General features: G+C 54.0%; 9 protein-coding genes and 2 long non-coding RNA genes across 16 annotated transcripts; 7 read left to right on the top strand and 4 right to left on the bottom strand.

Annotated features, from left to right (window-relative positions):
* The first annotated feature begins 16,452 nt into the window (after positions 1–16,452).
* LOC122895327 lies at positions 16,453–18,514 on the top strand. The gene is made up of 3 exons (XR_006382187.1): positions 16,453–16,960; positions 17,695–17,744; positions 17,867–18,514. It is a non-coding gene; the product is annotated as an uncharacterized LOC122895327 (long non-coding RNA).
* Positions 18,515–18,923: 409 nt separating this feature from the next.
* On the top strand, positions 18,924–23,044 carry FIS1 (fission, mitochondrial 1). The gene is made up of 5 exons (XM_044232658.1): positions 18,924–19,078; positions 19,963–20,095; positions 21,795–21,871; positions 22,312–22,417; positions 22,741–23,044. Exons 1-5 carry the CDS (start codon positions 19,034–19,036, stop codon positions 22,836–22,838), a joined length of 459 nt encoding a protein of 152 aa, XP_044088593.1. The 5' UTR covers positions 18,924–19,033; the 3' UTR covers positions 22,839–23,044.
* Positions 23,045–23,100: 56 nt separating this feature from the next.
* Positions 23,101–29,605, top strand: CLDN15 (claudin 15). Of its 5 annotated transcripts, none has more exons than XM_044232654.1 (7): positions 23,101–23,586; positions 24,770–24,942; positions 25,091–25,227; positions 27,875–28,039; positions 28,808–28,889; positions 28,977–29,093; positions 29,175–29,605. In XM_044232654.1, exons 1-7 carry the CDS (start codon positions 23,101–23,103, stop codon positions 29,290–29,292), a joined length of 1,278 nt encoding a protein of 425 aa, XP_044088589.1. In that variant the 3' UTR covers positions 29,293–29,605. The 5 variants fall into 5 exon arrangements, 4 of the variants coding, with proteins under 4 accessions (XP_044088589.1, XP_044088590.1, XP_044088591.1 ...); XM_044232656.1 differs by having other exon boundaries at positions 23,498–24,242; positions 24,457–24,942; XR_006382186.1 differs by lacking the exons at positions 28,977–29,093; positions 29,175–29,605 and having other exon boundaries at positions 27,875–28,424; positions 28,808–28,827.
* Positions 29,606–33,378: 3,773 nt separating this feature from the next.
* ZNHIT1 (zinc finger HIT-type containing 1) lies at positions 33,379–46,124 on the bottom strand. The gene is made up of 5 exons (XM_044232586.1): positions 46,054–46,124; positions 34,811–34,981; positions 34,009–34,088; positions 33,707–33,876; positions 33,379–33,621 (listed from the first exon to the last, which is right to left on the bottom strand). Exons 1-5 carry the CDS (start codon positions 46,073–46,075, stop codon positions 33,600–33,602), a joined length of 465 nt encoding a protein of 154 aa, XP_044088521.1. The 5' UTR covers positions 46,076–46,124; the 3' UTR covers positions 33,379–33,599.
* A 693-nt stretch (positions 46,125–46,817) lies between these two features.
* On the top strand, positions 46,818–54,142 carry PLOD3 (procollagen-lysine,2-oxoglutarate 5-dioxygenase 3). Its single transcript, XM_044232584.1, has 19 exons — positions 46,818–47,203; positions 47,616–47,707; positions 47,877–48,013; positions 48,128–48,291; positions 48,463–48,575; positions 48,709–48,772; positions 49,112–49,209; positions 49,454–49,555; positions 49,699–49,824; positions 50,003–50,124; positions 50,523–50,627; positions 50,746–50,871; positions 51,131–51,272; positions 51,358–51,471; positions 51,680–51,748; positions 52,213–52,317; positions 52,811–52,957; positions 53,209–53,334; positions 53,685–54,142. Exons 1-19 carry the CDS (start codon positions 47,083–47,085, stop codon positions 53,838–53,840), a joined length of 2,229 nt encoding a protein of 742 aa, XP_044088519.1. The 5' UTR covers positions 46,818–47,082; the 3' UTR covers positions 53,841–54,142.
* Positions 54,143–57,871: 3,729 nt separating this feature from the next.
* Positions 57,872–62,255, top strand: MOGAT3 (monoacylglycerol O-acyltransferase 3). Its single transcript, XM_044232585.1, has 7 exons — positions 57,872–58,273; positions 58,486–58,593; positions 58,682–58,752; positions 59,018–59,222; positions 59,551–59,725; positions 60,895–61,097; positions 61,196–62,255. The coding sequence occupies exons 1-7, from the start codon at positions 57,901–57,903 to the stop codon at positions 61,348–61,350; spliced, it is 1,290 nt and encodes a 429-aa protein (XP_044088520.1). The 5' UTR covers positions 57,872–57,900; the 3' UTR covers positions 61,351–62,255.
* A 2,510-nt stretch (positions 62,256–64,765) lies between these two features.
* On the bottom strand, positions 64,766–71,959 carry LOC122895986. Its single transcript, XR_006382344.1, has 2 exons — positions 71,832–71,959; positions 64,766–65,006 (listed from the first exon to the last, which is right to left on the bottom strand). It is a non-coding gene; the product is annotated as an uncharacterized LOC122895986 (long non-coding RNA).
* Positions 71,960–73,506: 1,547 nt separating this feature from the next.
* On the top strand, positions 73,507–79,922 carry NAT16 (N-acetyltransferase 16 (putative)). Its single transcript, XM_044233996.1, is given in 10 exon segments — positions 73,507–73,544; positions 77,044–77,120; positions 77,187–77,285; positions 77,288–77,340; positions 77,342–77,417; positions 78,114–78,269; positions 78,272–78,336; positions 78,682–78,781; positions 78,784–78,862; positions 78,864–79,922. Coding segments are annotated over 9 exon segments (1,005 nt in total). The 5' UTR covers positions 73,507–73,544; positions 77,044–77,047; the 3' UTR covers positions 79,168–79,922.
* A 4,034-nt stretch (positions 79,923–83,956) lies between these two features.
* VGF (VGF nerve growth factor inducible) lies at positions 83,957–88,382 on the top strand. 2 transcript variants are annotated; one of them, XM_044232817.1, is made up of 3 exons: positions 83,957–84,108; positions 85,713–85,937; positions 86,444–88,382. In XM_044232817.1, the coding sequence occupies exon 3, from the start codon at positions 86,464–86,466 to the stop codon at positions 88,315–88,317; it is 1,854 nt and encodes a 617-aa protein (XP_044088752.1). In that variant the 5' UTR covers positions 83,957–84,108; positions 85,713–85,937; positions 86,444–86,463; the 3' UTR covers positions 88,318–88,382. The 2 variants fall into 2 exon arrangements, with proteins under 2 accessions (XP_044088752.1, XP_044088753.1); XM_044232818.1 differs by lacking the exons at positions 83,957–84,108; positions 85,713–85,937 and adding an exon at positions 86,232–86,315.
* A 1,332-nt stretch (positions 88,383–89,714) lies between these two features.
* AP1S1 (adaptor related protein complex 1 subunit sigma 1) lies at positions 89,715–95,823 on the bottom strand. The gene is made up of 5 exons (XM_044233192.1): positions 95,736–95,823; positions 93,735–93,913; positions 92,988–93,096; positions 91,811–91,948; positions 89,715–90,506 (listed from the first exon to the last, which is right to left on the bottom strand). The coding sequence occupies exons 1-5, from the start codon at positions 95,736–95,738 to the stop codon at positions 90,459–90,461; spliced, it is 477 nt and encodes a 158-aa protein (XP_044089127.1). The 5' UTR covers positions 95,739–95,823; the 3' UTR covers positions 89,715–90,458.
* Positions 95,824–105,272: 9,449 nt separating this feature from the next.
* SERPINE1 (serpin family E member 1) lies at positions 105,273–112,466 on the bottom strand. The gene is made up of 9 exons (XM_044233881.1): positions 112,319–112,466; positions 111,471–111,736; positions 110,700–110,933; positions 110,016–110,210; positions 109,235–109,433; positions 108,196–108,296; positions 107,992–108,078; positions 107,345–107,428; positions 105,273–106,992 (listed from the first exon to the last, which is right to left on the bottom strand). Exons 2-9 carry the CDS (start codon positions 111,733–111,735, stop codon positions 106,955–106,957), a joined length of 1,203 nt encoding a protein of 400 aa, XP_044089816.1. The 5' UTR covers position 111,736; positions 112,319–112,466; the 3' UTR covers positions 105,273–106,954.
* Positions 112,467–121,896: the final 9,430 nt, after the last annotated feature.

Genomic DNA, 121,896 nt, shown 5'->3' with positions numbered 1-121,896 from the left:
TGTTTCAAAGGAAGCCACATCTCTTCAGCGCTTAGTCACAGCTGGCCTTCTGGAACATCCTTACCATCTGAAGTGGTGGGAGGGGTTGTTTTTTAGCCTGGAACATTTTAAGTAATCCAACTCCTGCAAACGTTCTGAACGACTGAGCTACCTGCCTTTTTACCAGAAACCGATGATTTTGCATCAGAATTCCCTTTTTTTTTAAGTTGCTCTACCACGTTTTGGAAGAGACAATGGTGCCTAGAAAAACTGCCGTGGACTGTGAGTCAGGAGACCTAGGGATTTTGAGAAAGTCGCTTCACCTCCCTAATCTTGTTTTTTCACATGAAACAAGAGTGGGTGAATTAGACGCCTTCTTGTCCTTTTGGCTATAAAATCTAAAAGTTCAGTGTTACACAACCATACAGGTTTTGTCACCCTGGCATCCTCCTAATTCATGCTTAAAATAATTTATTCCATTAAATTTAGCCCTTATGCCTGGTTACTCAGTTATTACCCATCTCATATACCCCATAGCAACGCAAAGAGGGAGCTCACGGTGTGGGGGGGGGGCGGTGAGCCGCCTGGAGGGCTCAACAGTGAACGGTGATATTAACCAGCAGCCACAATTGTGCCACCGGATCCCCCATCTCATGCCAGAAGATTCTTCAGATCGGCCCTCATGTTCCCTCTGTGTCTCATGGAGTCCCACCCCCATGACTCAGAAAGGCCCTTGCTTTCCTATATAACTTTAAAGATCCGATCAAAACTCTGGACCCCCTTCTTCCTCCCATATGTAAATGCTGCACACACACAAAAAAAAATAGGTGCAGTTCCTTTTATTCTCTCTACAGCCCTGTGGCCCACTGGTCTATTGCTGGTCAAGTTCAAGAGCTAAGGGTTTAGTGATTCAAATGTTGAAAACAGGGGTGCCTGGGTGGCTCAGTGGGTTAAAACCTCTGCCTTCGGCTCAGGTCATGATCCCGGGGTCCTGGGATCGAGCCCCACATCAAGCTCTCTGCTCAACAGAGAGCCTGCTTCCCTTCCTTTTTCTCTGCCTGCCTCTCTGCCTACTTGTGATCTCTGTCTGTCAAATAAGTAAATAAATAATAAAAAAATAAAAAATAAAAAAACAAATGTTGAAAACATTTTCAGTCCCATAATGTGTCATGATGCCCTTGCTGTTCAGATAATCCTGGCAAACTACACAGACAAAAGCATTTCAGGGATGCCTGGGTGGCTCAGTCAGTTAAGCATCTGACTCTTGGTTTTGACTCAGATCACGATCATAGGGTCATGAGATCGAGCCCCACACCTGAGCCTTTCACCCTCCCTCCCCCTCTGCCCCTTGCCACCCTGACATCCTCTGTGTGTGTGTGTGTGTGTGTGTATGAGTAAATAAGTAAGCAAATATCTTAGAAAGAAAGGGGAAGGAAGAAAGAAAGAAAAGGAAGAAAAAGAAAAGAAAGTAAAAGAAAAAAGAGAAAGGGAAAGAAAAGAAAAAGGAAAAGAAGAGGGGTTTTAGCTGCACTGAGCTTGGAAATTGACCAGTAAAGCCTTGGGATGGCCATAAAGGGCCCTGTTGATGAGATTCTATGGATAGTATACCTTATGGTATTTCACATGGTATGAAATATCTCCACATCAACATCCTACAGAAATCAGAAGGCCTTATTTGTGGGGGATATAAAAGTCCAACACTTCTCACAATTAACTCCTATAAATCAGGACTCTGCAGTAACAGTCTCCTTCAAATTAGATTGGTATACATCAGTTAAGGTTCAGTCAGAACATGGACCAACACTGAGTTGCATGAAAAATGCTTTAGAGCCTTGAGAACAAAACAAACCAAGAAAATGAAACAAAACAAAAAACTACAACAACAAAAACAAAAACCAGTCCCCAGATGCATGAGTACCACTTGGAACTTGTTAAGAAACACAGATTCTAGGGACACCTGGAGGGCTCAGTGAGTTAAGCCTCTGCCTTCGGCTTGGGTCATGGTCTCAGGGTCCTGGATCGAGCCCCACATCGGGCTCTCTGCTCAGCGGGGAGCCTGTTTCCCTCTCTCTCTCTCTGCCTGCTGCTCTGCCTACTTGTGATCTCTCTCTGTGTGTCAAATAAATAAATAAAATCTTTTTAAAAATTACAGATTCTTGGACCCTACCCCAGACCTATGGAATCAGAGACTGGGGAGTATGATCTAGCACTCAATTTTAATAAGCTCTCCAGGTGATTCTGGTACATCTCAGATTTGAAAACCCCTGTTCTAGAACTCAAGTAAAACCCTGAGGCTCTGTGTCAGCTAAAATCAAGTCTAAATAATGAAGCTAACGGTAACATCTGTGTGAACTTGCCATGTAGGGTTCGGGAAAGGGTTCATGACATAAGGAGCCCGTCCCAAGCTAGTCCTATATGACTAGGGTGATCAGATAGCCGGTTTGCCAAAATGTCCCAGTCTACTTTTACTATTCTCATGCAGTGATTGATATCATCACTGTGTCACCTTCAAAAGTGTCCCCGTTTGGGTAATAAATTATATGGCTGCCACCATGATGCTTCATTTTAGTAGACACGTGGGAAGGAGAACATCACTGAGAAGGCCTGTCCATCCCTTATGTGCAAGCCCAACAACCAAGTCCTTGGGACTTCTGATTCTTTCTATCTTTCCCATCTGCTTTGTCCTGTTCCCTTCACTTACCTGTGATGGACCCTCTCATGTCCCCTCTGTGGCCCTGTTCTTGCTCTAGCTGGAAGGCCAGAGCAGACTTGTTAATTGCCACTCCTCACGTTGGCAGAGGAAGTGGGAAGATGTGTTTTGTAATGGGACATGCAGCTGGGGCCATCCAAGGTCGATCTTAGGTCTTGAATAGAGTGGAAAAGGAAATGACCAGAAGGGTGGCCATGAGTTAGTCAAAGAGGACTCGGAGGTGAAGCTTCTCAGGAAGTTCCTTTAACAAGGTAGACAAAATAGGGGTACCTGGGTGGCATCTGCCTTCGGCTCAGGTCATGATCTCGGGGTCCTGGAATCGAGCCTGGCATCGGGCTCCCTGCTCAGTGGGGAGTCCTCTTCTCCCTCACCCTCTGCCCCCTCAATTCATTCTTTCTCTCTTTCTCAAATGAATAAATAAAATCTTTTTTTTTTTAATTTACAAAAAAAGTAGGTCAAATAATTTGAACTTCAAGGACAATTAATCAATTGGTTCTCAAGTAAGTATATCCAAATTAAAGGGCTGAGAGAAAGGAAAAGCACCTTCCATGGATTTTAATTTTAATTTTAATTTTTTTAAAGGATTTTATTTATTTGACAGAGATCACAAGTAGGCAGAGAGGCAGGCAGAGAGAGAGGAGGAAGCAGGCTCCCTGCTGAGCAGAGAGCCTGATGCGGGACTCGATCCCAGGATCCTGAGATCATGACCCGAGTCAAAGGCAGACTCTTAACCCACTGAGCCACCTGGGCACCCCTCCATGGAGATTTCTGAAGTTTATTTTTTTTAAGATTTTATTTATTTGACAGATAGAGATCACAAGTAGGCAGAGAGGCAGGCAGAGAGAGAGAAGGAAACAGGCTCCCCACTGAGCAGAGAGCCCAATGCAGGACTCAATCCCAGGGCCCTGGGATCATGATCTGAGCTGAAAGCAGAGGTTTTAACCCACTGAGCCACCCAGGCACCTGGGGTTTCTGAAGTTTAAAATGTAACCTAAAGCTTACAGAAGTTCCTGTTGTTGCCAAAGCCTAGACAGGCACATTTCATTATTGGTTTGTGTTGATGGTTGGTTTATATTTCTAGGATAAAGTCTTGCTGCGTTTAAGATTGTTGACCAGGGGGACCTGTGTGGCTCAGTGGGTTGAGCCTCTGCCTTCGGCTCAGGTCATGATCTCAGGTTCCTGGGATCGAGCCCCACATCGGGCTCTCTGCTCAGCGGGGAGCCTGCTTCCCCCTCTCTCTCTCTGCCTGCCTCTCTGCCTACTTGTGATCCCTCTCTCTCTCTGTCAAATAAATAAATAAAAATAAAAAATAAAAATCTAAAAAAAAAAAAAAAAAGATTGTTGACCAGACTAGGGAAATGTTTAAATGGAAAATTTTGGAAGTATTGTACTTCAGTAAAACAAACAAACAAACAAAAATAGGTCTCCTCCAATAAACATGATTAAGTAAATTCTTAAGCAAAATCTGACTTTACAACATAAATGTTTCAGTGACCAATAAGAGACATTTTCTTCTCGGAAATAGCATTGAGTAGCAATCAATAACATGAAGATTTCCCCCAAAATTTAACAGATGTGACTCTACCATTTTCCAGGGTTTCAATTTCATTTGAAAGCCAGAGAGAACTACTGTGCTAACTTCTGCTTCTGATAAAAGTAGGCTAGGTGATTCAGCCCATCTTTCCTCCTGAGGATATTAGGGAAAAAAAAAAACAGAATATAAAAAAAATCCACTTGAAGGCACCAGAGAGCTAGCAAATGAGTGAAGAATCACCAGTTCCAAGTCCAAGAAAAGGACAGAGGTTCTGCAATGGGAGCCTGGCCGGGAGGGCTGCCTTTCTTCTGGGGACATCCCCCAGTTCCAGAGCCATTGTTGGCTGGGATGTCCTTCAACTTTCTTTTTTTTTTAAAACATTAATTATATTAAAGGGAATTATACATTCTGCAAGGTGCACAGATCATAACTCTACAGCTTAACTAATTCTTTATTTTTTATTTATTTGTTTATTTTTAAAGATTTTACTTTTTTATTTGACAGACAGAGATCACAAGCAGGCAGAGAGGCAGGCAGAGAGAGAGGAAGGGAAGCAGGCTCCCCGCCAAGCAGAAAGCCCGACGCGGGGCTCGATCCCAGGACCCTGGGATCATGAACCGAGCAGAAGGCAGAGGCTTAACCCACTGAGGCACCGAGGTGCCCCTAAATGGAAGTATAGTTAACATGCAGTGTCACATGAGTTTCAGGCATACAACATAGTGATTCCACAATCCTACATTATTCAGTGCTCATTGTGGTAAGAGTAGTCACAGTCGGTCACCAAGCAGCATTATTACCATCTACAGCCACTTTCCCTATGCTGTACTCTTCGCCACCATGACTTATTTATTTTTGTAACTGGAAATCTGTACTCCTTAGTCCCATTTATCTGTTTTACCCATCCTCCTACCCACCTCCCCTCTGGCAACCACCAAATGATTCTCTGTATTTAAGAGTCTTTGTTTGTTCTGTTTTGTAAATTCCACATATGAATGAAATCATACAGTACTTGCCTTCGACTTATTTCACTTAGCATCATACCCTCTAGGTCCATCCATGTGGTTGCAAGTGGCAAGATCTCGTTCTTTTCTACACACATTCCATTGTGTGTATATAAGACATATTCTTTATCCATTCTTCTACTGATGGACCCCTGGGCTGTTTCCATATCTTGGCTATTATAAACAATGCTGGAATAAACATAGGGAAGCATCTATCTTTTTGAATTAGTGTTTTCATTTACTTTGGGTCAATACTCAGTCGTAGAATTACTGGATCATAGGGTGTCTCTATTTTTAATTTTTTGAGGAAGCTCCATACTGTTTTCCACAGTGGTTGCAGCACTGTGCATTTCCAACACCAGTGCATGAGAGTTCCTCTTTCTCCACATCCTTCCTGACATTTGACTTTCTTCTATTTTCTTATATTTTTTATTCTGGCCATTCTAGTGTCATGTGGTATTTCATGGTTTTGATTCGCATTTCCCTGATGATGAGGGATGTTGAGTATCTTTTTGCCTATGCTAGCCATGTGTGTGTCTTCTTTAGAAAAATGTCTATTCAGGGTGCCTGGGTGGCTCAGTAGGTTAAAGCCTCTGCCCTCAGCTCAGGTTATGGTCACAGGGTCCTGGGATCAAACCCCACATCAGGCCCTCTGCTCAAAAGGGCGCCTGCTTTCCCCACCTCTTTCTCTCTACCTGCCTCTCTGCCTACTTGTGATCTCTGTCAGTCAAATAAATAAATAAAATCTTTTTTTTTTTTTAAAGTAAAGTAAAATGTCTATTCAGGTCCTCCACCCATATGAATCAGATTGTTTCATTGGTGTTGAGTTGTATGACTTCTTTATATATTTGGATACTAATCCCTTATTGGATAGGTCATTTGCAAATATCTTCTCCCATTCAACAGGTTACCTTGCCCTTTTGTTGATTCCCTTCACTGTGTGAAAGCTTTTTGTTTTGGTGTCATCTCAGTGGTTGATCTTTGCTTTGTGTTTCCCTTGCGGGAGGCGACATCTCTAGAAAAATGTTTCCTGCAGCCAGAGTCAAAGGAATTACTGCCCATGTTTTCTTCTAGGAATTTTATGGCTTCAGGTCTCTCCTGCAGGTCTTTAATCCGTTTTGAGTTTATTTTTGTGTACGGTGTAAGAAAGTGGTCCAGTGTCATTCTTCTGCATGTAGCTTGTGGACCAGCACCATTTGTTGGAGAGACTGTCTTTCCCCCATTACATATTCTTGCCTCCTTTGTCAAAGGTTAATTGGCCAGATAAGTGTGGGTTTATTTTGGGGCTCCCTATTCTATGTCACTGACCTACGTGTCTATTTTTTTTAAGATTTTATTTATTTATTAGAGAGACAGAGATCACAAGTAGGCACAGAGGCAGGCAGAGAGAGAGGAAGGGAAGCAGGCTCCCCGCCAAGCAGAAAGCCCGACGCGGGGCTCGATCCCAGGACCCTGGGATCATGACCCGAGCTGAAGGCAGAGGCTTTAACCCACTGAGCCACCCAGGCGCCCCTACATGTCTATTTTTGTGCCGCTACTATACTGTTTCTATCACTGCAGCTTGGACTCTTTCTATCACTGCAGCTTGGAGGTTTATCTTGAAATCTGGGATTGTGATTCCTCCAGCTTTGTTCTTTCCTCAAGATTGTTTTAACTCTTCACAGTCTTTTGTGGTTCCATCCAAATTTCAGTATTATTCTAGTTCTGTGAAAAAAAAATGCTCTTGGTATTTTTTTAAATTTATTTTTATTTTATTTTATTTTTATATTCATTATTTTTGCACCACACCCAGTGCTCCATGCAATCCGTGCCCTCTATAATGCCCACCACCCGGTACCCCGACCTCCCACCCCCCGCCCCTTCAAAACCCTCTTGGTGATGAACCATGAGAGACTATGGACTCTGAAAAACAATCTGAGGGGTTTGAAGTGGCGGGGGGGGGTGGGAGGTTGGGGTACCAGGTGGTGGGTATTATAGAGGGCACAGCTCGCATGGAGCACTGGGTGTGGTGAAAAAAATAATGAATACTGTTTTTCTGAAAATAAATAAATTGGAAAAAAAAAAAAGAAAAACTGCCATCAAAAAAAAAAAAACCCTCTTGGTATTTTAATATGGATTGTATTAATTCTTTAGATTGCTTTGGATAATAGGGACATTTTAACAATGTTGGTTCTTCCAGTCCACAAACACAGAATCTCTCCCCGTTTGTTTACGCCTTCTTCAATTTCTTTCATTCATGTTTTATGGTTTTGGAGTACAGAACCTCCTTGGTTAGGTTTATTTCTAGGTATTTTATTGGTTTTGGTGAGATTATGTTCTTAATTTGCCTTTCTGCCACTTCATTATTAGCATATGGAAATGCAACAGATTTCTCTAGATTAATTTTGTATTGGGGGCTTTACTGAATTCATTTATCACAGCTCAGTTGAATGTGGGCACCCCCAACAGAGACTAGAGCACCATCCCAGAAGCCCCCTCACTGTCCTTTCCCATCTCCACCTGCCCCCACAAAGAAGGACCACTAACACAGTTTCTAAAATAGAGATGCCTTTTGTTCAATTTTGCATTCTATTGAAATGCGCTTGTGCAACGTATAGTTGCTTTCGTACATCCAAACAATGGAAAAGTCTGCAGTGATGAAAAAGGAACAAACTGAAGTTATCTACGGCAATGTGAACGAATTGCACAAACATGACATTCAGTGAGATAAGACGGACCCTGAAAGTAGGGGTTGCAAAGAAACCCAGACAAAAGTAAACTAGAGCATTACAGATGCATGCTTAGATGGGGGGGCTGGGCGGGGGGGATGTGGCCACAACAATCAGGATATTGGTCACTATTAGAAAAGTAGGGGGTTATAATTTTGGCAGTGGGTCCAAGTCAGGGAGAGGGGTTTTTGGAAGATGGGCAATGTCCTATTTCTCCACTCAGTGGTGGTTACATAGTGGTTCATTCTATAACGTCATTGAGCTGTCCTTTCTTCTATGCGCCCTTTTGTTTGCGTGTGCTACTCTTCACAACAAAAAGGTTTTAAACGTGCTTAGCTAAGTGGTATGACTCTAACCCATAATGGAGGTTTGGTTACCCTGGGAATTCATAACATTGCCTAAAAATGTGAAAATCTGTGATTAGTACCAGCTGGCTCTACATCCGGGGTCTGTCTGAGAGCACTCCAAGTCCGCTGGCAGGCTCGACGCTAGGCTTCATTTTGTAATTTTCCACCGTGGGGATCAGAAGGGAACTCCTACATTATATATTTATAGCAAATACTGGAAACCAACGGGAGTTAGCTTAAGAAAAAAAGAGTAGGAACCTTTTCCCAGTTCCCAGAATCTACCCGGAAGGTTGTAGCTGCCTTCGGGAGGGACTAAAACCAGAATCTGAAAAGGCAACAGCCCCAGCAGGGCAGCTCAGGATCTTTCTTGTTTGGGTCCTTGGGTACTCCTGCCCCTGCTTTTCTCTGCACATCCATTTCATTCTTGTCTTTTTGTAGTGAGAGGGCCCCTGTCCGCTCCTCTGTTGCAGGATACGGGCTCCCCACGGTTGCTGAGTTTGTATGTACCTCTGGCCCAGTCGGAGGCTTGTCCCGAGACTTACTACGATTAAGTCCCAAGACTATGGCTGTCTCCGCCTCACCTGCAAACTGTGGGCCATCCCCAGGTGGAGGGTGCCGTTTTTCAAAGAGAAGACGTAATGATGAACTGCTCGGATGGTCCAAGAAAGAGTCTGGGGCAGAAAGAAATCAGCTCCCAAATGATAAGAGGGCAGTCATGATTGCACGCATCACACACTCAGATGTTTTTAAAAAGTAACTATCTTTTCAGAGTCCAGTCTGAGGGGTTTGAAGTGGCAGGGGGATGGGAGGTTGGGGTACCAGGTGGTGGGTATTATAGAGGGCACGGCTTGCATGGAGCACTGGGTGTGGTGAAAAAATAATGAATACTGTTTTTCTGAAAATAAATAAATTGGAAAAAAAAAAAGTAACTATCTTGGGGCGCCTGGGTGGCTCAGTGGGTTAAAGCCTCTGCCTTCGGCTCAGGTCATGGTCCCAGGGTCCTGGGATCGAGCCCCGCATCTCGGGGAGTCTGCTTCTCCCTCTCCCTCTGTCTCTCTCCCTGCTTGTGCTTTCACAGTCTCTGTCTCTGTATCTCTCTTAAATGAATAAAATCTTTGGAAAAAATAAATAAAATAAGGAATTACTTAAGGTTTTAAAATTAAATCGCTGTCCCAAGGAGAAATAAAGAGATAACATAAAGAGACCGTACTTCACAGTAAATTAGGGATAATCAGCATGTGAAAAACCAATTCACAAAGAGCAGAGGTCAGGTACTGGACTTCAACATACCGACCTGACCTTAGACTTGTCTTGTGGACCTTACCGTGGTGTTTTCCTAAAACCTGAATTCCAAACCCAGAGGCTGCACACATGCCCTCGAGAACCCCATGAGCTGCCCCGCTCCTCGCTTATTAACTCTGATCCTACAGATGAACAATTATTAAAAAATAAAAGAAGGAGACAATTGAAGTGATACAAACTTTATTTAACACTTGAAGACATAAACTGCAAAATGGGCGCCTGGGTGGCTCAGTGGGTTAGGGCCTCGCCTTCGGCTCAGGTCATAATCTCAGGGTCCTGGGATCGAGCCCCGCATCGGGCTCTCTGCTCAGCGGGGAGCCTGCTTTCTCCTCTCTCTCTGCCTGTCTCTCTGCCTACTTGTGATCTCTCTGTCAAATAAATAAATAAAATCTTTAAAAAAAAAAAAAAAAGAAGGCGGGAAGCTTTGATAAGATAATGATTAAAGAACGAGGAAGACAAAGACAGAAAATAGTTGATTGGCTGGGGCCATCAGTCAGCCTGGCTTGAGGTGAGTTGGCCCGGCGTTTGGGGATTGGCTAACTGCATCAGCTGCGTTCCGGAGCATTTACAGGGACATAGAAACTGTCTTAGTTTCGGTGTGCTGACGGAGCAGCATGGACAGGAAGGGCTCCATCTTGCGCCTATAAAGTTCTCCCAGTGCAGTCCTTTTTTTTTTTTTTTTTTTAAGATTTTATCTATTTATGTGAGAGAGAGAGAGAGCGCGCGAGCGAGCGCACTCCCTAGGGGGAGGAACAGAAGAAGAGGGAGAAGCAGATCCCCCAGTGAGCCGGGAGCCCAACGCAGGGCTGGATCCCAGGACCCTGAGATCATGACCTGAGCCGAAAGCAGAGGCTTAACCCACTGAGCCACCCAGGTGCCCCTTGATGCGGTCTTATTACCCACAGACTCTAAAAGAATTGGTGTTTGTGACTTCTGATCAACTTACATCATTAAATGGTCAATGACTCTGATCTCTCTTAATCTACCAACTATTTAAGTAACAAAATCTACTGAAATGCAACATAATCTAAGTAACTGTAGGCAGCTAGCTTCAAGTCAGCTGCCTAAAGATAATTCACTTCAAGCCATTTCTAGCCAATGGTTTAGTCAATCTATTGATACATTCATTTACTTACAAAAGAACACTTTAAAAGTCTTACATGTCTCCCTTATCACGTTTCCCCCAGCTTTATGGAGATATAATTGAAATACACCATCGTGGGGGCGCCTGGGTGGCTCGGTTGGTTAAGCGGCTCCTTTGGCTCAGGTCATGATCCTGGAGTCCTGGGATCAAGTCCCACATCAGGCTCTCTGCTCAGCAGGGAGACTGCTTTTCCCGCTGACATCTCTCCTCTCATTCTCTCTCTCCCTCTCAAATAAATAAATAAAATCTTTAAAGAAAGAAAGAAAGAAAGAAAGACACCGTTGTGTAAGCTTAAGGTGCACGACGTGATGATTCAGTAGATGTATATATGTGAAATGATCACAGCAGAGTTAGTTAATCCATCCATCTCACATAATTACCAACTCGTGTGTTTGTAGCGAGAACGTTTTAGGTTTACTCTTGAGAAACTTCGAACATACCATACAGTGTTGTGAACTATAGTCAGCATGCTTCCCAGTAGACTCCTGGAATTTATTCATCTCATACCTGGAAGTTTGTGCCCTTTGGCCAACATTTCCCCATGTCCCCCACCTCCCACCCCTGGCAACCACCATTCTACTGTTTCTATGAATTCTGGTTTTTTTTAGGTCCCATATATAAGTGAGATCATACAGCATTTTCTTTGTCTGCTAATTTCACTTAGCATAATGCCCTCAAGTTCCATCCATGTTGTCGCCAGATGGCAGGATTTCCTTCTTTTTAAAGCTGAATAATTAATAATCCAGTGTGTGTGTGTGTGTGTCTGTGTGTATCACATTTTATCTATTCATTCATGAAGGGACACTTGGGTTGTTTCCCTGTCTTGGCTGTTGGGAATAATGCTACAAGAACATGGGGCTACAGATCTCTCTTCCATGTAGTGATTTCATTTCCTTTGGATATATACCCAGAAGTGGGATTGCCAGATAATCTGGTAGTTCTATTTTTAATATTTTGAGGAATTTTCATACTGTTTTTCCATAGCCGCTGCACCAAGTTACATTCCACCAACATTGCCCAGGGCTCCCTTTTCTCCACATCTTGGCAGGCACTTGTTATCGCTGGTCTTTTGAATAATACCCATTTTAACAGGTGCAAGGTGATAGCTCATAGTGGTTTCAATTTTCATTTCTCGGATGATTAACGATGTTGAGCACCTTTTCTTGTACCTCTTGGTACCTCTTGTCTTCTTTAGAAAAATATCTTTTCAGGTCCTTGGCCGTTTTAAAATTGAATCATTTGTGGGCTTGCTATTGAGTTATGGGAGTTCTTTATATATTTTGGAGATTAACCCTTCTCAGATACATGATTTGCGAATATTTCTTTCCCATTCCATAGGTTGCCTTTTCATTTTGTTGATTGTTTCTTTTGTGGCTCAAAAGCCTTTTGGTTTGATGTCAGCCCACTTGTTTATTTTTGCTTTTATTGCTTGTGCTTTGGGTGTCCTATCCAAAAAAATCATTGCCAAGGCCAATGTCAAGAAGCTTTCTCCCAACATTTGTGAAATACAATGATTCCTCCTCTTTTGAGAATGTTTATGTTTTTACATGCATGCTTTTTAAATCTTTCACTTAGTTTTGACTATTTCATGGGGTTTTCAGTCAATTCATTAAATGTTTTTCCACATTAAATTTTAATTTATGGAGGCACTTAATAGACTAAATGCATTTCATATGGGATATACGGAATTAATTACGGATTTAGGAACTTTTTTTGGTTTTGCCTCCATTTGAATATCCAAGGATTTTTTTTTCTAGTTCTTTGCAGAAAATCTTTAACAAAGTAAAACAAACAAACAAACAAAAAAACATAGCAGTCACCAAAATACAAAGACATTTAAAAACACAGTAAAGCCAAAAAGTCATAACAACAACAACAAAATCACTTACAAAATCTATTGCAAAATCAATATTTCACATTGGACTAAATTTAAAAGGTCAGGGGCACCTGGGTGGCTCAGTCGGTTAAGCTGTTTCTTTTGGCCCATGTCCTCCTTATACCAGGGTCCTGGAATCAAGCCCCGGATTGGGCTCCTTGCTCAGCGGGGAGCCTGCTTCACCCTCTCCTCCCCACTCATGCTCTCTCATGTTATCGCTATCTCCCTCTCTCAAGTAAATAATATTTTTTTTAAATTAAAAGTCAATACGTCAGGGGTGCCTGGGTGGCTCAGTGGGTTAAAGCCGCTGCCTTCAGCTCAGGTCATGATCCCAGGGTCCTGGGATCGAGCCCCGCGTCGGGCTCTCTGCTCCGCGGGAAGCCTGCTTCCTTCCCTCTCTCTCTCTGCCTGCCTCTCTGCCTACTTGTGATTCCTCTCTCTCCGTCAAATAAATAAAATCTTTAAAAAAAAAAAAAGTCAATACGTCACTGTTTGGCTTGATTATTAGTCAGGAGAGCCTTAGGCAAACTGACTGGCTCCTCTCCAAATCTGCTCAGTTAATGACATTACTTGTTTGGGCAACTTTTTGTTTGAAAGGCCTAGACAGTCACTCACAACCTCGCCTTTTCCTTTGCAGCCCAGTACATGCTCCATGATCTCAGCTGACACCAACAAAATGGAACTTGGGCGAATCATGGCTAAATTAGGATTTGTGATTATGGAAGCAATGAATGTTAATTACAACAAAAACTCAAAAGCTGGGGCACCAGGGTGGCTCAGCCAGTTAAGTATCTGACTCTTGATTTCATTTCAGGTCATGATCTCAGGGTTGTGAGATCTAGCCCCACGTCAGGGCTTCCCACCCAAGATTCTCCCTCTCCCTCTCCCCCTACTTGTGTGCTCTCTTTCTCTCTCTCAAAAAAACCAAACACTAAAAAACAACAAAACAAAAAACCCTCAAAAGCTTCCCATCTATATGACAGAATCTTTACCCAATAAGCTGGTATTCCTATAATTCTTCATTCTGGAAAAAGGTCCCTGACCCTGATCCAAGCAACCCCATTCATCTTTGGTGATGTCTACAACCCTTCTGGAAGGTCAGTGAATCCTGAAAGAATTCCTAGAGTCAGTAGCTCAGAGCTGGACGAGGGCAGTGTATAAGGTTGGGGTTAAATATGCTCTGGTTCTTTTTTTGGCCCGTTGAATTCATTGTTGAATGAAATGAATGAAAACTCACTGACCCAGAAACTTCTCTCGCCTCTTTGTGATTTGTCCACCTTCTTCTCTTTCTCAAATTCTAAAACCGAAGTAGCAAATGGCAAAGGTGATGTTCTTCCCAGAATAGACAAGCAGGAAAATCACACCTAAATAGTTTAATTTAAGGTACATCCGTTATTGGAAAAAAAAAAACCCTCTTTGTCTGTTTCATGGCTCTCCAAAATTCAGTCATTTGCAAGAGGTACCTCAAATAAATGAAATTAGTCATCGCCCCCAAATGAATGACTTTGTAGATAATCACCATCATTGAAAGGTAATATTGTTGGAGTCACTACCATTAGAACCCCATCTTTTCCACTTTCCAGCTAAATAGTTTAAAGTTATTTTCCATGTGCTTGTTACCCTTGTCCCTGCCTATGCCTCATCCTTCAAAAAATCTCTTCCCATCCTTCTTGCAGTAGCGAAATGACTCTAAGCTCTCCACAAATAACCAACCGGTGTCCGTCCAATCTAGTGGCCTATTTTGGGTCCTCATCCTATTTAAGGTCTTTGCAACTTTTAAAATAATTGTCCACCGGGAACACCTGAGTGACTCAGGTCATGATCCCAGGGTCCTAGGATTGAGTCCCACATCAGGCTCCTTGCTCAATGGGGATCCTGCTTCTCTCTCTGCCTCTGCCTGCCTCACTGCTTGCTTGTGTGCACTCTCTCTCTCTGAAAAATAAATAAATAAAAACTAAAAAAAAATTATCCACCAGTATTGACTGAAATCTCTCTTGGCTCTCAGGACACCAGCCTTCCTGGACTTCCTCTTGGCAGCTCTTAGGTCCACTTCTTATGCTCCTTGTCTGTTTTCTCTTCTGCCTACTTCTAAAAGGTTTTTCTGGTCCCTGGAGTTGTGACTTTTATTTGTACAACCTCCACTTACATGTTCTACTGTTTAGAGATCGGTAGAAACCTAGACACGATCAGGGAGTCCTCTTACCCCCTCATCTTCCATATTCATTTGGGCCACCAAGTTCTGCCCATTTTATCAGAGAAGCCTTTCCTCCTCCTAGTATCTTCCCGTTACTTTCAGGACCAGTGCCTTCGATTAAACCTTTGCTGATTCTAGCCTGACCTGTCATCATCTGTATTAAACCGGTCTCTCTGCCCTTCAGAATAGCCTCCCCACTATAGTCACAAGATCTGCTGTTCTAAGAAGTAGGGCAGATCCTGCCCTTCTTGTAAAGGCATTTTCTCTGCCTGAAGAACGAGTGTAAGCATCACTGAATGGCTTGCAAGGTCTCTATGATTTATTCTGCAATCACCTGTCATCCAGTCCTCCCACAACACTTTCCCTCCCACACCCGGTCCTTTCTTAAGACTGCCTAGGGTGCTCCCTGCTCCCGGAATGCCTTTTCTCACCTTCACCAGGGGTTCCTATCCTTCAAGATCCTGGTTCAAACATCAACTCACATTTCTTAGCCAAGGAATTTCCTAACACCTCCGGCCAGGTGAGTTACCCCTTCTTGAATTGCCCTTTGGCAATCCATTTGAACGGAAATGACAGCTTAAATTTCTAGAATGCTTGTTAGGTGTGCCAAGTTCTTTACTGTCATCTCACATTTCCTCATTATAAGAGATGCACTAGGAAGGCATTAGCATTTTTATCCTGATTTTTCAGCTGAAGTTTAGCTAGACTAAGGCAGATTAAGGCAAACTGACCATGGTCACAAGTTATAGACAGTCGAGGCTATTTGACTTTTCTACTGTCCGCTCGTTCCCAAATTCCAGCCCGCATCAAAATTACCCATTGGGATTGCAGGAACATGGACTGCCTGCCCTCCCCACTCCCGGACTTTCTGATTCAGCAGGTGCAGGAGTGCGATCCAATAATCTTCATTTCCAAACAATTCCCAGGGGATGCCTCTGCTGCCAGTCCTGGGACTGCACTTGGAGAACCACTGTTTCACACTTTTGCTCCTGAAAGCGTCTTAGAGAATGCACAGCAGCAGCATCTCCTGGGAGTTTCTTAGAAATGAAGCATCTTGGGCGCCTGGGTGGCTCAGTGGGTTAAGCTGCTGCCTTCGGCTCAGGTCATGATCTCGGGGTCCTGGGATCAAGTCCCGCATCGGGCTCTCTGCTCAGCGGGGAGCCTGCTTCCTCCTCTCTCTCTCTCTCTCTGTCTGGTTGTGATCTTTCTCTCTGTCGAATGAATAAATTAAATCTTTAAAAAAAAAAAAGAAAGAAAGAAAGAAAGAAAGAAATGAAGCATCTCGGGCTTCACCCTAGCCCTACTCAGACTCTGCATTTTTAACGATTCCAAGTGATTCACGAGCACGTAGTTGGTGTGTACCCATCGCACACTTTTGTACCGAGACAGATTCTAAAGTGGACAAGTAACTTAATTTACAGAGAGCGTCTCTCGGGCAAGACTGAGCCGGGAGCACTTCGGACACCCAGCGGAGGTTGGAGACTCCCAGGCCCCGGCGTCGCCCGCTCCGCCTCCAAGTCGCGCCTCGCCCCGCCTCTCTCACCGAGCCCAGCCCTTTAATTGGCCATCAGAGTCCTCGGACCGCCCCCCCCGCGCCGCGCCCCGCCCCGGATTCCGCTCGGCCCCGCCTCCCCGAGGAGGGGGCTGGCGCGGCGCGCGGTGCCCACGCGGCGTGCGGCTCCCACCCACGCAACACGCCCGCCGCTCCCAGGGTCCTCCGGACCACCGAGCCCTCTTCCTAGAGCAGCCCGGGAGGAGACCCCCCCGCCCGACTCCTCGCTTCCTCCCGTGCCAATTTAACCGGCACCCGGAAGTGCAGACGGCCCCGCAGTTTGTAGAGTCGTGTTTAGGGCTCCTGTCGTTACTGTTCCATTCACGCCACAAACGATGCTTGGACTCCTGGTCTTTGGCAGGGAGATGAAGGAGGCCCAGTCCCTGTCCACATCAAGGACGGCAGGACGGGGGGATACGCTCTGTACCGCGGGGACCGGATCGAAGGAAGCTGTCCCGGAGCGGTAACGGCCCGGGGCTGGCGGTCGCCTGCCCTGTAGGCGCTCCGGTGTTTGCCGCGTGAGTGCAGAGCATTCCGACTGGAAGCAAGGGGGTTGCCCGGAAGGCGTCGGGCCGTGCAGGACTGGAGGGTGCCTGGAGGTGAAGTTGGGAAGGTAGGCAGGGGCGACCCTGAAGGGCTTCCTGGGCCACCAGCCAAAAATGGCAGTTTCCTTTCTGCCCACTTTCAGGACCAAATTTGAGAAGTGCCTGCTTTTTTGTTTTGTTTTGACTACTACCATCCACACGCAAAGGATCCATAGGACTGTGCCTTGAAGGCTGTTTGTTATTTCATTATATTGCCGTGTCCTCATTTAATGAAACCATTCCCTGGCGCTTTTGTTTACCACCACAAATAATGCAGGAACGAATGTCTTCATGTCTTGCTTTTCCCTTTTTTTTTTTTTTTTTTTGGTTTGGCTTTTGTTGAATGTTTCCACGGATTACTAGTCAGATAATGATATATCGTTTTGCTCTTACTCGTATTCCCTCACTGCTTTCCAAAAAGTTAATAATGGCAACAGTAATGTCTATTTACGCAATCCTTATAAATTGAGTATTTGCTGGTGGTAGGCTCTGAGCTGGGCTCTAGGGGCATAATATGAACAATTTAGTACAGACCCCGTTCTCATGCGGCCGCCACTCTTGTTCGAGAGGGTCTCATTCATCAAGTTATCACACAAGCGTATAATTACAAACCGACAAGTAGCATGAAGACCAGTATTACAATCTCAGCCCTGGTGGTAGTTTGCAGGGTTTCATTTTTAGTTTTCCTACTGAACTGCCTTCATTTAAAATTTTCCTGCTGTACTTGAAACAAATGGTTTCACGGGATTGCTTTGCCTTCTAGGTTTTAAATTAACCCACGTTGTTCCTCCCTGGTTCATCCTGCTGCTTAAGGTAAGTCCTCTATTCTAAACCAGCAAAGAAAAAAAAATACAAATTTAGGCCTGAATTGTTTCAAGATGAATAGTTAGAGTGTACTTAAGAACTTGTTCTGTCCTCTCTTTATTCTTTAACAGACTCCCTATATCAAAGTCATTTCAACTGTTCGAACTAAGTAGGAAAGACGTCTCTTCCCTAACTCACAAGACGATTATGGGAATTTAAAAAAAAAAAAAATTAAAGGGACTCTGCAAACGTGAAAGGTTTTTGGATGATAATCCCTTGCATTTGCACTGCCCGCTTTACTACTGTTTATTTCGTGTCTATTCCACAAATACTTACTGGACATTGATCTTGTGTCAGGCGCTGGGGATGCAAAGATAAACAAGACCCAGGCTCTGCCCTCATGGAACTTAAATTGTGATGTGCACTGGAGCAGTGTGGGTCAAGGTGAAAAGAATCGGAAAGTCGCTACCTACCCAGTCCTTTCACTGCACAGCTCAGGTGCCAGAAGAGTGAACATTTACCTTTCCCATCTTTTGACTACTCCTGCCCCTGACCCACAGCAGATCTTCCCCCTTGGACACACGCAGAGGAAGCCTTTACTTAAGTATTAAAAGACTGGGCCCTCTCTGCAACTAACGGGGTAACAGCTTCTCTTTAAATTCCCATTTAAAGATCTATATAGTATCCCCTATTCGTATGTACCCCAGTCCCTGCGTGTATGGCTAACAGGTCCTGTTGTCAATCCTCTTGTAAATCAGCGGAGGCCCCAAACCCCTTGGTACCAGTTATGATTTTGTTACAGGCACCGAAAGGTCTCGTAGCCTCCGGTTTCCCAGACATAGACGGGGTGGGGCTCGAGGGGAGGTAGGTTTAGATTGGTCCCCCAGTCCTCTTTCTGCTGTTTTTCAGCCCAAGGGCTAACCACCAAGATCGGTCCAAACTCTATTAAGGCCGCCTCGGTGGAGAAAGGCACACGCGGGTCGGGTCACTCGCGAGGACGAACGTGGAACTTGAAGTTGCACTGTGGCTATCCGTCGGTGGGGGCTGAAAGGGGGACCGTTCGGAGCGTGCGCGTTAGTGCCTCAACGTGCAAGCGGGCGGCGCGGGGGGGAAGGGGCGGGGCGCTACCGGCGGCGCGGGGGCGGGTTCAGCATCAGCTGTGTAAGGTGATTGGCTCCGCGACGGGGAGGGGGCCGGTTTCCGCCGGACGACGGAAGTGGCTCTCCAGCTTTGCCAGTAGGCCATGGAGACGGTGGCACTGTAGCGAGCTAGGTGTGAAGATTGCAGGGGCGGCGGCCATGGAGGCCGTACTGAACGACCTGGTGTCTGTGGATGACTTGCTGGTGAGGCCTGGCCTCGAGGGAGGGAAAGGAGACATTCGACGGGCGGGTCCCGAGGAGCGTCCGGTTGGGGCCAGACACTCTACCCAGCATCAGTTTTGCCTAGGGAAGCCGAACTACGGCTCCCGGCATCCTCTGCAGCGTCCGGCCCCTGCCCAGAGGTTCTACTTTGTCCAGTAGCCTAATGGGAGTTGTAGTTTTCTGCGCCGACACGCCCCAGACTCGGGGCCTGCGGTCTGGCGTTGAAAGACTGACAGGTGCTGGGTACGTGGAGAAGTTAGGAGGTCAGGGTGCGGACACTTTTTTTTTTTTTTTTTAACTGTTCCTTCAGTTGGGGGGGGGGCGGGAATATAGCAACTACCATGAAGTTTCTTACATTACTCACTGATTGCAGCACGGTGCTAATTGCATTGCAGGCCATATCTGTCTTTGTAGCTCTGTGGGCTAGTGTGGGCACTGTTTCTACTCCCAATTTGCAGTTAAGAAAAGGTCCAGGCCCAACAGGGTGGGGCTGGTTGGGGGAAGCAGCTGCGTGGGTTGTTGAGAAGTTCTGACAGCGTGTTTACTGTTTAGCCTCTGGGGTCAGCTGCTTCGGGAGCGGTGCCTGGAGCCGCCACCAGGTGGCATCTCCGCTCGGCACCACTAGGGGGAGGGAAGCGGACGGGGTTACTGTCCAAGGAGACAGCCCGTTGCTAAGCGGCAGAATCCCTGGGTCTGGGTCCCAGGGATGAAGCTAGCGGAACCTGGGATGCCAGATGCCAAGACCCGCCGGGAAAATGAGGCAGAGACTAGGGAAGATGGGGTGTAACTGGGAATTAACCCGTAGGTCCTGGTAGAGAACGGTGCGTCCCTTCATTTCTAAATGACTCCTCTCCTCTCCTTGGCAGAAGTTTGAAAAGAAATTTCAGTCTGAGAAGGCAGCAGGCTCTGTGTCCAAGGGCACGCAGTTTGAGTATGCCTGGTGCCTGGTGCGAAGCAAGTACAACGATGACATCCGTAAAGGCATCGCACTGCTGGAGGGTGAGTTTCTTGGCTACCCCACCCTCCCCTTCCCAGCTGCTGCCATGGCCTCGTTCACTCCCTCCATCTCCAGTGCGGGATTCTTTTTCTTTTTTTAAAAAAATTATTTATTTATTTATTTGATAGAGAGATAGACAGAGATCACAAGCAGGCAGAGAGGCAGGGAGAGAGAGAGGGAGAAGTAGACTCCCCACGGAGCAGAGAGCCCGATGTGGGGCTCGATCCCAGGACCCCGAGATCATGACCCAAGCCGAAAGCAGAGGCTTAACCCGCTGAGCCACCCAGGTGCCCCCGGGATTCTTTCTCGACATGACAGTTATTTTCCTGTAAACACCTGCAACAAAGGGCTGCCCCTTCACCTGGCTTCTCCCAGTGTGCTTTTGGCTAATTACCACCTCATCCTTGTTTTGCCAGCTTATGTCAGTCCCCGCAGGCCTCTGGAGATCTGGTAGCCTGACCGGGAGAGTGACTTAGTCTGAGGTCACACAGCTCGTGAATTAGCGGCTGAATGAGGACTGGAAGCTCCTGCCTTGCTCTTTGGCCTCACCATGTTGCTTATTCAGCAGCTCTTGAAAACCTTCCATGAGGGCGGTGTGGAAGAAGTGCGGAAGACGGGCCCCGGATCCTGGGGGCTGATGGCACTGTTTTGACTGGAATCCTATTTCCTATTGGTTTTGGGTGGGCCACCGTTTGTCAGAGGCCACAATACCTGACTTTTAAATTCCTCTGTCCCCTCTACCCCCTTTTCTTGGCCAGGTAATCATGTGCAGGCAAACAGCGTCCTAGCAAAGGATGGCCATTGTCAGTTGATAAAAATAAGAATCTTTTCTAATGCAAATAACCTCACCCTGCATTTGCCCGTTTGGCTCTTTCAGATTTTTCAGCTTCCCTCTGCAGCTCGGCGCAGCTGTAGATGGGGTCTCTAAGCGTTGCCAGTTCCAGTGGAGGAGACCGAACAGACACGTGGGGAGATTTATAAACACCTGCGAAACTATTTAGCCACAAATTCTACTGCATAGTGTACAGCTGAGTACATAGGCCCCTGGGAAATCACTAATTGAGAAAGAATCAGGTGGGGGCGCCTGGGTGGCTCAGTGAGTTAAAGCCTCTGCCTTCGGCTCAGGTCATGATCTCAGGGTCCCGGGATCAAGCCCTGCATCGGGCTCTCTGCTCAGCGGGGAGCCTGCTTCCCCCTCTCTGCCTGCCTCTCTGCGTACTTGTGATCTCTGTCAAATGAATAAATAAATCTAAAAAAAAAGAATCAGGTCAAGTCATTTAAGAAGATGAGTTTTGAGCTGATTTTTTATTTAAAGGGGGAGGGAGGGCAAACTTACTCGAACACTAGTCTGGGCAGCGGACGGCTGCATTGAGAACGCACAGCAGGGACCAGAGGTGAGGAGAGCGGTCTTTGGCTTCTCCGGCGCCTCGGTTTCCTCTCGGTTCCCTTGGATGAGCCCGAGCAGACGGCAGCATTGAGACCAGGGTGCACAGCAGCGGCCGGGTGTCTGGCAGCCTGCACCCATGCCACCCCGGAGGTCTGACTGGGAAGCCGGGAGGGACTGGAGCTGAAACGGAAGCGCAGGACAGTGCCTTTCAGCCAGGATCAGACAGGGATTCGGAGAGTGGAAGGGGTGTCTGGGACACCAGCGCTAGAAAAGGAGAGAAGCAGTGTTCACCCTTCTGCTTCGGCCCTCTGCAGAGCTGCTGCCCAAAGGGAGTAAAGAGGAACAGCGGGATTATGTCTTCTACCTGGCTGTGGGCAACTACCGGCTCAAGGTAAGGTGGAGCGGTCCCTTCTCCCGCTGCACCCTGCTGGGGTGGGCTGCCCCGCCAGCTCGCTGCTCCTCCGGGGGCCCTCCAGAGCCCTGGCCGCCAGGAAGGCTGAGGAGGGCAGTGGGGGGGCTGTACAGAGGTGCAGGGTGAAAGTCGGCTGAGGGAAGGCAAGAGACAGATTCCAGCTGCTGAGGTTGTGGGGAGCAGGGTGACCTCAGGTTGGGGTGCAGCCCCAAGCCTCGGGTTGTTATCTCCCCCAGCTTATCACCCCTACACAGTTGGGGTTGTTTGTGGACTCTACTCCGCTGGGTGGGGCTGGAGTCGGGGAGGAGGTGGAGGGAGGAGCCCCCGGGGGCCGGTGAAGGGAAGGCCCCTCTGATGAGCAGGAGAAGCTATAGTTACTGAGGGGGGGGGCGTGCGTGGTGTGTTTTCCCCGAGAGCAGGAATACGAGAAGGCGTTAAAGTACGTGCGGGGGCTGCTGCAGACGGAGCCCCAGAACAACCAGGCCAAGGAACTGGAACGGCTCATCGACAAGGCCATGAAGAAAGGTGAACCCTTCCCCTCCACCTTCCTCCACTCCCCACTGCCCTTGCTCCCGGGCCCCCTCATGCCTCTCTATCTCTCTCTCTCGGTTAAGTCCTCTTCCTTCCCCCAGGCCTGGGCTCTCTGATCTCCCTTTGAATGACGCCCTCCTCTCCAGGCAGCTGCTCAGTGCCTCAGAGGCCTCCTTTCTCCAAGCCCGAGTCCCTCACCTCATGACTCCAGGGGAGGAGGCACGTCTGTTGAGGCGCATCGGGTGGAGAGAAAGAAGGTGCTGGGCAGCGTCCCTGGGGTGCTGGGCTCCTGACAGTCTCCCTTTTCCTTTCCCCAGATGGCCTAGTGGGCATGGCCATTGTTGGAGGCATGGCCCTGGGCGTGGCAGGCCTGGCTGGACTCATCGGACTTGCTGTGTCCAAGTCCAAATCCTGAATGAAACCGCGCCTCTGCCCGAGGAGAGTGGGAGCCTGTGGAGGACACTTGGCCGGGGGGGGAGACCCATCCGTCCTTGCTGTCCCTGTCTCCTGCACCCCATCACTGCCCTCTGGCGTTGAGCTTCCTTTCCCCAGAGATGTGTCCGGTAGCCCCAAACCATGTGCTCCAGGAGGAGTGTAAATAAAACAGCCTTGGCTTGGGAACTGCTGTGTCCGTGGTGAGGAAGGGGTGGGCTCTTTTGGGCCCGAAGGTGGTGGTCATGCGCGGTCCTTTCCTGCTCACTCTCCTACTCCTGTCCCCCACGGCTGGTGTGGGGTGCGCCTTTGTCCGCCAAGCTGCCCACACCCCACGCCCTTCCTTCCTCCCCCACCCCCAAAGCAGATCAGGGACAGGGGACGGGGCCGAGGCCTTTGCATGGCGTAAGAGTCCTGGGAGAAAATGGACTAGAGACGGGAAGGGCAGAGCTGGGGGGGACAGGCCAGGATTTATGTCTCCGGTCTCCTCTGACCCACACAGCTGCCTCGAAGCACGTGGAGTTTTCCACACCAGGGCCCCCCCTATTCAGTTTCCTCCAAAACCTCCGCCCTTCCCTCTCTTTGTCCTCCTGCCTTCCCCCTTCCCCATCCTCCTTAGGGGATGGGCCGCTTCCCAGGGGCAGGCATGGGGGTTTGGCACGGAGTCTGTCGGAGTTCTTGGGAGAAGTTACAAACTCAGGACATCCCGATTGTCGGCTCAGAGATGGAAGGTCGGAACCCAGTCCCCACCCAGCCTGCTTTGCCCCACACCCGCCCGGTGCCAGGCTCGGCACGGGCCTGTCTTGCTTCACTGCATACCTCTCGTTCCACAGCCCAGCCAGCCTGGTTGGGGGGACTGGGGAGGCGGCACCTGAGGGGAGCGCACGGGAGCCTGATACCGGGAGGGGGCAGAGGGGGACCCACTCTGGCTCAGCCATGTCCTGGGTGACTGCCTGGGGGTAGCATCCGGCCCCTGGCCCCTGGAGACTGGGCCCCTGTGGTGTTTGCAGGAGGAGAACCCGCTCCGGGGCAGGAAATGCACCAGGACAGGTGCTCAGCAGGTGCTCAGCGTTGGTGTGGGGTGGGGACTGGGAGGTTTCTAATCCGTCATAATTAATAGAGCTGGTGACAGTTCTGATAACTGAGCTGCTTAGATTAGCGACGGGATCACTTTCTGGGCCTGCGATTTATCCCCCTCGACGGCCCTTGGCAGCAAGATCAAGCTTGGTGCCGAGGGTCAGAAGATCAGCCCGACAAGGGGGGAGATTTAAGTTCAGGAAGTTGAAGTTTGGAGGAAAGCAGCCCCCTGGCAGCCTCACCCCAGCCTGCGCTATCCAGACCTGCGGGGGTACCAAGGAGGTACCCTCCTTCTGATCTGGGGTCACAGGTGAGGAAGCTAGTTCTAGTTCACAGAAGCAGAAGCAAGCTCACGGGGCTCTGGGAGACGCTGGGTCTGGTTTGAGTCTGGGTTGGCCGGACTCCAGAGCGGTGGGTCCGGTGCCTATACCCTGTTCCCTTAGGCAGCCTTAACCTACCTTGGAAAGATGGGGCCCAAACGCTAGGTCTTTTGCGTCTCCTAAATTGTTCTCACCAACATCCAGGAGAGTGGTTCTGTGCCCCGGATTCTGCCACACCGAAGGTACGTCTGGGAGCACACACTGGCTCTCGGTCACCTTCTCTGTCCATGTCCCTCTTTGTCCATTCTCTGGCCCCCCGATGAAGGCTGAGTCAGAGACGCTTCCCCTTGGCTCCCACCGCCTCCGGGGGGGGGGGGCCCTCCTTGACTGTATCCGTTTGTTCCGTCACTCCCATAAGTCCTCTCCGCCCCCCTCCTGGGGCGGGGAGCCCGGAGGCTGGGGGAGGGGGTGGACTTTTGGCCTGTTTCTTTTATTCCCTCCATCTCTTCGTCAACAGCTGCCTGGTGCTGGAGGCTCATTCCTCTGCCCAGACCTTCCAGGAAGCAGCGAACCCGGAGAGAGGGCCGGGACGGAAACCAGGAGACAGACCCGAGGCCCGGACTGCAGCTGCCCTCCCTTTCTCGCGCCGCAGCCTGCCTTAGCACCCCACCTTAGCCGAAGCCCCTCAAGGTCTCGCGGGGCTCAGCCCCTCCCCTTCTCTGGGGCCCCCGGCGCCCCTCGGGGCCCTGCGTCCCACCATGTCGCTGGCCGTGGAGACCTTCGGCTTCTTCATGGGAGCCCTGGGGCTGCTGATGCTGGGGGTGACCCTGTCCCACAGCTCCTGGCGCGTGTCCACCGTGCACGGGAGCGTCATCACCACCAACACCATCTTCGAGAACCTCTGGTTCAGCTGTGCCACCGACTCCATGGGAGTTTACAACTGCCGGGAGTTTCCGTCCTTGCTGGCCCTCTCCGGTACGCGGTGGGGACAGCTCCAGGGGGCAGACGCTGGCGGGAGGCTGGAGGAGGGAGAGGCCCCCGGGGACGGTGGGCGCTGCCCGTGGTCGGGCCTCGGGCACCAGACCGTAAAGGGGGTCTGGATCGGGCTCAGCGGGTTGTGGGGGGGCGGCGCGCTGTCTGGAAGGGCGGGAGAGACTTCGTCCCACGTGTCCCCCTGCCCTGACGGGACACTCCCAGCGGTTACAGGGGCAGCAGGATCCGCCTGCCGGGCTCGGTTTTCCGCCTCCGCGCCCCAGGCAGGTCAGAACGGGAGCTTCGTCAGTCCCGACTGTAGGACCCTCGTCCTCACAGCACCGGCTTACGGATGCTCCTGGGTCGGGATAAAGCACACCGAGTGTTAGCGGGAGACGTCAGCGTGTGTACGCACGCAGCCAGTTTCTGCCTCTTAGCTCTGGTGTGGGAGCACTGGGATCTGCGGGGTGAAGAGGATGCCCCATCTTGGGTTCTTGGGGTTGAGACACGTAAGACCTTCAGGGTCCCACTGGGCCACTAGTCCCACTGCCTTGGCGAGTTCTAAAGGGCCCTTTGAAAGGGAGCCTCCTGCCCCTCCCGAGTGTCCGCTGGAAGCAGGTCGCGGGGGTGCGCGTGCATGTGTGTGCTCTGCGGTCCCAGGCAGTGTTTTTTGAAGTTCTTGGTGGCTTGGAGTCTACCGCTCTTTTGGCCCAGAAGGTTCTCCCTGGTGGCTGTCGCTCCTTCTTGCTTCCTGTTCACCCTATGAGTAGCTCCCTAGAGCCCCCCCCAGGGGAGTCTCCCGTCAGTCGGCCCCAAGCCAGAGACCAAGAGTAGGGGACCAGGTACCCTATTCAGTGTCGCTCCCACGCCTTCCTTGGAGCCGTCTCGCTCTTTCGGGTCCCCTGCTGCGGGTGCGGCGTAGTGGATGGAACCAAAGCCAGCGCTGGGTGTGGAACGTGTCTCCTCAAAATCCCCCAGGAATGCCAGAGATGCTCTGAGGAGTTAGGGTATTGGGTGGGTCGCTGTGTCCCCACTATTTCCAGAATCTTCTGAGACAGCAGCGGGGGCCTCATGCCTTCACTCTCTCCAGGGCTTTCTGTGTGCAAGGCAAGTGCCCCCCACCCGCCACACCCCAAGCTCCGTATAAAAGCTGAGTGTTCTCTGGGCCAGAAGCTCAGAGTGCTTGGGGGGCCTGAAGGGATGCTGGAGGCAGCCTGCTCAGCGGCCACGGCCATTGCCCCCGCACCCACCCCAACCATACCTGTGGCTTGGGCAGAGGCCTTGGCTGTGAGCTCGTCCACCCAGGAAGGGCCCCACTTGGATCTGCTGACGGAGGGGCACGAGCATGCCGGCGGGGAAGGGCGGGGGAGCACTGCCTGGCATGAGCAGGGGAGCACTGCCTGGCATCGCGGGTCGCCTGGCTCTGCAGCCTCTTAGTGGCCTCATTGTACCAAAGCTGGGAAGTCCCAAGGACAAGTGTGAACCTGCCCAGAGTCCCACAGGTGGTAAGGGGGCTGGAACCCAGGCCGGTGAGTCCCTCTGAGGCCATTCTGGTCCCCAGGGGGTTCCTGACTATCATTTAATCACGTCCAGCCCGCGCTCCTTTGGGACCCATCAGTAATCTCCCTCTTGTCCCCCAGGGCCACCTGGGAAGCCTGGGCCGGTTCAGTCCCAGGTAGAGGTGTGTGGATGAATGGGTGCATAGAGGAGACCGGGTAGGGGAGAGGGTGGGAACTCAGGGGGAGTAGCTTCGAGGGAGAACTTTGGTCCTCCTCCCTGCCCGCCAACCCCGGGCCACTCCGCATGCTCCTGGCAGAGGCCCAGCTTTTCCTTCAGCACCAATGGCACTGCCCCACCCGGGAAAGCAGAGCAAGGTCCTTGGAGTGCTTGGCAACTATCAAAGACAGAGTAGGGGGGAGGGGACCCGGAAGGAAAGTAGCCATTTCCTTCAGCTTTGAAGAAGGGGAAACCGAGGCACCCAACATCCCTGAGCTAGATGGGCTGGGATGGGTCCTGCGCCCAGGAATCCCACTTCCCGGGTGAGAAGCGGCCCTTGTCCAGTGACCGTGGGCCACTGCTGCCCCCTACCGGTCGCTTCAGGAGAACGCTCAGTTCGGGCTGACTCTGGCTGTGCCAGGCACCCGGTGGGACCTAGAGAGAAGCCGCGGCAGCGAAGAGGGAATAGTCAGTGCAATTTCTGTAACTCACAACAGGGCATGGTGGGGACCTGACACGCCAGAGGTTCTCAACTGGGGTGATTTTGTCCCTCAGGGATTATTCGACAGCGTCTAGACCTGTTGATCGTCCCTCTTGGGATGGACTGGTAGTGACACCTAATGACTAAAGGCGAGGGATGCTGCTGGACATCCCAAGGGCACAGAACGCCCCCCACCCCCAGAACAGAGGACCAAAGTGTCAGCAGTGTCAAGGAGCAAGCCTGTCGGGGGGTGGGGAGCAGAGGCCGGGACTCTTGGGGGCCGAGGTAAGCTCCTGGGAAGGAGCCCGTGGGACCCCTTCGGCTGAATAGGGCCTGACGGGGAAGGAGAGGACTTGAGGGCCCTTATGGGCTGAGACCCGAGCAGGGGCTGGCTCGGTCGTGGAGGGGGGAGGGGCCAGCTGAGGGACCCATGGCTGCGCCCCACCTCCCCAGGGTACATCCAGGCCTGCCGGGCGCTCATGATCACCGCCATCTTCCTGGGCTTCCTGGGCCTCTTCCTAGGCATAGTGGGGCTGCGCTGCGTAAACATTGGGAGTATGGAGCTCTCCAGGAAGGCCAAGCTGGCGGCCACTGCAGGGGCCCTACACATACTGGCTGGTAATTGGGGGAAGGGGACGGGTGTGCCCTGCATCGTGGAGGGGGGTTGTGGTGGCAGTGCCCCCGGGGTTCCCTGTCCTCTCCGGCTCACCACTCCCTGGGGGGGGTCTCCCCCTGCCCACCCAGCCTCACTCCTGCTCTCCCCGTCCCTCAGCTACAAATCCGCCCATCACCAGTGTTTCTTGAGGCCCCACTAGGAGCCTCAAGAGGCCTGAGTGAGGGATGAGAGAGACCCCAAGGTGAGTGACCTTACAGCCCGGCCGGGAAGACCAGTCAGGGCAGACTCCCCGCACCTGTGAAGTAGGCTGGGTCTCGCCCTCTTCTCCAGCTGCGGAAACAGGCTCAGAAAACTCTGGTGACCAACTGGAGGAGCCCCCAGAGAGGGGTGAGGCTGGTCCTGTAGTCCTGGGTCTCACTGGCCTCGGGCCTTCACTGCACTAGTGGTAAAGGCATGTCACAGGCTCTGGGGGCTTCGGAAGGCAGGAAGGGGCTTCAGGGCAGCTGTGCAGGACCACTGCTGGGGTGGCTGGATTTCCCAGGATGGGTCGGATTTGGACGGCAGATTCCAAGTGAGGTGACTAGGTGATCAAGATGTGGGGCAGGGCCGGGTAAAGAAGGGGCCAAGGGCAGAGTGTGGGAGACTAGACATGAAAGAGGGGCTGTGCTTGGGGACCCTAGGAGACAGGTCAGGAGCTAGAGAGGGAGTGAAACTTGCCACCGCCTCCGCCAGGCCTGGGGCTCGAGCGTGGCCCTCTTCTCCCTCCCCAGGTCTCTGTGGGATGGTGGCCATCTCCTGGTACGCCTTCAACATCACCCAGGAATTCTTTGACCCCTTGTATCCTGGGACCAAGTGAGTGTGGGAGCCCCACCCTGGGGGGCTGTGGGTGGGACTCAGCCGGCCAGAGCTAGCGCTGCCCCGCACCTCTCCTGTCCCCAGGTACGAGCTGGGCCCCGCCCTCTACCTGGGCTGGAGCGCCTCCCTGCTCGCCATCCTGGGGGGCTTCTGCCTCGGCTCTGGCTGCTGCCGCGCTCCCGACGCGGACCAGGCCCCCAGGTAAGGGCGGTTGCGTGCGTCGGCGGGGCAGGAGGAATTGGGGGGGGTGCTCCTCCACTGACCTAGGCCCCTCTGAACCAGGTTCCCCTACAAGGCCTCCGTAGTGCGGTCCCCTGTCCTCACTGGCGGCCTGCGCCCCGCGGCCTCGGACGAAGGGGACAGCACCTTTGGCAAATACGGGAAGAACGCCTACGTGTAAGGCGCCAATGGACCCCATTCCCCTCCCAATGCCCCAGCGGAAAAAGGCCTCCTGAACCTCGGGCGGCAGGCGGTGCTCCAACTCCACCCAATGGCCAGAAGCCACGCCCAGCTCTGACCGATCCTCTGGCCCCGCCTCCCACCCGGGCCACGCCTCCTTCGTCCGGCAAGGAACCCGCCTCCTTAGAACTCACCTCGGACCCCTGGGGCAGGACCTGGGTCTGGATGCTGGTTGGCTAAGGGGGTGGAGGTGTCCCCTACCGTTTGTATTGTGTATAAATACATGAATGAATAAATTTGTACTGTGAACTGTTGAGGGATGGGATTCCCCTGGTGGAGTTTCTCATCTGGCTAATTATCTCCACCTGCGCCCCCCCCCCCCCCCCGCGGAGCGCCTAGCCTTATGCTGCCTTAGCAGCTCCCTAGCGCCTGGGGTGGGGGGGATAAAGCCCAAGACCATTAAGGCCCCACACACTGCCGGGCCCTAGCCCACCTTTCTGTGTGGGGTCCCTACTCCTCGGTACAGCGGTGCTCTCCTAGCGACCTGGATGGCTCACTGGCCTTGCGGTTTCCTACGGGTCTACCCAGAAGCACAGGTGCCTTTTCAGCTGTTAAGGGGGTTCCTGGTCAAGAAGTTTGTGCAAGTCTGTATACCCTATTGCCTCCCAATTCTCTGCTTCCAGAAAATTTGTGGATGTCCTGCTGGTCGAGCCAGTTACATGGCCAAGTCCGTGTGTAAGGGACTGCACGAGAGCGTGGGTGCCGTGCCAAGGACGGGCCCACGGGGTTGCCTTTATTAGCAAACCCGGAGTGGGTTTCTCTCAAAAATGAAAACCTACACCTCACGAAGGTTCTTACAACTCTTTTTTTTGTTTGTTTGTTTCTTACAACTCTTGAGAAGCCATCAGAGTTCCTCAGGGAGGCCGGTATCCTGCGTGCTCCCCCCCACCCCCCTCCCAGTAAAGGACAAAAGCTAAGTCCATCTCCTGACATCCCCGGGGGCATTTCCAACCCAATCTTCCACCCCATCCCCCGCCCCACAGCTTCTACCTCCTTTCCCAGAGCCCAGCCGGCCTCTTCTCAGCCCTTCCCGCTCTCAGGAAGGCTCCCGTGAGCCAGCTCCCGCACACGGGCATCTAAGTACGTGCCCTGAACACGGGCACTGGGTTAAGTTTTGGTATCGTCTGTCCCTCCTGCATAGTCACATGGCTATTAGGAGCCAGCGACAGACTTACCCTTTTAAACAATACTTCTTTCCTTTTCTGCTACAAGCAGTGTGGTGCCGAGACCTGGCTTCCCGCCCTCGAAGAGCTCCCAGCAAGGAGCGGGGCGAAGTGTAGACGGCTGATTGCCGCGTGGTGGGCAAGGCGTGAGGGCTACGGCGAGGAATGGCCGGTCTTTGGAACGGGCTGGACAACAAACTGCTGGAGGGCTTTGGTAATCATGTCCACGTCTATCACTGACAGAACTCTCCAGATGCCAGGCCCTGGGCTGGGCAGGCCGTCCTGTTTAATCCTCCCACTACCAGGGCCGTGGCTGTTAAGAGAGGGGGGACCTGTGACTTGGCTGAGCTACACAGTTGGGAAACAGTAGGACCAGGATTTGTCCAAGACTGAAGACACAGCTAGCCTGCTTCCTGGAACTTTGGCCTTTCCTAACCAATTCACGTCAACTAAATTCAACTCTCACAGAGGCCTGTAGGAGTGAGCCCCCGGGCTCTAGTATTAATGTCTCCCACCCTTTGTGCGCCCAGGAGGGGGCAATGGACATGGGGATGACCCTCTACAAGCTTTGGGCACCCTGATTTCCCGGAGACTGGGCTGTCTCCCAAGGTAGAGACTGATCTCCCCAGCATGTAGGAAGCTGGCGAGAATTGTTCCAGGCCTTTCCTTGGGGAGTGTGGGTTTAAGTGGGGGTCCAGAGACCCTTCCTAGATACACAACGTCAACGGAGGGCTCCTGGAGCCCCCTGGCATCAGAGCCATGCGGAGCCGTTGGGTCTGGCTCTGTCCTCAGTCCCCTGGGAAGGCTAAGTGTGTCACTGAGTAGACAAATCTTACACCAGGCAGAATCTATGTGATTCTTTTTGTGATAGCGAAATATGGAACAATGCCGGTGAGTTTAGGAACTAAGCCAAGGAGACCGTGTTCTGAAAGCAAGTCTGATGCAGGTGATCACACCGAGGTGACGATGGCGTTTCTCAGCCAAGACAGAGTCTTTAATTCCCCCCCAACCCTCCCTCCCTTACTCCCTTCTTTCCTCTTTTTTTCCCCTCCATTTTCTTCCCTGATGGAGAGGAAGACTGAAAGGTTAGGATCCAGGGAAGTTTCCCTGCATGGGACAGACAGTAAATTCAGGCCGGAAGTCAGAAGCCAGCAAGCGACTCCTGGTGTCCCGGTTACCACTGCCATGGAACAACCACCCCCCCCGCCCCCCCCCACGCGAGCCTCAGGGCATAGCCCACTGGGTCATACACACGGATTCCGCAGGCGAGGCGTCTGGGCCGTTGTAGAGATGTCTGTGTCTGCTCCGTGATGTCGAGCACACAGCCAGGAAGCCTCAAACGGCTGAGGGTCATTTGATGCCTGGTGGCCAGAACCATCTGGAGGCGTCTTCACTCCCACAAAGGAAGCCTGGGCTGGGGTGGTGCGAAGGCCGGACTCGGCTGCGCCCGGCACGGGAGCACCTGCGTGTGGCCTCCCCGTGCAGTCTGGGTTCCTCACAGCACGGCGGCTTCAGGATGGCTGGATTTCTCACATGGTGACGTAGGGATCCAAAACAACAAGCGTCCTAGTTGACAAAGCAGAAGCTTCTCTGCCTTCTACGTTGCTTGGTCTCTCTTCTGCCACCCTGGCTGAAACAGTCCTAATTCTGCCCTGATCCCTGGGGAAGGGAACAAAGACTCTACCTTTTGATGAAAGGACAGTCAGAAAATGTACAGTCATCTTTTAAAACCAGCAGCTAGAACTGTCCCCAAACTGTGTCCTCACCATCAGACTCGGAGCTGTCCCACGGACCCAAACTCATGTCTCCAGAGAAAAGGCAAGGAAGACACCACGAGCATTTGGGCCAGCTGTTGTAAAGTCCCAAAGGGGAGAGAAGAGCCTATGAAGGTGCCTAACACAGAATTTGCTGGCTCCCATTAATATCTCATCGAGGTCATCTGTTCACCAAATACAACATTTACATCCTAAGCATCTGCTATGCTGTGTTCTAAGGGGCTACAGGGCCTTAAGACAGCAACTCCAAGGGGCTTATGAGCTCACAGCTTGCAATCCACTTAGAGGCGGCATGGGTATAAGAAGCTTTAATACTGCATTAAGAATTACGGCATCTGGGGCCCCCCCGGGTGGCTCAGTGGGTTAAGTGTCTGACTTCTGCTAGATCATGGTCACCCGGGTCTTGGGATCGAGCCCCACATCAGGCTCCCCGCTCGGTGGGGAGTCTGCTTCTCCCTCTGCCCCTGCTTGTGCTTGCTCTCTCTCAAATAAATAAATAAAATCTTTAAAAGAAAAAATTACAGCATCCAGAGCCACCAAGAAGAGAAGAGAGGCCTCTATATCATGAATTCCCCCATGCTTCTCATGCTTCCCAGGAATTTACACGCTTTCTCGGATACTGATAACTTCACACACTGCAGCTCCCGGTTAACCACCGCCTCCTCGAGACGACTGCTCCTCAGACCGGCCACACCAAGGACAAGGGCCGATCTCTCCACTGGGTTAAGGACCAGAGGATGAAGCAGGGCTGGCTCCTTCTGCAGTATCATTCTGCACCCTGTCCCCAGCGCTCTCTACTTCCCTGTCACCCGGTCCTGGCGACACTCAAATGATCCTCAGAAAAACGACAGGAACAAAAAGCAAAATCAAGTGCCTCCAGAAATCCCCAAAAAACGACACCAAGCAGCAGCCGAGAGACGCGGAGGCGGGGCGTGGCAGGAGAACAGGAGGGAATCTTCCACGGTCAGATAGGCAGATGTGGGAAGGGTGACTGACAGATAGAAGGCAAAGCCACAGAGCTGTGAGTGGGACAGGAGACCTGTGACCCTCACCCCCAGAACACCCTGTGACCGAACAGGAGGCTCCTCGTCGCAAGAAACCTTTTATTACACACAGCAGCACGCTGACGGCCCAGCCCGCGTCCCTGCACACAGTCCCCGGGAAGACTGCTCTGCTCCGGCGGGAAGGACACGGCTCTGCTGGGCGAGTGAGCGGCTGCTCGCGAGGTCCAGAAGAGCAGCTCCCCCTTTGGCCGAGCCCTCTCTGAGGTTGGGGTGATGCGTGAAGGCCTTCTCCGGGGACACCCAGGCTCACACAGTCCACTTCAGGCACCTGCACGCAGAGGAAGCCCAGGGTGAGGAGAGGAGGGGGTCCGAGGGAGAAGCCGTGGACCCGGGGCGGGCCGTGCGGAGCTCACCTGGTCTCCTGGTGGGTGCCCAGACAGCGCACGGTACAGTAGCGGGCGCCGCAGCTGACACACGTGTAGGGGGAAGGGAAGCCGCAGACCGCACAGAAGGGGCGCTGGGGCCGGGACGGGGGTCCCGCACAGGCCGTCAGGTAGTTGGGGCCCTCGGCCACACTCAGGTTCTGCTGAGACAAGGGGAAGGGTGCACAGCTCCTCGTCCACCCACGTAGCAAACACCCACCAGGACCAGGACCTCGGCGGGCTCGTTCCTTCCCTGTGGGTTCCTCCCAGCCCCTGGGCCAGAGCCCCCTCACCTGCTCCTCCAGCAAGGCCTGAAAGTTCTTTCGGAAGCGAAGTTTAAAATGATCCCCTCGGGTTTTCTTCTTTTTCTTTCCTACAGAGGAAGGGCAATTACAGTTTACCCCTTGACTGACGAGGGGCTCAGGGGCGCTGACCTCCTGCGCGTAGTGAGAAATCTGTGGGGACCTTTCAACCCCCTGGCCCCCCAAATAGCCTACTGTAGACCAGAAGCCTTACTGATAACGGAAACAGGCGGTTGACACAAATTTTATACATTCTATGTGTTATATACCATATTCTTGCAACGAAGGTAGAGAAAACAAAATATGTAGAAAAATCGCAAGGTAGAGAAAGAACATTTACAGGACCGGACTGTAAAAAACCCATGAGGGAGCAGAACTGCTCAGTTCAAACCGGTGACGCTCAAGGTCAACTGTAGTTACTCGGCACCTGCCAAGAAAGACCCCATCTCCCTCTGCGCCGTCACTCCCAATACCCATGAGTCCGCCCCCTGCCCACGTGCTCCACCAGGTTCCGAGTCTCCCTCTCTCCCCCACGTGTGTCCCTCCCCTCCCTTCTCCCAACCAGCACCTACGCGCATCTCACGCTCCCCTAAGGCTTCGTGTCAGAGCTGGAGGGGCTCTGGGAGCTCAGCGCCCGTACGTTCTGTCTCCTCCATCTGCTGGAGGAAGCTGTGGCAGGAGCCAGTCCCCGCGGAGCCAGAGGAGCTCCCTGTCATTGCCCGCCCCACAGCCCAGGTCCTTGTACGGTCCTGAGCCAGGCTGACTCTTCCCTCCTCCCCCCCCCCCGCCTTACCGGTATCTGCATCATCATCGAACTGAGGCAGCCTCTTGCCAAGCTGGGGGAGTCCTGCGTGGGGGTCGTCCTGGAAGTTGTCATTCTCCAAGGCCTCGAGCTGCCTGTTGATGCGGCGCTGCCGGGCAGCCCGGTCTAGGACCCGCCGCTGTCCAGGGTCCTGGGAGCGAACTGGATGGGGCAGAGCCAGAATCATGGGGACACAGGAAGAGAGAAGTTGGGGTGGCCCCAGCATTTCCTCCCAACCCCCAGACCCAACCAGTGAAACGCCTCCTGGAGACCGCTCACTGCTGGCAGGAATCACACAACCACCCCTCTGGGCTTCCCACCTCCACCGGGACCTTAATGTACCCCTCCTTCATGCTCAGCAACCCCATTTCCTGCCACAAAGGACACGAGCCGGCCACATGGACAGACACTCGTCTTTCAGCCCACCCTCAAACAGAAGTGTATGTGCACCCCTTCCCCCGGGGCCCACTGTTAAACCTGACCTTCCACCTGACTCCAGTCCTTCCCTCCATCCTGCGTCTTTAACCCCTTGTCCCCCACAGAACTTTCCCTTCACTAGAAAAACTGCCAAACTCTCCCAGGTCAACCCGGCATCACAGTGACTTATCTATGACACAACGGTCCACGGGATGTTCCATTTCTGCACGTCCCACCCAATCCTCAACCCCCCATGAACTGACTCCCATTCAGAGGCAGCCACGCACGTTCAAGACCCCAGTGACCTCCTAGGGCCAAATCCAGTGTGTATTTCTACAATCCTCCTTGTATGGCCCCCTGTGACCCCCTTGGGTGGAAAGTACCCCTCATCTGCTTTCTTGACATGACTTCAGCTCTTGATTATGGCTATAGGCCCTCAATGAATATACGTTTAATGAAGAAAGAGATATTTTGTATAGAATTAACAGGCCCCAGTGAACAGCTGGAATGATAAGGAGAGGGAGGTTTAAAATGGTGAAGTCAGAAGGAAGCTTCCAGGCGGACAAGCAAGATGGCGTTGGAGTGGGAGCGAGACCTAAATATCACAGGTCCGAGGCGTTCGGCTAGACAGTTACCAAACCATCCCGAACACCTGAAAACCCAACAGGAGATCAAAGAGAAGAGCAGCAATTCTAGGAACTAGAAAACCGACCACTTTCCAGAAAGTAGGACAGACCACGGGGGGAGGGGCCAGCTCCCGACAAGTGGTGGAGCAGCAGAGCACAAAATCCGAACTTTTAGAAGTCTGCTCCACGGAGGGACATCGCTCCAGAGGCTAAGTGGGGGTGGAGCCTTCGCGGGGACAGTGTGGGCTCAGGTCCTGCGGGGGTCACAGAAGGATCGGGGGTGTCTGAGTGCAGCAGAGTCCCCAGGTAATCGGAGCAGGGGAGCTGGATGCAGAAACCAAGCTGGGGTGGGGGGCGGCTCTCAGCTCAGGGTTACCTGAGACCAGGATCCGAGGCACAGTCAGGCCACTGCTCTTCGAGCAGGGACCCTGCAAGTGCCAGATCCAGGGAGCCACCCCGTTCCTCCTCCGGGAGGAGCAAATAGCAGGAATCTGCTGGGTTTGCAGACTCCAAACAGGGCTGTGCGCCAGAGGCAGAAACGTTCGGTCACAGGCCGGGTGAGCCTGGAGTACGGCCAGAGACCAGGGAGACAGGAGGGACTGCGCTGTTCTCTGAGGGCGCGCTGAGGAGGGGGTCCCCGAGCTCTCAGCACCTACAGGCCAGAGACTGGGAGGCCGCCATCTTCATTCCCATCTTCCAGAGCTCTACGGAAAGTGTTCAGGGAATAAGAGCTCCCAAAAGTGAACCCGAGCGGATTCACTCTCCAAACCAGGCCACTTAGCCTGGTCCCCCGCAAGGGTGGTGCAATTCTGCCTCCAGCAAAAACATTTGAGAATCAATACAACAGGCCCCTCCCCCAGAAGATCCACAAGAACATCCATCCAAGCCCAAGCTCACCTATTGATGAGAACTGAAAAACTTCAGAGCTATGGGAATACAGCCCATATAATTCATGGCTTTTCCCCCATGATTCTTTAGTCTTCCAAAGCTAAATCTTTTTAAAGTTTTTTTTTTTTTTAAGATTTTATTTATTTATTTGACAGAGATCACAAGTAGGCAGAGCAGCAGGCAGAGAGAGTGGGGGAAGCAGTCTTCCCCCGCTGAGCAGAGAGCTTGACGCAGGGCCCGATCCTAGGACCCCAAGACCACAACCTGAGCCAAAGGCAAAGGCCCAACCCACTGAGCCACCTGGGTGCCCCCAAAGCTAAATTTTTTAAATTTTTTGTTCTTTTTTAAACAATTTTTCCTCTTTCCTATTTAACACTCTTAACTATTTTATCTTACCAATACCTTTTTAAAAAATCTTTTAAAATTTCCATTGTTATAGTCATATGCTATCCCTTCTTTGTATTTGACCTTACTTTTTGTATACATATAGGTTTTTCATTCTTTAAAATTATGGGATACAGTTTTGTTTTGTTTTGTTTTTTTAAGATTTGTTCATTTATTTGACAGACAGAGATCACAAGTAGGCAGAGAGGCAGGCAGAGAGAGAGGTGGAAGTAGGCTCCCAGCCGAGCAGAGAGCCTGATGCGGGGCTCGATCCCAGGACCTTGGATCATGACCTGAGCTGAAGGCAGAGGCCTTAACCCACTGAGCCACCCAGGCGCCCCTCAACCAACTTCTTATATTATCGATACCTTGTTTAGAATTTTTTAAAAATTTTCATCTTTATTTTTTTTCAAGATTTTATTTGACAGACAGAGATCACAAGTAAGCAGAGAGGCAGGCAGAGAGAGAGAGGGAAGCAGGCTCCCTGCTAAGCAGAGAGCCCGATGCCGGGCTCGATCCCAGGACCCTGGGACCATGACCTGAGCCAAAAGCAGAGGCTTTAACCCACTGAGCAACCCAGGCGCCCCTAAAAATTTTCATCTTTATAGTCAAATTCGATCCCTTCATCATGTTTACCCTTACTTTTGTGTATATATATGTTTTTCTTTAAAATTTTGGGAGACAGTTTCTTTTGACAGACCAAAATACACCCAAAATCAAGTGTGTGGCTCTGTTCTGCTCACCAGTCTTATATGCTTTTTTTCTTTTTTTTTTTCCCCATCCTTTCTTCTCCCCCCAGTATCAGGTCTCTTCTGATTTGGTTAGTGTATATTTTTCTGGGGTTGTTGCTACCTTTGGTAGTATTTTGTTCTCTCATTTATCTATTCTTACCTGGATAAAATGACAAGGTAGAAAAACTCGCCTCAAATAAAAAAAAGAACAAGAGGCAGTACCAATGGCTAGGAACCTAATCAATACAGAACTTAGTAATATGTCAGAACTACAGTTCAGAATGTCATGCTCATGTACCGGAATACCAAAAAACAGGTGCTAACTGGGCTCCAAAAAAGCATGGAAGATAGCAGAGAATCCCTTTCTGGAGAAATAAAAGAACTAAAATCTAACCAAGTTGAAATAAAAATAAGGAGGTGCAATAAAAAATGGAGGCTCTTACTGCTAGGATAAATGAGGCAGAAGAGAGAATTAGTGATGCAGAAGACCAAATGATGGAGAATAAAGAAGCTAAGGAAAAGCGAGACAGCTACTGGACCACAAGGGGAGAATTCGAGAGGTAAGTGATACCATAAGATGAAACAATGTTAGAATAATTGGAATCCCAGAAGAAGAAGGAGAGAGGACGGCAGAAGGTGTATACTGAAGCAAATTATACCAGAGAATTTCCCTAATTTGGCGAAGGGAACAAGCATCAAAATCCTGGAGGCACAGAGAACCCCCATCAAAATCAATAAAAACAGGTCCACACCCGGTCATCTAATAGTAAAACTTTCAAGTCTCAGTGACAAAGAGAAAATCCTGAAAGCAGCTTGGGACAAGAGGTCTGTAACATACAAAGTAGAAATATTAGATTGGCAGCAAACCTGTTCACAGAGACCTACCTGGTAGGTCAGAAAGGACTGGCCATGATATATTCAGAGCACTAAATGAGAAAAATATGCAGCCAAGAATACTATATCCAGCTAGGCTGTCACCGAAAACAGGAGAAAGAAAAACTTCCAGGACAAACAAAAACAAAAAGAATTTGCAAACATCAAACCCGCCCTACAGGAAATACTGAAAAGAGTCCTCTAAGCAGAGACAGAGCCTGGAAATAACAGACCAGAAAGGAACAGAGACAATATACAGTAACAGACACCTTACAGGCAATACAATGGCAGTAAATTCATATCTTTCGATACTTAGCGTGAATGTAAATGGGCTAAATGCCCCAATCAAATACCACAGGGTATCAGAATGGATTAAAAAAACAAGACCCATCGATATGCAGTCTTCAAGAAACTCATTTTAAACCCCAAAACACCTCCAGATTTAAAGTGAGGGTGTGGAAAACAATTTACTACACTAAGGGACATCAAAAGAAAGCTGAGGTGGCAATCCTTCTATCAGATAAATTCGATTTTAAGCCAAAGACTACAGTAAGAGATGAGGAAGGACACTATACCATACTTAGATCTTCTTGTTGGACAGACCCTTGAACAATTTTAAATATCTATGGCCCTAACATGAGAGCAGCCAATTAATAACAAAATCAAAGAAACACATTGACAATAATACAATAATAGTAGGGGACTTTAACACTCCTCTCACTGAAATGGACAGATCATCTAAGCAAAAGATCAACAAGGAAATAAAGGCTTTAAATGACACACTGGATCAGATGGGTATCACAGATATATTTAGAACATTCTATTTCAAAACAACAGAATACACATTCTTCTCTAGTGCACATGGAACATTCTGGGCCACAAATCAGGTCTCAATCGATACCAAAAGACTGGGATCATTCCCTGCATATTTTCAAACCACAATGCTCTGAAACTAGAACTCAACCACCAGACTAAACTTGGAAAGAACTCAAATGCATGGAGACTAAAGAGCATCCTACTAAAGAATGAATGGCTCAACCAGGAAATTAAAGAAAATTTTAAAAACTCATGGAAACAAATGAAAATGAAAACACAACTTTTCAACAGTTTTGGGACACAGAAAGGAAGTCCTAAGAGGAAAGTATATAGCAACACAAGCCTTTCTCAAGAAACAAGGAAGGTCTCAAGTACACAACCTAACCCTACACCTAAAGGAGCTGGAGAAAGAACAGCAAAGAAAGCCTAAACCCAGCAGGAGAAGAGAATAAAGATCAGAGCAGAAATCAATGAAATTGAAACAAAAAGGACAGTAGAACAAATCAATGAAACTGGGAACTGTTTCTTTGAAAGCATTAATAAGAATGATAAACCCCTGGCCAGGCTTATCAAAAAGAAAAAAGAAAGGACTCAAATTAATAAAATCATGAATGAAAGAGGAGAGAGCACAATCAACACCAAAAAAATACAATTATAAGAACATACTATGAGCAACTATACACCAGCAAATCTGAATCTAGAAGAAATGGATGCAAATAAACTACCAAATCTGTGGGGCGCCTGGGTGGCTCAGTGGGTTAAACTACCAAAACTGAACCAGGAAGAAATAGAAAACCTGAAGAGACCCATACCAGTAAGAAGATTGAAGCAGTCATTAAAAACCTCCAACAAGAGCCCAGGTCTAGATGGTTTCCCAAGGGAATTCTACCAAACATTTAAAGAATTAATACCTATTCCCCTGAAATTATTCCAAAAAACAGAAACGGAAGGAAAACTTCCAAACTCATTTTATGAGGCCAGCATTACTTTGATCCCAAAACCAAAGACCCCATCAAAAGGGAAAATTACAGGCCAATATCCTTCATGAATACGGATGCAAAAACTCTCACCAAAATATTTGCCAATAGGATCCAACAGTACATTAAAAGGATTATTCACCACAACCAAGTGGGATTTATTCCTGGGCTGCAAGGCTGGCTCAACATCTACAAATCAATGTGATACAAAACATTAATAAAACAAAGAACTAGAACCATATGATACTCTCAATAGATTCTGCAAAAGCATTTGACAAAGTACAGCATCCTTTCTTGATCAAAACTCTTCACAGTGTAGGGATAGAGGGTACGTACCTCAATATCATCAAAGTCATCTATGAAAACCCACAGTGAGTATCATTCTCAATGGGGAAAAACTGAGAACTTTTCTGCTAAGGTCAGGAACACAGCAGGGTTGTCCACTATCACCACTGCTATTCAACTTAGTACTTGAAGTCCTAGCCTCAGCAATTAGACAACAAAAAGAAATAAAAGGCATTGGAATGAGCAAAGAAGAATTCAAACTCTCACTCTTTGCAGATGATATGATTCTTTATGTGGAAAACCCAAAAGACTCCATTCCAAAACTGCCCAAACTCATACAGGAATTCATTAAAGTGGCAGGATATAAAATCAATGCCCAGAAATCAGTTGCATTTCTATACACCAACAGCAAGACAGAGAAAGAGAAATTATGGAATTGGTTCCATTTACAATCGCACCCAAAACCGTAAGATACCCAGAAATAAACCTAACCAAAGAGGCAAAGAATCTGTACTCAGAAAACTATAAAGTACTCCTGAAAGAAACTGAGGAAGACACAAAGAAACAGAAAAACATCCCATGCTCATAGATTGGAAGAACAAATATTGTCAAAATGTCTGTGCTACCTAAAGCAATCTACACATTTAATGCAATCTCCATCAAAATACCATCAATTTTTTTCAAAGAAATGGAACAAATAATCCTAAAATTTATATGGAACCAGAAAAGACCCCGAATAGCCAGAGGAATGTTGAAAAAAGAAAAGCAAAGTTGGCGGCATCACAATTCCAGACTTCAAACTCTATTACAAAGCTGTAATCATCAAGACAGTATGGTACTGGCACAAAAACAGACACATAGATCAGTGGAATAGAACAGAGGGCCCAGAAATGGACCCTCAACTCTATGGTCAACTAATTTTTGACAAAGCAGGAAAGGAACGTCCAATGGAAAAAAGACAGTCTCTTCCAACAAATGGTGCTGGGAAAATCGGACAGCCACATGCAGAAGAATGAAACTGGACCATTTCCTTAGACCACACCCAAAAATAGACTCAAAATGGATGAAAGACCTCAATGTGAGAAAGGAATCCATCAAAATCCTTGAGGAGAACACAGGCAGCAACCTTTTCGACCTCAGCCGCAGAAGCAGATGTTCCTTCTTTGTAGAAACATCACCAAAGACAAGGGAAGCAAGGGCAAAAATGAATTATTGGGACTTCATCAAGATCAAAAGCTTCTGCACAGCAAAGGAAACAGTCAACAAAACCAAAAGACAAGTGACAGAATGGGAGAAGATATTTGCAAAGGACGTATCAGATAAAGGGCTAGTGTCCAAAGAGTTTGATAAAGTGTAGTGCAGATTTTGATAAGTTCCTTAGAATAAATAATCCAATCAAGAAATGGGCAGAAGACCTGAACAGACATTTCGGCAAAAAAACATCCAAATGGCCAACAGACACGTGAAAAAGTGCTCAACATCACTCACCATCAGGGAAATACAAATCAAAACCAGAGTGAGATACCACCTCACACCAGTCAGAATGACTAAAATGAACCAGTCAGGAAACAACAGATGTTGGCGAGGATGTGGAGAAAGGGGAACCCTCCTACACTGTTGGTGGGAATGCAAGCTGGTGCAGCCACTCTGGAAAACAGCATGGAGGTTCCTCAAAAGTTGAAAATAAGAGCTACCCTATGACCCAGCAATCGCACTACTGGGTATTTAGCTTAAAGATACAAATGCAGTCATCCAAATGGGTATGTGCCCCCGAATTAGTTTATAGCAGCAATGTCCACGATAGCCAAACTATGGAAAGAACCTAGATGTCCATCAACAGATGAATGGATAAAGAAGATGTGGTATGTGTGTACACACACACACACACACACACACAGGAATACTATGCAGCAGATCAAAAGAAACGAAATCTGGCCATTTGCAATCACGTGGATGGAACTAGAAGGTATTATGCTAAGTGAAATAAGTCAATCAGAGAAAGACAGTTATCATATGATCTCTCTGATATGAGGAATCTGAGAGGCAGAGTCGGGGTTCGTGGAGGAGAAGGAGGGAAAAAATGAAACAAGATGGGATTGGGAGAAACAAACCATAAGAGACTCCAAATCTCAGGAAACAAACTGAGGGTTGCTGGGGGTTGAGGGGGTAGGGATAGAGTGGCTGGGTGATGGACACTGGGGAGGGTATGTGCTACGGTGAGTGCTGTGAAATGTGTTTAAGTCTGATGATTCACAGACCTGGACCCCTGGGGCAAATAATACATTATATGTTAAGAATAAACAAACAAACAAATAAAATAAAATGGTGAGGTCAGCAGGTGATTTCTTCCAGCTGACGGAACAGCCAACAGCCTTGGGGCTCAGGAGAAAGTTCACAATCGAGAGAACCACTTTTGGAGTCATTCGCTTTTGGGTGCGAGAGCCCCACGTTTGGGTCTGAAATCCCAGGAAGAGTGAAAAGACTGAGAAAGAGATGGGGCCGGCCCTCTCCTCAGTGGGGAGAGACTAGCCGGAGACGGCTCCACTGTCGCCGTAGTTCTAAATTCAAAATCTTCCCCAAGTCTGCTTCTCCTCCTGTATACTCTACGTAAATGGAATCATCTACACAGACATCCTAAACAAGAGACCCAGGAGTTATTTTAAATCTCTCTATCAGGGCCTGATAATTCCACACAAAATATCTCTTTATTCATTCAACAAGAATTTATGGAGCGCCTGTAACCATAACAATAGCGATGGCCCAGTGGCTAACGCTTACCGGGCATGTACTGTGAGCCAGGCTCACTAGGCTCTTTGAGTAAGAGCTTTAACCCTTTATCAGCCTTACGAGAGAGTTATCATTACCATCATACCGCTTACTGAAGTACAAAGGTTAAGAAGTGTGTCCAAAGCTCACATAGCTAGTTTGTAGCTAGGTCAGAATTCAGACCCAGAACTGCCCAGCTCTGGATCCCTGCACACTGCCTCCCCTCCAAGTCCCCGGGGGTGCGGTAGGCCATAGGAATACATGAGATTACAGTCGGGGTTGAGGAGAGGGGCATACAAATAATGAAATAAGCAAGAAGAGTAGAGCATAGTATATGATCAAACAATAAGTACAAAGAACTATGGAGCACATGCCAGAAACACCTAACTTGGCCTTGAGGTAGTCAGAAGATTTTTCAGAGGAGGGAATGTCTAGGTTGAGATCTGACTGAGGGACAGAAATTAGCTTGGTTCGGGGAGAGGGATGGGTGTGTCAGGCTTTCATATCAGCATGAAGAGAAAGCTTGAATGGGAGACCAAAGTGCCTTCAGTAAATTGAAGGAAGTTCAGAAGGGCTGCTACATCAAGTCTGTTGCAGTGTCCGGGAGACTGTGTGGATATAAAGTCAGGCAGACCATTAAAAGTCTTACCTTTGCACATCTAAAGGAATTTGGATCTAGAGACTTACAGTGAGAATAATGGAGATCCAGCAAGGAGTTTTAAGAAAGGACTGACATGGGGGCGCCTGGGTGGCTCAGTTGCTTAAGTGGCTGCCTTCGACTCAGGTCATGATCCTAGGGTCTTGGCATGGAGCCCTGCATTGGGCTCCCTGCTCCATGGGGAGCCTCCAGATAGGCGCCCCCCCCATATCTCTTTTTATGGGGACTAAACTCCATCACTCCCTAACTGGCCTTCCAGCCTCTACACCTGTTCTATATAATAAGGTAGACACTACTCACATGTGGTTACTCAAATTCACTGTAGAGGGGCGCCTAGGTGGCTCCGTGGGTTAAGCCTCTGCCTTCTGCTCAGGTCGTGATCTCGGGGTCTTGGGATGGAGCCTGGCATCTGGCTCTCTGCTCAGCCGGGAGCCTGCTTCCCCCTCTCTCTCTCTGCCTGCCTCTCTGCCTATTTGTGCTCTCTTTCTCTGTCAAAACAAAACAAAACAAAAACATATTCAATGTAGATTTTTTTTAAAAAGACTTTATTTATTTATTTGACAGAGAGAGAGCAGGAGGCTACAGAAGGGGGAGTGGCAGAGGGAAAAACAGGCTCCCTGCTGAGCAGGGAGCCCGATGTGGGCTAGATCCCAGGGCCCTGCCAAAGGCAGAGGCAGTCACGCAACCAACTGAGCCACCCAGCGCCCCAAATTCAAACGCAGATCAAGTAAGATTAAATAAAATTTTAAATTCATTTTCTCGGTGGCACCAGGCGCATTTCACGTGCTCAAAAGCCACATGTGGCTAAAGGCTGCCAAGCTAAACAGTGCTGATTATGACCATTCCCACCATTCTAGAAAGTTCCTCCGTACAGTGCGGCACTGAAGCCAGAACTGCCTCTCTAAAAGATAAATCCGGGTCACGCCCCTGCCTTAAAAGAGCCATTGACGGTTCTCCACGGCCCTCCGGAGAGAACTGAAGCTCCCCGGCGCCGTACAGAATGCCTTTTTTTTTTTTTTTAAAGATTTTATTTATTTATTTATTTATTTGACAGGTAGAGATCACAAGTAGGCAGAGAAGCAGGCAGAGAGAGAGAGAGAGAGAGAGAGGGAAGCAGGCTCCCCACTGAGCAGAGAGCCGGATGCGGGACTCGATTCCAGAACCCCGAGATCATGACCCGAGCCGAAGGCAGCGGCTTAACCCACTGAGCCACGCAGGCGCCCCCCAGAATGCCTTTCAAATGCTCCTTTCCCCACCCTCCAAACTCTCACTATTCCTCCGAAAGCCCCGAACTGTGAACGTGGCTTCCTAAGCGACTTGCTTTTTCTCGCTTTCCTGCCTTTGCACGTGCGGTTCACGCTGCTGGGAATGAGCCTCGGCGCCCCTGCACTGAGCGAAGCCGTGACTCGACTTTCCAGACTCAAACCAAGCGTTTTTTCTCCCTCTAAGCCTTCCCAGTCCCCTCCGTCCCAGAAGCGAGGTTAGGTGCCCCTGCTGCCCGCGCCCCCGAGCTATACACCCCTATGCCGTCGCACGTCTCGCTCTGAAACGCAACGGTAGGCTCGCGTGTCTGTCCCCCTCCCAGAGAGCCAGCTTCTGGATGACAGGGACCTTTTTCCTCTCTGCATCCCCAGCGCAGGCATGGAGCGGGCATCAATAAAACACGAATGGATGGTCTGAGAGGCTCTACCGGAACGCCAGGACCCGACGGCCGGGGAAGGGATTTGAGACTAATAACTGAGTCAGAACACCCTAAGCCAGGGTTGGTCTGGGACAGGAAGAGGTAGGGGGCTAACCGCTGGGGCTCACATACCCGAAGTTTTCTTCTCCACCATTTCCACAACACAGCTGCCGGAAGAGCATACTGCGCCGGCGCGCTATAACCGCCCCCCCCCCACCGGAGCCATCACTTCCGTCGGCGCGTCCTTCTGCGCGTGCGCAGTCATCCCTACGTGCCTACGCAGGAGGTGGTGTTGCCTAGGAGACGAGAAAGCTTTCCGCCATATTTTATAGGGGCAAAACTACTTCCGGTCTGAGTGGTTGTGTATTTTGTGGGACTCCCCGAAATGTATTACTTTAAAGAGGCGATGCCAGTGGTCTTTTGAGAAATGTCATTTTCCTTCGGTTCTTCTGAAGATGCCATCATCGCAAACGCAACCCCTGGAGCTTCTCCCGGGGGCGGTAGAGATGATGGGCTGGACTACCGAAGAAAGTGGGCAGGCTTGAGTGGTCAATCCGAGAGGTCCCCTGGGACCCTCTGCCGAAAGCTCAACCTCCATTGCCCCTGGGGCCGCAGACTGCTCGGCCTTCTCCCTCCTTGCCGCCGGCTCCTCCGCTCGCCCAAGCTCCCCGCGCCCCCACCGCCGTGCTCTCCCAGCCTTCCGCCCCACGGCTCCGGGCTGGGCTGCGGCAAAGACCCGCCTCCGCATCCCGCCCGACCTGCAGGGGGTCACTTCCCCTCTCCGGGTTTCAGTTTCCTCGTGTGTCGGGAGGCACTGGGCCGGCCTGCCTCTCACCGCAGTCCTCGGCTCCGGATCGCGGGCCCGAGCCCCCGCCCCTCCCCCGCTCCGCGGCCGGGCGCCCCCTCCGCTGGTTCCGCGCCACCCGCGCGCTCACGCCCGGGTACAATCCTCCCCTTGTCCGCGGCGCCGGCTTCTCGAGTTTTCAGTAGCCTCAGGCTACGCCTTTTTTCCAGGGCGGCGCCCCAGCCCTGCTCCTCCTCGCGGCTGGCCGCACGGCAGCCCCGGCCCCTCTTCCCAGAGCCCCTCCCCGGAGTTGGGATCCGGGCGCACTGCCCCAGCGCCCTGCGAGCCGCTGTGCGGTCTCCGCCCGCTCCCACGCCATGGCCTCCTCTGGCCCGGGACTCCGGCTCCTGCCGGGGCTCCTGCTGCTGCTGCTGCTGTCGCCGCCTCCTGCAACCTCGGCCTCCGACCGTCCGCGGGGCAGCGACCCGGTTAACCCAGGTGAGAACCCCGGGAGCGCCGAGCCGAGCGGGTGCCGGGTTCGCGTGCCTGCCGGCGGCGCCGGGGAAGGGTCAAGGCCGGGAGGGGGTGGCCGGCCTCTCCCACGCCGTGCGCCCTGCACAGGGTGAACCACGCGGCCCCTCGCCCACTGCCCACCCTGGGCTGGGATTTCCAGCTTCGCATGTGAACTGACCCCGAATTCCTGGGTGTTACTCCCATCCAGCTCTCCACTGGGGCCAAAGTTCCCCAGGTTGGGAAGAGTTTAAGAGGGAATCGGAAAAAAAAAAACAAACGGGACAGGAGCAGCGTCGGAGGGAGGGCAAGGGGGTCTGCGGTGAGCGGAGCGCGTTGCGGGGGGCGGGGGGTGAGCTGGGTGAGTGGGTCCCGAGCGCCAATTCCCGGCTGGTGACAGAGAAGCTGCTGGTGATCACGGTGGCCACAGCCGAGACGGAAGGATACCGGCGTTTCCTGCGGTCCGCGGAGTTCTTCAACTACACAGTGCGGGTGAGGAGAGGAAAGCCTGCTGGTCCCTAGGAGGGGAGGAGAGGCAGGAGGAGTGGGCTGAGGGCTGCATGCTTGGGGCCCCGCGGTGAGCCTGGTCAGGAGGGCCCCTCTGGCGGACTGAGCCCCTCCCTGGCTTGGCGGGTCTCCCCCCCACCCCGACCCCCAACAGACCCTGGGCCTGGGAGAGGAGTGGCGAGGGGGTGATGTGGCCCGAACGGTTGGTGGAGGACAGAAGGTCAGGTGGCTCAAGAAGGAGATGGAAAAATACGCAGACCGGGAGGACATGGTCATCATGTTTGTGGACAGGTAAAGGGGCCGCTGACGGGGAGGCGGGGTGGGGGGGGGCGCAAGCAGGAGGACAGGGTAAGGAGCACGAGGTTCCCGTGGTTGCCCCGCTCACGCCCAGTCTCCCTCACCCAGCTACGACGTGATTCTGGCTGGCAGCCCCTCGGAGCTGCTGAAGAAGTTTGTCCAGACCGGCAGCCGCCTGCTCTTCTCCGCGGAGGGCTTCTGCTGGCCCGAGTGGGGGCTGGCGGAGCAGTACCCTGAGGTGGGCACGGGGAAGCGCTTCCTCAACTCTGGTGGTGAGTGGCAGAGTGCCCAAGGCGTGGGGGGGAGCGGTACTAGGGCATGGAGCGTGGGGGGGGGGGCGCTGGGGCCTGGAGCATTCCAGGGGCCCCCAGGCTAGAGAGGGAGTGGGGATGGGTCCCTGGGACTCTGAGAGCCTTGGGGTCAGCGCCCGCCCACCCCTACAGGATTCATTGGCTTTGCCCCCACCATCCACCAAGTCGTCCGCCAGTGGCAGTACAAGGACGATGACGACGACCAGCTGTTCTATACACGAGTCTACCTGGACCCGGGGCTCAGGGTAGGGAAGGATGGTGGAGGGCGGCTACCTGTGGCTCTGGGTGCAGCCTGAAGGGGAGATGAGGGGGCTAGGGCTTTAGGGAGGTTCTAGAAAGAGTGGGTAGTGATGGCCCACCCCATTTCATCCCATCCAGGAGAAACTCGGCCTCAATCTGGATCATAAATCCCGGATCTTTCAGAATCTCAATGGGGCTTTAGGTGAGGAGAAAGGGCACCGCTTCTGTGATTTTATTTAATACAACAGCCCTACGAAAGGAGAACCTATGGTCACCACCCGTTACAGGGGAGGAAAATGCCTTTGTGAAGGTGACTTGCCGGGTCACCGGGGGAGGAGGGTGGAGCTCCCCAGGGTGGCCGGAGTCTGGTCAGTACCCTCGGGAGAGAGACAGTGGCCGCTCCCCCCATGCCCCTGGAGCCACAGTCCTTTATCCTGTCTCTAGAGCAGCTGGGCTCCCCGCCCCCCTCCATATTCAGAAGCATCTGTTGCTTGGCAGCTTTGAGAGGAAAAGAGTATAAAGCTGGGCTTTTCTTCCCCAGATGAGGTGGTTTTAAAGTTTGATCGGAACCGTGTGCGTATCCGGAATGTGGCCTATGACACACTTCCTGTCGTGGTCCATGGGAACGGTCCCACTAAGGTGCTCCAGTGGTTCATACCCTCACCCCCCCACCCCTGCTCCAATCAGACCTAGCCCCCACCCCTGCGTGCCTCCAGCCCTTCCAAGCAGCCAGTCCTCCCCAACCCCAGCGGCAGAGGTACTGGGAGAGGTTCTGAGTGTCCATCTCTCCCCTCCCTGCCCTGTCCCCTGTCCGTCCACCTGACCGTCCCCAGCGCTGCTGCTGGACCCCTTTGCTTCCAACTCTAACTGCCTCTCCCAACAGCTCCAGCTGAATTACCTGGGAAACTATGTCCCTAACGGCTGGACCCCCCAGGGAGGCTGTGGGTTCTGCGGCCGGGACCGGCGGACACTCCCGGGGGGGCAGGTGAGGAGGGGTTGCAGGGAGAGTGTGCTGAGGGCCAGGGCATAGGCCGGAGCTCCTGGGGACTCCCAGCCTGCCAGGGTGGTGGAGGACACACCGGTGTGGGGGCCCGGGCTCTCCTCTGAGCACCATCTTGTACCTTCTAGCCTCCCCCCCGGGTGCTTCTGGCTGTGTTTGTGGAACAACCTACCCCGTTCCTGCCCCGCTTCCTGCAGCGGCTGCTGCTCCTGGACTACCCCCCGGACAGGATCACCCTCTTCCTGCATAACAACGTGAGACACCCCTGCAGGCGGCCTCTCCCTTGTGCGCCCTCCCAAGGGGCTTTGCCCCTGCCTGGATTGGAACTCCCACCCACCCAGACTCCTTCCTGCACCCTTTCTGCTCACCACCTGCCCCCTCCTCTCCCTCAGACCCCATCTTCTCTGCCCTCTCTACCCCCCGCTTCTCCAGGAGGTGTACCATGAGCCCCACATCGCAGACTCCTGGCCCCAGCTCCAGGACCACTTCTCAGCTGTGAAGCTGGTGGGGCCAGAGGAGGCCCTGACGCCAGGCGAGGCCAGGGACATGGCCATGTGAGTGAGCACTGGGCGGGGAGCACGGGTGAGAGCCAAGGGGGTCTGCCGGCCTCCGCACCCGCCCTTTCCCGTCCACACGCTGTGCAGCCTGTGCTCAGCCTTCACGGGGACACCCTCGCAGCCAGGAGAACCTCGGGGTCCTGGGGAAGCATGCACACCACCCCCCTACACCAATAGGCCCAAGAGACAAGAGAGAATCGCTCTAATGAGTGGCAGGGCGGGGAGCCAAAGGCCCCCCCCATAGTCTTCTTCCTGTCCTCTTGCTGATGTTTCTACCCAGTTTCTTCTCCCCCTTGTCAGCGGGTAGTGGGGGGTTCCTCCTACCCACCACACAGTCCCTCCTCTCCCGACCCGCTCCCGTTTTACCCCTCTGCTCACCGACCTGTCCCCTCCAGGGACACTTGTCGGCAGGACCCGGAGTGCGAATTCTACTTCAGCCTGGATGCCGACGCCGTCCTCACCAACCAGCAGACCCTGCGCATCCTCATCGAAGAGAACAGGTCGCTTGCCCGACTCAGCCAGAGGGTCCCCAGAGAGTCCCCAGGAAGTCCCTGTCCCCCCTCCTTCCTGGGACCCGGGGCTCACCTGTGCCTGGCCTTCCGCTCCGCCTGTCCGCAGGAAGGTGATAGCGCCCATGCTGTCCCGTCACGGGAAGCTGTGGTCCAACTTCTGGGGAGCCCTGAGCCCCGACGAGTACTATGCGCGCTCGGAGGACTACGTAGAGCTGGTACAGCGGAAGCGAGTGTGAGTCCTGCCGTGGCCCCTCCCATCCATCAGGGCCCAAACACCCCTGTGCACTCCCCCAGAGCCTCACCTGTCGCAAAGGGCCCCAGCTTTGGGGCCGGGCTCAGGGGGAAGCCGGCCTGAGGTGTCGTGACCAGAAAGCCGGTGGACCTTGCAGCTCGGAGAGTGGGGTGCCCCAAGGGAAGGGGCTCTGGGGTTGACCTGGGCCGCCTTGGGGAAGGGTCCCCCACCTCACTGACCCCCGTGTGGGTGCCTCCAGGGGCGTGTGGAATGTGCCCTATATATCCCAGGCATACGTGATCCGTGGCGAGACCCTGAGGACAGAGCTGCCCCAGAGGGAGGTGTTCTCGGGCAGCGACACTGACCCTGACATGGCCTTCTGTAAGAGCCTGCGGGACAAGGTGAGTGCGGCCTGCATGCCTGAAGGCGGGGTGCTGGCAAGAAGCCACCGGTGTCTCCTCATACCCTCCCCCTGCCCCACTCCAGGGCATCTTCCTCCACCTGAGCAATCAGCACGAATTTGGCCGCCTCCTGGCCACTTCCCGGTACAACACCGACCATCTGCACCCTGACCTCTGGCAGATCTTCGACAACCCCCTGGTAAGTGCCAGCTGTCTTGCTCAGATCGCGGGACATGCCCTTGGCTACAGGAGGGCGCAGGCATGGGTGCACACACACACTCACTCCCAGGTCCTGCTCCTGCCTGGGGAGAGGCCGTCGCGGTCGTGGCCCTGGGGCTCCCTCGGTGGGACCGGGGGCAGTGAAGAGGGTACATGTCAAGGTGCACACCCCACCCCTTCTCCCGCAGGACTGGAAGGAACAGTACATTCATGAGAACTACAGCCGGGCCCTCGAAGGGGAGGGACTTGTGGAGCAGGTGAGCCCCATGCAGGACCCCCGACTGCCCCGGCGGCCCCCGCCCCGAGTCCACTGCGCTGCGTTGATGGGTGCTTCCCAGACGGACTGCCCTCGGGCAGACAGAGGCAAAGGCCAAGCAGATAGGCCTTCCGCTCCCCACCCCGCCAATCATCAGAGCGATTCTTTCTTGTCTGTTGGGCCTGTGGGTGTTATGGGTGAAGTGACAGTTTTGTAAAGAAGGTCCACCTGGGGCTCTGGCATGCTCCTGCCGTCTGCACTGGGTTCCCTGCGCCGCTCCCACCTTCTCCGGCCCCGCCTTTCCCGGCCCATCCCCGTGCTCTGATCCCCGTTCCCCCAGCTTCTCCCAACTCCTGGCTTCCCTTTCTTCTGCGGCTTTCGCCCCCCTGGGTTGGCTGCCTGTCTCCTCCCGAGAGGTCTGCAAGGGTCCCCCGGCCCCATTGTTCTTCCCCTGCCCGTCCTCAGCCGTGCCCAGACGTGTACTGGTTCCCGCTGCTGTCCGACCAGATGTGCGACGAGCTGGTGGAGGAAATGGAGCACTACGGCCAGTGGTCAGGGGGCCGGCACGAGGTGAGAGGGGCCGGGGCAGGGGAGGGGGGGGTGCCTGGAGAAGGGGACCCCAGGGGAGGGGAGGAGAGGTGCGGGGGACCCACAGGGGGCACAACTGCGTGCCTGTGTGCATGCATTCATTTAGGAACTCCTTACCTGAGGCTGGCAGGTCCCAGATGCCGGCCGCTGACCTGGGGGGTGTGACACGTTGAGCCACACTTGGTCACGCCCTGCCCTCCTGCACTTCAGCTTCTAGCGTCCGTCACAGTCTCAGCTCCTGAAGGCTGTGTCGGGCAGCCCAGACACTGCAGGAGTCACCGGAGGGGCCCTGGGCCCAGACGTGGGGGGACCGAGGGGCTTCACGGAAGAGGTGACATCTTCAGGGCCGGTAGGGGTGGTGAGGCTAAACGGTCGAGGCTCCCAGACGCAGGTCACGCAAGCTTTCAGGGCTGAGAGCAAGAGGAGGGGGGAGGCTGGCGTGGCCCTGTCGGGGCTCAGTGCCCGCCACCCGCAGGACTCGAGGCTGGCCGGAGGCTACGAGAACGTGCCCACCGTGGACATCCACATGAAGCAGGTGGGCTATGAGGACCAGTGGCTCCAGCTGCTGAGGACGTACGTGGGACCCATGACAGAGAGCCTGTTCCCAGGCTACCACACCAAGGTGGGCCGCCGCCCCCGCCGACCCCACGTGCACCCTCCCACACAGCCCGGTCCTTGCTGGAAGTCTCCACACGGCGCCCCTTCAGCCCCCGTAGCACCCGGAGCCCCGTGGAAAGGGGTCCCACCGAAGGGCCGCCCCGGGGGGGGGGGGAGTTAGCAGTGAGACCCCTGCGGCCCTCCCCCACCACCCTCCTCGGAAGGGCCCAGGACCTCGCGGCCATCCTTCCGGTGTCCTCTCTCGTGTCCCCACAGACCCGGGCGGTGATGAACTTCGTGGTCCGCTACCGGCCGGACGAGCAGCCCTCTTTGCGGCCGCATCACGACTCGTCCACCTTCACCCTCAACGTGGCCCTCAACCACAAGGGCCTGGATTATGAGGTGAGCCCCTAGCGCCCGCCTGCGTCAGGACCCCAGCAGGCCCCTCCACACATGTGCACGCGCTCACGTGAGCCCCAGGGACCTTGCTGGCCTGCCCCCCACCCCCGACGACCCCCACACCCCCTTCTGTCACCCATCCTCCCCGCGGCCTGCCCTCTTCCCCTGTCCAGTTCCTTCGCAGGTGCCATCTCCTGGGCCTCTTCCGGGCTGTGTGCCTGTCCCTCCCGTGCCTCCCTCGTGTGCCAACCCTCCAAGCCCCCGTGCCTGCCTCTCACCCCCCCGCTGGAGCGGCCTGACCCGCGGCGCCCTGTCCGCTCACTGTCCGCCTCCGATCCCCTGTCCTCTTGCAGGGAGGTGGCTGTCGCTTCCTGCGTTATAACTGCATAGTCTCGTCCCCGCGGAAGGGCTGGGGGCTCCTGCACCCCGGCCGCCTCACCCACTACCACGAGGGGCTGCCCACGACTCGGGGCACCCGCTATATCATGGTGTCCTTTGTCGACCCCTGACATTCAACCACTCTGCCACACTCTCCCTACCATTGTGCCTTCCCGCACGTGCGCGCCCCCCCCCCACAGCCTTGGAGGGGGGGTTGTGTCTGGCGCCTCCCTTCCTGAGTGGATGCTGGGTAGTGCCTGGGACTGAATGTGCCGCCTCCCCCCCCAACACACAGCCCTCTCAGGAAGCTCCTGGGAGCCCCCTTGCCCCACCCCTCATTCCCCAAAGGTTCATGGGGAGAAGACTTCTGGGGGCTCCCCATACAATAAATTATTGTTTCTCAGCCTCCCTCCCAATAAAGGAGGATTTGTAATTCTTGAGTCCGTGTCCGTCTTTCCCCTCGCCACCGACCCCGAATCCTTCCTGCCCCCAGAGCAGAGGGGAGACATGGAGTTACTCCAAAGAAAAAGAACATAGAGGAAAAGGAGGCAGAAGCAGATTGTAGAGCAGTGTGAGAACCGAGAAGCTTCCCCGGATGCCATCTCTAACTCCTCTGTGTTGCCTGGGGGGTGGGTGGGGAAGCCTGAGAAGGGCCAGGTCCAAAGACCTCGGCACCACCCCGGCAACCTCTAGCTTCGTCACTTGAGGGCATTTTCTTCCTGCGTGAAGTGTGGGGGTGGGAGATCCCCAGGGCTGGGCTTTGGGGACAATGCCAAGGCAAGCATGCGTTTCAAGGGAAGACACAGGAGGCTTGTGGGACCGAAGCTTTTGGGTAGGAAAGATCAGAAAAAGGGAAGGCTTGGAAGGTCATCCCAAGAAAGCTTCCTGGAAGAGGGGAATGGGAAGTAGCCTTCAAAAGAGGTGAGACCTCCTGAGAGCTTATGTCTTCCAGCCTCTGGGGGGCGCCCATCAAGCCCTTGCCAAGCAAGCAAGACCCCTGGATCATCTCTCTGGCCAGACATTTTTGTGCATCTCACCCGGTCTCCCTGTGGATGGAAGTGGGTTGAGCAGGGACAGGAGAAAATACCTCCAGGCGGGGAGTGTGTGTGTGTGGGGGGGGTGGGCACAACCTGCCCGGAAGCGAAGCAGGGGACAGGGCAGAAAGGGTGTGCCAGTTTGAACAGTGGCTTGCTCATCCTGTGTCCTACAACCCACCCGTCATTTACTGAGTACCCCTCACCTGCTGGGCACCTGCCACAGGGTTAGGGTTGATGAGAACACCTGTCTTCTTGTGGCTCAAAACTGGGGGAGACCTTACCCAGAAAATCACCACAAAGGAGGGAAAGTGGGAAAGTATTTTATGCCAGGAGACCGTGGGACAGAGGCACCTCATGGAGTTTGTGTCATACCTGCCTTAAAAAGTGACATTTCTGGGGCGCCTGAGTGGCTCAGTGGGTTAAAGCCTCTGCCTTTGGCTCAGGTCATGATCCCGGGGTTCTGGGATCAAGCCCCGCATCAGGCTCTCTGCTCGGCGGGGAGCCTGCTTCCTCCTCTCTCTCTGCCTGCTTTCTGCCTACTTGTGATCTCTGTCTGTCAAATAAATAAAATCTTTTTTTTTTTTTAAGTGACATTTCCCCACCCGGAGAGGGAACCGAGATGGTGCCGGTTCCACAGCCCTGGCCAGTGTTGGGGAGGACCCTGGCCATGTGAGGACTGGCCCCCGCCCACATGGAGGGTGTACCCTTTTGGGCTGGCCCATCGATGGCCTTTCCCAAAGAGCCCTTCTTTCTGGAATGTCTCCCAAAGAGTCCTTAGGGGCTGGACTGTGGCAACTAAAGGGGTGTCTAGATGCTCTCAGTCATGTGGGGAGCCCTGCCATTCATGGCACACACCACCCTGATGACACCCCACTTTCCCAGACCTCTCTGCCAGGCTCCTCAAAGCCCCCCACACCCACCCCGCAGAGGCCCAAGGTCCGGTCCACATACCCTGGCTCTCAGGCTCCTGGCCACACCCCTAGGCATTTCTGTTTGGTCCCATTGGTCACAACCCTGTGAGCTCAGTAGTGGTTAACCCTTTCTTGCCGGGGCTCACGAGGGTGCAAGGTTCAGGCCAGCAAGCAGGGGTGGACACAGGAGCCGAACCAGGGCCAAGGGTCAGGGCCAGGGTGTTGGACCACAAGGAGTGTACTTAAGAATCCCCCCCAAAAAAAGAACCCAAAGTGGCCCCTATGGGATGTCCCTCCACAGTATGCCAGCCCCCTCCAGCCCCCTCCGCTGGGCTCCTTGACTGATTGCTGTCCTTCAACGGGTCTTCTCCTTCTTGGGGCTCAGTGAGGCTTAGCACCTTGCATTCTGCTTCCCTATTATCGGGAGGGAAGCAGGACAGGGCTCTCCGGAGCCCGCTGAAGGAATGGGAAGGAATTAGCCTGGGCAGGAGGGCCTGAAGCCATGGAACAGGGATGCGGGGGCAGAGGCGGGTAACTGGGAACGTAAAGGCCTGGGTCCTGAGTAACCCCCACTCCATCCTCCAGCCCAGGTGTGCCTGGCCCTGTGGCCCCTTGCTCTTCTAAGCCGAGCCTGGATCCTAACCGCCCTCTACCTGGTCTGGCTCTAGAGACAGAGACACACCATGGGCAGGAGGCCACCCCTCTCCCTGGGGCCATAGCTGGGCCATCTGGAGACATTTCTGAGATTACTTCCCTGTGTCAGTGAGGCCATCCAAGAATGGTGTGCTGTCGGGGGAGGAGAGGAGACTGGGGGTCGTGGGGGGGGGCACAGGGGGAAGGCTTTGGAATAGACTCTTCTCTGGTTACCACCTCTGCCCCCAGAGTCTAATCTTCTGGCCAGAGTGGGGGCCCCAGCTGGTTAAAACCCCAGAACTGATCCCTCTCGCAACTTTCTCTTTGGCTTCCACTCCCAGGGGGCCCGGGGCCTTTAGCAGGGCCTTCAGCAACATCCGCAGGGAGACCGCCAGCTTCTCCAACAAACCGCCCCCCACCACCCGGCCTCCCGCCACACCTCCTCATGCTGCCTCGTCGGTTCCGCCTCCCCCTCTTCCCGTGTAGTGATGAGAAGAGCGGAGATTCACCCAGTCCCTGCTGTGTCACCCTCCCCCTCTCTGGAGTGCGGGGTGGGAGCTCCTGGTCCCCTCTCTACCTCCACGGTGCCCTCCTCCCTCTTTTCTCAAAGACCCAGGCATCCGGGGCCCTTGTCCCCTTCCCCAGGTTTGGAGTCCTATGACAAGGCCGGCGCAGCCTATCTGCTGTCCCAGCCTGGGGGCGGCCAGGTGAAGGTCCTCGCCATGGGAGGTCCCCTGGAAGCGCTGGAGGCAAAACCCGGCGAGCCGATTTGCGGATCCGGAATCAGAGTCCAGAGTGCTAACCATTACACCATGGAACCGCGGATCCGGAATCAGAAGGGCTTTGTCGAATTGGCCCTGGAACACGGTGAGGACGCGCAGCGGCCCGGCGGGACGCTCGCGGGCTACCCTCGAGGGCAGGCCTGGTGCCTGTCCTCTCTTTCGGGAACGACGAGTTCTTCCAGCAGTTACCGAACCCTCCGGGCTCGTGGCTGCGGAGCGCGCAGGAGGCGCCGGGCGGTGAAGGTCCCTGGCTGCTGGCTACGACTTGGCCACGCCGGCCTCGCCCCCTTTGGCAACCGCCCAGGACCTGAACGGCTGGGCAGGAAGGGCACCGGCTGGGGATCCCAACCACTACCCCTCGGGCGTCCCGTTCTGCCCGCCGGGGGTGGGGGGCCGATCCCGGTGCAGCGAAGCGCGCGGCCCAGCGGAGCACAGGTGGATGCGCTGCCCGAGCTCGACGTGGAGCAGCTCCCGCAGGGGCTCGAAGCGCACGAGGCGCGCTCCGGCATCGCGGCCCATCCGCACCCCCTCCTCACCTAGGCGCGCCGCCCGACCCTCGACCCTCGCGGTGCTCGCCTCGGCTGCGTGCGGGCAGGGAAATTAAACGTGGGAACAGAGCTGCGGTGTGTGCGTGTTTGTACGCGGCCGTGCCTCCGGGTGATCTTGACCGCTCCCCGGGTCCAGGGCACGCAGCGGGGGCCTGCCCGGTCGCCCTGGAGATCCCACAGTCTCAGCCGGGCTTCTTGCCCGGGCCAACGGCTGGGACCCGGTGGATGGGCTTTCCGGCTTCTTCGGAGCCACCTCCCCACATCAGTCCCGGAACCGCCTATGCATTCCCTGCAACCTCCCAGCTCCGCCCAGCGGCCAGGGGCCAGCCCAAACCGACTAACACAGGCAGTTCAAAGATCATTCTGGAGGTATCCTGCGCTCCGGATCCAGGGATCTCCCTCTCCACACACACGCAACAGACCCCCAGCACTGGGAGGCCCGGAGGGTTTGGTCCCTCTGGCAAGAGAGACTTCCTGCGGTGCCCAAACCTTCCTCGTTTGTGCTGGGGGTCCTGGAGCCCCCGCTGGCAGAGGGCACCGACTGCAACAGGCATCTCCACAGACCAGCTGTGGCCCCACCATGAAGTCCGTGCAGAAACAGTGGCTAGAAGTATTGGGCGCCTACCAATACGTGCTCACTTTCCTCTTCATGGGTGAGAGGCTGGTGCTTTGGGGTCCCCATGGGGAGGAGGGACATCAGGGAGAAAGCCTGGGGCTCCACTTGTGAGGGAAGGAGGCAGCCAGAGGTCAGGGCCATGGCTGGAGGCACATCTGCCATCTGTGAGGGGGGGGAAGAGGAGAGAGCAGGTGGCATGGAATGATTCTTCAAAAGCTAACGCACTCATCTTTCTCATCTTTCCCCCAGGCCCTTTCTTCTCTCTTCTCATTCTCTTCCTCCTCTTCACGTCCTTCTGGTCGGTCTCTGTTCTGTACCTGGTGTGGCTCTTCCTGGACTGGGACACACCCAAGCAAGGTAAGCGCTGCAGGACCTGTGCCCAGGAAGCAGAGACAGTGGCAGGGGGCCGTCCAGGGATTCCTGCCATGCATCTCTCTGCCCCAAGGTGGAAGGCGCTTTGAGTGGATAAGGAACTCGGCCATGTGGAAACATGTCAGGGATTATTATCCTGTCAAGGTACTAGGTCATCCACTCTCTTCCTCCTCCCTCTCCCAATCCCCCACACTTACTCACCCCTGCCTGTGCACCCTGGGCTCCCTAACCTCAGACGGGGTGGGCAGTGCAGTGTGGCGTTGCACAGTAGGCTCTCTGTGCTGCCCACCCCATTCGAGGACCTTGAACTCTGCAGTCGGGCAGGGCGGAGGGCAGCTCTTTTCAGCCGGTGTCCCCCCTCCATACCTGTTTCCCTGCATCCTACCTCACCACCACCCCCGCTCCGAAGCTGGTGAAAACCGCAGAGTTGCCCCCCGACCGCAACTATGTGCTGAGTGTCCACCCACACGGGATCATGTGCATGGGAGCCTTCTGCAATTTCTCCACCGACGTCAACGGCTTCTCCAAGAAGTTCCCCGGGATTCAGACCTCAGTGACAGGGCTGGACATCCTCTTCCACCTTCCCGTCTATCGGGACTACCTCATGTCCTATGGTGAGCCTGGAGCTGAGCAGGAGGAGGCAGCCATTCCCTCCCAACCCCCACTCCCACCCCCACCCCCGCCCCCAGCCCCGACTGCCTCCCACGCACCCAGTGCAGGGACGGAGCCTGAACATTGGCCTGCTTCACAGCGGGCATCAGTGAAGAGCTCCAGAGCAAATGACCCTCATCCTTGCAGGGAAAAGCACTCTAGGTCACACTGACATGGGCATGGGGATGGCAGGTTTGGAGGGAATGGGGTGTGGGGCTCACTAAAGGGCGGCTGAGGGGCCAGCAGCCTGGGAGGGGGTGGTGATGGCTCCCCACCTCCTCTCCTGTGCAGGACTGTGTCCTGTGAGCCGGCAGAGCCTGGATTTTATCCTGTCACAGCCCCAGCGTGGGCAGGCTGTCATCATTATGGTTGGGGGTGCCCAGGAGTCCCTGTATGCCATCCCGGGGAAGCACTGCCTCATTCTCCGCAATCGCAAAGGCTTTGTGCGCCTGGCACTGAGGCACGGGTGAGTGGGGTACAGGCGCCCAGCCCGGGGCTGCTGCTAGAGGTCAGAACTTGACATTGTGTCTGGGGGTCCACACTCTTTTGTCCCCACCCATCCTGGTCCCTGTAGTTGGGCCTCTGTGTCCTCAGAGCCCACTCTGTGCCCTCTGGCACACAACACTTGGGCACTTTCTCTGTGCCAAGCACCATGCCCACATCTGCCAGGCTTCTGTCCTCTCTGAAGGAGGCAGGAGCAGGGGGAGTGTGGGTGGCTTGGTTGGTTGCGTTACTGCCTTTGGCTCAGGTCGTGGTCCTGGAGTGCTGGGATCGAGTCCCGCACTGGGTTCCCTGCTTGGCGGAGGGGGGAGGGGGGTGTGCTTCTCCCTCTGACCCTCCGCCTCCTGTGCTCGCTGGCTCTCATTCTCTCTCTCTCAAATAAATAAAATCTAAAAAAAAAAAAAGAGAGAGAGAGAGGCATGAGGGAGGGGAGCAGAGGGAGGGGCAGAGACCCTCAAACAGACTACAGACCACCCTGACTGCAAAAATCCAACTTGGGTTTCAGTTCCAAGACCCCGAGATCATGACCTAAGCCAAAACCGAGAGTTAGCCGCTCAGCCAACTGAGCCCCCCTGGCACTCCCTGATGATTTTTTTTAAGGTTGTATTTATTTGAAGGCGGGGGGGGGTGGTTAAGAGCATGAGCTGGGGGAGGGGCAGAGGGAGAGAGAATCTTAAGCAGACTCCCTGCTGAGTGCAGATCGAGTCCCAGGACCCTAGGATCATGACCTGAGCCCAAGGCAGACGCCTCACTGACGGAGCCACCCAGAGGCCCCCCCCAGCTTACTTTATTATAAGAATACAGTATATAGTACATACACAAAATATGTGTTAATTGACTATTTATGTTATTGGACATGCTATTGGGGTTAAGTTTTGGGGGAGTATTAAGTTATATGGGGATTTTGGGGGTGGGGGTCAGTGCCCCTTACCCCATGTTGTTCAAGGGTCAACATAGGAAGGCCCAGTACACACTCATTTCTCAAGAACCATGAGTCCCTTCTCTGCAGATCTTGGTCATCTGCTTGAAATGGCCTTGGCCATTGGAATCTAGAGGTGTGGGGAGGGACTTGTGGTTTCCTCCAAAAGCCGCTGGCCTGACCACCCTTCTCTCTCTCTCTCTGTCCCTTCCCAGGGCCTCCCTGGTACCTGTGTACTCCTTTGGGGAGAATGACATCTTCAAATTTAAGGCCTTTGCCACAAATTCTTGGCAGTATATGTGTCAGATCACCTTTAAGAGGATCATGGGCTTCTCTCCTTGCATCTTCTGGGGCCGGGGGCTCTTCTCGGCCAACTCCTGGGGCCTGCTCCCCTTCGCCAGGCCCATCACCACTGTGGGTGAGTACCCATCCCCGGGCAAGAAAACTGCTGTCAGTTTCCTGCGTGGGCGGCAGGACCTCCCCCACCCCCGACCTCTGTCTCCCCTCTCCCTGCAGTGGGCCGCCCCATCCCAGTGCCCCAGCGCCTGGACCCCACCGAGGAGGAAGTGGACCATTATCACATGCTTTTTATGGAGGCTCTGGAGCAACTCTTTGAGGACCACAAGGAAAGCTGCGGGGTCCTAGCTTCTACTCACCTCACCTTCATCTAACCTTGCTGTCCCCCTCCCCTCCACTCCCCCAGCCCTGCGCCCCTCAGCCCAGGGCACTGAGAGCTATGCCTACTGCCTCTCTGTACTGCTCCAATAAAAGCTCCTTCTCTCCCACCATGATGTTGTAGAATCGGATGCCTACAGAGCTCGCCCTCCAGCTCCGGGGGGTTGAGCAGGTCCGGGAAGGAACCGCCTTCATTCTCCAGGACTGTGGGGATCGGAACCCTGAATTCTCCTACCAACAAGCCTTAATTCGGCTGCAGCACCTCTTTCCTTTGCGGAGCCCTTTCTCCCTCTGGGAATGAAGGCCTCTGCTTCCCCGAGAGCTGGAGGGCCTCAGGACTGAGTTGCGGAGGGTGGCTCTAGGGAGGCGTCGGCTTTGCTTTGCGGGGTGAGCTGGAGAAGACAGGACGGATGGTGGAACAGCCAGCCCGAGCGAAAGCTGAGTTTCGTGAAGGGTTCCTGGCCGTATGGGGAATGCCATGATCTCGGATGGGAGCAATGAGGATGCTGGTCCGTACTACACCCCTCTCTGTCCTTTATGTTTCCCTGTGGCCGGGCAATGAATGAAACAGGGACCTGTTTGACCAGCATCACATCAGCTCCTTGCCCAGCATCACGTCAACATGAGCCCATCTGCTCAGAAAGCACAGGACTCTTGTGATGATCGAAGAATTAAAATATAAGGGCTCAGAACGGAGATTGGCAAACTACCATCACCCTTACCACAGACACGTCGTCAGTCCCAGGAGAGGGTAAGACCGCCCCATCTAAGGGTCCTCGTGTGGTCACAGTGTCCCCTGACTGCATCTGTATCCCAGACTTCAGAAGAACTTGCTGGAATGTAATCGGCATGCACCTACACTAGTCTCCCACTGTCCTATAAAATACATTCAGTGGAAGAATTTTTTTCTTGTTCCTGGAGGAAAATCTGAGCGCGGTCCTGTGGCTTATCTGGGTCATTCTCAGGGGGGTAAGTTCTTCATTCACCTTCAATTGGTACATCGACCTATAGCTTGAGAAGTAAGCGACCCTTGGCTCTCCGTCTGAGGGTGGGAATCCTCCATCTCCAACAAGGGCAGCAAGCAGGCTGCCTTCCTAAACAGTAGGGGCAGCTAGGGAAGGTGGAAATGGGGTGGGGTTGCCCTTTTTCCTCCTTCCTCTCCCCCTCCCTTGCTAGACACTGTTACTGACCCCTTGGGATGGAGGGTAGGAGCAGAGGAGGGGAAGGAGGATCCCCGACATTTTTGACCACACTGTCCTAAGATAGCTTCGTGTTCTCTGGGCCTCCAGACCTTCCAAGCTGATTCCTTTTCTTCAGGGGGGCTCTCCTGGATTTTCTGGAGTATTCCCTTTTAGCTTTCTCTGCCTCTTCGTCTGTCCTTGGTTTTCTGCTCATGCACTTGACACAGGATTTCTCCTTAGGAATCCCATTGCTCTTCTAGGCTGAGAGGTAGAGGGATGGAAACTAAACAGTTGGAGGCTGGAACACGCTTAGCCTGCAGACCACCAGAATACAGGTTCAATGCAGCCACTTGTCCTTCCTGGATGGGAACATCCGGTCAGCTACCGTCTGGCTGTTGGACTCCTCTGGTGGACATACTCCGCGAACGCTGGGGTAGGCGGCGCTCTTTGAGTTTTGCAATCTTTGTCACTGATCTTGTGGAGGGAAGCCTGGTCCTCCGGGGGGCGGGGGTAGGGCTTACAGAGCTCTGAAGTCCTTCCCTCACACCTCTCTCCTTGGTGTCCAAGTTCTGATCCTTGTCATGGATTGGGGACTCAAGGGTCACTTCTCGATCACTGGCTTAGAAAATGTGGTCTTGCTTGTTGCGTGTGGTTTAAGGATCGCTTCACGTGTTTTTCTCTGGATTCTTCCCCTGAGGGACAAAGGCACCGTCTTCTAGTGAGAACTGGCCACCAACGGCTGGGGGTATGGGGATTAGATCGCTGTGGCCCTTCCTCCAAAAAGCCCCCTGCCCTTCTCTGTGAGTGATAGATGCCTGTCTCTGGGGAGGGGAGTTGGGGCTGGGTGGTAGGTGAGGAATGGAACTTTTGGGGAGTGGGGGAGAGGAAGGAAGGGACTTCACTCTCCATCACTCATTACTCCTATCTGAAATCCAAGACCAGTAAGTCAGGAGAGGGGAGGGATTAGCCTGAGGCTGGAGAGAAACAGAAGCCAGCAAGCAGTTAGGACTGGGTTGGCCCTAGAGGCAGACATATGGTCAGGAGAAACAAAGTCTTCCCAGTACTCATAAATCTAACTGGGCAAGCTTCTCAGGGAAGTGGTCATGTCTCATCTTGGTGGAGAGAGGGACAGCTGAGAGGGAACATTATCCCTCATGTGGAAACATCTGGGTGGGTTAGACACAAACCAGAAAGGTACAGGAAGGTCAAGATCAGGCTTCCATCTCTCGGAGAGAGCCTCGGCACCTGTACCCGTAGGTTCGTGTTGAGGATGGGGTACAGCAAACAGAATGTGTCCTCAGTGCCAAGAGCTGTGGCAAGACTTGCAGGGCAGGGACCGCCTGGGTGGCTCAGTGGGTTGGGCCTCTGCCTTCGGCTCAGGTCATGGTCTCAGGGTCCTGGGATCAAGCCCCACATCAGGCTCAGGCTCCCTGCTCAGCAGGAAGCCGGCTTCTCCCTCTCCCACGCCCCTGCTTGTGTTCCTTCTCTCGCTGTGTCACTCTCTGTCAAATAAACAAATAAAAGTCTTCAAGGAAAAAAAGGAGAGAAAAGGAAATGACACCCCTGGACAATGACAAGTGTCCCCCGCTGGATGGAGACTCCAGGTGAGACAATCAAAGGGCCTTGTGCGACGTCAGTCCCCTGCGTCCCAGAGGCTGCTGTCACATGGGCTCTAACCTGGAGCTAAATCTCCCCAGCACAATTGTCACCTTGGCCAACGGGCTTAGTTCAGCTGAGGCCGCTCAGGCCCAGACCATGATCAAAGCTGGAGGCCCTGACAGGAATCAAGATTCTAGAGAGATTATGCTTGAGCTTCAGAGCACAAGACCTGTCCCTTCCTGTTCTGGCCTGCACGTCCTGGGTCCTCACAGAGAAAGATGCCACACTGCTGGCAGGGTGACAATAGTCACTGACTGGAAACAGAAATAGCACAGAGTTGGAAGGGAGGTAGTTCAGGGGAACGCTTGAGCCTGAACTTGAATTTGAGGACCCAACGTGGTCCAAGGGCCATCTCTGAACCACAGGAGAGTGGCAAAAACAAGTCTGCTGAGGGATAAGGGCATCCAGCCCTGAGCCACATGCTTGGCAGGAGGGTCCAGCTCTGCCAGCCACTGGTCATGACCTTGGTCCAAGCACATAAGCCTCAGTTTCCCCTGGTAACAAGGGACTACCTACTTCCAAGTTGTGAGGTTTTAAAACTCCTAATTGAAATACAACACAGACAAGCGCACAAATCACAAGGGTATGGCTCAGATTCTCATCAACCGAACATACACAGGGTTTCTCTGCGATGGGCGTGAGATGCCGTCCAGGTTCACGGGACAGCCGCACCGATGTCTCTGTGCTGAGGTTGAGGCAAACTGTCCACTCACTGGTGTGACCCAGCCTTCTTTCTTCACCCTTGGCTTTCTCTCATTCGGGTGGGTGCCTCCTCAGCCACAGTGGAGCTGGGAGGAAACATCTGGAAGCCTCTGCGGAGAAAGGAGGGGGAGGTGGCACTGAGGAGGGCCGAGGGGGGGAGAAGCCTTCACGGTGTAGCAGAGTCCACCCAGCAGCCCAGGGGAGGTCCGGGCATGACCACGGCTGGTCTGGAAGCTCCAGACCCAGACAGGGAGAATCTTGCTAGGGTCTGACCCGAGCCCCACGGCTAGTCCTGTCTCCATTCCCCTGTCACCAAGGCCAACCCCAGTATGCTTTGGGGATCTGGCAGGCATCTCCCATAGATGAGGTCTCCTCCAGCCCGGCTGCTGGTCCTTCCACCTGAGCTCCAGCCCCTATGGTCCTCCCCACCTGCTTGTGGAAAGGGCAAGCTCTGTAGGGGCAGAACACGGCATCTGTGTACCCAGGGAGCCCTAGGTCCTGAGCTGCCTGCCATCCCTAGGGTTCCTGGAGACATGCCAGATGCTGGACATGCCAGAATGGTCCTCACCTCCTGTTTCTCCCCACACCTTCCAGAACCCCACTCGAGACCCCTGGCCTCTTCAGTTTTCCTGCTAAACGGTCTCCAGCTTCTCCTCTCGCTCCCCACCCCCATCCCTCCGCGGACAGCCTCTGGGACGGCTCCTCTGCGATCAGAGATGTCTTGCCCCTCCCCTCCCATCCAACCCCTTCTCCCGCTGTCCAGGTGCTCTTTGTAACGCACTGCTTTCTGCGTGTAAGTCTCTCTATTGGATCCTCACTGTCACGCGGTCCTTGTTGTTCGAAGGTGTGAAATCCTCAGCACCACATTCCAGGAAGCCTCCAAACAGCCCAGTTCATCTTCCCAGCCTGTCTCTGACTTGGCTCTCCTTCCTGAGCGGAGAGCGGATGGAACCCTTACCAACGAGCCCCAGTTCAGCTCCTGGGGCTCAACCCTCACGATGAGCGGACCTTGGCAAGCTCACGCACCGCCTCTAAGCCTCCCGTCTATACCACAGGGTTCCTGATGAGCTCGAAATGAGGTAGGCAGAGAAATGGGACCCGGCAGGGCGCTCAGCAGACCTGAGTTACTGGCATTCTTATCTCGCCCACGTTTTTACGGGAAATCTTTTCCTAGCCACAGCCACATCCCAAGCCTCACACCATAGGATCCCATCACGTACACCATCGCATCAGGCCGACTGGTCTTCTGTTACCCGAACAATACGACTCATCCATGATCTTTTATCTCCTATTATTAAATGCGGCGGTTAAGGGCAGGAAGTGCGTCTTGGGTGTTTTTGCATTTTGACTGCGTTCTGTGATGGCCATGCACCAGGCACGAGCGAAGGAAGCATGTCCAAGAGGCCTGTGCAGAGGGAACCAGCTGCATCATTTGTAGATTGTGCCCAGGAAGCCAGGCTGGGGGCGGGAGTGCATGGGGGTTCCCTTCACAGAGCCAGAAGTTGGGGGGATTGTTGCACCCATCGTGGGAAGGGAGGGAGCACCACTAGTTTCCCTAACAAGGGGCCCCACACTTGGTGATTTAAAAGAACCAAATGGATTGTCTCACAATTCCGGAGACCAGAACCAAGTGTCCGCAGTGTCTGCTCCCTCAGAAACCTGTGGAGGAAGAACCCCTCCCTCCCCTCTTTCAGCTCCGCACGCGGTGCCATCAATCCTCGGGCCGGGACCTATGTCAGTCTCTGCCTCTGGTGTCACACGGCCTTCTCCCTCTGTGTTGTGTCCAAATCTCCCTCTCCTTCTAGATGCCCACTTCTAGATTCAATTAGGGCCCACTCTTATTCCGTATGACCTCATTTAATGTGATTACGTCTGCAAAGAACCCATCTTCCAATAAGGTCTCTTTTGCAGGCACTAAGGGTAAGGACATCAGTATGTCTTTTTGAGTTGAGGGGGCGGTGCACATTCAGCTCTTGACAGGTACCCTTTTTTTTTTAATTTTTAAAAGATTTTATTTATTTATTTGAGAGAGAGAGATCACAAGTAGGCAGAGAGGCAGGCAGAGAGAGAGGAGGAATCAGGCTCCCTGCTGAGCGGAGAGCCTGATTCGGGGCTCGATCCCAGGACCCTGAGATCATGACCTGAGCTGAAGGCAGAGGCTTAACCCCACTGAGCCCCCAGGCGCCCCAACAGGTGTCCTTTAAAAATTCGCACAAAAATCTTCTCTGCTTATGCCTGGGGGCCGCACCCACCCAGAGATGGTCTTTTGTGCAAATTATGTTAGGTGCTGGCGAGCATTCGCCACGGGATCTTTTCTTGGAGCACTGTGCGTGACAGGTGCACAGAGAGAAGAACATGGGTCACTAGATCATCCTGAAGGGCCTCATGTATTTTCAAGAGGCCTGTGGACAAAACCATTAATGAGTTTCCTCATGCCATTCCTCCTCCTGAATGAAAAGCCCCAACATTGTGATTTCTCGTCCTGATCTGGAAGAGTCTAACTTCTAAACATATGAACTGAGGAAATTTAAAAGCTCAACTTGATGCCTTCTCTGGCTTTTTTCTTCCCCGTCATTCCCCCATGTGGGCACCAGAGGGCGGTCTCTACTCACAAGGCAAAGGTGTCACTCCTGCTTAAACCCCCCTCCCCACCCCACTCCCAGCAGGCCAGCCCCTGCCTACAAGACCGGTACAACCCAGAACTGCCAGTTCTTGCAAAGGGTGCTGTTGCTCTGGGCTTTGCTCAGGCTGCTTCCTCCTCCTGGCGGGACCTTGTCCTTCTTTATCCACTGGAGGGGATTTTTTTTTTTTTTTTTTAAGATTTTACTTATTTATTTGACAGACAGAGATCACAAGTAGGCAGGCAGGTAGAGGGGGGGGGGGGAAGCAGGCTCCCTGCTGAGCAGAGAGCCCGATGCAGGGCTCCATCTGCATCAGGACCCTGAGATCATGACCTGAGCCGAGGGCAGAGGCTCAACCCACTGAGTCACCCAGGCTCCCCAGCTTGTTATTTTTTAGGGGCGCCTGGGTGACTCAGTCTGTTAAGCGTCTGCCTTCCGCTAAGATCATGATCCCAAGGTCCTGGCATCGTGGCATCGAGTTCCACATCTGGCTCCCTGCTCAGCAGGGAGCCTGCTTCTCCCTCTCCCACTCCCCCTGCTTGTGTTCCCGCTCTCATGGTTTCTCTCCGTTGCATACTAAATAAATAAAAATCATGAAAATTAAAAAAAAAATAAAAACTTGTTATTTTGAAGACCAACAAATGAAAAGAAAAATTTAAAGCATTTAAATGACTCATGGCCTCAGCCTAAATCAAGAGTCAGTCACTTAATGGACTAAGCCACCCAAGGTGTCCCCCACATTTATTTCTCATGGGTCTGGAGGCTACAAGTCCATGATCAAGGTTCTGGCAGATTCCGTTTCTGGTGAAAGCTCTCTTCCTGGCCTGTAGAGTCACTTTCTTTCTGTCTCCTCACAAGGTCTTTTTTCTGCAAATGCGAGGGTAGAGAGAGGAGCTCCGGGTCTCTGCCTCTTATAATCCTATGGATTCTAGTCCCACTCTTATGATCTCATTTAGCTTTTATTCCCTGTGTAAAGGCCCCTGTCTCCAAATACAGTCACACTGGAGGTTAGGGTTTCAATATATGAATTGGGGAGGGAGACACAATTCTATCTCTCCCTATGATAAAGATCTACTGAAATACCAGAAATGATATGATGTCTGCAATTTTTTCCAAAATATCAGGGTGCTTGTAGTGTCCAATGATAGTGGTTATGAGCTGATAATTGTTGAAGCTGACGGTAGGCCAGTGAGGCTTCGTTATACCGTTCTATTTTCTGCATGTGTTAGATAGTCTCCAGAGTAAAAGTGATGGCTTTTACTGATACTTTTTCTGATGGCTAGCTAATGATTGTGCTCTTTGAGAACAGAAATGGAGTCAATCAGACCCATCGAAGATGACGTTAATGTTTGTGAATAAATGACAGGCATTACAGGCAAAGTTGGTTCATATGGACCTGGAGAGAGGGACCTGCTGATGGGTGGGGAGAGAAGGTATCATGGAACTTCAAGGACTTCTAGGCACAAGCCGTTATCCTGAGCTTCTACAAACGCATTGTGAGGGGCGCTTGGGTGGCTCAGTGGGTTGAGCCTCTGCCTTCGGCTCAGGTCATGATCCCATGATCCCATGATCTCGATCTCTCTTTCAAATAAATAAATGAAATCTTTAAAAAAAAGAAAAAGAAAAAGAAAGAAAGAAAGAAATGCAGTGTGAGGCTGGGTTGTGCATTGGCTTGGGGTTAGGATACCAGGAGTCTGGTTTTACCTCTACCCAGTGGATGACTTTCGATAAAAACGATCAAAGGTGGTCTCAACCTCCCCTACTCTAGATCTAGGTTGAAGTCATTCCTTCTTTCATAATATGCTTATTAAGCATTTACTATGTGCCAAGAGCTGAACAAAGCACCAGAGGTATAAAGATAGCTTTAACATCAGGGGGCTTGGGTGGTTCAGTCAGTTAGGCGTCTGCCTTCTGCTTGAGTCATGATCTCGGGGTTCTGGGATTGAGCCCCACGTCCGGCTCCCTGCTCGACAGGAAGTCTGCTTCTCCCTCTCCCTCTCCCTCTGCCCCGCTCCTTCTCCCTCCCCCCACCAATAAATAAATAAAATCTTTAAAAAAAAGATTTTTAAATAAATAAAATCTTTTTAAAAAAAGATTTTATTTATTTATTTGACACAGAGAGAGAGAGAGAGAGATCACAAATAGGCAGCGAGGCAGGTCGCGGGGTGGGGGAAGCAGGCTCCCTGCTGAGCAGAGAGCCAGATTCAGGCTCCATCCCAGGACCCGGAGACCCTGACCTGAGCTGAAGGCAGAGGCTTTAACCCACTGAGCCACCCAGGTACCCCAAATAAATAAAATCTTAAAACAACAACAGCCAAAAAAGGATAGCTGTAACATCAACCCTGTTCTAAAAAAGAGTTCACTGTCAAGCTCAGTGGCTTCCCAGCTTTCTATCCCCTGATTCATGAAGTTCCTAGAGTCTGAGAGTCCCAAAGGAAGAATGAATAAGGCAGGCCTCTGCTTCCGTCTGCATTTCAGTGTACAAGCTGCAATGCACCGCAGGGGAGAATTGTTGTTCTAGTTGGCTAGATCGTAATACCTACTTTTAATCGAACATCTATGCTCTGCCAAGCACTTTTCTTACATTATCTTACTTAATCCTTACTGGAAGGTGGGAGCTATGCCCTCTTTACAGATGAAGAAACCGTGAGTGGGACGCCTGGGTGGCTCAGTTGGTTGGACGACTGCCTTCGGCTCAGGGCGTGATCCTGGAGTCCCAGGATCGAGTCCCACATCAGGCTCCCAGCTCCATGGGGAGTCTGCTTCGCTCTCTGACCTTCTCCTCGCTCATGCTCTCTCTCACTGTCTCTCTCTCTCAAATAAATAAATAAATAATCTTAAAAAAAAAAAAAAAAAAAAAGAAACCGTGAGTCACCAGTATGTGGGATCTGGGATACCTTGCCTTCTGAGGTGATCTGGAAAGTTCCTTCCAATGCCATAATTCTGAGTAAGACTTTAGCGTTCACTGGCTCTGTGACTCCGAGGCAATTACTTAACCCTTTGATCTTTGGCCTCCTGCCTTATCTGCAGATCAGCTGGTCCTTTGCCTAATCGACAAAAAGCACATGTGGTGCCCATAAGATGCTCAGTAAAGCATCTTTTTTTTTTTTAAAGATTTTTATTTATTTATTTGACAGACAGAGATCACAGGTAGGCAGAGAAGCAGACAGATAGAGAGGAAGGGAAGCAGGCCCCCTGCTGAGCAGAGAGCCCGATGTGGGACTCGATCCCAGGACCCTGAGATCATGACCTGAGCCGAAGGCAGCGGCTTAACCCACTGAGCCACCTAGGCGCCCGTAAAGCATCTTTCATATTTCTCTGAGATCAGCCAAGTGCCGATAGACTTGACTCATACAATGGGGACTTGCCCAGGAAGAAGGGTCACTGGATTAGGGAGAGGCCAGGGGTCTCAGCCTTGGTCTCAAAAGCTGGAGAGTCAGAGGGAGAAGAGGGGTCAGAGAGGAGAACACCCCAAAACCAAAAATCTGGGGGAGGAAGTTCTGGTCATCAGAATCCCAGTGTGCGGAGGTGTTCAAGGCTGGAGAAGAAGACCCAAGGTGGTCTGCTGAAGGGGAGGGTGAGAGACGATGATGGGGATACAGACGGCCCATATGAATGAAAGAGTAGGGAGGAAAATACTGCCCTCCTGACAGTAAGACACACGGGTCTAGAGAGAAGACACACAATATGCTCTTCCAAATAAAAGGCCCAAAGAAACAAGCCCAGCATGAAGGTCAAAGCCAGTATGGGTCCCCAGGGTCCGAGACAGCGTTTACAAAATTCAGGGCAGCTAAGGGAAACCTCCAGCATTAACTGCCCTGACATGTGCTTCGTGCGCTGCCCTTTGCAAAAGCATTTTCACCAAGTACCTCTGCCCTCTGAGGGGGTCAGTGGTCGGTGGGGGTCTCCGTTTGCAGCCGGAGGCCTTCATAGTGTCCCTTGCCAGCTACGGGATCTAGCCCACGTGGCGGGACTTCTCAGAACCCACTTTCTTCCTTTGTGGAAGTGACTAAACAAGCCTCACCCATCCTACAGTGTTATGAGAATCAAACCGAAGTGCTGTGCAAACATTCTGGGTGGTTCTGCGGCTCACCACTACGAAGGGGTGCGGGGGTGAAGTGGGGGGGGGGAGAGGTGGGGTGACCTGGTACCCAGACCTGTGAAGCCAGGACTCTCACGCCTCTGTCATGCTTCCACCCCCACGGGTCTTAACCTTGGCGGATTTTAAAGTCCAGTGGCATAAGGTGATGCACCCCCACCTCCCTCCCCCTCCATCCCCTCTCCCCCACCACCCCGCATCCTCAAAGCACTTACGGATGCCGAAAGCCTCTAGTTCCCTCTTGCTGGGAGGGGCAGCCAGGGGATTCGTCACCTTCCATCCTCTTATCACCACCGCCCCCCTAAACTCTCAGGGGAGTCGGGACAGAAGCAGCCTGCGCGTGGTGATTGTGGAACCACGTGGCTTTTGATTAGACCAATGAGCGGCGACTTCTCCCTTCTGCGCAGCTCAGACGTGAAGCGTTAGCAACTTCGGGAAACTTTCTTTTCTCATTGGCTGAGGGAACTGGAAGTGGTGAACGTTGAGCCAATCCCAGAGCTTCTGGTGGCAGAAGGCGGGGCTTCTGGCGAAAAGGGAGGGATTAGAGCCTGGTTGCGTCTCCCTCCTGCCGCCAGTGACTTTTAACGCCAACTTTTTGAGGAGCTGCCCCACCGTGGAGCACGTTCCACCTTACCCGCGGCTTTGGGAGATGGGCAGGGTGTTAGCAGTTAAAAATAATAATAATAAAATAAACAGAAATGGGGAGAAGTCATATTAAGAAAAAGAAGCAAGAGGGGCGCCCGGCCGGCTCATTCGGTGGAGCATGCAACTCTTGATCTCGGGGTCGTGAGTTCGAGCCCCACGTTCGGTGCGGCGATTACAGAAATAAAAACTTAAAAAAAAAGAAAAGTAAGAAGGTTAAGTGACTTGTCAGTTATTTATTGGCCTACCTGGGCCTGGAATTCCAAGGATGACTCTCGTCTGTATAACCCTCCGCGTGGCCGTGTGTCTGGGAGCCCCGGAAGAGGACACGAACCACCCCCCACCCCCCGACCTGATCACATTAGCACAGCCTATTGGATCGCTGAGTTATCACCTTGGAAAGTATTTTAAAAAGTGGGAAAAGATAGGTGGGGAATCAGCTTTGGTGAGAAGAGGGAGCAGGAGAGCTGGGCAGACCCTGGAGGGAGGGCGAGGGAGAGGGGCTCCCGTCCCCATCTGTCTCCCGGTGTCTCCTTGCACCCCCATCTGCAAGCGTTTCCAATTTCCTCCATCGGTTTCTCCGACCTGGTCCCCAGGGCTCTGCGTGCCCTCTCCACTGGCTCTGACTTACCTGGCACTGGGATTAGTTTGAGGGGGTGTCGCCCGGAGGAGGGAGGACTGCGAAAGCGGTGGGGGGGGGGCGGGGAGGCCCCGGGGCAGAATGTAAAGGTGCTGGGGTGTGGAGTGATAACTAAGCCAGCAGTCAACCTCTCAGCCAAAACCGTAGGCACCTCCCACCCTTAGTCCCGCTGCCCAGCCAGGACAAGGGGCTAAGTCTCGTCGGCCGGACTTGAGGCCACCCAGCTGCGCCGGCCCCGGGGCCCGCACGCCCCCCCGCCCCCCCCGCAACCTTCCCCCGCACCTGCTCTCCGCCCACCCGCCCCCAGGCCGCCCTGAGTCCACTCCAGATCCGGGCCGGGTTTCCTCCGCGTCGCCAGGGTCTCCGCCCCTCCGAGCCGCAGCGCGGGCCCAGCAGAGCGTCGCGGCGGGAGGCGCCCGCAGCACCCGAACCCCGAACCTCCCGCCCGCGTGCGGCACTGAGCCGCGGCGCAGACCCCACATCCGCGCTCCAACTCCGCGTTGGGACTGCTCCGGTCCCCCCGCGCCGTCCGAACTCGACCCTCAGGGCTCCGAAGGGACCCCACTCCCGACACCTGGTTCGCTGTCCGCGTGGCCTGCCCCGCTCCGTGTCTCGGTATCCCGGCCCGGGCTCCTGCTCCGGCGAGGTAGGGGGCCGGGGGCTGGGGGCTGGCGTGCTCCTCCTCCGCGGAACGGGGGTAGCAGAAGGCCACCCCCCCCCCAGGGGAAGACAGCCGCTGTGCCCCCTACAGTCCTACCCCTACCCCTCCCGGTCCGGTGACCTAGATAACTAGGACCCGGACTTTGCCTAGATGTTCAGAGGCACTTTCCCGTCCGTCATCCCTCCCCCATCCCGTCGTCATTTCGCTCCCACCTGTCCCCTGAGCCTGGCGCCCACGGGGACCCCTGCCAAGTAGCTTCCTTCGGAAGCTCTGTCCCGCCTGCCCCCCCCATCCCCACTCCTGGGAAGGGGCAGAGGAAAGACTGGGGAAAACCCTCCAGGACAGCCCCTAATCCATGGCTGTGGCTCTGGGGCACCCCCCATGGCTCATTGGTCTATCTTCCTCATCCCCTGCCTGTGCCCCATTTTATCTTGTCTCCCCCGCCTCTGTTCCCGAGGTCTCTATTCTCTTCCTGACTCTTTTTCTGGCTCTCTCCTCCCCTTGACCCCTTACCCCATCGCGCACCGTGGGGAGAAGGGGGAGTGTCGCTGCTTTCTATTTATGGTCTCCCTGGGGAGGGGGTGCATTGCTAGGACTTTTTTTTTTTTGCATCTGCTTGGCCCAGAGTCACGAGGTGTCATGTCTGTGTCTGGTATCCGTGCCTCCCCCCACTCCCCTCTCCCATCCTCTCCTGCCCCGCACCTCCCTGTCCGCCTTTGTCTCCTTCCTGCCTCCCTTCCTGTCCTTTTTGCTCTCTTCTTTGGGTGCTTTGTGTTGCTGCCGTCTCTTTGTCTCCGCCTCTCCGCTGTCTGCTCCCTCTACTCCCTCTTCCAGCTCCGAGAAGCTGTCGACCTCAAGGGCATCAATATTTCAGGTGTGTGGGGTGCAGTGGAGGTGGGGTGGGGGCCTCCCGGCATGACCAGCGAGGACTTTAATCATCCCCTCCCAGAGTGAGCATTCATATTTATAAGATTGAAAGAATGGATCCAAGGATGCAGGGATATGGAGGGCAAGGGAAATGCTGCCCCTCTTCCTGGAGCTCAGTCCAGGAGATGCCTGAACTACATCTCCCACAGTGCCCTGGGGGCATGGGCTCCCTCTGCCTAGATACCTTATGGGAATGACAGTTCAAGGAGCCAGGTTGGAGGGCACTGTCCTGAGGGATGGAAAGGGATCAGAGTGTGGAGCCAGGGTTGTGGGGCCAGCCAGCAGCTTTGGCTTGGCCTGGAGCCTCTGGCTTGCTTTGTTCCCAGCACCCACCTCCCCCAGGGTTTAAGGAACTTGGAATATTTGTGTCCCATCCCCCAAAAAGGGAATAGGTATAGAGGAGTGCCTGGGAAGAAAATGAGAGAGAAGAATTTGCAAGCTCTTCCTTCTTTCCTGTGACCTCCTTACAAACAACCTTATTCAAGATGAAGACACACCCTTTGGAAAGAGTCTCCCCCAACTTGAAAGCAAAGGAGGGTAACTGAAGCCTCATGTCTTGAATCAGTTGGATGGGTCCCTGTCTCCAAGTTGCTCACATTCTGTCTCCTTTGGGGGCTGTAGGAAATTGCCGAGCTCAGCATGGAACTACCAGCTGATATTTTTCAGGGACCCTTGAACTACTGGTGAGGTTGCCTGGAAATGTAGACGGAAGCCACAAGCTAACTTGCTCATTTCTGAGACCCATCATTGCCAGAGCCTGCCACAAGGAATCTGATGCTTGAGCTGGTCCCAGGCTTGTTGGCATGGAAGGGCTGACAGTGAGGGGAGGGCACTAGGGTTTCCTCCCAAGGACCCCATCTCTGGTTCTGAGCTTTTAGTTCTTGGGACCTTTGACTCCTGCCAAGGAAGGACCCAGTAATTCCTGTCCTTGCTCTTCTGCCTAGGTTTGGAGACCCAAATACACCAAAAATACACTCCCGCACTGGCCTGGGAGCCAGGAAAACTTAACCTTGACCTCAAGCCTGGCTCTATCCAAGCGGAGTCACCTTAGGCCAGATCTGAGCCTCCTTTGGGTGTCCGTTTCCTCACTGTTAAAGAAGTGGGTTGAACTTGATGGTCTCAGGTGCTCTAGCAAGGGCTATAAGATCCTCTGAGTCTTTGCTTCCCCTCTCTCTGATGATACTGACCTGATGCTGTCTTACCTCAGGCAGGTAAGGATTACCCAGGAGGGCCTTAGACATGGGGCTTTTGTTTTGAAGTTTCGTCCGTGTAGCAAGCATGCTGTAGTTATGTAAGCTGTTTATGGTGTGGGAACTAAGACCATCCCTAAACTCCTTAGTGCCATTGTTTGTCCCCTCTCCCAAACCTAGGCGGTGTGCTTGTTAAAAAAGCAAACGAACAAACAAACCGGTATCATCCCCCACAAAGTAGCTAGTAGATGTGTCTCCTGGGATGTTGGTTAATGAGGCTTGAGGTCGGTTGTAGGAAGGGACTGTTATAACTAGCTGAAAGAGAGGAGGGGGGTTTAATTGATTGATTTGGTTGGTCTGGAGGGGAGAGGTCTGCAAATGAAGAGCCATTAGGACTTGGGGAGGGGGCTCTCTCTTGGCCCTGTTTCTGGCAGGGAAAACAGAAGAGGCTGAACGGTGACAGATCCAGGGGAGCTGACCCAAAAATGAGAATAGGAAGGACACAGAAAATCTTGAGTAGGAGATAGGGTAAGAATTATAGGAAGAAATTAGAAAGAAGAACAGAGGGAGAGAGAAAATCAGAAGAGACCCTCTGGAGGGAAGGTAAATGGAAGAGGGGCATAGGTGATCTTTGCGGACATTCTGTTTGCCGGAGCTCCAACAGAGCCTTTTCCCAAATGATCATCTAGCCCTAGAGGGGAGCCAGGTCTCCCTACGGAGAAGGAGGGAACAAACTCCAGCAGGAGGAAGGAAAAGGCGTTTTGATCAGCCTGGGAGGAATGACTTGAAATTTTCCAATGGACCTATCCAACTGTCCACTCTGGTTTATGTTTGAATGTACGTGTCAGAGGTGGGAGTGGCGGGTACTGGACTGGCAAGAGGGGAAGATCTGGAGTTTATACCCCCCCTTTGCTCTGGGATTGTGACTGGCAGTGGTAGGAAAGGGGGGGGATGGAACCCTCTGTTTTCCCCAGGGACCCCTTTTGTAGGGCGAGTGGAGATGATGGTTTCTCATGTTCTTGCAGAAGTCTTGGAGAAGTGGTGGGACCTTTTCAATCTTTTACCCCTTCAAGGGCCTTTTGCCCCTTGTCTGAGTCCCTTAGGGGCAGCTGGATGTGAAGGGGATCTCGGGACAGTCTCTGAGGAGCTCATGGGGTCCCGATTTGTGACTGTGGAAGAACTCCCTGGTAGGTTTGGGAGCTCTGGGAGCTTGCCGGAGCCAGAGGCCCTGTATTCCTGGGGTCTGTGTGGAGAGCAGAAGAGAAGGGGTATTTGTGTAGGAAAGGGCTGTGGGGGCTGGAGGTATTGGGGGCCACATGTGGAAACAGGGGCTCTGACCACAACACTGGGTTGTCTATTTTCTGCAGGGAAATGAAGTTGGAAGCCAGGTGTGGTGCAGCCAGCTCAGAGGTTCCTAAGCCTGAAAACAAGGCCACATTCAGACGCCTGGAGGGGGAGGCTGCCACGTCCAGATCCGGATCACGGCCTGAGGCTGAGAGCGAGACCCCAGGGGCTGAATCAGGGCCTGAGGCCAAGGCCAAGCCCTTGGGGGCCAACCCCAGGTCCAGATCGCGGCCTGACGCCAAGGCCAAGCCTTTGGTCTCCGTGGTGGCACAGAACGGGATTTTGAGGAGGTGCTGGCCATCTCGGGGGGCATCTCCAGTAGACCTTGACCACTACGTTCCCAGCCACTACCACAGCCGGCTCCGGGATCCCGACGGCACCGTGGTGCTGGCCAAGCGTAAAGGAGTGGTGAGAGTCGGGGCCCAGGTGAAAGCGGGGTGAAGCTACGTTTGGTGACTGGGATCTTGGGAAGGAGAGGAGGCCTGAGGAGCCAGTCCGCTCTGGAACCAAAGAGTCAGGCTTGCGGATGCAGGGGCCCAGCAATGAGCGCATTACTGGGAAGAATGGAGGAACCAGAGGGAGGGACTGGTGAGAGCTTCGGTGTTTGAAGATTCGTTTGAGTAGTTTTGGGGGGCAGGAGCATAAAAAGAGAGCAGCTAAAAGAAGGTAGACTGGAGGCGAGACCAAGAGCAGGGTCAGGACCCCTGAATGGACTGAACTCTCGCTCAAAAAGCATCTGGAAACTGCGAGCGGGCCGGGCTGCTAGAGGGGGGTCGGGGCGGAGCTAAGAAGAGCAGGGGGGCGTGGCAGGGACTAGGGGGCGTGACAAGCTCCTGGGGGTGTGGCCAAGGAAAAGGGGTGTGGCGATGCCCAGGGACCCGGTGTAAGCGGAGCTGGATCCTCTCTAGAGGTGGATGAGACCGGGATGGAAGGGCCGGCTCTGGAATTCGAGGCCCCAGGGCTGAGGAGATCTCCCCGGGCAGGCCCGGGCCTGGCCTGGCGCCCGGGGTGGGGACGATGGAGTATTCAGCGTGTGGGAAGAGGCGAGTCCCGTGAGCCGAGAGACCCGGGTGGGGCGGAGGGCCCCCTAAAGGCGTCGGCCCTCAGATCGTTCTGGAGTCGGTGCCCTTGATCGACGCCAGGGAGACCGTACTGGTGGAGGGGCTGCGCGTGGCGCCCAGGGAGCGCGGCAAGGGCGTAGCGCGACAGCACCTGGGGGTCAGGGTGGCACAGCTCACGCGGGACAACCAGCTGGGCCCCGGGAGCTGAAGAAATACCGCCCAATCACGCAGCAGGTGAGAAGGACCCGGGAGCTCGCATAACCAGGCGTCCTCCCGCCTCGCGCAGTCACCGGCTTGCTTTCTCTGCTGGGTCTGCCGAGTGGGGGCGCCCGTGAGCCCTGCCCCGTGACTCGCAGACCTGACCCAGGCCCTTTTGCGTAGTGGCGGTCAAAAAGCTCCCGACCCCCAGCCGTCCAACTCTGTCCTTACTCCAGATGGCTGTCGAGCCCCGGCGTCCGGAGTTCCGTGACCCTGCCTCCCCTCTATTGCTCCTGCTTCCCTTCAGGGACCCAAAGATCCTGATCTGGGCCTTTGTCCTTTCCCTGCGCCTCCCTTATCCTACCGACTAATCTGCTTCCCACCCTTCCCCTCCCCTCGGAGAGCCAGGGCCCTACACCGACCTCGCCCCTCCTTGGGGATCCAGGCACATATTCAGAGGCACGCCTCCTGCTGTCGCCCTCCGCACAGCGCGACGAGCTTCCAGAGGGACCATTATCCAGGACTGGCAGCCCTACCGGCCGAGGGAAAGCAGCCCGCGCCCGCTGGCGGCCAAGGCCTGGAGTGGCGCGTGGACAGCCCCGCGTGCTCACGCTGTGCACGCGCCCCTTTCCCATCTCGCATGGTGGTGACGGCACGTGGCGCTACCTCAACATCAGCGCCTTCGGCAGCGATGACGCGCAGGTGCAGAGCCAGCTTTTGCGGCATCTGCAGCCCCAGGCCCCGCGCCTCGCCGGCCTCATCGTCATGTGCCGGCTTTTCCTAGCGCCCCAGTTATGGTCACAGCTGGCTGACTTCTGCCAGGCCGGCCGGGGGCTCGAGCTGGTCAAGGGTGATACGGAGCAGCATCTGCTGGAGGCCGCCATCTAGGGTGTGTCCTATCGGAGGGGACAGAAGCAGCACTTTAGATCTGCCGAAAGCCCCTACCCCTTCTGTTCGCAAGCTCCGCCCCCTGCCCCTGCTCTCCGCGGTCGGCTCTGAAGCCTCGCCTTACTCGCAGCGCCCTAACTTTTTACCCTGACTTCTCTGGCGCGCCCCGAAGCTGTTGCCCACGCCTTGATCCAAACCACCGGGTTTGGGGGAGGCCCTTGCGCTGAGATTGTCCACCCTTTCCCCCTTACTGGCCGAAGAATGGGTTCCATCCCAGACTTCAGAGCCTTTCCTTGTCCGCCGCCTGGCCTGACAGTGAATTCGGCCCTTCTTGGCTTCTCCCTTCTGCCCCCTCGCGGATGGGAGCGGGCAGAAGGATATGCTATGCCCAGCTGCTCAACACGTATTACTTTTCTTCCCCCCGCCCTTTCTCAAGCTCTCGGAGCTTGCCCAGCACTCTCCTCCTTGCCTCCCTCTCGGCCTCCTGCCCTTCTCCATCACTATCCTCTCCCTCTTTCCCTCTGTGTCCCCACCCTCCTAGACACTTAGCTCCCCGTGGCCCATTTGTCTGTTCCTCCATTCCTCTTCCCCATGACCTTTTCATCACTCACCCCGTTTGCAATACGGAGCCTGTCAATGAACTGGAATTATAATGCCCTGTTGACCCTCCAGGGACGCATCTTTCCAAGCCTCCCGCCTCTAACGGGTTTCCTCCAACTTTGCACGATGTTGCTATGCCAGAGGCCCCCTTCCCATGCCCCCAACCAGTGGCCTGAACCAGGCCATGGACCAGGGGCTGGGGGGGGGGGGTTGGAGAGTCTGGCGTGGGAGTGCAGATTCCTCAGCCCAGTATGGGGCTGTTCTCCGGTTCTGACCGGGCTGCCTTCTAGCGCCACTGGAACCCCCACCTCCAGTTATTTCTGGACATCCCTCCCTTCCTCTGGTTTCTTTAGGCTTTTTGGACGTTGGCAGCTTTCTATTTGAGTCCAAGTAGTAACAGCTGGAAGTACACAGCGCTGTCTCCTACACTGGATGCTCATATCTACCACGGAGGGAGGAAACAGGTTCGCAAAGATCAAAGTGACTTCCAAGTCATTCAAAGTAGCTTGGAGCCAGGCAGGGCCTAGAATTCCGGAGTCCCAAGCCCTGAGCATGCCTCGGAACCTCACTCCGTGGGACCGTGAGTGCTGGAACTTCTTGCTGGACGATGGACAGTTGGTGGGGATTTGTTGACAGCAAGCACAGGCGTCGCTGGGGATGGAATCAAAGACGTGGGCAGAGAAGGGCGCCTGGAGGTGGAAGAAGGTGGGCAGAGGACAGCCGCTGCTTCATCACTTCCCCCAGTTCCAGTTCTGCTGTTGCTGCCTTCGGCGATTGGCCATGCTGCCACCCTCCCTGTCACTTCAACCGTGGCTGTATTGCAATAAAACGGACCCTTAGCCCACCCTCTGTGTCTGTTTCACTTCTCGGTGGGGGAAGGATGAGACGCATTATCCCCCCCCCCTTCCCCAGCAGCCTGTATTAGAGAGGATCTCTAAGCCCTGTGGCAATGGGGCTAATGACTTCCTGGAGCTGGAGAGGGCTGCTGGCCGCTGCGCGCCCCCACCCCCACCCCAGCCCAGCGGCAGAAAGAAGCGGTTGCTCTGGAGCGAGGAGGGCAGCTGCGCGGAGCCCTGACAACCCCGGGTCTCTCTTTCCCCTGGACCTAGGAGTCCGCTGCTATCCAAATTCTATGGGCTTCTCTCCCAAGTTCCCCTTGGCATCCAGGACCGGCCTCCCTCAGCCCCACAATCCAGGCGTCTAACTCGCGGCTCTCGGCTCTCTTGGCCCGAGCTCTCGCTTCCCGGATTCCTGGGTGGGCACCCCACGGAAGGGGGAGGAAGTAGAGGGAGCTTGGGCACCGCCCCCCGGGAGCCGAGCTCCGGAGCGCCGGAGACTGCGATTCCGAAAAGTAACACGCGGGGGCGCCAGGACGCGCGGACGCCGGCGAGGCAGCGCAAGGTGGTTTCCGTCCGTGTGAGTGTGTCCATGGGCGTCTTTGTGTGTCTGCGTTTCTGTACATGTGTGTACGAGTCACAGGGTGTCCGGGTGGGATGTATTCGGGACAACGTGCCTGGTGTGCCCCAGACTCAGGTACTCCAAGTGGCTTTTTGATGAGGAGGATATTTGATATGTCACTATGTATGTGTGGATGGCGAGGTAGGCAACTGTATCGTCGTGTGTGCAAGGCGTAGCCTGTGAGTCCCTGAAACCGCATCTTGGATTTTTGAAGTCACATTCCTTTAGGGTTTTTACCCCCTCCCACCTTCCCATGTAAAAGGAAGGAGGGCTCTCAACGCAAATCTCCATTACCCTGGTCACATCTTCCTTCAGTAAGTGTCTGAGTGACACTGCCATGCTAGGTGTGATATTGTGTTTGTGTAGGTGGGTGTGTCTCAGAACATCAGTGTAACTCTGAATAACAGTATGTCTGTGTGTGACAGGTGGATGTTGGAGGAGGCTGGGGCAGAATTATGAAAGTACACAATTTGCTATCTCTGGTTAGTTGGTGGATATCATCTTCATGGCGTGTGTGTTTTTCCTTCTCAGTCTCTCCAGAAGCTGTCTCTCTTTGTGTCTCCCCTCATCTCTGTCTCTCTCTCTCTCTCTCTCTCTCCCATTCTCTTGGTGACTCATCTCTGCGGCTTTGCCCTCCCCCGGCTTGCTGGGTCTCCCATCCCCCACTCAGGAGTGGGTGGGGGTATGAGAGAATGGGACCCTGGAACTGAAAATCAGGATGAGCACCCCCTTCCTATTACTCATCATTCCCACACCCACCAGTGGCCCCCAGCCCCCTCTCAGTCTCCTCCCCAGTACTCCCCACTATACTGAACTGGGCTGGGCAGGGGATAGGGCAATGTTTCTAAGGGGAGACCTTCAGCACCTTCTTTCAGTTCAGACTGGAGACCCTGCCCCTCTCATAAAGTGCCCCCCTCTCTGCCTGTCCCCCCATCGCTGACGCAATGAAAGGCTGCAGAGGTGAGTCACCGGTTGGGGGGAAGGGAAGGATAGGGGGACGATGAGCTGCGGGGTCCCGAAGCCCCTGCCCTCTTTTTCTCTTCCAAACCTTCCCAGGGAAAAGACACAGGGGTCTGTCCACCCCCCCTCCCCTGGCTTTCCAAATCTTCAGTTTGGATCACTACTCCATTGGACCCCATCTTCTCCTGCTGCCCTCTTGGAGAGTATGAGAGATTCAGAAACAAAGACAGAGAGAGGGATTTATACAAATAACTCAGAGCAAACACCAGGCATCCCCTCCAGCTCTCCATCTCAGCATTGCCTTTTCCAGCTCTGCCTCTCCATTATCTTTCCTTCCTTCTCCTTCCTCTACCAATTCCAGCCAACTGTGCCCAGGTCCAGCTCTTTTCCAGAAGCCCCTGGAGTCAGCAGAGTATGAAGGGCACAGCATATCTCTGAGAGGTGGGGTGTGTGTAAATGAGCACACCCAGGTAGGAAACTGAGATGAAGAGAAATAGACCCAGAGATAGACCCAGAGATTCAGAGTCCATACAGACAGGATCCAGATTGTGGAATCACCAACCCTATTGTGGGGTGGGGTGCCCTGGCTTCCACCTTGCTGCCCCCCTCCCGCACCCCATGGTGGCTGAGATCCTTGGGATGTCAGTGTCTGAGAAGCTCCCCTGGGCTCTGGGCTGAGTGGAGGAAGGAAGGGGTGAAAAACTGGGGGAAGAATGGAAGAATAAAGGAACGCTCTGAAAACAAGGGGGCAAAGACCCGAACTTGGGGACTGCGGATGAGTGGCTTTACTGCGCAGAAATCTAGGGATGGTAAGCGTGGAGGAGGGGCAGGCAAGATCAAAGACACAGAGACATCTGCATAACTTCTAACATAAATCAGAAAGCATGGAAAGACTCAGAGAAATCAACAAAGACGCATATGTATACACACACACACACACACACACACACACGACACACCAAACCAGGCTCACTTTTCGGACAGCAGCAGATGCCCAGACTGGACACACTCAAAGCTTCCCAACCACACAGGTATACAGACACTCAGAAGGATTGGAACCCACATGCACTCATACTTATACAATGACATCTGGAAACAGGCACAAACATGGCCACATAGGTTGCAAGAGATTTCATATTTAAAGTGGAACACTATCATGCCTATCCACTCTATCTGATTAAATACACAACTGGTCTTCCAATTCCTTTTCTCCACCCCCCCCCCATGTTTCATTAAACTCTGCACACAACACAAACACACATGCACACACAGGTGCGTGTGCACATACACAAACCCACAGGAACACAAACTGCTTCCCTAGGTGCCTGTCTCCCCTCATCTCACACTTAGTTCTTAGCCCCATCAGCCTCTCAATCTGCCCCCCTTGGCTCTTTCCCTCCCCTCTTCCTTCTCTCTTGGATGGCTACCCCTCCCCCCTCCAGATGTCTGAGCCATCTCTCTGATTCATCCTCCTCGGGAAGGTAACGTGACCCCCTCCCCATTCCACTGCTCACAGTAACCAGGCTGGGAAGATAAAGGGGAGAAGAAGAGGAGGAGAAAGAGGAATGTGGGGAGCCCCCAGGTTAGGAAGTGGTCCTAGATAGTTGCGTGTGTTGAGGATGAGGGGGCGAGGCACAGCCTTGGGGTCTGCTGCCCCCTCCTCTCTGCTTTCTGTGGTATCTCCACAGTCCCCTTGGTTCTCAGTGCTGTGGTTTTGTTTTTTTTTTTCCTCCTTTAGCCTGTTCCTTCTACCTGTTCCAGATTCCTTCCTTCCTCCCTCCCTCTCCTGCTCCCATCTCTTCTCTCTTTCCTCTCTCTCTACTCCTCCCCACCTCTTTCCCTGCAGAGCTGATGGGCTTTCTTCTGGGAAAGTCAAGCCACTGATGGAACCAAGAAGCCACTGCTGGCTATAGAGGAAAGCACGTGAGTGTGTGTGTGTGTGTGTGTGTGTGTGTGTGTCAGAGAGAGAGAGAGAGAGAGAGAGAGAGAGAGAGAGAGAGGAGGGTCAGTGCTAGGAACAGATGAGGAGGGGGTTGAGGACTGGCTCTGAAAGAGTCCCTGAGCCCCTGAGAGACAGCCCTGATCTCGGTTTCCGGAGTCTTAGGGTGTGGGTGCCCTGCGTGTGCCCACAGGCACCCCTGTGTCCGCAGTTCTTGTGTGTCTGTCATGTGTCATTGTCACTCCCCCCTTTCCCTGCCCACACCCCCGCACAGCTCGCCTGCACCGCAGCCCCCTCCAGCCTCCCTCCTCCCCTTCATTCCTGCAGTGGCTGCTCCCCTTGCCTTCCTCCCTTCTCCCCTGCCCCCTCCCCATTTCCGTCCTCCCTCCACCCCCGCCCACGGGCCGGTCTCCCTTCAGTGGACCCGGCTCGCTGATGGATTCTCTTTGCGCAATCTGTGCGTCATCGCCCCCCCCAACCTCTAGCTGTCCAAGCCCCCAACCCCAACGCCTCTGGCAGGAGATACGGACGAGGGGTCTGATGGTTAGAGAGGGGCTATCTCTGACGTTGTACACTCACCCCCCCACCCCTCTGCAACGCGTTCAAACCTTCCCTTTAAGCAATGAAGAGAGCTGGAGTTGAGTCACCCCCCCAACCTGCACAACCCCCTCCCCACCTGGTTTGCTCTCGCCCTCCAAACGTCCTTTGGGGGGAAGCAGAGGGAGGGAAAGAAGCAGGAGGAGGGTGGGGGAGAGGTGGGCTGACAAGGGGCAAGCCGAGCTGCCAACACAAGCTACAGAGTGAGCTGGACAGAAGGACAGACACACCTTTTTCTCCAAACACGCACCGACTGTGAACAGACACGACATAGAGGCACACATCCTGTCTTTCCCCTTTCTTCCGACTCGGACCCTTTCCAACGGGATTACCAAAACCGCAAGATCCACCCATCTGCCCCGGCCCAGGGCCGGCACCCCGCACCGCAGATCCGCGAACAGCGCCAGCAGGCGCCCAGATCCGTCCCTCCTCTCTCGGGTTCACGCCGTCCTTGGGTGTGTTCCCCGTGAACCGTGCGTGCTGTCGGGGGGGTGGGTAGTCCAGCCCCTTCCTCGGCTTTGGAATCTTTACCCTCCCCCTCCCCAGTATGGATCACCTACTGATGCCCAGTCAGACCCTGGGAGTGCCCCCATTCTGTTCGGCTCAGCGACGCGGGCTCCCGCAGCTGCAAGTTGCTCTGTAACCCACCCTCCCGCCTTGGAGCATCTCAGCATTCACCCTTCCATTCATTCTCCCATTCATTCATTCATCCTTTTCTCCTCGTCCCTCCTTCATTCATTCATAGCCCCCTGCCCCGCCCGCCCCGGCGATTTCATTCATTCATTCATTCATTCATTTCCCCGGTGCTAAGCTAGCGCACGCCCCTCCAGCCGAGGTTCCCGGCGCGCAGGCGCGGGCCGGGAGAAGAACACCTTCTCCAATCACTGGGCTGCCCCCCACCTCGAGGCGCCCGCCCGCTTCCCCATGAATGAACATTGACGTCAATGGGGCGGGGCGATCCCACGTGACCCTGCGCTCTCCCCTTTATAAGGCGGCAGCGGCGCGGGCGCTGTCCAGCGTGCTGAAGCCGGAACGAGCGAGTCTCCCAGAGCCGCGCGGACCCAGCTGAGCCCAACCCACTGGACGCCAGAAATCGACCGTCGCTCCTATCCCAGCCACTGCTCGGAGCCGAGGCGGACGCGTCCCGATCTTCCCCTGTCCCCACCCCGCCCCGACCCGACCCTCCTCTCCACCTCCCGCATCGTGACACCAGCTGGTAAATACTCCGCTGTCCATCCCTCAAACCCTCGGCAGCCGTGGGCGTGAGGGAGGGTTCTCTCTCCTCCCGGATGGGGGTGTTAAAAACACAGCGGGGAGCCCCCGGTAAGGGTCCCTGGTAAATGGGGGAGTCGCCGCTTTTCTCTTGCTGCTGAAGTCGCCCACGCACCATCCGGGGAGTCCTGTGGGGAGGGAGCAGAGATTTTTCCCCCCTTATCTTAGCTGCTTAGTACGTGGGCGCTGGCAGTGAGATGGCTTAGGCAAGGGGGCGAGGAGGCACTGGGGGGAGCGAGGGTTGCGGGCGATTTCCCATTTACACGACTCCAGAGATCGGCACAACATCTCTCTCCTTTGCACCTAAACGTCCCTCTTCTGGGTAAGGTTAGGGGGATGAGGGAAGCCCTGGATTTCCTGATTAAAGGTGGGGGAAGGGGATATAGAATCAGAGAGCGGAAAATTCTTACAGAAACCCTCTCTTTCTTTGGTCCCTTCTATTTTTCACAGTCTCCGGCAGTCCTTTGGTCATGAAATCGCTCAGGTTGCCGGCTTCCACCCTCTTCTGCTTCCTTCTACTGATCAAGGGGTTGGGAGCAGCGCCCCCGGGGCACCCTGAGGCGCAGCCACCTCCCCTCAGCTCTGAACATAAAGAGCCGGTAGCTGGGGACGCAGTGCCCGGGCCGAAGGATGTTAGCGCCCCAGAGGTCCGAGCCGCTCGAAATTCTGAGCCTCAGGACGAGGGAGAGCTCTTCCAGGGCGTGGATCCCCGGGCGCTGGCCGCAGTGCTGCTGCAGGCACTTGACCGCCCGGGCTCGCCTCCGGCGCCCGGCGGCTCCCAGCAGGAGCCAAAGGAAGAAGCAGCAGAAGCTCTGCTGACCGAGACCGTGCGCAGCCAGACCCACAGCCTCCCGGCTCCAGAGACCCAGGCACCTGCGGCCCCGCCTCGCGCTCAGACTCAGGAGAATGGTCCCGAGGCTGGCGACCCCTCCGAAGAGCTCGAGGCGCTAGCTTCCCTGCTCCAGGAACTGCGAGATTTCAGTCCGAGCAACGCCAAGCGCCAGCAAGAGACAGCGGCAGCAGAGACGGAAACTCGCACGCACACGCTGACCCGAGTCAACCTGGAGAGCCCCGGGCCGGAGCGCGTGTGGCGCGCTTCGTGGGGAGAGTTCCAGGCGCGAGTCCCGGAGCGCGCGCCCCTGCCACCCCCTGCTCCCCCTCAATTCCAGGCGCGTATGCCGGAGAGTGGGCCCCTTCCTGAAGCCCACCAGTTCGGGGAAGGAGTGTCCTCCCCCAAAACACATCTAGGTGAGGCATTGGCACCCCTATCCAAGGCGTACCAAAGCCTGGGTGCCCCTTTCCCCAAGGCGCGCCGTCCGGAGAGCTCACTCCTGGGCGGCTCTGAGGCGGGGGAGCGCCTTCTACAGCAAGGACTGGCGCAGGTAGAGGCCGGGCGGCGGCAGGCAGAGGCCACACGGCAGGCCGCGGCGCAGGAAGAGCGGCTGGCAGACCTCGCCTCCGACCTGCTGCTCCAGTATTTGCTGCAGGGCGGGGCCCGGCAGCGAGGCCTTGGGGGTCGGGGGCTGCAGGAGAAGGAGGAGGAGCGAGAGAGCGAGAGGGAGGATGCGGAGGCGGAGCAGGAGAGACGCGGCGGGGCGGAGAGGGTGGGGGAAGAGGATGAGGAGGCGGCGGAGGCGGAGGCAGAGGCGGAGGAGGCTGAGAGGGCGCGGCAGAACGCGCTGCTGTTCGCAGAGGAGGAGGACGGGGAAGCCGGAGCTGAAGACAAGCGCTCCCAGGAAGAGATGCCCGGCCACCGTCGGAAGGAGGCTGAGGGGGCAGAGGAGGGCGGGGAGGAGGACGACGACGATGAAGAGATGGACCCTCAGACGATCGACAGCCTCATTGAGCTGTCCACCAAACTCCACCTGCCAGCGGACGACGTGGTCAGCATCATCGAGGAGGTGGAGGAGAAGCGGAAGCGGAAGAAGAACGCCCCTCCCGAGCCCGTGCCGCACCCCCGGTCCGCCCCCGCCCCCACCCACGTCCGTTCCCCGCAGCCCCCGCCCCCTGTCCCCGCCCCCGCCCGCGAGGAGCTGCCCGACTGGAACGAGGTGCTCCCGCCCTGGGACCGCGAGGAGGACGAGTTGTTTCCCCCCGGGCCCTACCACCCTTTTCCCAATTATATCCGGCCGCGGACACTGCAGCCGCCCGCTGCCTCGCGCCGCCGCCACTACCACCACGCCCTGCCGCCTTCGCACCACTATCCTGACCGGGAGGCCCAGGCGCGGCGCGCGCAGGAGGAGGCGGAGGCGGAGGAGCGCCGGATGCAGGAGCAGGAGGAGCTGGAGAATTATATCGAGCACGTGCTGCTCCGGCGCCCGTGACCTGCCCTGGCACCGCCCCCGTGCGCCGCTGCCGCGTGCGCTGCCACCCCCCTCCGTGTTTCTCCTCTCCCTTCTCGGTGTTTGCATGCACCCCAGCCCCGCCCCTGACCGCCTCCCGGCCCCGCCCCCGCCCTCGGGTCGCCCCGCCCCCGGGCTGCGCCGGGACCCGTCAGACCGCTTCCCGGATTCCAAGCCTGAACACCCCAGACTCACTCAAGGAGGCCCCCCGGGGCCACCCCAGGCGGGCGGGTGGTTTGTGCGAATCCCCCACCCCACCCCACCCCACCGGGCCTCTGTCCCCACCTAGTCCCTCTCGGGACGTCCCCGTCCAAAACCGGAAAAAGCTGTTCCAGTTAATTGTGTGAAGAAGTGTCTGTCTCCTGCCCTTTGGGCCTCCAAGGAGCCTCTCCACCCTCTCCAGATCGCTGTGAATTTACCTATTCTTTCCCTTCTCTGTTGTAAATACCCCTCACGGAGGAAATAGTTTTGCTAAGAAATAAAAGTGACTATTTTATTAGGACTTTGTTCTCCGTTATTCACCCGTCCCCTTGGGCCTCCGTGGTCCTTCCCAAGGGGCGGTGAGGGAAGCGCCGGCCACAACACCCCTCACCTCCTGTTCAAAAGCCAGGATGGTGGAACCGCTTTCAGCCGCATTTCAGAGTAGACTATGGCCCATATCTACGAAGAAAGCCCAAATTGCACTTCCAGCCTAGCAGGGGTGGTGGTGGTGGCCGGTGGCTGGTGGCGGTGGCGGAGGGTCCCTAGGGTGGGTCCCTAGGCCACTTAGAAGCTTCTTCTAGCCATGACCCTCCAGCCTCTTTGGCTGGTGGCTCCACAGCCCAATTCCAACCTCACCACTCGCCTCCTTCCCCGGACACCTAAATTCCCTGGTCTTGTGTATTTCACAACATACAGGAAGGAGGGGCCTCTAGCTACAGAAACACCCTGCTTTCAGCCACTCCTCAACCCTTTGGTAAGCATACAGGGTTGGCTATACCCTTGACCCCCTGATTCCTCTCTCCAAATAAAACGAAACCAGCTGAATGAAATCTTCCACAAAGGAACCCTTCCGGGAGTGAAACCGTGTCCCTAGGAGTTGCTCGTCCCTGGCTGAAGGTGGCCAGGGAGCTGGAGGTACCAAGTTCGGAGAGGCACTGAGCTCACAAATCCGATTGGAATTGGGGCGCTCAGCACAGGTTAAATTTTCACTTTGGATAAATGACGGATGTATTTTCATAGGACACGAATCCTAAAAATATTCATTAGCATTCAAATTGAACCGGAGGTCCTCTATGTGTTTGGTTTTTTTCTCTTTAACGCCAGCAATCCTAGTTCCCGTCCCCTTCTGACTGATCCCAGGGGCCTTTCCTTCCTTCACAGAGCCCAAGCAGACAAAGTCCAGAAACGCTTTTCCTTTTATTTCAGAGGAAAGGAAACAAAGTCAGACGCTTCCCACACCCCACCCCTTAGCTCCTCTCTGGAGCTTAGCTCCTGCCTCACCCAAAACATGGAGTGAAGGAGGGACAGTCTCCTGTAGAGCCTGCCCTTCCCCCAACCCTCACTTCCCGCAAAGTGGCAAGGTTAGAAAAAAATTAACCATGTTGTTCCTCCCCTGGCACGGGACAGAGTCCCGGCGGTGGCCTAGGAGGAGGAGGGTAGATGAGGGGAAAGGTCTTCCCTCTCAGTATTCAGAAATCCCCCCACCCCTATCCCAGGCAGAGGGGCTGCCCTAGCTGGCTACTGGGGCAGGGTGGAGGTAGGTTATGGGGCAAGGGAGAAGAGAAGAGCCCTGAAAACCTTTTCCCTTTAACCTGACGTATTTATATATTTACAGTTATAAGGGAGGGGAGAAAGTCTGGGGTAACATTAGTTCTTCAAAGGCAGGGAAAGAAAGCCAAATAGCACCCCCATTTTGGTCACATTTTCCTACCTCCTAGCTCCTAAAACCTTCGTTGGGGAAAGGGGAAAGAGGAGATAGAGGTGAGGGAAGGAATGTTTGAGGGTCCTGAGCCCACAGCTCACTCCAGAAGAAGGTGAGGCAGCAGAGGAGGGGCGGCTGGGTCCCACCAAGAAAAAGGGCCCTCGTGCCCTGCCTCTCCACCAGCTCCCCACAGCTCCACGGGCCCAGGTGGGGTGGGGGGCTATGCCAGCCCCATCTCCTCCAGCACACTGCGGGGCGACTCATCTTCCTGAGGCAGAGACAGACAGAGGGTGACGCAGAGACACCAGGAGAGGCAGACAGGGAATGAGGGAGAGGGGGGTGGGCAAGACAATGACAATCACGGGGGGGGGGGTGGACACAGAGAGACAGGGGGAGGGGGGGGAGAGAAAAGCCAGTGTGAGCTCAAAGCTGGAACAGTGTCCAGTCCCCAGTCTCCAGGGACCCACAGCTAGAGCCAACTGTGGCAAGGAGGGGTTCCAGGTGGGGTCTGCTGCCACCCAGAGAACCCCAAACCAGAAGCTTGGGGAGCAGTGGGGGCTCCATCTCTGAGGCAGAAGGGAGTGAAGATGGGACTGAGGGGTGGGAACCCTGCTTTCTGGAGGCTGGGGGTGCCAGATGGTTGGGTCCTTTGATTCAGAGTGGGGGCAGGGAGTAATAAGTTGGCATCAGGTCCCTGAGGGAAGGTGAACCAGACTGCAGAGAAATGAGTCATTAGGGTCTGAGCAGCGCACTAGTAACAGGGGTGGGTGTGTGTGCCAGGGCACGTGCATGTGTCTGTGTGTGTGTGTGTGTGTGTGTGTGTGTGAAGGGGAAGCTGGACCAGTGAGGTGCCAAGTTCAATCCTGCCCTTTCTCCTACTGCAGAGATGAGCCCCCATCTCTCCCCCTCCTCAGAGCCAGCCCAGGCCAGCTTGCTTGTCATTGCAGATTCTGGTGACTCATCTCCCTGCACCAAGTCTCAGCAGTGGCACAGCAGAGAGGGGGCAGGCAGTAATGGGGTGAGGGCGGGGGCGTCAGAGAGCAGAGAACCAACAGCCAGGCACCCTCTACCCCAACCCCCAAATCCCCACAGCCCCTTGCTTCTGAGGAGCAGAGGCTTTTGGGTGTGTGTGTGCTGTTACCAAAAAAGGGGGGGAGGGGCCCCCACCTCCATGAGACACCAGGAAAGAAGAATTACCTATCATGGGCCCCTCTCCGGTTCCCTAAGCAACCCCAAATGCCAAGAGAAGTATGGGACCAAGGTGATCTGGCTGGGGCGAGACACCTTGGGTCTTGGGAGAAGGAGGGAGAGGGGGCACAGGCGGGCTGCCGGCCACCCTGACTTCCCACCCTGAGCACTCAGTCAGCGCTTGAGGGCAAGCTGGCCAACCGGGCGCCGTGGGGGCCCGACGCCACAGAGAGGGGGGCTCCCTTGGCAGCCGGAAGGCGGCAGCTGCGGCTGGCAGGTGAGGTGTCCAGGGAAGGAAGGGCCCCCTGTGCCATGCATTCCTCCTCCTCCTCACTATCCCGGGCCCCTGCACTCCTCCTCCTCCTCACGGGCCCGGGCCCATACCTCCTGCAGCAGGTCGGCCTGCTCGATGGCCTTCAGCACACTCTTTTTGGAAGTGTCCTGGACATCACCCCCCATGAGAAACTCATCCAAGATGAAGTAGGCCTTCTCAAAGTTGAAGATGATGTCCAGCTCGCACACCTGGGGGGGACGGGGAGAAGGCAGAGTTGAATGTCAAGGTGCATTCCCACCCCACCGGCACCCTAGCCGCTCACCCTCTTTTCTTCTCATGGCTCCACAGTCTTCTTTGTGACCACTGCTCCCACCTCGCGCTCCTGCCCCAGGCCTATGAACTCCCAAACCCCAAAGCCTTAGTACTCGGTTTAATTTTTTCTTCTTCTTGTCTCGTCTTTCTCTGTGAACATGAAAAATGAGTTGCCCTAATCTACCCTTGACTGTGAGTCCGGTTGCCTTCCCCCCAAAATCTGTGTCATTGTTTCCCACCAGGGGCCAGGCTAGCCTCCCTCCCTGGGCACTACGGGGCTGGGAAGGAGGAGATTTTGGATCACGGGTGGAAAGACTTGAGCGCCAAGCAGGGCTCTGCCACTACGCCGCTAGATGGACATGACATTTCATTTCTCTGAGTCTGGTTTCTCATCACAAAATTGAGATAACACCACCTACTCACAAGATAAAATGAGGAGCAGACACGAGAGCCTGAAAGCGCTTTGTAAACTGTTAATTTGGAATACAAATGAGGGAATTATTCCTTCTCCCCATCTAAGGTCTGAGCTGACAGTCCATGCCTGGCCTATTCCCGCTTTCCCCTGCCGATTAGTAAATCCAGACTTGCTGGGCATGGGACCCGGATATCACTAATTAAAAAAAAAAAAAAGAAAGAAAAAAATCAACTCTCCAGAAAATTCCAATGCAAAGTCAAGGTCAGGAGCCACTGATAAAATCTGAAATGTGGGGTCTGTCCTTCTGTGAGAACTTGGAGCTCAGCTCTAGATGTACTGAGCGGCAGAGTCTGGTGCAAACCCAACACTCCCTCCCCCCAGCCCCGGCTGATTAAGGGATATGGCTAATAGGCTTAAGGCTTAAAGAGGGGAATTAATTACCGTTCTCACTGTTCCAACTTGGCCTCTCCCAAACCTTCCAGGCAGAGACTGGAAGGTTTGCAGGGTTTGGTAGAAAGAGAGGACTGCTGGGTACGGACAGGGCGGGTGGGGGGACTTACGCTGCCGAAGTACTTGTCCAGGAGCTCCACGTACCGGTGGATCAGCTCCAGCGTGATGAGCTCATTGTCTTGGCCTTCGATGGCGCAACAGAAGTAGAGGCTGGCGTATCTGCGGGCAGGGGCACAAGCGGGGTCGCGGGAGGGGCTGCTGGGCCTGCTTTAGGACCCAGGCTCTGTGCGCCCAAACCTCCCATTTCTCCTTATTCCCAGCACAGGGTCCGTGTCCCTACTGGACACAGGCGGGGTGGCCCCAGGGTATGCAAATAGTAACAATTCGCTCTGCCTCTTGGTGGCTCTCACAAGACAGAGACAAACATGCAAGCTCTTTCCCTCTTGCCCTCTGACCTGTTCAGTTTGACTCAGCAAAAACCTGAGTCAACTAATCCACCGGCTCAGAGAAGGAACTGGACAGGGTGTGTGTGTGTGTGTGCGCGCGCACGCGTGCATGTGTTTGGGGAGAGGCAGTGCAGGATCTATTATTGTTGAATGAGGCTGCAAGGGACACGTGTGATGGACAGGATAAGGCCTTGGTGACAGAGGCAGGTGTTAGGCATGAGCGAAACAAGTGGGGAACCAGAATTTCTTCCAGGTAAGTTTGGAGAGTAAAGGAAGCTAGAGTTCCTCACTGCCCTCCAGATGGCCTTAGCTCCCAGTTCTCCCTGACCTTATTGCTCAGCCGTTTGAATCCACTGCCAGACCCCCCTCTGGCAGGATCCGGACAGCTATGGAAAGTAGGTAGCGAGTCACCTCTTATAGACGACTTTGAGATCCCTCCACTCCAGGAAGCTGCACATCTTGGGCTTGCGAGCCAGAACAACCTGCATAAGCTCCCGGACCATTTTCTTCCGCTCCTTGTCTGATGTGGCCAGGTACCATTTCTGCAGCCGCAGCTTCCCCTGCCGGCTGAACAGCAGCATGAATCGCATCTAGGGGCAGGGGGCAGAGCTGAGGGTCAGAGAGCTGGTTCTCTGAGTTTGTTTACTCCAGAAACACAGCTACGGATGCGTCCCACAAATGCCTCTAACTCTTCTCTATTCACAGCTCCCAAGGGCTTCAAACAGCAGCCCTTGGGAGTCAACCCTGGGTATGCCCAACAGCAGGTGCCTTTCCTTCTGGGGCATGTCAGAGCTTCGGAGTCTCTCATTTGGGTTCAAATCCTAGCTCCCGTAGTGGAGAAATTTGCCTCGGGCGATTATTCTATGTCTCAGGGCCTCAGTTTCCTGGTCTGTAAGATGGATGTAATAAAAGTACCTACCTGTTTGGAGGGATTAAATGAGTTGCTATACACAATTGTGCCTGTCACATGGTAAGGACAGTAACACCTTAAGTGTCACTATTATTATTCCTTCCCCTCCGGTTTCCTACTTCTGTCTTCCAAAGGTCAGTAAAATGCCTAGTAAGGGGACAAGCAGCTTATAGCTGAAACCACAGAGATGTCTGCTTTCTTCTGTAGTCCCCCTACCCACCACCATGCTGAAATGGGATATTTTGTCTCTGCAGACGCGACCTCAATTCTCCACCCTATTCCTAGCCATACACCCTTGTGGATGTCCCCAGTGCACTGCCCTCCAGTGCCAGTTGTATGCCCAGGGGTAAATTCCACCCTCTTCTCTCCTCAGCCAGCCAGGCCTCTGGCCACCCTCAGTCCTGCCTTTCTTCCTTTTAGGGTGCCTCCAGCTATGCACCCGCACCCACTCTTCTCCAGATACCAGGTGACCGAAATTAATTTCCCTCTCAGTTCCTGGGTTAGGACACCGCCATCCTGGGTGGTTCCTGGACCTTTGTGGAACAAAGTGCATGCTGAGTAGAGTGGGGAGGAGTACACAGCCCTCACTACCCCATGTACCCCCAGTTTCCCAGTTCCAGGGGGTCCAGTCTACACCCTGGAGTTAGCTCCTTCTCCCTGCAGTTCTCCTCTCCCTGGGCATTACCAAGGGCTGGAATCCGTGGGTGTTTGAAACTGGACTTGTTTAGGAGATTAAATGAGAAATCAAGGGGGTTTGGTGGTGGGGAAGGGGACAGGCTGCTAGCGTGGCAGGAGGGCAACAGAGGGGCGCAAGGAAGTCCTTCGCCTGAGACTGGGGGGCAGAGGAGCGGGAAGCCAGCAGGAAGACGGAAGGCCTGGGCTCCGGAAAGAGAATGGGATGGGGGGACGGAGAGCCAAGAGCACGGGAGCCGGGGATCTGAAGCCCGGGTCCCGGAGGGCAAGACCTCGAGCCCACTTGGCTTTCCCACCTCACCCCAGCCTGCAGGCGAGCAGAGCTTTAAACCGAGGCAGGACATCCACTCCTCGGACCCGGAAACTCTCCCTTCCCACACACCGCTCTCCCCGGGCCCGCCGTTCCTCTGGGCTGCACGGGAACAGAGGGTCTTGGTGACCCGCCAACCCCGCCGCCTCCCTTCGCCGGCAGGCCCCCGCGCCCCTTTTCCTCGGGCGACTTCCTGCGGCAGGGGTCGGGACCCCCTGGACCGCCACCCGCGCGCTACCCCCGGCTCGGGACGCTTCCGCCGCCCCCTAGTCAGTCCCCTCTCGCCCCCCAAAGGCGCCCATTCCCCGTCCCTTCTCCTTAAAGCCGTTTCCAGCTGCTCTTCCTTGCGAGGCCGTCTGGCCCACCCGCCCGGGTAAGCGGGGCCTCCGAGGACGGGAGGAAGAGAGGGCGGCCCCCACAGAGGGCGGCCCCCAAGGACCCCCGCAGGTGCAGCCCACGCCCCTCGGTTCCCCCTCCCCTCCCTCTCCACACTGCCTACCATCCTGCAGCCTCCGGCTCGGCGCGTCCCTCTTCGGCCACCGTACGCGCCAGCTCCCCTCCCTTTCTTAACCTATCTCCTCCTTCCCTCCCTCTCGTTTGAAGCCCCGCCCCGTCCCGCCCCGGCTCGGAGGCCCTTCCAGAGGCGTACGGCGCAGGCGCCAGCTCTGCGGAGCGCGCGGGCGGGGCTGGAGGCGGAGATGCGGAAGCCATGGCAACCAGGTCCTCGACTTCAGCTGTGAGTAGCTCTGTCGTCATGGTAACAAGGCCGTCTGGTGGGCAGGTTGGAAGATGGGGGAGGAGGACAATGAGGTCCTCGCGCTTCGGAACCTTGGGGGGAAAAGGCGGGAAAGGGGGTGAGAGGTGGAGGGGACGACTGGTGGAGTTTGTGGGGAAACAGGGACGACTGAGGGGGGCGCGGGGGCGACGGAGAGGGCGCAGGGCGGGAACTGGACGTGGGGAAGGAGTCCTGACTTGAGGGCTTGAGGAAGACTAGACGAAGCGTGGTGGGGGGGGGCGGGGGTTGACATAAATATGGAGCCCAAAAGAGAGATGTACCGAGAACCTGCTCGATGTGGCACCCACCTGAAGTGAGGGAAGTGGTCATGAGGGAGATGGGAGATAAAAAAAAAAAAAAAAAAAGGCGGGGGGGTCTGATAGGAAAGGGATGTGCGGAGAAGGGAGAGGGCATGAATGAAGGCAAAACGGGAAGAAATACAGAGCATCCTAAAAGGGCAGCACGGGTCGAAACTGAAAAAGCACAGATGTAACCGGGACGCAAGGGCAAAGATGAGGCTGTGAATTAGTGAATTAGATGAGGCTTTCGGCCGGCGACGTGCGCGTGTGAGCATGCGCACCTGTGCCTGCGCGCTTCCTCGCGGTCGAGTGAAGCAATTGGCAGGTCGGGGTAAGAGAACACCTTCCCTTTTGTCAGGTCGAAAATGATGTTATTATTTCTGAATAGCACTTGAAGCAATTGTTGCTAAGGTCTCACCCGTCTCCATTTTATGCTTTTTTTTTTCTTACTCTTGGATATGAATTAATATGCTATCGTTGCAAGAACAGGGGGCCTAATTTGCCTGGGATATGGTCTCGTCTCTGACCCTTACTGGATGTGTGGCCTCAGATGAGTCATTTAGCCCTCAGTATCCTTATTGGAAAACTGAGGATGGCCATACCTGCTTTGCAGGGTTGTTTTGAGGCTGTACAGAAAGTATCCGGCACATGGCCAACACTCGCCGGTATCCCTGCTTACTTTCCCCCTTTCTCAACTTCTTGCTTCTACTCTTTCTTTTTCCTCTTTGTCAATTCCCTTTCTCCTCTGTGTATACCTTCAGCTTACCAATGACGTAGACCTTGATTGGACTGTCTTGTTTTTTTTTTTCTTTTCTCTCTTTCTTTTTTTTTTAATTTGTTTAGGTCAAAAATAAGATCAATAAAGCCAGCTGTTGGCATTAGGAAGGGTAAAACATCACAGAGTGAAAAGAAGGAAAGGAGATGGCATAAGGAATGAAAGGACATGTGCGCCTGGGGTGGAGGGGGAGAGGAAGGTTGTAGATAAGGAAGTAAAGAGCCGTGAAGCAGAGAGGTAAAGCAGTGAGCTGAGCAACAGCTCTTGGAAATTTGGAAGCTCTAGAGATGTGAACTCCTACACTCCTTGGAAAGCTGATACTTTCTAGAATTCCTTGTCTCAGTGTGGTATGCCTCACTGCAGAAAAGAGGATTCAGGAGAGAATTGTTAGAAATATGGGTTTTGCTCTTGCCGAATCCTACACTTCAGGTGGTTCAAATCAGTCTGAAGATGGTGGACTGGATCTCTTTGCTAAACGTAGAAAATCTGGGGTGCCTGGGTGGCTCATTGGGTTGAGCCTCTGCCTTCGGCTCCGGTCATGATCTCAGGGTCCTGGGATCGAGTCCCGCATCGGGCTCTCTGCTCGGCAGGGAGCCTGCTTCCTCCTCCTCTCTCTCTCTGCCTGCCTCTTTGCCTACTTGTGATTGCTCTCTGTCAAATAAATAAATAAAATCTTTTTAAAAAAACGTAGAAAATCTGAGTTGGTGGATCCAATTTGGCTTGTGTCTGCAGAGGAGTTCAGATTTGAGGCAGTGGGCAGTTGGGAGTTGTTATGGTTGCCTGAGTTGGTGGATAACTTGGTGAGAATGGTTTTTAAGGAAGTTAATCTTAGGGCACCTGGGTGGCTCAGTGGTTAAACGCATCTGCCTTCAGTTCAGGTCATGATCTCAGGGTCCTGGGATCAAGCCCCAGGTTGGGCTCCCATCTTGGTGGGGAGTCTTCTTCTCCCTCTCCCTCTGCTGCTACCCCCTGCTTGTGCTCTCTCTTTCTCTCTCTCTGTCAAATAAATAAATAACATCTTTAAAAAAAAAAGAAATTTAATCTTATAGTAAAACAGGGGACCATTTGAAAGGATAAATGGAGGGTTGGAAGATCATCTTTGGGAATCCAAGCACAAAGATGAAATGGAGAGGGGCAAACTGGGGAGATGCCTAGAATGGGCACATCAGCTGATATGGAGAACTCATCTATTTCATAAAGAAGAAAGAGGAAGAGTCAAAGATAAAGTCTGGAGGGTTAAAGGGGAGATTGACCTTCATAAGTGATGACGTTTGTATTGTCACCCTACAAACCATACTGACACCTCCCCAAGTCTGTCCTCTTCTGGTTGTAGGCGGTGGTGCCTGGGGTGGTTGGAGGGGTGGCCTGAAGTCTTTCATCTCTGTGAGTTTATGCTCTGTATTTCTCCCTGTTGTGATGCCCTCTGCACCCATTTTTTTTTAATTTTATTTATTTGAGAGAGAGAGAGAGCAAGCAAGGGAGAGTAACAGAGGGAGAGGGACAAGCAAACTCTATCCTGAGCGCAAACCCCAAGGTGGGCCTCGATCCCATGACCCTGAGATCATGACCAGAGCCAAAATCAAGAGTTGGATGCTTAACCAACTGAGCCACCCAGGTGCCTCCACACCCATTTTTTTGCACATTCTTTGAGTAGTCCATAGTTCCCCAGTGATGTTATTTGTAGCCATCTTTGGATTTTGTTTGTTTGTTTTTAGATTATTTATTTATTTATTTGACACACAGAGAGAGAGATCACAAGTAGGCAGAGGCAGGCAGAGAGAGAGAGGGAAGCAGGCTCCCTGCTGAGCAGAGCCCGATGTGGGCCTGATCCCAGGACCCTGAGATCATGACCCGAGCCGAAGGCAGAGGCTCAATCCACTGAGCCACCCAGGCACCCCGACTTGCTTGTTTTTTTAACTGAGCAGCTTGGACCTTACCATGTACTGTTCCTAAGAGTCTGGACAGTCAGAATACCTTCTGTGGTAGATGTTTGCCATTTTCTTTTGCCTTCCAGGCTCTAACCCCACTCCTAAGGTTTAGGAATCCCACCTTATGAGTCTAGGGGAGACAGAACAACCTCCCAGTTGCATGTGTGGCAGTTTACAGAAGCGTGTGAAGCTTCCTGACATTCGCTTTTGCAGCCTTCTTTGGGACCACACCCTTGGCATGCCCATTGGATTCGGCCAGTCCACACATCTGCCCAGACTATGGACTGGGAAGGAATGAGGTGATGGAGGGGAGGTAAGACTCTGGCAGAGGGTCAGAGGATCAAAACTTAGGGCGCCAGTGCAGCAGCACCAATGACAGTGTCCTGTGCCCAGTGACGGTCAGGGCACGGGCACCGGTGTGATTTGGGGGGCGCTGTCTGTAGTTCGAGATCTCTCTCTGGTTCTCTGGCTCTCCTGGCAATTCCCCGAGGTCCCCAGTTTCCTTTGGTGCTCCCCTTAGCTAGAGTTGGTTTCCATTCCTGGGAACTAAGGACTCTGGTAACCTTGTTAAGCATGCCATATCGTCCACTGGCTGCACCTGTAAGCCACCTTGTGTCTCCCACCGGACTGGAAGCTCCCTCAAGGATGGAATCTTACTCATCTCTTCTTTCTTCCCGGCATCCTCCCGCATAGGACTTGTGGACTGGCATCCATTATGATTGGTACCCAATGGTCCTCAAATCCAGATGTTTCCATCTTCTGATCCAACATATGCTACAATCTCATTTTGTATATGGTGGTAGCATGTCCAATATAGTGGTTACTTCTTTTGCTGTTTCTACTGTGCCCAGCACGGTGCCTGACAGCAGCAGATACCCAACATTGGTTGAATAAATGTACACGGGATCCCCCATTCAAAAATTCCATTGTTGGGGCGCCTGGGTGGCTCAGTTGGCTGAACATCTGCCTTCGGCTCAGGTTATGATCCTGGAGTCCTGGGATCGAGCCCCACTTTGGGCTTCCTTCAGCAGGAAGCCTGCTTCTCCTTGTCCCTCTGTAGCTTCCCCTGCTGTGCTCTCTTGCTCTCTCTCTCTCAAATAAATAAATAAACTTTTAAAAAAGATTTTCTTTATTTATTTGACAGACAGAGATCACAAGTAGGCAGAGAAGCAGGCAGAGAGATGGGGAGAAGAAGGCTCCTTCCTGATCAGAGAGCCCGATGCAGGGCCCGATCCCAGAACCCTGGGATCATGACCTGAGCTGAAGGCAGAGGCTTTAACCCACTGAGCCACCCAGGTGCCCCAATAAAAAAATTTTTTTAAAAAGAAAATTCAAAAGAAAAAAAAAGAAAAGAAAATTCCATCGTCATCTCTGACATCATCAAGCTTCACTGATGTCCTTCCTTTGCGTTCCTCTGAAGGTGGGAACTTTTGGTTTCCCATCTTTTGGCTTCCCACCCTGGTCAATGTCACAACCTTTTTGTAGTCTTGCAGACTATAATCCTGCGACATGAAGGATAACAAGAAAGCATGGTTGTGGGGCACCTGGGTGGCTCAGCGGGTTAAAGCCTCTGCCTTCGGCTCGGGTCATGATCCCAGGGTCCTGGGATCCAGCCCCGCATCAGGCTCTCTGCTCAGTGGGGAGCCTGCTTCCCTTCCTCTCTCTCTGCCTGTCTCACTACTTGTGATCTCTGTCTGTCAAATAAATAAATAAAATCTTTAAAAAAAAAAAAAAAAGAAGAAGAAGAAGAAAGCATGGTTGTTTCAAAAGACAGAGGCCAGACTTGCCTGACTAGATCAGGAGAAGGTGTTTCAAAGAGGGGGAGAGTTGACTGACTGGGTTATCAGAGGAGAGAGGCAGCAGTCTGAAGACCAGCGTGGTGACTTGGGACTTCCTCCTCAGATGTGTGCCGTGAACGTGATTTGATAACACTGTTCCTTTGTCATTTCGTTCACGCTGTTTTCTGAAATGCGCTACCATTCCCGCCCCGCAGACCCAAGCCCACCTTATCCCTCCTGTAAGTTTCCATCCTGTAAGTTTCCATCCGGCGCCCACTCCCGGTGAGGCTTATCCTCCCATGGAGGCCCCGGCGATCATTTTGACAGTGTTCCCTTCAACCATCTTTGGCAGGGACTCCCGTAGCATTCCAGCTTTTTAGCGTCTACTCTCCTGGGGTACGATAGGAAGAAAGATCACTTGTGCTTTTTAAAAGGGCTTCACAGTATCCAGTATCAAGTTAAGCTTTTAAATAAATACTTGTTAAATCGTATGGGGTTCAAACTTGGCCAGATTTGGGCAGAAGCTACAGCGGCTTTGCTTCAAGAAGAGCTTTCCACTGGAGTCAAAGCGACATCTGGTGGCTGGGGAATAAAGGAAACGGCTCTGTGGTGGTAGGCAGGGGTGTGCAGGTTGAAGGCCAAGGTGTAAGGGCATTGGCAGGGAGACCTGTGTTCACAAATGCCACTGAGAGGGACGGCACAGTGTAACAAAGAGCACAGAGACATCTGGGCTGTTATGTAATCATAGTAGTAATAATAATAATAATAATAGTAATAATAATAATAACAATGACAAGTTTCTCCACCCCTCTCTGCCTGGTTTCCTCATCTCAACATAAGCATTTGCTACTATTACAACGAAACTTACTTGAGGAACCACCTAAAAAAAAAAAAAAAGAGTGGCTTGGAAAACAGATGGTGTCTCCTTGACAAGTTTCATTCTGATGGAATATTTTTACCATGGAGGGATTTACAGAATGAGTCATACTCATTGCCCACACGTGGGCAGATAAATAATTCCACTGTGTGAGGTTTATAAGAAATGTGCAGTAATGATGGCTGGAAGCAGATCTTGTTGGCTTTTCATTTCTAAAGAGATGGAGGAAGAGAGATGTGGAGGGGTGCAGGAGGGGGGGCCCCGGGTGAAGCCAGGCAGGGGCGGGCAGGCTTTGTACTGTGAGGGCCGCATCATCATCTCTGTCCCCAAAATATCTGAGAAAAGCAGAGGGCACAGTTAAATAGGGCACCTCCCGGAGCAAACTCTTTCTGCGGGGGTGAGGCCTTCTGATGAACCCTTCTCTTCTGAGACTTCTCAGCAGGGATGGATGGTTTTTTGAACTGTACCCTGTCAAACCAGGCTAACTCGCTCTGCTTTTTGAGATGCTCTCGGTTTCTGAGCAAAGCTGTTACCGATGGGTAAATCCTCCACAATCAGGCCAGTGCATGGAATCGGTCTTATTTTCAGGAGGTAAGGAGGACAGAAGGTCTATCTGGGTCCCTGTACCCTTGCATCCTTGGGCCATTACCGACAGGACTCCAGCTCCCCGCTACAGGCCCAAAGGGAAGGAAGTATGCTTGCAGGAAAAGGAATACTTTAGCACTAGCTTAAGTTCAGGCTACAAATCTCAGTGACCTCATGAACTGGACCAGGCCACGTCTAGTTTGGGCATCTCTGGTCTGAGCCAGTTAGAAGCAGTCCAAGTGGCCTCTATGGCTCCCTTTCTCTAGTTCTGTGATGAGTTTCTAGTCCATCTTGGTCCCACAGAGCTTGCCAGAGAATTGGAAAGGAAAGAAGGAGCACTCACTGAGGTTGAGAGCATCTTTTGGAAGCTAAGAGTAGCTTCAGTGGGCCTCCTTTCCTTTTCCCCATCCTTCCCTCCATCTCCTTCTTTCCTTCCCTCCTTCCAAAATTTACATTTTAATTCCAGTATAGTTAATCCATTGGCTTTCTAAGGAGAGAGGAAGACCAGGCTTGATTGGGCTTTGGGGTCCCTCATACTCTAGGGACCCTTGAGAAGAAGAGAAAGTCTGAAAAAAGGATGAATCCAAAGACAAGAATCCGGGGTGCCTGGCTGGCTCAGTGGGTTAAAGCCTCTGCCTTCAGCTCAGATCATGATCACGGGGTCCTGGGATTGAGCCCCGCATCCAGCTCTCTGCTCAGCAGGGAGCCTGCTTCCCCCCCTCTCTCTGCCTGCCTCTTGCCTACTTGTGATCTCTGTCAAATAAATAAATAAAACCTTAAAAAACAAAACAAAAAACCAAAGACAAGAATCCATAAAGAGAAGGTGCCAAACAACCACATCCCCTGTGAACATCTTAGAGCACCATGTTGGAGGCACCCAAGAAGGTCCCTAACTGTCCCTCTAGAGGGAAACAGGAACGATAGGGTCAGGGAGAAGCCCTTTAGCAAATGTTGAATGATTGGGGAATGAGTAGGCTGAATGAACACCCTTTCTGGATTAACATCATAATCTAAACTCGCTCCAAGGAAGTCTAACACAATTTAGAGAAAATTATAATGTGAAGGTTCCTTTAGTTCAAGGCCTGAAATCTATCTTTATTCACACCAGTGGGCTTATTTAGCAAAGTTGTGAAGGCTTATTTAAGCTTGAGAAGAAGTAAGATTCTAACCAGGCAGAATGATCACTTTTGACTGTGCCTTTTGAGAACGTTTGTATTACCAGAGTCACATGACTGCAGGGTTGAGAGGTTCTTGAAAGATCCTTAGTCCCGCTGCTAGGAAACTATCTTATGGACACATGAACACATGTGCACTGGGATGCATGTGCATCGCAGCCTTGCTGGTAACAAAAATAAGAATAAAACCATGGAACCACCGAAATCCATCAATGGGGGTTTAGGAATTAAAGTGCGTCCATATATGCAACTGGTAAAGGGGATGAGGGACAGTTGTGTAGGCTGTATCATTGGGTAAATAAAGCAAGTTGCCAAACACTGTGTGTGTGTGTGTGTGTGTGTGTGTGTGTATAATGATCTCATTTGTGCGAAAGAGAAGAATATTTTGAATATGCTTATAAATGCTTAGCACAGTTCTAAAAGAACACCGAAGAAACTGGGGACCAATTAAGTTCCTATTTTTACCTTTCAAACTGAGTGTCTTCCTATGAGCTTGTGTTTGGTATCCCTTACAAAAGTCACCTGACATCTAAAATTAAATTTCGATTAAAACATACGTTTTAAAAAGTATACCCTGTCTGCAGAAGCTAGCGCCACCAGGAGGTCATCCTGGCTGTCCTTAAACCCTCCCAGTGATGGAGAACTTACTGCCTATTAACTGTTAGAAGGCATTTTGAGCAAGCCCGCAGGTGGTAATCAGTTCCTATTAAGACAAGACCTAGGGGGCCGCCTGGGTGGCTCAATGGGTTAAAGCCTCTGCCTTCAGCTCAGGTCAGGATCTCAGGGTCCTGGGATCCAGCCCCACATCTGGCTCTCAGCTCAGCAGGGAGCCTACTTCCTCCCTCTCTCTCTGCCTGCCTCTGCTTGCTTGTGATCTCTGCCTGTCAAATAAACTCTAAAAAATCTTAAAAAAAAAAAAAAAAAGACAAGACCTAGGGACTGGTTCAGTCTGAACCCACTCTCGATCATGAGTTCATGAGTTCAAGTCCCACGCTGGGCACAGAGATTCCTTAAATAAAAATTAAAAAGAGAGAAGACCTAAGTTTCCAGGGGGGCTGATCTATCACGCCTGTCTTTCGGGTTCTGGAGCCGGACAGCATACAATTCCGACAGCTAGTTCTTGGTATTTTTTTTTTCAGCTTAAAAGATTATTTTTTTGAAGATATGAACAAAAACTAATTGGGGGAGGTACGTCCCCTGGCAAGAGCCTTCAAGAGACTAGAGGAACAGAATGATATTAACAGAGGATATTAAGAGTCTATCTCACAAAAGAGCCTTGTTTCCAGAGGAACCCGATCTGTACATGGGGATGGTACACTCAGAGCTAAAGAGCACACATGAATACAAGCACTGTTACACGGCTGGAAAAAGAAATCTTGCTAAGTGGCAGGTAGAGAGTGATGGTCTGGACCAAGTCACCCGTGGGGAGCGCCAGGTTTAGGAACCGGGCTTGGTCTGGGTTTTGAGAAGTGGGGAGTGGGGTGGGTGCAGGGGTGAGGGCTTTTGGCAGGGAAGGCAATGGCGTGAACCGAGATGGGAACCGCCAGGGACAGTGCGCACGAGCAGGTGTCAGGGCAGGCGGAAAGTGTTGGGGGGACCCCTCTTTCCTTTTAGAGGGTGACGCCCAGGGGGAGAATTATGTCCTACACAACATGGCCTGTGCGCCTTCTTGCAGAGGCTCAGTGGTCAGCCCCGTGGACTTGCCCAGGGCAGGTCTTTGTGTCTTGAGCTTGTGGGCATACGTTTCATAAAGATCCCCTTTACTGGAGAAGTCTGTAGACTGATGGGATTCTGATTTTCTACTGCGTGAAACGTGGGAAGTAAAGACAGGGACTCTTTTGGAATATTTTAATTAACTTATTTTATTATTTTTAAAAAATATTTTGCTTGTTTATATATCAAAAGTGAAAAAGCATATGATTCAACACAACTTCAAGAATGTTGGACCCCACACTTGGGTATCCTTATGGGGACTGTGTGTAGCTGTCACTGTCCAGTGCATTAAGAGAAACAAACAAACAAAGAACAAAGATTTTTCACTGAAGAGGGATGGGGGGGTTTGGGGGGGAGGCGGTTAGGGTCCTGTTTGGGTTACATTCATTCATTCAACATCTATGTGCAATTCTTCAACAAACTGGGTCTTCATACCATGCCCCCTAGCTCGTTGGCTTTCAGAAAGATTATCTAGCGAGGGTAGTTAAGTCCGAGCTCGTGGTCTCTCTCATTCTCCTCTCTCTCTCTCTCAATCTCTCTCCCCCTCTCTCACGTGTCCACTGCTCGCACACAGCAGCCGGAAATGACACATCGAAGTGAGTCACCAATGCGGCTGTGAATCACCCTGTAATTGGGGAAAGTTCTGTCCTGTTAGGTCGTGCAGCCCCTTGCTCTCCTGTTCCTAAATATATTGGAAAATTTTGAAAGCATGCTGTCCTCGCTGTAATCTCTCTGACCCACCACATCCTTTTGGTCCCTAAAGTTAGATCATCTTGACGGGGGTCTTCTCCATGGAGTGGAAGGGCCAGGACGGGAGAGGAACCACGGGGCTCAGGAAGCCACAAGGGGGCAGTGTGGGTCCCACCACGCTTGCCGCCCAGAGGGGCAGCTAGTCAGGGGGCCAGACTCCTGAGAGGCAAGACACAAACCACCAGGGAACATGACAAGCAAATACATAGACTACGTTTTTCTTGAGAGTCCTCTTTCTCTCTCACAAGCACACAAGGACAAGGATGTGATTAAATACCCAAGCACACCCCTGGCATCCCACCCTCCCCACCGGGAGATTAGAGCCAAGAACCAGGCACGCATCTCACTTCTATTCCTCCATTCCTGCAAAATAAAGTTAGTGGGAAGCAGAAACCTGCTCCTATGAGTAAACAAGTCACCTACACTCCAAAATAATATATGCACACTGTTTCTGGGGAGGGCGACGGCCAGGTCAGGGCGGGTCTCCGCCCGGGGCCGCGAGACCGTCCGATCTGGGGCGGCACAGACCTCGAACAGAAAGGGTGCCTCTCCCACTGGCCTTCTTTGGCCCGCCGCCAGCCTCCTCAGCAGTGGCAGACAGTGCAGGAGTGACAGCTACGTGCCTGGAACACAAATCGTTTCCACCAAGCACACAAAAGCTCCCGCAAGCCTTGGGGTGCCATCCTGCCGGGGTCTCGGCGGGGTCCAGGTCTGCAGACCCGGATGGGCAGAGCAGCTGCGCCAGTGGTTGTCTGAGGTTTGCAGTCTGGTGTGGAGACCCAGCTGTGCTTCGGAGGTCTCTCCGGGGGGCTCCACCGTGGAGTTTTACTGAAAGGTCCTCTTTCCCATTCCTGGGAGAGGCTGAGGTCTGGGATGCAGATTCGAAAGATTTACCTTTTTTTGTTTTTTTGGTTTTTGTTTTGTTTTGTTTTTCCCTAAAGGGCAAATGCCTTCTTTTTCTCCAGAAAAATTAATGAAAAAATATATATTTTTTTCCTTTAGAGTTCCTTCTTCTTGGATGTATCTCCAGTTCTGTCCCAGATGAGGGCTGCTGTGCTCGCGGTCAGGGTTCCATCACTTGGCCCATGAAAAGGACCGTTCCTGAGGATGGAAACGCGTGGGAGATGAGAACAGGAAGAAAAGGCACAGCTCACGCAGCCCCATGTTTATGGATGAACCGAGATGTGAGAACGTGAGTGAGCTGTTAGGAGTCACAGCTGTTGTTGTGACTAAGCTAGGGCTGGGGTCCTGGCACGGTGCTCTGTTGGTGACGGAGCGTTGTCCCTGAGTGGAGGAGGTGAACCAGAGCTCTGGATTCTTTGTCTGGAGTCCTCCTGGGGTGGGAGGGAGTGTCTACACCTGTCTAGACTGGTGCCTGAGGCAAGAAGATGGGGCGGGGCGGGGGCGGGGGGCCCGGGGGAGAGGGCAGGGGAGCATCGCGGCCTCGGCTCACCTGTGGGGTTGTGCCGCACCACGAAGAGGAAGGGTCTGTCCATGATGATCTCCTCGGGGGCCATTCGGGCTGAGACGATGATGGCTAAGAGAGAAGGAACAAGGTTCTAGAACAGAGGGACTGGGCACTGGCGCCTGGACTGATCAGCAGGGATGCCCTGACACCGGCCTTCTGGTGGTAGCCCTGGGGGGCTGTCTAGGAGGCTTGGCTGTGAGCCTTAACAGTTGAGGGAAATCCTCAGAGGCCTGGTTGCTTCCAGGAGTTTCGCCGAGACCTGTCAGCTCCTCACAAACAGCCATTTATGTAAGCCTTTGTAGAGCGTCTTGGTGAGCAAGTTCCTTAAGCTGACCAGCCACTGGGAGAAGAAGCCAGGCTTCCTTTGCCAGGTGGGGGGATGTGCTTTTCACCTTCAGGAGACCTCTGGAGCCGTCGGGTGAGGGACTGGGCTCCGAGGCCAAGTGGGCCCACTTTCTAGGCTGAGAAACTCTGTTGGGGTCGGGGCGATGCCCTTGGCATCAGGGCGAGGAGGGGGTGCCACTCTGTGAGGGGAGCCTGGTAGAGCAGGGTCACGGGGTTCATCCCAGATGTAGGCCCCTCCTGGAAGCCTTGGGCGGAGACCCCCCAGGCCTCACCTGAGCCTGACTCACCTGTAGAGGAGGACGCCACCGTGCCGCTCTCGTTCACCTCGATTTTCACTTTCTGCAGCGCCTGGGACACGTACAGTGCCTCTTGATCTGAAACCCAAGCGCATCCCAGGGCAGATCAGCTGGGGTTCTCAGAGACACACCCCCTTTGTCCCCTTGGGGCCCCCCAGTCTGCCAGCGGAAGAAAGCGGAAGGAAAATCTCCTACCTGAAAGACTGGAGAAGTCTGCCTGGTTTGGCCTGAACATGTCAGTCATCCCCAAGTTCTCCAGGGGTCCCCGGAGGTTGACTTCGCTCTCCAGGGAGAACCTGGAGACAGGAGCAGGAAACATCTCAGGCTCGGGCCTCCCCTTGTAGCTTCTCCCAGTCCCTGCCAGTGTAGCCCCCTCTGGGCCTGGCTGGCGGCCCAACAGGATGGGGACAGATGTGGAAGTGGAGGGGCGCTGGTCTTTTCAAATCTGTGTGTTAGGTCTAATAGAAATGAACATTGTCTGCCTTCTCCCCGCCGGCCCCCGCCTCCTCTGCCGGAGGAGAGGAGTCTGCAGACTGTGTTCCGGGGAGCTCATTCTGAAGAGGACTCCAGCTCTGGGCTCCCCTTGCTTCCCATCAGGGCTCTCATTCCCTCCGGGTTTCACTTTATAGGGATGGGGGTGGGGGCGGGGCAAGAGCATTCAAACCAACTAAATTCTCCCCTTTCCCCAAGCCTGGCATTACAGCATCTGGAAATTTGGGGTCAGTGCAGTGGGAGGCTTCCCTATAATTCCGGAATGACCCAACCTCGGCTTTCTCCGCCTTCTGTGCTTCTGCAGAAGGATTTTTAAAATCTCCTTTGTTGGAAGCCAGCTAGAAGCTGCTCCCGCTCCTTTTGTCTCCATTGTTTGGATGTTGACTTGAGCTGAGGGGGGTGCGAAAGGGTCTTTCAAAGGCTGGTCTGGCTCCCCACCTGCACCATTTCTCTTCGGCTGGCTGTGACTCGGTATGCTGAGGGTGGCCAGGGTGGGAGCATGGTCTAGAAAGACTCCCCGCCGCCCTCCAGTGGAAACAGGAGGAGGGAGGAGCGGAATCTTAATCAAACCCAGGCCAGAGTGTTTCCCATCAGCTTCCCACACATGTCCCTGCCTTGCAAATGTCACATCTGGGAAACTGGAGGTGGGCCTTGCAGGGAGCCCTGGGGGAAGGGAGCGGGCAGATAGAGGGGGGTTTGAGGGAGGGATTGGCAAGGGTGGTGAGAGCCAGGGGTGACTTACTTGGGCAGAACCAGGAGGCGGAGCCGTCTGGTCATATTCCCTTTCCACTGGCTGATGAGCTGGGCATCCAGGATGTTGGTGAGGGCAGAAAGAGGCACGTCTTTTTCATAGGGAGCAGCAATGAACATGCTGAGCGTGTCTCCGTGATAGGGCAGTTCCAGGATGTCGTAATAACGGCCGTCGGGGGTAGAAAACTCGGCTGCGAAGACACCGGATTGGCGCACTGATGATGGCTTCTGCTTTTGTTGGTTCTCACCCAGCACTGGGTTTTCAACGAGTTTGGTCTCCTCTGCTCTTTCTGGAAGCCAGCCTTCTAAAGCCAGCTTTAAATCCCCATTTCCCTCCTCTTCGGCCAATTCAGGGTCGTCTGGTTACCCTGTCTCCTTTTGGGCTTCTCGGCCTTCATTCCCGTGACCCCCACACCCAACCACTAATTCATTCTCATTCTTTTCTCCTTCAACTCAACGTCCACCTGTACAGGCCTTCCCCCTGCAGGCTTTGTGAGCCCCCCTTTGTAATCACACTAGAAACACTCGGCTGGAGACAGAGGTCGGGTGGTCATATGTGGGCTGGAGGGACTTTCTGGATGTCAGCTTTGTCTTGCATGAGCTAACGCTACATTTGGCTGCTCCCTGCTATCCCAACAGCTCCTGTTTGAGGAGTCTTTGGCTAAGCTGGGCTATATTCGGGACTTTCTCCTCCCTGGGAGGGGATTCCCCCCCCACCCAGGGGGATGAGGTATAGTCGCGCTGGGACTTTTGGAAGAAGGTCTTGAACTTACTGTAGTTGAACTTGTTGGTCTGAGCCATCATGGGCACGGAGACGGTGCTGCCATCAGATTTGTGGAAGAGGCGGTGGTGGGTGCCCGACTTGGGGAAAGGGGTCTTCCACTGGCCGTTGAAGTAGAGGGCATTCACCAGCATCAGACGCGTCAGCTGGTCCACAGTCCCTCTGCCCAGCAGGTCGCCAATCATGCCTGCGAGAAAGCCAGGTGAGCGGTGACGGGGTCAGATAGGTTTCAGTGCTATTAGGAGGTTTCCTTCAGTCCTCAGATTGGATGTGTGTCTTTGAGGCAGACTGGGGGTGTAAGTGAGTGGGGCTAGCTGTGTTCAGCCTGTTCTGTCTTCCTAAGCGTCTCGGGAGAGCTTTCCGCCCAGCACACACTCTGCTGCTGGGATCCCGTCTGGGATCAGACTCAGAGAGAAGTCTTCCCTAACTTTGGCTCTTCCCTTGCTTTGCTCCCTAAGCTGTAGTCTGGGAGAGCTGTGTTCTTGTTCATCTCTCAGCCCTTTTGAGCACCCTTAGAGCTAGCCCATGGGAGGGCCTACTTATGAAAACAGAGATGCTCTGATTCCTAGAGCGCCTGACCCGTCTACGGAGAGGAACACGCTGGCAAGGAGACACTGGGGTGCTGGGGATTTGTTTCCTCTGCGGGCCCTCGGGCCTCCTGTCCCTGCCGGCTCACCTTTTGTGTGTCGCTTCACCCAGTCGTTGATGATGAACCTGGCTCTCTCCACCTCTGAGAAGTCCACCTGCTTGACTGTGGTTTGGAACAGCCTGAAGAAGTAGGGCATGAAGCCGTGGACCAGCTTCAAATCCCGCTGGACGAAGATGGCGTCCGCGGTACTGATCTCATCCTTGTTCCACGGCCCCATGAGTTCCTTGTACAGTTGGCGGAGGGCAGGTGCCATGCCCTTCTCTGTGCCCGGACAGGACAGAGAGGACACGTTAGCTTATGTTAAGTCAAGGGCGCCCCTTTGGGCCAACTTCCCCCCACGAGAGAGGCCCAATCCTGCCGGTCTGAATGGGGCTTTTCTTCTTCCTGGGGACCTCTGGACGGAGATACCCTTCCGAATCTTAATCTCTTCTTCATCTCCCTCTTTTCCTCAAAAATCTCAGGTCCCCACCCTTTTGTGGGTTCGAATATTTTTCTCTCCTTTTAAGTCACGAACGCTACTTTTTTTTCTTATCGGCAAAATAGCGATGAGAAACATTTCACCCACATAATTCGATTGAACCCTCACGGCAGCTCTGTGTGGGAGATAATTTTATTGTCCCTCTTTTGCAGATGAGGAAACAGGTCCACAGGGGATGAAGGTGTGCAGGGAAGATGGGGCACAGGAGGTGACTTGGCTCAGCCGGGGCTGGCCTTCCCCCTGCTTCTGGTTGGTGATGCCCCTGTCCCAAGAAGACAGGGTGAGCACCTGCCCGCCCCGAGCTCTGCCCCATCTCTCACCATCAATCTGGAACCGCATGGCCTCTTGGATCTGCTGCCGGGTCTCTCCTGCTGTGGTCAGCTGCAACATGGCCAGGACAGAGGCCACCCCATAGGGGGAAAAAACCATGTTGCGGTCCTTGGAGGCCTGTGCCACCTGCTTAAACACTTTCACTCCGAAGTCTGTGGCCAGTTCCGCTGCCCGGGTCTCGTGGAGGTAGGAGGCCGATGCTTCACCAAAGACAAGGGCCAGGCCCAGGGCAAGGCAGACTGTAGACATCTGCATCCTAGAGCAAGCGGAAAAGAATCTGGTGAGGCGAGAGTTCTGGAAGAGGCGTGGGTGGGGCGGGGAGACGGGCCACCCCTGCCAGGGGACCCTGAGGGCCCCGATTCTGAGCCTTTCCCCTCCGTCTCAGCCCCACGGAGCCCTAGGTGCCGTTCTACCTGTGGGACTCCAGCAGCCCCCTAGCAGCGCCCTGCAGTGTCTCTCCCTTTGGAGGGGCGGGGAGGGCAAAAGGCTACATTATAATACTGCCTTTGATTCCCATAATGCTTTTAGTTCTCTTCTAATGTTTTCACCACTCTTCATTCATTCAAGTTAGCAGGCATGAAAAGCCCCTTCCCAGAGGAGGGCGGGGAGTCCTAATGCAGAAGGACAGAGAATCCAGGCCCTTGTTTCCGGGCAGTGGGGTTGTGGGTCCGGCCCCGCCGCCTTACATCAACTCAGATCTGCAGGTCTCCAGTGGAGAGAAAAGAGGAAAAGCGGGGATTGTGGATGGAGGGCATGTCGTGGGAGGCGTTTCGCAGAGGAGCCTTCTTGTCCTCAATCCGAGAAAGAGACGGAGAGGTCTGGTTTTTTTCTCTCTTACCTGAAGTTCTCAAAGGTGCCTTGTGATTGCTGGTCTGTCCTGCTGCTGCTGCTGCTGCTGACGGTGGCGATTCTGTTGCCCCAGAGGGGGTGTGGCTCCCTTGACAGTGCTCTTGGCCTCGCAGCCAGACGCAGCTGTGTTCCTCGGCAGCCTGCTACCTCCCTTTATACCACTGTGGGCAGGAAATAGATGAACTCATCTCAGCCCCACCCACTTTCTGGATCTGGAAGTCCGGCCAGGCCCCCTCTGCACCTCCCTCTGCCCGACTCGCTGAGGCATGTGTGTGCGTGCTGCTCTGTGTGTGTACGTGTGTGAGGGGGGTCGGGAACAACTGAGCAAACCCTACTGGCCTTGGCCCAAGGGCTTCCCTGGACTTGCCCCCCCTCTGCCTGTGCCCTTCTCTTTTGAGATGATCTGCTAGCTTGACCCAAATACCCCGTGTTTGCAACGACCTGCACGGGAGAAGCAGTTTACATTCCTTCCTTTTCTTTTGGAGAAACGGGTTGCCTCCCTCCTCTTGGCCTCATCCCAGCGGCCAGAGGGCACGGAGCGTGCCCTCTGATTGTCTGGGTTTTGATTGTCTAGGACAGGAGCACACAGAGGACTCCCTTCCGCTTTTTTTCCTCTTCCCTGCCGGGGGCCCGCCAGCCCGTCGATGATACACAGCTGACTCTCCCACGTCTCCAGACTCTCGAGGTGCCCCCTGGGCTCTCTTGTGTGCCAATAGCTGTGTCTGGAGGGGGTTTGAGTGTGCTGGGTGGGGTGATGGAAGGTGGGGTGATGGAGGGTGAGAGGGACCAGGGGTAAACGGGGTAAAGCCTTGGCAAGCAATTTGGAGCCTGGGGAGAATTACATCTTATCCTTTCCTCGGGACACAGACACCCACAGGGCTGGAGCAGCTAGTCAGAGAGTACAGTTGTGGCCTTTTGTTTGTGGGGTGCGCCTTCAGGCCACTGGGCTTGGAGGTGGAGGAGTGACCCAACAATCCTAGAGAGGATGGGAGTTGGCCAGAGGCTGGTGTGTGGGGCCGAACTCGGGCATCTGGGGGCTTAGTGGGGTCAGGCCACGTGCCCAGGCTGTTGTGGGCAGAGGGGGTGGCTGGGTGAGGAGATGAAGCCCTTGACACTGTCTTGCTGGGTGTAGATGGTGGGGTTCAACTGGAAGTATCCATGGAGACATCCGATAGCAGAATCACAGGAAGTTTGAGTGGGTGGAAGCATCGGGGTATTTGTTTTGGATTTTTTCAGTAAGCAGATGCCAAGGGCAACCACAGCTGGACGGCTTTCCCCACTTGTACTCAGCCTCCGCCTCCGTTTGTTTTCTCCGTTGCCCCTGGGAGTCAGGTGGGGAGGGGGTGGCAGGGAGAGAAGGGCAAACCTCGGTCGGAAAGTTAGGATCACCCACCCTTTTCCAGTATAGGCCCGTTCCCATGTAACGTCTTGTTCAGGTCCTTCTCCTCTGCTGGTCCGGTTTGCAGTCCCCGAGAGAGTGGGTAAGCACGAGGGGGCGGTTACTCCTGACCTCTCTCAAGGGGAGAAGACAGAAGCGCAGCCCCCAACCCATCTCCTACCCCAGGAAATGCCCCCAGTGCCCTGCCCCCCCACCCCTGGGGGCATAAGGGTGAGGGGGATAGGGCCGTGGGCGTCAGGGGTGGGAGGGCCAAGCCCCAAGCTAGCGGGCAGTGGTTGGAGATGCGACTGGAAGGGGTCCCTGGGGGCACACTGCTGCCTGTCCTCTATAGCCTCCTTGAGCTGAACCTCCTTCCCTTCTTCCGTTGGCCATACTGGAAACCATCGTCCCTTGCCTGGCCTCGCCCAGCCAGGCCTTAGCCTAAAAGTCCCTGCTGTTTTCTGTGGACAGCTTGGGTCCTGCCAGGGCAGTGACTGATTCCATCCCTGCTCCTGGACCTGATGGATGATCCTGACGGCATTCCAGAAAAGACCCTCTGTTCCCAGGCCTGGAGGGGAGCAGCTCTGTGTCCCGTTGGGGAGAGCAGGGATGCAGTTTACGAGGGCTGACTTTACGAAGTCAGTCATGGGTGTGAATGCGTGTGAGTTAGAAACTGAGACAAGGCCCAGTGTCTCCGGGTCCTATGCTGGGGTTTCTGACTCTTCCTTTGACTTTCTGAGGAGCTAGGGCTGCTAGATGACCAAACCCAGACTTGACCTAGGTCACTGTCACTCCTCTGTGTGGTCAGGCCTTGCTTCCTCCCTGTCTGCTCTCTGGAGACCTTCCACATGTCTCGGTGCAGCTAGGTCCCCCCGCGGTCCCCCAGCAGACATTCATGTGACACCCTTCTCAGAATCCATCCTGAGTCAAGGGGCCGTCACTTTCCCCCCTTTTCCTGAACTCCAAGCGAACAGCCTTGACCTGGCTCAAGCCATAGCTCTTTTGTAAGGGATCAAACAGACAAAAGGAGAAAAGTCCCTGCTTTTGAAATTGCTTGATCTCTGATTCCCAGAGGGTCAGAGATAAGAGGGTGAGTTATAAGACTGAATTTCTGGGGAAGTTTCAGTTCCAGCCAACTGGGAAAGATGTAGCCATCTGTCCGCCAGCAGGTGGTTCGTGACTAGACCAGAGTCACATTTTCCATGACTGTCCCCCACCCCCCCACGCAGACCCCAGCAGCCCAGGTTCTCTTCTGGCCTCAGAGCAGCGGGTCTTCCCCGCACCCCTCACCCCTGCCTTCCAGCTGTCCCTGGCCTGCTCTCCTCTCTTCCTCTTTGCTTCCCCTTTGCTCTCCCAACACCACCACCCCGCTGGCTTTTTCACTTTCCCTTTCTCCCTCTTCTTGACTTCCCTGTTCAACCCTTTCTCAACAGGTTTCCACTCCTACTCTAGCCACGGGAGCTCTCTCCCACTTTCCCCCTTTCTTTCTCTTCGGCTCTGACTCAGTCCCCCCTTCTCTGGCTTCTCCTCTTGCAGAAGCCCTTTTACAGTCAAATGCTCTGCTCCAAGTCTTCCTGTGGGGAGGAGAGCCCTGCCCGCTATCAGTTACACAGGCTCCCTGGAATGCTGGGGCCTGCCCTGCCGATTCTTGGTGATTTCACTGGGAGAGCCGGGGGTGGGAGAAAGACAGGGTCCTTCTAACTCACAGCACTATTTCTGGCCTGGTTGCTTTCCAAACAACACAAAGCCAAAAATAGCCTGTGTTTGGGCTAGCCTGGCGCTGCCCCTCTCCTCGGAGTGAGCTGGGGTGAGTGGCCTGTCTCCAGGCCTCTCCTCACTTAAGATCATGCCCTTGGGACCCCGACAGGCACGTGCCTCCTTGGCGTGTCCAGGGTCCGTTCTCACACAGGTGCCATGCCCGATGTCCCCTCCTCTGCCTCCACAGCCCCCTCCCCTTCTCTGGCCACTGCTGGCCTTCTTTCCTTACACTCCTATAAACCTACGGCCTGAAGAAGGCAGAAGCCCCAACCCGCCACCTAGCCCCAGCCCTGCTTGGCCGCAGCTGCTTTTTTCCGCAATTCTATCCCAGTATTTCAGAGCAGGGGACACTGGGAACCATTTAGTCTGGTCCTTCAAATTTGCAGGCATGGGCCCTGCGGTCTACAGAGGGGGCGTGAAGTGTGTGAGGCCACACGGCACCATCCAGTGGGGGAGAAAAGCGGTCACGGCCAAGGACAGACCCACCCGGACACGCGGATCTGACGCCTTGCTGGTTATGTGTCCTCAGGCACAACTTAACCTACAGATGCTTTGGTCTTCTTTTTCTTTTTTTTTGTTTTTAAGATTTTATTTATTTATTTGACAAACAGAGATCACAAGTAGGCAGAGAGGCAGGCGGGGCCGTGGGGGAAGCAGACTCCCTACTAAGCAGAGAGCCAGGTGCGGGGCTCCATCCCAGAACCCTGGGATCACGACCTGAGCCGAAGGCAGAGACTTAACCCACTGACCCACCCAGGCGCCCCTCAGTCTTCTTTTTCGTAGATAGGTGCGTAGATGACATTTTATAGAGGGGCTGAGAACGACTCCCACCTTTTGAAATATTGCCTGTGAGCGTGCGGCGTGTTCTAGGCTCTCACTAAGTGGCAGCCGGCCAAGCTTGGTTGGGACAGAACCAGACCAGGAACCTAGACAGCTTGAGCTGTTTATCTTGATACAACTTGAGCTCCTTGACGTTAGATGTTCTGTTCGCCTCCCTTGGCCCGGGGCGAGTGTTGGCATCAAATGTCAGCTGCCCTCGTCTACCCTGGGCCACATCTTCCCACTGCCGTCCCCGGCCTGATGGGGAACCTCTGGCTGGTTTTGCCGATTTTAGATCTTAGGAAAATGTTGCTCTCTGGCCTGTGGGGTCACATGTGGATCTTCCTGACATTCAACGCTTGTCCTGACCCCTGAGGCATGCAGGGAAAGAGGGGAGCTTGTTTTAGCAGAAGGTAAAAATCCAACAGAACTTGGGGCGCCTGGGTGGCTCAGTGGGTTAAAGCCTCTGCCTTCGGCTCGGGTCGTGATCTCAGGGTCCTGGGATCGAGTCCCGCATCGGGCTCTCTGCTCAGCAGGGAGCCTGTTTCCTCCCTTCTCTCGCTCTGCCTTCCTCTCTGCCTACTTATGATCTGTATAATAAATTAATTAAATTAATAATAAATAAAAAATAAATAAAAAAATTTTAAAAATCTGTATTAAAAAAAAGGTCCAACAGAGCTTGACCAACTCTTCTAGAAGGCCCTCTTGACCCATTCTCTGCCACCCACGTCCCGGTCCCTTGTCAGGTCCCCATACTCTTCATCCCTTGGGCACACTTCCCCTGTCCCACGGTCATGTCTGTACTCAGCAAGCCTACTGTGCTGTCGCCGTGTTTCATTGAGTTTTATGTCCTGGGAGGGCCCCGAGGGGCCGTAGCCTCTTAGAGGCTCTCTCATAATGTCGCTGTTCAATGAGCACCAAGACCCCCACATCCTCCAGGCAAAAGTGAGCCTCCTCTCTTGGGGGAAAGCAGCAGAGGGAGTCAATGGGGCCCATTGTGGCTCCAAGAGGAAGTCTGATGAACAGGGAAGGGTGGGGTGTACAATGGCTGGGATAGTTGTGACCGCAGGGTCTGCTGGTGTCAGCGAGAACGAAGCCCTGCAGGCCTGTGGGGCACCCCAGGGCCACCCCAGGGCCACCTTCCATTTTTCTTTACTCACGTATGTGGATTGTCCAGCCCTGATTCACTTCTCTCATCCTTACCAGAACTTGTTCCTCGTTCTCTGAATTCCTGAAACTCCCTTTGTAACTTTCTCTGGACACATCCTGTTTTATTTCACCCGGGCTGTTGTGTGAATCTTGGCTCTTCTGAGATGGCCAGATACTTATTGACAACACGTGTTAGTTGGTGTGATTTCGAGAAAGAGACACTTCTTCGCTCCCTGAAGGAACGGCCACGCCAGGACAGATTTAATGTGTACAGGATCATTATATTAAAAGCTACAACTGTCTCTGTGCCAAGCTGTGGGCCAGGGTGTCAGGGCACAGGCTCGAATGTGGGGGGAAGGCTCCCCGGAGGCAGAGGGACTGATGCAGGTTTACGAGGGAGAAGCAGCCTGGCCTCGGCAGCGGGGAAGCAGGGAGGTCCAGAGGGATGGGGTGTGCGCAGGAGGCACGGAGCTGCTTGGGCAAGGGAAGAAAATGCGCCCACCCTCTCTCCGCGCCTTCCTCTCCAGGGACCAGTTTTTTTCTCTTCTGGCTGAGGCTTCTTGCCTCTCTCTCTTGTCCTCCCAGAAATGAGCAGGCCTCTGCTCTTTCTGTACCCGCCTTCTAGATTCTTGAAATAGATGTACTTGTTCTAGTCTGGTTTGGTTCCGAGCTCCGGACACCACAGCTCCCCTGAGTGAATGCCCAGAGAGGCGGTGACCCCAGGTCAGTGGGGGGAAACCTGGGGGTGGCAGAGGCCCCAGGGATGAAGCAGCCTGCGTGATATCGCCCAGATGGAATTTGCCACTGGAGAGTCAGGGACCTCTCGAGTCACTGGCCATTCCTCTCCCTCGCTTCCTTGCCATATGGAAGCAGGCGCTCTCTGCATGTCTTTCCCCCTGAGTCACCCCGGGCTGCTCGGTGAGCAGCTGACTTGATGAGCTGTGATGCACTCGGGCTGCTGGCGTGCTTGGCTATTCCAGGGCCCACGACCCTCCTCATAACCTTCCCAGGATTTGCAGCTGGGTCCAGGAGAATGGGCACAGCACGCTTGCTCTTGTCACAGGGTTCTCTGATGCTCAGCCATGCAACCAGATGCTGCGGACTCTGGTTATCACGCTTCCTTCCTAGAGCCTCCTTCTCCCTAAGACAGACACCACGACTCAGAACCAGACGCCTCTGTAGAAAGAGGCAGATGTGGCCCAAGGACCAGCAGGAGCGTCTGGGCAGCTTCCTTGGTCCCTCTGAGCCTCCACTTTTCTCTTCTGCAGAGTGGGGAGGTGGATGCCGTTTTCATGACAGCGCCGTTAGGATTTCAAAGGATAGCATGGTGAAGTGATCGAGTATCTCTGTCCATACGGAGAAACTGCCCCGTAGGTTTCAGTTGACTTTAAATCCTGCCTTCCTGGGGCGCCTGGGTGGCTCCGTCGGTTAAGTGTCCCACTCGACCTCAGCTCAGGTCTTGATCTCAGGAGCGTGGGTTCGAGCCCTGCGTTGGGCTCCATGCTGAGCATGGAGCCTACTTTAAATAAAAACAACTTGTATTCTTAAATTTTCTCCCTGTGTGTCCTCTCCTGAGCCACTTGGCTCTCAAGCAGAGGCTGGGACCCCCGTGCCAGAGGGGGGCCAGTGAATCAGGCCCTCAGGAACCCCAGAAGCTCAGCTGATGGGGCTGGAAAAAAGCCCCACTGGGGCAAGGAGGGCCATCAAGGGTTCTGGCCCATGTCTAGCACTGGCAGGAGGGGACCAGGCTTCCCGTGGATGCGTGATGAAAGCAAGGTCAATGTGTTAAGAACTTGGATCTGAAGCGGGTGCTTAGGGCTGGTAGTGCCTGCCATCCCTCATCGTCCAGGACCCAGAAATACATGACACCCTCCTCCTGAGTCCCTTGGGGGGTATGTACCCCCCCCAAGCGTGTTGGGAAATAGCAGGACTGGGAGTAAAGGCTGATGCAGGCAGAGTGAATAACTTACATCACAGCTCTGCCTTCGGGGTAGGGTTGCTGGGGGAAGGAGCTGGGGCTGCAGAGGGGAGGGGAGCCAGGGTGGCAAGGTGAAGCAGTTCAGACCTGACAAGGGCTCCGGACCTGGCGGAGCAGGCTGACCTGGGTTGCCTTTAACTCCCCGGGAATCGGACTTAGGCTCTTTCATGGAGCCGCCGTGTGGGCCAACGTCTAGGGCAGGAAAGAGGGAGGCATGAGCCACCCGCACCCACACCTGCCCCTTCTTCTGGCTTTGTGCAACCCCACAGGAAGTGCCAAGGGCAGGGGAGTTGGCGTAGGCTGGGCAGTCCTGCCTGTCACCTCCACCTCCCATCTCCCGCCCTGCGACCCCATTAGAGACTGGTTTCAGTCTTGGCCCATCAGTGTTCCCTGACTCCCTTAGGGCCGGGGGGTCTTGCAACAAATCTCAGGGGAAACCAGTTGGGGATTATGAAGTCCCAGGTTGGAGGGTGTGTCCCGATCTGTGCGAAACCTCTCCGTGTGTCCACCCCAGTCTTGCTCGCTGGGCTCACGCAGACCCCTGCAGGGGGAGGGCTCGCCCACCCACGGCGGACACGCCGCAGGCCCCGCAGAAGAGGCCCGAAGCCCTGACCAAGGAGGAATTCAGCTTCCCACTTCCTGCTTCCCTCTCCGCTGTCCTCAACCCCTGTCCTCGCCACGAATGGTCGAGGTCCTGGCCGGTGGCCAGCACTGTCTGGACAGGAGGAAGCCGGGATGTGAGGCCTGGCAGTGGTCGCCGCAGCGGAGTGGTTAAGACAGAACACTGAGTCCTCAAGAACAAAATTCCACCGGAAAGAAAACAATTCACGGGAGACAGAGTCACCCTCCAGAGAGCAAGGGGCAGGAACAAGACAGGGCCTTCCTGCCCGAAGCAGGTAAACAAGCCGCAGCCTGGGGAAGCCCCGTCGTGAGCTGTCTGCCAGGTAGGGGTGCTGGCGTAGAAAGCGAGAGGTCTGGGTCCTGCTTTGTGGCAACTGGGAGAAATGGTCCCTGGCCCCCTTTCTGGCCTTCTGAGGCCGATGAGCGTCTATAGGGGAAAAACAGTTTCTCCTGCCAAGGTCAGGAGGATCAGAGGGAGGCCAAAGGCAGGACTAAAGGAGCATTTGGCAAAGAAGGCCAGCCCTGCGGAGGCTGGGATAGCCCCCGCCCCAAATGGCCAGTGGACTGCCAGAAACCGCGCGAGACAACCCTAGGTTCTAGGGCAGGATTTGCAGAGCTCAGAGCCCATGGGGGCTCCACTGGGATGAAGGAGGCCAGGGTGGAGGGCGGCTTAGGGCTCCCCCACCGTGTGCAGTGCCAGAGGTGGGCAGTTTCCTTCCTCCTTCAGAGCCCAGAAGGAGCTTCCATCTGGAAGAGATGGAAAGAGACATCCCAAGAGGGCCGCGGTGGCCCTGGGATGCATCCCAGCCTCCCACGCTGGTGAAGCTGGGGAAAGGAGGAGGCTAAGCGTCTGGAAACTCCCGCCGGGCTGCCTGGCTGATGGCGTTAGGCAGTTTCCGACCCGTGCACCCACTCATTCCTAAGGTGTTGGGGGGTCTGCATGCCTCTTCTTTAGAGGTTCGGGAAAAGTCTCTTCCCCAAGCTGCAGCAGTACTGATGGCTAGGTTGTGCAGAAAGGTGGCTGTCTGCGTGGCCCTGTTGTATGCTCAGTACCTGTGTTCATTCTCAGCCAGCTCAGAGACCGGGAGTGGCACTGTCTGGAGCCACAGGGGAGCTGGAACTCTTGCTCGAGGACACCCAGCTAATGAGAGCAGATGGCTCCAGCATCCCCAGCTCCCAACCCACCTCCATTCCGTTTTTTAGTGCCTCAGCTGTCCCCCTGGGGTCCCCTGCCCACCTGTTCCCCTGAACCCCCAACCCAGGATGGGCCCAGGCTTCTCCTTTACTAGGTGCCACGGCTCCCCTTCCCACCCCTGACTCCTTCCTTCCCCCCAGAGCTGCTGCTGTGCAAGAAACTGGTCTCCAGTGTAGCTGCAATGACATCACTGTCCCTGTGATGACGCCACACTCTCTCCGGCCACGCTTGCTTGGGAATGGTGACGTCCTGGATCTCGATCCAGGGGCTCTCTGGGACTGAGATTATAACCCGAGACACGCCTCCCCACCCCGCCCCCCGGGAATGGTGGGCAGTTTCAGACCCTTGTGGCTCTGAGGTGGCTTTTGGAAGGCAAGGGATCTCATCGCATTAGGAAGAATCCGCCTGACATTCTTCCCCAAGGCCTTGAACCTGGGCCACCTGGGGACGGGGAGCTGTAGCCTCAGGAGAGAGCTGGGGAGGAGGACGTGCCTTGCTGGCCTTTGACCCATCTGCCCCGTTAGCAGTTTCTGGGCGCCATTCCTGTCTGTGGCCTGGTTATCTGTTGACCTTGGACTTCAGGCTGGACTTGGAGATGGGCTGGAAAGGCTAGAGAGGAGATAAAAAGCTGGCCGGTCCCAGGCACGGAGGGACCGTCTTCAACTTCAG

The sequence above is a fragment of the Neovison vison genome, chromosome 14, assembly GCF_020171115.1.
Source record: "Neovison vison isolate M4711 chromosome 14, ASM_NN_V1, whole genome shotgun sequence".
NCBI classification, from domain to species: Eukaryota; Metazoa; Chordata; class Mammalia; order Carnivora; family Mustelidae; genus Neogale; species Neogale vison.
The sequence above is the reverse complement of the archived record's forward strand: the minus strand, read 5'-3'. Positions and strand labels throughout refer to the sequence as shown.

Excerpts from the sequence above, each read along its gene's own strand:
- FIS1 (XM_044232658.1), top strand. The coding sequence starts at position 19,034 with ATGGAGGCCGTACTGAACGACCTGGTGTCTGTGGATGACTTGCTG. Across the intron at positions 19,079-19,962 it reads TGTCTGTGGATGACTTGCTG|AAGTTTGAAAAGAAATTTCA; the intron begins GTGAGGCCTGGC and ends TCTCCTTGGCAG. Across the intron at positions 22,418-22,740 it reads CGACAAGGCCATGAAGAAAG|ATGGCCTAGTGGGCATGGCC; the intron begins GTGAACCCTTCC and ends TCCTTTCCCCAG.
- CLDN15 (XM_044232654.1), top strand. The coding sequence starts at position 23,101 with ATGCGCGGTCCTTTCCTGCTCACTCTCCTACTCCTGTCCCCCACGGCT. Across the intron at positions 28,040-28,807 it reads GGCCCTACACATACTGGCTG|GTCTCTGTGGGATGGTGGCC; the intron begins GTAATTGGGGGA and ends CTCCCTCCCCAG. Across the intron at positions 29,094-29,174 it reads GACGCGGACCAGGCCCCCAG|GTTCCCCTACAAGGCCTCCG; the intron begins GTAAGGGCGGTT and ends CCTCTGAACCAG.
- ZNHIT1 (XM_044232586.1), bottom strand. The coding sequence starts at position 46,075 with ATGGTGGAGAAGAAAACTTCGG. Across the intron at positions 34,089-34,810 it reads CGATGATGATGCAGATACCG|GAAAGAAAAAGAAGAAAACC; the intron begins GTAAGGCGGGGG and ends CTTCCTCTGTAG. Across the intron at positions 33,622-33,706 it reads GGCACCCACCAGGAGACCAG|GTGCCTGAAGTGGACTGTGT; the intron begins GTGAGCTCCGCA and ends CTCTGCGTGCAG.
- PLOD3 (XM_044232584.1), top strand. The coding sequence starts at position 47,083 with ATGGCCTCCTCTGGCCCGGGACTCCGGCTCCTGCCGGGGCTCCTGCTG. Across the intron at positions 49,825-50,002 it reads CCCTCTTCCTGCATAACAAC|GAGGTGTACCATGAGCCCCA; the intron begins GTGAGACACCCC and ends CCGCTTCTCCAG. Across the intron at positions 52,318-52,810 it reads GGTCAGGGGGCCGGCACGAG|GACTCGAGGCTGGCCGGAGG; the intron begins GTGAGAGGGGCC and ends CGCCACCCGCAG.
- MOGAT3 (XM_044232585.1), top strand. The coding sequence starts at position 57,901 with ATGCATTCCCTGCAACCTCCCAGCTCCGCCCAGCGGCCAGGGGCCAGC. Across the intron at positions 58,274-58,485 it reads GCTCACTTTCCTCTTCATGG|GCCCTTTCTTCTCTCTTCTC; the intron begins GTGAGAGGCTGG and ends TCTTTCCCCCAG. Across the intron at positions 58,753-59,017 it reads GGGATTATTATCCTGTCAAG|CTGGTGAAAACCGCAGAGTT; the intron begins GTACTAGGTCAT and ends CCCGCTCCGAAG.
- VGF (XM_044232817.1), top strand. The coding sequence starts at position 86,464 with ATGAAATCGCTCAGGTTGCCGGCTTCCACCCTCTTCTGCTTCCTTCTA.
- AP1S1 (XM_044233192.1), bottom strand. Across the intron at positions 93,097-93,734 it reads CTCAAAGTCGTCTATAAGAG|ATACGCCAGCCTCTACTTCT; the intron begins GTGACTCGCTAC and ends CCCTGCCCGCAG. Across the intron at positions 90,507-91,810 it reads AGGCCGACCTGCTGCAGGAG|GAAGATGAGTCGCCCCGCAG; the intron begins GTATGGGCCCGG and ends TCTCTGCCTCAG.
- SERPINE1 (XM_044233881.1), bottom strand. The coding sequence starts at position 111,735 with ATGCAGATGTCTACAGTCTGCCTTGCCCTGGGCCTGGCCCTTGTCTTT. Across the intron at positions 110,934-111,470 it reads CATGCGGTTCCAGATTGATG|AGAAGGGCATGGCACCTGCC; the intron begins GTGAGAGATGGG and ends GTCCGGGCACAG. Across the intron at positions 107,429-107,991 it reads GGTGGCGTCCTCCTCTACAG|CCATCATCGTCTCAGCCCGA; the intron begins GTGAGTCAGGCT and ends CTTCTCTCTTAG.